Source organism: Anser anser (genome assembly GCF_964211835.1).
Source record: "Anser anser genome assembly, chromosome: 1".
Classification (NCBI taxonomy): domain Eukaryota; kingdom Metazoa; phylum Chordata; class Aves; order Anseriformes; family Anatidae; genus Anser; species Anser anser.
The window spans coordinates 38,828,296-38,953,836 of NC_139720.1; the positions used below are offsets into that span (position 1 = coordinate 38,828,296).

The 125,541-nt window shown below is 40.5% G+C and overlaps 1 protein-coding gene across 5 annotated transcripts; it reads left to right on the plus strand.

The window, feature by feature from the left end:
* Positions 1 to 27,163: 27,163 nt before the first annotated feature.
* CNOT2 (CCR4-NOT transcription complex subunit 2) lies at positions 27,164 to 120,099 on the plus strand. Of its 5 annotated transcripts, none has more exons than XM_083802774.1 (17): positions 27,242 to 27,352; positions 59,198 to 59,270; positions 80,525 to 80,647; positions 82,034 to 82,081; positions 93,038 to 93,104; positions 96,248 to 96,395; positions 97,008 to 97,190; positions 100,011 to 100,090; positions 101,338 to 101,463; positions 103,963 to 104,087; positions 105,665 to 105,785; positions 105,897 to 106,053; positions 109,990 to 110,051; positions 110,148 to 110,197; positions 111,043 to 111,143; positions 111,694 to 111,838; positions 115,352 to 118,934. In XM_083802774.1, the coding sequence occupies exons 3-17, from the start codon at positions 80,537 to 80,539 to the stop codon at positions 115,376 to 115,378; spliced, it is 1,551 nt and encodes a 516-aa protein (XP_083658900.1). In that variant the 5' UTR covers positions 27,242 to 27,352; positions 59,198 to 59,270; positions 80,525 to 80,536; the 3' UTR covers positions 115,379 to 118,934. The 5 variants fall into 5 exon arrangements, with proteins under 5 accessions (XP_083658897.1, XP_083658898.1, XP_083658899.1 ...); XM_083802770.1 differs by lacking the exon at positions 115,352 to 118,934 and adding an exon at positions 118,941 to 120,099 and having other exon boundaries at positions 27,247 to 27,352; XM_083802771.1 differs by lacking the exons at positions 59,198 to 59,270; positions 115,352 to 118,934 and adding an exon at positions 118,941 to 120,099 and having other exon boundaries at positions 27,164 to 27,352.
* Positions 120,100 to 125,541: the final 5,442 nt, after the last annotated feature.

The following is a 125,541-nucleotide window of genomic DNA, read 5'->3' on the forward strand; positions in this document are numbered from 1 at the left end:
TATTTGTGTACACTGATGAGGTCTCCCCTCAGTTTTCTCTTTTCTAGGCTAAAGCCTGGGAAGATAACAAGTGGCTCTGGTCCTGACATCATAATTCCCCAAGAACTTTTGTCTACCTAGTGAAAATTGTCAAAAACTGTATCCTTGCTGGTAATACCATTTGAAAGACTACGTAGTAAATGGGCATGTAGCCTGGATTATTCTGTTCCTTTTGGAGATGGTTCCTGCAAGTAAGGAGTGGTGACAGAAGATTGCTTGGGTTCTCAGTGTAGGTGGGTGCTCAAGTGTTGGGCCTATATTTGTTCTTGCCACCTCGTTACTTGCAATAAGCCCTGCATTAGTTTTCACAGCTGAAGGTTTGAAATTCTTGTCTTGAACCACAAATGTAAATACCAAAGAAAAATAATATGAAGAAGCAAAGATGTCAGGAACTTAGAGGGAAAGACCCTCCTAAACACTGGCATTAATTTATATGTTCTTGGTGAACCACTAATTCTTTGTTTCACTGGACCACAGAGATGTATGCAGAGTTAAGTAAATTAATGCACATGATAGCTATCAAAATAGGAATTTTCATGACTGCCATATATCCATATGATCTAATAGTACAGTTGCAGAATGTAATTAGTAGCTCTACTAGCAGCAGTCTACATTTGTCAAATCATCATTACCTCAAAATTGACTTTATGTACACATCTCATATAATCATGGAGGCCAGATTCTTGTATGGTTTCAAATCATCCGTACAGCCTTTCCATAGAGGTGATCCTACTGGCTTCTTTGTTGCACGTCAGGAGGTAAAGCGATGGAGAGTGCAAGTAAAGAGATGAGCATCTGGCCCTAAGAACTATGTAGTGCTCTTGCTTACCTCCACAAGATGGAAGTGAATGAAAACACACTGATATAATATTGATGCAAATACCTCCTCAGCCCAAATTGTTATGGGTCTCTGCACAAGAGCTATGAGAGAAAAAAAAAGTAAGGATAAGGAGATTATAACAAGAGGCATGTAGCAGTAAAGAGATCAGTAATCTGTAGTTCTTAATTCAGAACTTAATCAGGTGCACAAAAGATTATTTTAATTTTAAGCAAGGACTGGACAGATCATTGATATGGGCTGGTTGTAATTATGACTTCTTGTGAGTTAAGACTTATAAATTAAAGCTTCTAACCGTGCTACTTGCAGAGATGTTTGATCTATATCCAAATGTACTGCTGCTGCAGTAAGACATGGGCTTTCAATGCAGTGAATAGTTTGATAGCTTCACTAAGTTTAAAGCTGCAACAAAAAGTTATTGCTTTTTAGTGTCATTTGCTACTTACAGCTATTAATGCATCCCATATATAAGGCTATCAATTCTTAGGCATGAGTGCCCCAACCAGTATTCACAAAGAATGCAAAACTTTTCTTTGTAGTGGTAAAGATATGTTACTTTGACATGTAATTTAATTAACACTTTAAGTAGTGTGAGGTTTTCTGCTGAATGAACTTGGATGCCTGTCTTATGGTTTAATACCATGCGCAAGCAGTGCCAAACTCTGCTCTTGGGTTTACAATTTCAAGCTAGCTGGCACTTACTGCATCTTGCTGAAATGAGGCATCTAATGAAGTGAAGCATGTACTTACCCTGATTTCCTTTCCAGTCAACAGAGAGAGACTTCAGTGGACTAATTAGCCAACTGGAAGATGCCTATGTCCCTTACTGATGACAGAGCATGTGCAGCATGATCAGAGCCTGAAATAGGTGAGAAGAATCTGGGCCATTAACCTAAGATGTCCTTATACACCTTAGGATAGACCACAGCCCTTACTATTTTGAACTGTTCACTTGCAGAATATTCATACGTTCACAAATCCAGTCAGAGAGTATTCAATAAAACAGTTAAAAATTCAGTGTCTTTCTTGTGAAAAAAGGACAATAGATCGAAGTTGGGGTTTGTTTTTTCTCATGTTGCTCCCCACACAGGTGGCATTGGTAACAGACTGGTATACAGATTCTTTTTACTTTCTTCTTATAAATCTAAGTTAAAAGTTATAATCACTTGTGAATTTTGCATTCCTATTTTACTCATGAGAGGAGAACACATGCAGTTTTATCTCAGAGAGCACAGTCAGGAACCAGGTCATAGTATGAAAACCTTGAGTGTGCTCTTTCAAGGCAGGATGTCAGCATTGCATCAATGATCACTTGGTGCATCTAAAAGTAGCACTTTTCACTAGAACCTGACAGACAGGAAAGAGAAAAACCTGCATGAATAAAAGAGAGTCAGCTTGTGCTGGAAACTTCCACGAAGAGTAGATAACTTGCAAAGGATGATACTGCTGGCAGAAAAATAAAAAAAAATAATGCTTCACTTCTTGATAAATAAGGCTTGGTCAATGCACGGATGCACTCTTGTGTTCAGTGTATCCCAGTCTGTCACAAGCAATTGTATTGAGGCACCCCGCTGACTCCAAGTCCTTTCTGCAATATGAGGCTTTGGGATATGGCATATTCCCTTTGTCCAAGGAAGAAATGATCTGTCTTAAGGAAGAGCACAGCCTTGGTGGTCTTGACAGGTTGAAAAGTCTGCACACCCAACACAAGAACTGGGCAGGATACAGCCAGGGAGGTGGTACACATCATTTTCATCTCTTAATGTCAGTCACAAGCTCAGGCACAGATGTCTCTGTTCCTTGTCCTCTCTTGTGATTGACAGGCTGTCAATTGACATATAGTGAGGTTTGTGTTTGTCAATTAATATATAGTGAGGTTTGTGTTTTGTGATGCAGGTTTGTCTTAATGCAGAGCTGGATTGCAGCCTCCACTAATGACTCCTAGTCACCGTTTTCCAAGTGTCTTCTGCCATTTCCTCTCTGGGGCAGGTTATGTTTGGCAATCCAGAGGTGAGCAGATCTAGTCTAGTGTCTCTAAATAAACCAGTCTCGGGTTTAGAGTGAAGTTGATTCTCATACCTGAGCCAGTTGTTTTATGGATTTCCTGACTGGCAGAGTTTCATTGTGCAGTCCTCAAAAGTTCCTGTCTCAGTATTGCACATAATATTTCTTTCATTTAAGGCTTATAGAATAGGCCAAGTTCGTAAAATTTAATAGTGCCATTTGCAGAGGTCAACTGTCTCTCCCTCCCCCCAAAAAAAGCAATATTATGTAAGTGAAAAACTCCAACTATGAAAATCAGTGAAAATATCTCCAATAAAACAGGTATCCCCAAAATTGATGGCAGATTGCAAAAAGAAAGGCAGAGTTTCCTCTAAGCTAAGCATACAAAGCCATTATTTGACTTTTAAAAATACACTAAAGCGAGAAGGACATTTCTGTGGGTATGCAGAGCATTCACCAAAACTTTTAATGTTTTTGAAAAGTCTCCTAACAGCATCGAGTTGCTTGTGAGAAAAATCTTTTTGAGTGTTTTGAATTTTATATTGTTGGCTTTCTATACTTTTTTTTTTTAATCCATGTCTCAAATAATTTGGAAAGGTGTTTTCAAACAGATAATAAAGTAAAGTCCTTAAAAAGTTGGATAAAATGTTTACGTACAGATGAAACACCTAATCCTGTCTTTTCTTTCTATTGGCAATATATAGAAGTATTGCCATTTGTATCTACTTTTAGTCAGTGAAAAGAATGGAAAATATAAGATGTTGGAGATGGTAGAAAGAATTAAAATCAACTATTTAAATATTGATTTTGCCCTGGACTGCTCTCATGTTTTTGACTTTTAATCAAAAGTATTCTCTTTCCTTCTGATCATATTGATAGTACATGGGGATCTGTTACATGTGCAAAAAAATACCCCCATCTACATATTGGCACAGGTGCACGCACCTCTTCAGGAGTAATAATGCAACCATCTGCTGTGTGGAAATGCCCAATATTGTCCCAGACCTAGTAGTCATTGCTGTCAATAGGAACCATGTTTATATGCGAAGGTGACAAATTTTTGTTTTAGGAAACTTAAAAGTGAGGCTTGCTTTCTTCCCCAAAACTGGAAGACCAGCACATACCCACTGACAAGTGAATCAGAAACCCACAGCAGGCTGATTTATGAATGGATAAGAAAAAAAAGGTACTCTTAGAGGGAAGAAACAAAAAAACAGCTGATGGTGAAGGACAGAGCAACACTTCTCCAAGTATGGACTTCCAGCATCTGGCAATATTTGCATTATTCTTGGAGCTGCTCCTGGCCATGACGTATCAGGTTACTTGCCGCAGCTGGAATCAACTAGTATAAGATGGTATGCTAACCAGTATTTAAAATGCCAGATACCTCGGCTGGTATTATGAAATAGGTTTATAGCAGGAACTACTACATTCTTTTCCTGCAGTAGTGAATTTCTATTTCAATCACTAACAGCATGGAGTTAATCAGATAACGTCTTCATACTGGCTGGACTTTGATCCTGGGAACTCCCTGCAACGAAGTAAGACTCCAAGAGGAGAAACTGATGCACGTGAATAAGAGCATAGAAACCGTTCCATTTATTAAAGGTGCCAGGAAATTCTCAATGATAATAATAAGCCTCTATACCTAGAGCTGAAAAATAGTCCTGTACATAAGCCTTCTCTCCTTCTTTAAAGGGAGACTTGTCAGGACAGACTCAGAGGAGCTGAGGTGGTTTCTTCCAATAGGAAAAATCAACATAGGCACCAAACACGATAGCAACCTAGAGATTAAAACTCTGAAATGTGAGGTATGTGTTTATTTCTATTTTACAGTGTTGATATAAAGGAGTAGAACAGTTTGACACGCATGATCTGCAGATAGTCTGGGCTGGTAAACTGGTAATGAGAGCAAATCAGCAACCTGATAATGGCTTATCACTTGACAGTTGTTTTATTATATAGCCTTTCATCAGTGAAATGAGTTGCCTGTCTGGAAAGCTACATTCAGTGGAATTTGCATTAACCTCTTGTTTCCCACAGTTTCAGCAGAAAGAGAGAGGTCTGCGTGCCTGAGCCCTGCCTCCACCTGCTCCAGATCAACCCGCCCGCCCTCTAGCTCTACAGACCTCCCTCGCCAGGCCTTGCCTGACCCATTTGGAGTCTGCAACAACCTGCTAGGCACCATATCTCTTTTTCCAGCCTTCAGCTGCTCCTGTAGCTGTGGTCCCAGAGTCTACTGCCAGCGTCCAGGCCCGGGTTCCCTACCCCATGTCCACCCTACTGAGTGGGTCTCACAGTCCTTGGGCCTGTCACCATGGCAGGCTCATCATGAAGGGTATGGACACTTCCATATCTCCTCTTCAAGGCAAATTACAGCAAAACAGGCTTTAGGCAGGCTGCCAGGGCTGCATATTTTGCACTCTTCACACAGGGTTTATTGCTGATCAAAGCCAGTTGTCAGTACAACAGCCTTCACAAGATCGAAATGTCATTTGGGAAAGGAAGTGTGTGTTTTTAACTCAAACCAAAGGCTGACAGAGATGGCCTCTCAGGGTCGGACACAGCTGTTTCACTAGGGCTTAGCCCTTTACAATGCCTGCAGAAGTCAGGGGGCCTGGAGTTCTTCATTCACTAATGCTGTATCAGTGTTGAAGCCTGGAGGAGAACAACTCTGGTCTCCCCAGGCCGCAGTTTCTGACAGAAACTACAAGTGGTGCGGAGAGACAACACATGGCTGCACCTCAGCACTGCTGGTGCAGCGTGAAGGCTGAGCTACCAGTGTGTTACACAGGGCCCATGCTCGTGCTTGGTGTGATTTGGCACCAGGACTCTGACAGACCCTCACCGCCTGGTCCAGCTACAGCCTGGGTTTGGCTTGCTCAGGTTGCACATCCCAGTTCCCAAAGAGCAGAGAGGCTGCTCAGAGAGGGACAGTGGCCAAAGTGTAAGAACACCTAATAGTCTCAAAAATGGTCGTGTTTCAAATCTGCCTGATGTTCCCACTGTCGGTTATATAAACATAGCAGCGTTGTTATTGTAGGGCAGGCTATTTTAAGACAGACAGACTAACAGAGTTGGATTTCAACGTTCAGATTCTTATTTTTCCCATTGCATATGTTAGCTCTTGTTTTTTGTAAAAATGGCTTGACTAGAACTAATGTCTCGCACATATTCCTTAGGGAGGGATGCCAAGATGAACTGTGAAAGACACTTGTTATTTCACGCTCTTCTCCTGTTACTTTGGGTGAATTTGGTCATGCCAGTCGGGCTCAGATTCTTCCAAAACAAATTAATCAGGTGAAATCTGTGGTGTCCTCCACCTTTTAAGAAGCAAGCTGCAGAGATGTCAAACTGGGCGAATAAAGCTAGTGATCGCACATTTAAGGTTTGTCTCTAACTTCTCTGCTCCTTCCCTAGTAAAACAGGGGAACTTGGGCTCTTTAGCAAACTGATTTAAAATCCATGGACAAAAGCACTACAGAGCAAGTTTTAAGTGTTGTAAGACTTAGCTCTCAATAAAGAATTTTACTCCTTCCCAGTGAGACTGCTGTACTGTCATATGGATTGACATCATTAGTTTGTTCTTCAGCTCTTTCTCATATGTGACTTGGTTTTGACTACACTTGAGAGTAGAAGAGACTTTGCAGTGGATTCTTTTCCAGGACTTTAATAATTTAAACTCCCTGAGAATGATATTCCTTTCTTTGCTTATCCTTAGTATCCACCCCCCCCCCCCAAACTTTCTTAGGATAAGTAATTTGATCTCCCATTAGTCTCTTCTTGTGGCCTGAATCTTCCCTCTTTCATGTTCCCCCTTGATTTTTAACACTGTGGAGATTGTCTGAAGCCAGCAGCAAGCTGCATAAGTTTTTCACTGCTGGCATTTCTTCTTCAAAGCAGCATTGCTGTGGCTGCTCAAGACTCTGCTAGCAGAGAAAGCTTTTGAAATACATAAGGCTCCACAGCATGGTCAAAGTAATGATGAAAATAAAATAAAATAAAAAAAGAACTGTTTGTTTAAACTGTTGGTAGCGACCATGTAATTAAAGAGATGACAAGGTCTGGAGTTTATTTGTCTTTTCAAAGGAAGTTGCCCCCACACTGGCTTCTGTTTTACTACAGGTTGGGCCAAATATAGCCCTGCTGCTCACCCAGTGACTGCGCTGTTATTGCTTCCCAGAGGGATTTGGCTCTCGTGTCCAGGCACAGCCTAGGCACAGGCCTGCTAACCTGCAGCTCTCTGCTGCGGAGGAAACGTGAGGTTATGCAGGCAGAGCGATGCTTTCCGGAGCAACCCTGGGATGTCCCAGCTGGGAAGCTGCCCAGGGACACTGGAGTCTAGGTTGGGAAACACAAACTGAGATGCAGGCTTGGTCCTTCCCCAAGGGGGTTGCCATCGTTCAAGAAGGCAGGTGAGATCTAAAAGCATCCAGATGCCATCTGAATGGCCCCAGAAGTGGGGAGGCTGAGGTCTCCGTGATCCAGGCAAGCTGATGGTGAGCACTTTTCGTGCAGGGCGTCCTGCCAGCGGCTGTCCTGCTTTGTGCAGGGACAGGCGAGCATGGGCAGCAGGGGCCTGTGGCCAGAGGTTTGGTTGAAATGCCCAAAGGCTGGACCTCCAGCTGCTGGACCCAGTGGTGAAACCTTCTGGGCAGTGAGAGATCACCACAGCCTGCTGCCAACGGCAATGAGGGCCTTCGGAGCATGTCCAAGGACAAATAATCTCCAAGTAAGCAATGCAAACAGAGCAAAGAAATGAGTTGATCTGTTTCATCCCATCTGTATATACACAAAATTACTCAGTTACTCTGTCAGGTAATCCTACCCTGGGTAGAATTAAGTTTGTTAGCCACTTTAGTAAAGCAGCATTAGCTAAAATGAGAGAGCATTATATTCCATTTATCAAGCTAATCTACTGGGCTAATACAATAATCTTGGAATGACAATTTGTGGAAGATCTCTAGGAAGCTGGGTTTTACTTCCTTTCTTCTTTTCTTTCTTTTTTTTTTTTTTTTTTGTGGGGGTGGGGCGGGGGGTGGGTGGGTGGGTGGGGAAGTTCTAGGATAAATACGTGAAACATCCAAGTACTGAGAAATTGTTGGAATAAAAAAGGATTAGTATACAACAATACAGCTCCATCTGTGGAATTAAGAAGAACTTTACGGCTTCCAAATGAGCATTTTGTTACTGTTACTCAGATGCTTTTTTATATTGCATTTCAGAATGTAGCCAGGGAAGATTAGAAAATTTTGCTATTAAAAGAAGAAAACTATGTGAGATTTTGCAAATGTAGTAGAATAAAAGAGATGTGGATTAAACACCCTCTTGCTTGTTCGTGAAGGTTGGGCTCTCCACAGTGCCTGCTCTGCACTGCAATACCTGAGAAAGTTGCCAATACAGAATGAAAAGCCCAGATTTGGAGTTTGTTTGTTTTGTTTTGCTTTGTTTTGTTTTGTTTTTCTTCATGGGGTTTGAGTCAGGTCGAGGTGATCAAGGGGCACAAAATCGCCTGTAACAAAACACAAAAGCGTTTTGAGTTCAGTGAAATCTGGAGGGAACCGCTTTCATGACAAAATGCACCATGGAAATACAGACACCTCCCTCATCAGGCTTTGCCGCAAGCAGGCAAATACAGTGGCTCACTTGGCAAATGTGTTGGGTACTTCCTAATGCTTGTCTTATACTTTCTAAAATCTGCAGCGATGGGTAGGTTTCTTCTTGCTCAAGCTTTTCAGGCTGAGAAACTTGCAATAGTCTATATTTGCAACTTGGGACTCCTGACCCAGAGGGTGGTTCAGCCCCGAGGGCTGCAGAAGGCCTCCTCTTCCTGGGCACCTCCGTTTCCTCTGTGGAGCAACCCTGGACAGCCATCATAACCTTCAAGACAGCTTTTGGAGGGCTAGAAACCACCTGGCTGAATCAATCCTTCCTTGAATAACTGAATGTGGGACCTGGCTGGGAGCTAAAAATTTTATTGGCCTAAAAATTAGGTCTAAGACAGTTGACTCCCTTTTCTAGCTGGTACAGTGAAGTAAATACTCATGGAGGTTGATTTATCTGACCCGACTAGATAAGAAAAATTGCCCTCTGGCGGAGCCTGTCCCTCTCCAGCAGAAAAAAAGAAATAAAGTCTGGGGTGAGCAGCAGATGTTTTGTCATGTCATCTCTTTACAGCTTTGTGGAGGTATCAGGATGTCTTCGTTACGGCAAAGCTCCATACCCACGCTGCCGGTACACAGCTGACCACGTATACAGAAAGCCACTTTGGTAATGTTATGCTTCAGTCAGACCACTTAAGCTAATATTTTCCTTTCTGAATGAACATCTTCAATATAATGCATTGAGTACTGTCTGTAATGGGTTGGAGAGGCCTGTCTGTGCTGTAAGCACCTTGGAATTTCAACCACAGTATAGCTGCAGGTGCTCTATACATGTAGCCTATAGCATTCATGAATGTAAAGAGTGGATGGATATTTGAAAATACTTATATTTTATTCACCAGTGGTATCTGGAAGTTGTTGAAATTTTTATTTTCATTAAACATGCAAGAACACTATGTACTGTGGTGTGATCTGAATGCATAATTTAGAGGGATTTTTTTTTTTGTATTTTATAAGGGTTATTTGCTTCCATTCCTTTCTAGAGTTTATTAAATCAAATTTGTTTATACAACCAGACACATCTAAAGTAAGGATACAACATTTGCATTTTTTTTTTCCAAAAACACTAATCATGCACTTACAAAACTTTTTAAAAGACTTTCATCAGTCTTCATGAATCAGCTAAAATCTATGCTTTCCACAGAAAGAGGTCTATAAAGTATAAAAAGTTAACACTTAATTTCTTGTATAATGTATTCAGCAGGTCAAATTAATTACGATAAATGAGTATTGTCTGCCCAGATTTTTGCAGACAAAATCACTGATTCATGGCTGCTTTTAGGATTTCAAAGGTTGTTTGGTTGGATTCCATACTCTCTGTCTCTCTGTTCATCTGAACTCTGCCATTTCTCCACTGCTTTCTTCTGCAATGAAATCCACCAGAAAATTTGTATTAGTTTTAATATAATTTCATTAGCATCACCCAATAACATACTGCTTCAGACACCCCAAAAAGCCAGTTCTGATGTACAAGAGTTTTATCAAGTCAGTTGTTACTGAAGTTTACTTTAAGATGAATATTTTCCCCATGGAGACAGCAGTTTATGAATATTTATATCACAGTATATAATTGCAGTTTAGTGTTAAATTCAAAATGAAGATACAGATATGCACCATAAAACTCTTCCTTCCACAAAGTCCACTGAAGTAGAAAATCATTTTGAAGCTAAGCAAGGCATGATGAAATAAAATCCCTTGACTGATGCTCTGGATTTTTAAACTTGCTTAAGTTTTATGTGACTTAGTCAAATAATTTCCACAGTTTACACAATGCTAACAACATAACTGAAAAATAGTCTCAAGTTTTGAAGTTATGCATATTTTTGTCTACCTCTTTCTTTGCTTTTAACAAGCTTTTGTGTGTATGAGGGAGAAGCTTTCGCCAATATCCTATGATTTGTTATCAGGTATTTCAAGGGTCTTTTAATTTGTCAGGAAAATATGTCACTATATGTCATGTCTGTTACAGTGCATTAGCATTTGTGACTATATTGTTTTGTTTGTGGGATGAACTGCTTTATGTAAACCATATGACAGCAGCAGCAGCACTACTTCTCTGGTGTAGAACTTAAAAAAAATTGAGAGGATGTTGATTAAATTTTATTGACAGAACTTTTACTGGAATAAATTGGAAATTAAAGTGGAAAGGAAGGGAGAAAAAAAATCTATTTTCTTTCTTTTTTTTCCCTTTTAAAAAGATAGAAAAAGACAGAAGAAAATGAAAAAGCCAAGGACTGTGGGAAGGCAAAGAGTATAGCTATATATTTTCTGCTGGAAATACTGTGTGTACTGCCATGAAGTGCTTGTGGCGTTTGCTTTTACAGACTCTAACAGGTAAAAAAAGTCCCCCTGGTTGATATGCAGAACTAGAGGGGAGACAGGGAGCTTAGTCTGTGTCATGCAGGTGCCTAACTGTAGAGGGTCAGCCTCTGTTTTGGGATCTGGGAGGATGTCCCGGGCCAAAAATGGATGGACGTTTTGTCTCAGGACTGAGCACGGCACAGTCCCTCCTGCTCACTGCATGTGCTGGGTCCTGGTGGGGTCAGGCAGCCGCGGGTGGGGAAGGCAGCACCCGGGATTTTCAGCTCGTGTCCTCCCAGGTTGTCACACCGCCGCTCAGTCAGCCGTGCTCCGTGTTCTCGCTTGGCAAATGGACCCTTAAATCCAACGTGACAGATGACATTTTCCATTGTCATACTTCTGAGCTCTGCTCCGTCTTTGCTGAACCTTCACTGATGTCCTGGGCGCAGGTTCGTCAAAGGTCTTTTGTGATAGCACCAAGGTTTTGCCACCAAGCTCTGGTGCCTGTAGGCCGCATCAGGAACGGCTGAGTTTATCTGTGTTTATCCCGTGTGCTGCATGATGGAGTGCATATATTCGGCGTTGCCGTGCTGTAACATGCACTGCCGCAGAATTAGGAGAGCAAGCATTTATTTTCTGGTGGTAACTTTCACAAGGAGATACTAGAAGAGGTGTGTATGATGGGACGGAGATGTACAGTGCGGTTCAGAGCTGGCTGTGTGCCTGAAATTATCTCACTAACGCATCCCACTATAATGTGGTGATCGCAGGGGACTGGGATTATTTATAGCTGGTTGGTGGGGAGCCACAGAAATTGTTTTACATGTACGGGGAGAAGTACTCAGGCTGTTTCTGGATTCAAGACTTTCAAGGAACATGAAAAAGAACTAATCATTTGGACATCAGTGATTAAGGACTGACAAATTAGTCATTCTGAGGCAGTTGGTGTGATTTAGCAGCTAAGGCAGTGGTCGTGTGTTCTCAGAGACAGAACCAAGCTGGAGAGCCTAAAGCCGGTCGGTCTCAGTTTATACTCCCAACCTCACCTCCTGCTTTCATCAACACACTCCTGGGAGGGAAAGCAATGCGAATGGAGGCTCAGCGTGGACACCTGCCTAAATTTGAAGGAGAAAATGCCCAGAGCTATTGAATTGGCTGGAAACCTGCAGGTGACGGGTGGCTCTGGTAAGCAGCATCCCACTTCCATGCGACCCTGTACGCTCCCAGGCTGTTGGGAGCGATGTGATGTGAAGCAGCAGGGATGTGTGTTCTGTCCATGCTCTCTGTTCTCGTACCATGTAACGGAAAGGAAATGTTGATTTTGTCCCCCTGGCCCAAGGTACCGAGAAGAGTCCACCTAAGCACACGTGCTGCTTCCCTGGTGGCTAGTGAAGCACGGGGAGGGCCACTAGAGGGCTCATAAACTGCTGGCTGGAGACACCGTGTCCCACAGGTGGCCTCCTGTTGGCATTCAGTCATTGCCACAGCATGCACGCGTGTGATTTACCACGGTGCTTACTTCATTTACCACTACCAAGAGGAAACGACATCTGCAAAATATCTTCTCATGGGCTTCATATATCAGCGCATTCACTCAACGGCGCATCTCAGCGCCATCGAGTCCTATCTGCACATGCAGGACATTAATCATCAATGAAACTGAATCGCCAGAAGTTTAAAGCAATTATAAAAGGAGTGGATGAATTCCAAATTTCCACCTACAGGAGATTTCCAGTTTTGGAATTGTTATTGCTTACATCTTACTGAAGAAAAATAAAAAAAAAAGAAAAGAGAAAAAAAGTAACGATACACAGAATGCTTCAAATCTAATATAACGGACAGATGTCACAGATTGAGATTATAGTTTGTGTTTCTAGATTACTGAGTAAAAAGACAAGCTGTTGCTTTCGTTGAAATTACTAATTCCTGCATTATTTTGTTAAAGTAGTACGTGAAAATCTAGTCATCGTTTTGGCTGAACTGGGTTCTGTCAGAAAATGGATTCATTAAAATAATTTTGAAGGAGCATTTCAAGTTCAACAAAATATTGGATAAAGTATAAGTTTGTCACAAGATTTCTTTATATCAAACATTTAATTTCGATGCTGGTTATTAGCCCAGTGGCTCCAAAAGAACACCGCCCAGTGAATTAATACAATTAACTGCAATAGCGTGTCCGCTTTTCTGTGATACTTCCTGGGCTCTCATCTGCTGAGTTTGTGAGATCTAACACAAAATAATGTGAAGTGATATACCTCTAAATGCTAAAAGGTCTCACATAAACAGGCTGCATGGCCTGATGCGTGCTCCTTTTAAAATACAGGGTTCACCTTTTTTTTTCTTTTCTCATTGTTAGCTACCCACTTACGAAACAAAGCATTGGTTAGGCATCATCAAATCATTGCTTAATTTTGAAGACGGGGTGCTTGTGCTCATTTTGACTTTAAATATAATGCAGTTGATTTTTTTTTCTAAATGTAGCTTTATTATGAAGATGGCACACAGTTAAATAATGTCAAGGAAACTAAGTTTACCAGCATAAGTAATGTGATCTAATATTGCAGCCCATAAAATAAACTGAACAATGAGATGTGTGATGGCTTGCATTTCACTTCTTGCTATAACGTTTGTTGGCAGACATAATATTTTTTATTAAATCAGCTGATGTAGTTGAATTAAATTAACATACTTTCAGACAAACAATTCCTACATCAGTCTAACAGAATTATATAAAAAAGAAACGTTTCTAACCTTGGGATTTTGACACTTCTTTGTCAGAACTAATAGAGATGCTGTGTGCTCAGGAGCCTCTTCAATTTTTGGAGATTGTCTAGCAAAAGCATTACCTCTTTCTACAACTGTTGCTTATCCTGTATTTTGGCACATCATAATTGCAACTTTACTTTGACAAGTATTTGCTGTAGCATTGATTTTTTGTCACTTGGCTTCACTGGCACTAAGTATTAATTTAAAAAAGATATTTTTACTCATTATTGACTAATTTTGTTTCACTATCAGTAAAATATTAATCTTCTTGCTTATATCCTCAGAGGAGCATACAGTGGAGTTTTATTTTTTTAAACGTGGGAAAATTCTTCTTGTTTATGAGAATAAAGACGATAGTCCCTGGTGAATTTCATTGTCCTTCCTTTTATGAAATATTTTACTGAAGTGGTGTGAACTAAAAATCTATGACATAATATAACTTATTGTCAAAGATTCAATAGTAAAAAATGTTGGAGTAATTTCAGCACATGCCAGGCTTTAATGCTGGTGGAAGGTGCCTACCTGTTAATCACAAGTTACTGTACAGGATCGGCATCCCAGCTCTGGACTTCTGTTTGTGTAGTGACCACAGGACCCTGATGGGAGTTGCGGAGAACAGAGACCAGTAGGAACCTAAGCACGGTGTGAAGAATAAACACAGCCCGTTCTGAGGGGGATGCTCCTCAGAGAGGAAAAATAAATAAATAAATTAATTAATTAATTAATATCACTATAATTTCTCTCCAGGTCAGCCAACAAGTGCCGCAGAACCTCGCTGTTTACAGGCAGCTTTCTTGGTTTCAGGAGACAGAAACAGCCTCTACTGATGCTGCTCAGCATCCCGACGGGACCCTGATTCAGCCGTGACTCAGAAGGAAATGTGTCACAAAATGAGTCACCAGCACCGCCACCTCCAGCACCTCTGGTCTAGTAATTTAGGTCTCCCATCTGAGAGCTGACAGTCACCTCTTCCTACTTGTGGGTCCCGGGAAGGTGGAGGCAGCAGACGCCATCATTAGGAGGCAAAAATACGGTGGAGACGGTTCAGCTACTGCTCTCAGTGTGACCTTTACAGCCCTTTGTACTCTTCATTTTTGGTTTTGATAGGAATGGACAGCTGCTTAAGGTACAGTGTCAGCTTTCGAGAAATGAAAAGCTAGGATAGTATTTATATTACCTTGGTGCCATTATCGTGATAAAGATCAATTGTGTTTATGAACACTGCATTACTTCAGACTATGGGTATCTAACTGTGATCCGCAGCTGGAGAAAAATTGGAAAATCATGTGTCCCTTTCTTTCTTCTAGCTTTTTAATCTATTAATAATGATACCACAAGGAAGAAAGAGCTCACTTACAAAGACAACTGGAAATGAAGAGGGCTGGGCTATCAAAGGAAACAGTGTCGTTTCTGTCACCCCATCCCTCCCCCAAAACAAAACAAAACAAAATGCTCTTTCGGAGAAGACCTAATGCAGCAAAACATCCCTCGTTTTGTTTCCATTTCCTAAATAAGTATCTCTGATCTGGATAAAGGTTTTGAGTTTTAATGAAGGGCAGATTTCTGTCTCTGGGGGTCCGGGACAGCAGATGAGCTGCTCTGTATTAGCACTGTCTTCAGGGTAAGTCTGAAAAAGGAACAGAGGTTGCTGGGCAGCCTAGGGAGGGAGAGATGTGTGCCTGTGGTACAACCTCTGTCATACTCCTCTTAATTTAGAATAGGAAAAGAGGAAGAGAAATGGGGGAAAAGGGAAGAAGAACTTTTACTCCTATGAGTGCCTTTCCAGTGGGAGAGAGATCATCCGCAAAACCCATTTCCTTCCTTACCTCCCTACTGTTGAAGCTATTCTCTATAAGATTAGGGGGGACTATCAGTGGCTCTCACCACTTCTGATCCCATTAACTTGCCTGTTAGCAACACAAATACATTGCCATAAACCAAACCAAAACAAAAAAAACCCGCACAACTCTCTTGCTTTTTCATCACCTGAGAGCCAAGACTCTTATTTGTTAGCCTGTGCTAATATTTTTACTAATCATCTTGCCTTCTTTAGTCGGGCTACTCAGAAAATACAAGAAAATTATACACTGTCAAGGAGAAGATACTTCTCTAAAAGCTGACACTAGTAATAAAGTATTCTAAAACCTTTTTTCTTTTGCATCTTATACCAAAAGTGGATCATATTCTCCTGAGCATCTTAAATCTCTTAGTCATCTGAAAGGTCACCAAGCCCATTCAGGGCACCTGAAAAATGAGATCCTGCCATAAGGTGCCACGGGGCCTTTGCCTTGTCACTTCAAACCACATCCTGGGTGCCACTGAGCAGCGACTGATGGTGTCTAAAAGAAGGCTGGGGTCAAAGAGCGTGATCAGAAGTGCTGTTCTGACATCGGGCTTCCTCGCAGAGTTAAATCTCATGATTAAAAACACCTCCTGTAATCAAGGAGTTGCATTGTATAAGGCAGAATTTCTGAAACATCAGCAGTTCAGTGACGTCCGTTTATGAGACCTATCATCAACCAACAAGCATGTAAAGGCTTCTGATTTTCTAATTAAAAGGGTGAATTTATCTTGATTCCCCATATGCTAAGTGAGGTTGATTAGTGAAAGATATAAGGGATTAAAACTTCAGCTGATTATAATTAAGACTAAATTATTCATTGCAAATAAATTATCTGACAAGTTGGCCATTATCCTGCTCCTGAGCCAATCAAACCACAATCTAATGTTTTCAATTTCGTAACTATTTTGTGAGACGTTTCCGAGTTAACTACAGAGGACATTTTCAGAAGACAAACATAGACATGTGTGTTGGTTGTCCATCAGTGTAAGATACATCTGGGAAAGTCAGATGGTCTTAAAAATTTTACTGTATATCTGAAAAAATATGTAGATGCATCTTACATACCATCCACCACAACTCTCTTACAACTGTCTTTTTGTGTCTAAAATATTAGGATTGAAAGGAACTTATTTTCAGTTAGAAGAGAGGCATTTACTGCCATTTCTTTATCTTTCATCAGAGGTGGGTCTGTAGGATAAGAAAAGTCTGGCTGGTAAATGTGAGAGAACCAGGGCAGTTGCAGGCAGTAAGCTGGTGGTTAAGACCTTACGGCCTTTTCCAGGTTGTTCATGTCATGCAAAGCTGCAAAACCCCCTTTCCCTTTTGTAAAAGGACTGGCTGCCTTCACCAGGGAGCCAAGGCACAGAGGGCAGTGGCTCTTGGTGCCAATGAGCTGGGCTGAACGTTTTAGGCTGAGGTTACATCTGTGGTGCCAGGTGGTTAAAGGAGTATGTTAGTGCCACTGCAGGCCACAAACAGATTATTCTGAAACTTCAGATAAGTTTAGTGGCCACACAGAAGTTGTTATTGGACTGAATTTTTCAATGGGTGAAGAGGAAACATTTGAAAAGTACATTGCTTCTGTCTGTTTGGGTGGTGGTTGGGAGGTTGTCTTCTGGGGAATTTTCAGGCTGTTGGTTTTTTCTTTGGGAGGGGGGGTTGTATTTCAGAGTCATCAGATTAGAAACTCTGTTTGAATTCTTCATACTAAAGGGTGACTTGCATGACTGCTATCTGAATTTTCATCAGCTTCTTGAACAATTTTATGCATTCAAACCAAAACATCTAGAGAAATGCATCTTTCAAGGAAAAAAAAAAAAAAGTCATCTAGCCTGTTCATAATTAGAAGCACATTTCAGGAAAGCCAAACCTTTTATCTACCTTTTAAATATGAACACCATATTTCTAGCTGGCTAAGAGGTATTGTTAGAGTTTGAAGCTGAGGTGCACAAAGTGCATTGCCAGGAAATAAAGTGTCATGTTATTGAGCTAGGTTGCAGATATTTAGACCAGACCCCTCTGTCGAGTTTTTTCCAGACAGAGAAAGGTGTAAGCGGCGGAAAGTCCATGTAAAAGAGCCACCTGCAGTGGACTAAGAGTCTTTTCTGTCTTTTCCCAGCCTCCTTTTCCAAGATAAAGGGTACAGGAGTGGCTGAAGAGGGGCATTTGCTGCATGTATCAGATCACCAGCTTTTTTGGTTACTCTCCTACTGACTGCCAGGACGCAACATTGCCTGCAGCAGCAAGGCACAGACACATCCCCAGCTGAAGATGCCCCATGGCTGCCGCATCCTTGGCCTCGGAGATGACCCTCTGTGATGCACCAAGGTTGGAAAGAGGCAGTTCCAGCCCAGACGATGTTCCTGGATGCAATGAGTGTGCTCTAATGGAGTTGAAGATACCCATGTACAATTCCTTCCCTACAAGAGCAGCAAAATAGCTACAGGCTTTTCTAATTCTTCTGGCAATTTTGGTTTGGTGTAGCAATAGTGTTTCAATACTTCCACCACTGACATACAATAAGCAGGGTATATTCCCTCTGGAAAAGTCCCCACTCTAAATAAATGTGTATTAGGACTTGAGAAGTAGTTAAGTTGGCAGCTGAGTGCCAGTGTTGGTTACATCTGACAGACAAGAGACATCAGAATACATGCAAAAATATTTTGGTTTTAACTGTTATTTTTATATGAGGATTTAAGGGAGGGGATGCTTGCATGAAAATTATAACTGGGCATAATTTTTTTCTCATGAAAGCCCAGTGAAAAAGAAAGTCATGCAATACGTAGTGGCAGGGATGACTGACGATCTTTTATTTTCATTCCAGGAGATGGATATAGAAAGTAGGATCCACAAATGCTCTGTTTCTCTCCAGAGAGCTATAACAGTACAGTATTCACACACACGACACACATGCATGTGACACAGCCCTTAAAACACAATTGTTAGTTATTTTCCTTGCTGTGGGTGGGTGAAGCCCCAGTGCTCATAAAATGTCTCTTATAAAGGAGAAGTGAAAGACTGTTTGCCCAGTTTAGAGAATACAAATGAGGAATTATTCTGAACTAATTCAATAGCTTTTCTTCTCCCCAAACTGCCATGAAACGCAAAATATTTGATAATATTGTAAAACAAAAATTATTGCTTGCTCTTCTCCAGATGAATCTGTTCAAGTTACTGCTGCACTGTGCTTTTGACTGCCACTGGGATTTTAACTATATGTTACAAGTGATAAATTCTTTAATGCATTAGGTATGATTAAACTTATGAAAATGCTCAACGGTGAGCTTAGTAACATATGTTTTTGGCACTAGGTTACTTCCTTCCCTCCAACATAATTTTCATCTACAGCATCAGGAGGATCTTCTACTGAAACTACCGCTCAGCCGAGGCATGGAGGTCGCTTCACAGTAGGCTTGAATTAAGATATTTATTTCCTGATAACTGGTGAAATTTTGGTCGACATGCATTTCTTTATTTACAACAGCAACAGATGGTGGAACAAGAAGTTGGGGCTCACACAATAGCTCTACGAGTAATTAGCATCAACAATAATGACAATACCAATAACAACATTGAAATTCATCTCCCCAAATCCTGCTTATGGGCACCTGTGGGAATCACCAGGAGTACATAAAGCTACTTGCGAAGCATGAGCTCGCTCTGGAAGAGTTCAGCCAGCAGCGTTTCACTCCTGGTAAGCAATGTTTCTGTTTCAGCTCAGAACCGGATGGTTTTGGCATCGACCGCTCTGAACTGCGCTTTCTTTTATTGCTGTAACGCTTCAACAACCAGAAGTGGTGGAGGCAGGAATTGCTTCCAGGCAGCTGAGTCGGGCGATGGGGTGGCAAGACCCTCACCCGCACCAGAGGAGAGGGCAACGCCACCCGGCCATCCCGAAGACCAGGCATGTCAGCGGGGAAGGAGCGTGAACGCTGATCGGCCTGGTGCCGCGCTGCCCGCAGGGCCTGCCACGGGCCCTGCTGCCAGCACAGGCCTGTGCCACGCGTCCTGGTCAGACATGGGGCTTCTCCACAGCTCATCCTCACACAACACAACACAGCTTCATCCACGGTTCAGGGCAGCAGATTTACCCCTGTGCTGGGGCTTGGGAGGCACGGCTGTCATATGGCTTTTAGCAAGTCATCTCAGCTCTTCCTCATCCTCTCCTCCATTTGTGTCTGGTCTGTTGTGGCAGTGAGCGCACAGGAAAGGACTGTCTCTTCAAACCTTGATCTCTGAAGCTCGTAACAGCTCTTCGTGATGGGGAATTGGAAATAAACATGACTTGTTACTAACGAAACAGACATAATGTAATCAGCATGAAAACAGAGGATGTTGTAACTTCTATTTGCACTTTAATCGCTAACAACAATTTTGTGTTAAAAATTGGTTTTGTGCAGATGATTCGTCCAGCCCTGAACAATGCAGGCCCCTTCTGGAATCATTTTTAGAAATACACATTAGGATTGCGTAGTTTCATGTCTAGGATCTTCCTATTAGATTAAATCTTGCAATCGAGAGCATATTTCCCTTTCTCTAATGCCAAAATAACATTTCATAACCAGATTTATCATACAGTGCATAAAAGAGAGACCTTCCTGCATATTTTCCAAACAAAGACCCTAAGCAGAAAATCTTCATGATTGTGTACAAACTTGTTTTTTAGTAAGCGCCTCCTGAACACGTGCAATGGGCTACCCATGAAGAGAGCAGGCAGTGTAAGGCAGGGTGCCCCTGGCTTGCACGGGCCATCCCAGCACTGCTCCCTCCTCCTGCAGGGGTCCCCACAGCCCCCAGACTCCCACCGTGGGCCATAAGTATTTCCTTCTCTCCGCTGACTTGCAGAAGGGCCAGAGGAATGGGTTAGTGTGGGTGCTGAGTGTTTAGATAGCTGGAGTAGTGATAGTATGCCAAGCCTTCAAATTTATCTTAAGGAAGGAAGGGAGGAAGGGAGGGAGGGAGGGAGGGAGGGAGGGAGGGAGGGAGGGAGGGAGGGAGGGAGGGAGGGAGGCAGGAAGGAAGGAAGGAAGGAAGGAAGGAAGGAAGGAAGGAAGGAAGGAAGGAAGGAAGGAAGGAAGGAAGGAAGGAAGCCTTATTTTGCCTCTCTGAAGCTACTGCCACTTTCCCCACCTGCTGGCCCAAGCAAAAAGCAGATCCTGAAGAGGAGTAGGGCAGAAACAGCAATCATGGGTGCTGCTGGGGGTGGAGGGACATGGCAGCCACTCACTATACATGCAGTTCAGCTTCTTTCTGCTGAGAGGCACATCTGCCTGGGGGAGAAGCAGGTGGCCTCTGGCAGCCGGTTTCGCCGTGCAGAACGGCTCTGTTGCTCTCAGAGGTAGGTAGCTCCTTAACAAAGCCTGAAAAGTGATGAGCAAGATTTGTGGGGGAGAGGTTTAAGTGTTTGAGGATGCAATGTTTACAGTTGAATTCGTGCATGACAAGCTTTCATATACAGCTTGGCCACTCTGTAAACAAAAGTTCGAATTAACGGCTGTGAAAGGACAGGATTAGGGAATCATGGGTGGTATCCAGGGCATTGGGGGCAGTTTTGTGATAAAATGACATCCTATCAGCTGCTGCAAAGCTGAGACCCAGGAAACCTCTGGATGGTTCAAGCTGACATGTGCATGTCGTTACATCTCCAGCTGGGCAGTGTCATGAAGGCAAAGAGCACGAAAGTAGCTGCTGTTGCTCTCTTACAGAGATGTTATAGTCCATGATAGAGTGGTTTTTGTAACTCAGCTAAGATCACACAGCCTTGACCCTGTGATGGCAACGGGTGTTGGAGTTTCCCAGGCACACCAGGAATTGGTTTTCTGCAAGCCAGAATGAAAATAAATTCAATTCAGTGTCCTGGCTGCAGATACAGATTAGTTTAGATGCACTAAGTTCCCTCTCTCATCTGCTTAGTGACATGGCACTGCTTGAGTTGGCTCAGGAGGTAAACAGCAGCTTTGGACTTAGGATCTGGGGATTCAGCCTGCGTCACCAAACTCCTGCAAAGCGTTATGAACTGGCCCCACCTTGGCTGCCCAGGCAGCCGTGCTCCTCTGGGTCTTCTGGTCTGCATGCTTGGCACCTTGCTTGAACAGGGATTGAGCCATGTTCCCTGCACTCTGCCCGCTGGGACCATGAAGAATAATTTTTTCACAGAGAGGGTGATCAAGCATTGAAACAGGCTGCCCAAGGAAGTGGTGGAGTCCCCGTCTCTGGAGGTATTTAAGAATCACATGGATGTGGCACTAGGGGACACAGTTTAGTGATGGGACTTGGTACATCAGGTTCATGGTTGGACTTGATGATCTTGCAAAGGTCTTCTCCAGCCTAAATGATTGTGTGACTCTACGATACTGGAGTCCTCTGGCTGCTGGTGGGATGGCAGTCTAAGGTGATGCATGTTATATCAAGCTAGAAGAGTGGCATGACATTGGAAGAAAAATCAGGCTAAAAGAAGTAGGTGTATGGACCCCAAGTACCACACCTAAACAGACATAAGTGAGATCCAGCACACGCTTGAGTGGGACAGGCTGTATATACACAGCCAGCTTGTTTCCAGTCCTTATATATTACGGGACTTAATGTCCTGAAATGTAGCTGGTGGCCCCTTGGGGCTGCATGAATTTGGTCAGCTTCTGAGTTACCTGCTGCTGGCTTACAGTGACTCACCACGTGGGCAGCAAGACACCACTACTTTTTCTGTTGCAATTTTATCCTAACAAGTTGAATGCAAACTGCTGAGGTGCAAGCACATACATACTCACTTCTAACAGTTCTGCTGTGGAGGAGGCAACCTCTGCCAAAAAGAGGAAGAAAACAGCTTTGTCCTGTAACATTGTCATCTGCTGGAGCTAGGGTTCACTTGTGCTCATTAACACTAATTTAGGGGAGAACGCCTTTTTGGAAATAGGCCCAACTGTCAAACATGAAACACTGTCAAAACACAAGAACTAGAATTCAGCACTTTCCAGATCCCCAAGCTCTGTTCCCTTGCCTAGCTGAGACCTGTCATGAGTGAAAGTAATTCTCCTTTTGTTTTAGATATTGTGATTACTTCCCCTGGGCTGCTGGTTATATGTTTACTGAACATTTTTTTTTACAAAGCCATTGTAATAGCTCTTACTTCCAAGATTAAAATTAACTTTTAATTATGGCAGTCTTCAATATGTAAGTTTATGTTCTTTATCAATGAGACTGAAACATAATGGAGAGACTGTCCTATGTCACACTTACTCATATTAACTAAATAAGAGGATCACATGGAAAAGTCATGCCAAAAAAAATCCCACCACACACAGAGAAAACAAAACACAAAACCTATATGCCAAAAAAACCACAACCCACCATCTGTCTTCTAATATGGTTTAAGAGTTTCAAATGAGAAGCAGACCTTCTGACCAAGCAGCTCTCCAAGGACCACCAGCAAAAGCACTGCTGGCTGCACCCTTGAGAACCGAGATAGGAAGGGTTCCCCTGTCACCACTGCAGCAAGTCCCGTCTCTTCAGAAATAATCTTGCTTGGGAATGTCAGTCAGCACCTTCTTAGGCACAGACTTCTGTTTCTTTAATACCTTCTCTTCTTTGGAAAACATATTTCCATCTGTAGTATTCTTTTTTTCTTAACAAAAGATTCAGATTGCAGGTATCTCTAATTCTTGATTTATCCTTTCATTTACCAGCACTCGGCAGACCTCTGAGTTGCTACACAGCAGCATGAAGCATCTTATTTTTGGAAAATCTTCCATTTCATCTCCTGTTTGAGGTCATAATATTTTACAGAATTGACAGATTTCATTTCAAACTTTGTGTTTTTTTTTTTTATTTTTGTCGTGATGGTCTAGTGTAATGAACACTGAAGCAAACACTGAAGCGACTGCTGCAGAAGGCTGAGGTAGGGTTTCCTGATAGTAAAAATATGAGAGACTGAGATAAAGATACCTCTGCTCCCAATATTCCCTCCTGGAAACTACAAATCCAGCAGATGAGAGGCCATCTGTGTGGATAACTTGTGATGCATTTTAACACTAAAACAGTAACAGAGCTGCACTTCTAGGGCTTCCCTTGCCAGCAGCCATCCCTGGAAATCCCTGTAGGTGTGAAAGGATAGATAAGGACATTGTCATGGAAACAGCTGACCCTTCCCTTCCCTTCCCTTCCCTTCCCTTCCCTTCCCTTCCCTTCCCTTCCCTTCCCTTCCCTTCCCTTCCCTTCCCTTCCCTTCCCTTCCCTTCCCTTCCCTTCCCTTCCCTTCCCTTCCCTTCCCTTCCCTTCCCTTCCCTTCCCTTCCCTTCCCTTCCCTTCCCTTCCCTTCCCTTCCCTTCCCTTCCCTTCCCTTCCCTAGATAAACTACAAATTGGAGACTAACTTGCAGAAGTCAGCCTAACCAACCAAATCCTCCTAAATCTGACTATTTTGTGCTCTATTTTAGTGGAATACTTAGGAATCAGGAGAATACAGTAAGAAAATGAGAGCTCTTCATGTTTTTACTCTTGAAAAAATGTTTTAACGTACCTTTGTGGTGAAATCTCTATTTTGACACACCTCTACCCTTGTGTTAAAGAAATATTTAAAAAACAAATAGCTGTATTTATGAAAAAAAAATCTGCCATGTTCTTCTAGGGCAAAGATTAATGCATAGCTGTGCAGTAACCCTCCAGCCTTGCTCCAAAGAAAGCAAACTGACAGACTTTTGAACATCATGCAGCAAGGAAGACATCTGCGAGAAGCTGCTGCTCCCAATTCACAAGTGTTACACAGCTCTCAGTTCAGCAGAAATCAGAAACCTCTGCCTTCTTCAGAAGCAGTATTTCACTGTTTTAGCTAATCAAATACACCCCGCAGTCAAGGGGCACTATCGACGGTTCCAGCTGTTTCTACCAATGAGCTTAAACCCTATTTATGAAAAAAATAATAATAAAAAAAAAAAACAGCCTGTTTTGCTATCACTGAAAAGCTGCTAACCCTTGCTCTTGGCAATTGCTCTGTATTTGCTACCCCTGAGGACTACTGTAGGTTGGAGAAGGGAAGACCTTTGATGCGCTCCAATGCACTTTGTGGTTGTATCTAAAAATGACTTACAAGGCTATTCATCATGTTCTGCCTCTGCTCACAACCGAGGACGGTGGTCTTACGATGGCTAATTTAATTCTACATTTTGGCAAAACAAATAAAACACCTTAATGGTGTCCTCTGCATACTTTAGGTGACTCCTTTTCCTCCCACATCTGTGACTGCATCATCCACCTCTATCAGTGATGCTGAGTGGGGCTGAAGAGCATCTAAAAACTTCCTGGAGCAGGTGTTAAGTAAAAGTGCAGAGGCTTGCCAGGGAACGAACACTCAAGAGCCAGGGTAAGAAAGCATTTTGGGGTTCTGAGTACATCTGTCTCGCTTGATGCCTTCTTCCCATTTTTTTCAGGTGCTCCGGACAGATGCTGAATGCCCTCTCTGGGTGGAAATTCAAATGGTTAGGTGAGTGTCTGTGAAATAAGTCAAGAAAAAATAATAATAATAAAAACACAAAACCAACCAACCAAGCAAAAAAAAAAACAACACCAAAAAACAAAACACGGAAAAGAGACCTTTTATTAACTGGGATTAAAAATAACAAATGCATATTTGTAGACAAAGATTTACACAAAGAGGTCAAATTGTACCATATGAGGTTCAAAACGGATTAGGAGTGTCCACACGTGATTAGCAGCCATTTAATTAAACGAGCTCAGAACACCTCTTTAATTAAGCAGGTGCAGCGATGCAAAATAGGCCTCACCATTGTATAAAAATGTATATTGAGCCACTCTGAAAGTAGCAAATGTATGAACACAGCACACATTCGCTTTTATCAGCTTCAGAGATTATTCTGAAGCATTAAAGTGCTAACAACATTCATTTTAAGAAAACAAGGAAGTCAAATACACACTGACTACAGTCACCTTGATGATGTCCCACAGCTAAACACACAATTTTAAGCAGAAAGGCAGGTTAGTTTCACTAACAAAATTTAAATCACAATTTACACACCCTGTGATTGCTCATTGGACTATTATATTAAGCTAACCAGCCTAAGACATGAAAAACTTTTACTTATTTTTTTCTATTTCCTGGCTCTGTTGAACTCTACAGGCTTCTTGTCGTCTAAATGCTAATTGATTTGCATGTAAACTTCAATCTTGTGATGGACACAGAGATCGGTCCACAGAGATGCAAGGACAACATCAGATGCTTTGTTTACTTACCACGTATTCTGTGGTACCTTAAGTCTTAAATGACTTTGAGGAAATGCAACATATATTAGCTTTTGGAAAAGACACCATAAAAGTGTAAAACGAAATCTAATGTAGTAAAATGCTTACAAATGGATGTAAAAGGGTTGGTAAGACAAAAGAAAAGTTTGTTTAGCAACAGTGAAGATGTGGAAGGTTCATTAACTTATTTGGTCTCGAAGTACTGCCTTTATGTCTGTCACAAGGTGTAAAGAAATCCTTTTTTTTTGATTGAACAGAAGTACTCCAAGACTTCAAATACCATCCTTACAACTGGATATTACTTACAGTGTTCTACGGTTCTTTGTTTACAGCAAACGCATTAATATTTGAGACACAAAGGTTAAGAAACTAGAATAATACAGTATTTTCCTGGACAAAGTGTATAGACGTTTATTAAAGTGATATAACACCCATGTTTGGCATGTAGCTGTGCTCAGTAGTGGCATTAAGAAGCTGGTCTTCCAGCGTAGATGGAAGACTGTTCTTTGATCTTCAAAACATGTTAACGTTGTCCGGCACGTTACTGTGGGTATTAACGTTTCTGTGAAATATTAGTGTTGTATAATCTACTGAATACTTATTTTTAAGCTGTATTTGTAGCTCCAAAATCAGACCTGACTGATAAGGAAACAAACGTGAAGTTTGACTGTTCCTGGCAAAATACTGCACGTTCATTTTTTGTCTGAAATTCTCTATCTCACAACAAAATCAAAGAAGCATCATCACTGATGTTTTTTCCTGATGGAGTAGTGAAGCCAATTCACAAACAACACTGGCCTCCATCCTGAAAACACTCGCGTACAGGCCTAGCTTTTGTACCGTTTATCGTCTTGTTGAATTCAAGGGGATTATTTGCATCATGAGTGTTTTGTGCGTCTGCAGTTGCTGTAGCTATTGTTGTAACACACGCGTTTTCACGGTGATGAATTAAAAAAAAAATAAAAGTCCAGTCATGCCATCTCGGTGAAGCTTCTCCATTTTAATAATAAAGCGGGTAAGAAGGCCGGTGCCGAAAATACAGACTTTTAGACAACTTGGGTGCTCGGGACGGCAGTCCCCGACCCAGACCCCCCTCAGGCCTCCTCGCACCCTCCAAAAACCCCCGGGCTCGCCCTCAGCGCCCCGGCACCCGCAGGCCGGCCCCACGCGGGCTGCACCCGGGGACGGCGGCTGCTGCCCGCGGGTCGCTCTGCTCGGCCCCCGGCCGTCCCCACCTCCCCGGGGAGCCCGAGGGGGATCCGGGGAGCTCGGTGTGCGCCCCGCGGCCGCCTCCCCTCACAAAACGGGGGCCGAGCCCCGCGGCCGCCCGCTGCCCGCCGGGCGGTGCGGCAGCAGCAGCCCCGCGGCCTAGGCGCCCCGCCGGCGGCCAGGCGGAGGGAGCGCGGCGCTCCTTCCTCTTCCTCCTCCTCCTCCTCCTCCTCCTCCTCCTCGCCGTCCTCCGGGCCCAGCCGAGCGGCGTCGCCGCCTCTCCCCGCCCCTCAGCGCCGCTGCCAGGCCGAGCGGCGGCGGCGGCGGCGGCGGCGGCGGGGTCACGGCGGCGGCCGGGTCAGAGGGTAAAGGTTGCTCCCCCAGCATCCTCCGTGCTGGATACTCAGCCATCTTGGATCCGCGGGACAAGAAAATTCATGCGGTGAGTCCGGCCCCGGCCGCCCCCGCCCCGGCCCCCGCCGCCGCCCCGCTGCCCGCCGCCGCCCGGCCGAGGCCCGATGAGGGAGGGCCGGGCGGCGGCGCTGCCCGCGGCGGGGCCCCGCGGGCCCGGGGCCGCGTCCCGCCGGGTTTCCGTTTGCTTTTGTCTCCGAGGGGAGCGGGGGGGGCACGGACGCGCGGCCACCGAGCCGGGAGCGCGGCCGCGGCCCGGCCCGGCCCGGCCCGGCCCCGCCGCCCTCCCCGCTGGGCCGCCGGGCGCCGCTCCGGGGCCGAGGCCTGGGCCCCGCGGCCTCCGCTCCGCCGCCGCGGCCCGCCCGGGACGGCCCCGTCCCGCTGCCCCCCGCCGCCCCGAGCGGGCCCGGCGGCCGCCGCTCCCCGGCTGCCTCCCCCCGACCTCCGCCGCCGCCGGGTGCCGCCGGCCCCGCTCCCGGGAGGCGCCGGGGTGGCCCCGCGGCCTGCTCCGCCGGGCCCCGGCCAGGCCCCGGGTGAGACGGGGATAGCGCCGGCTTGTTTCCTTCCCTCCACCTCCCCACCAACCCGGTTTTATTATTTTTATTTTTTTATTTTTTATTTTTTTACGAGCGCCTTTTCCGCTCTCCTCCTGGTGGCGGTTAAGGTGATGTGTAAACAGGTTCTGGCATTCCCTCGGCCGTGTTTGTGAAACAAACTTGGAGCGATTCTGCCCCTGTAGGAACTTGTCCGCCCGTGCGGGGCCTGGAGCTTGGCCTGAGCCTGCCTCGGGGAGAAGGGACCGGGAGGGAAGGAGGGGAAGGGAAGGGACGGGAAGGTGGCCCAGGGTGACAAGTGAGGGTGAGGGAGGAAGAGGGGCACTGCCACGCTTGTATGAGATGCGGCATTTACCCTATAGCTGGTGTACGGGTGTTCCTGGCAGGAGCGAGGGCTTCCCTACGGACACCACAGCTTAGATTTTCAGTGGTTTTGTTGTTGTTGGCTTCTTTTTTTTTTTTTCTTTCTTTTTTCCCCCCTGTTTTCTTCAATGAAGTTGCAGGTAACTTTGTTTTGGAGGTTTTGTAAGCCGAGCGAAAGAAAACATGCTCGTGTTAGATGTGGATCGGCAGCTTCTGCTTTTTTGTAAGTCTGTTTTATCAGACAAGAACTCGTCTCCAACTTTGCACTGTTTTATCCCCAGGGGAAGACGCAAACTTTTTTTTTTTGTGTCGTTCTTGTATCTGCAAGCACGTACGCGTGCGTGTGCGACTTGAGTGTGTGAAGGAAACATTCCTGCCTGCCCGCACGGCAGTAACATCTGGTGCTGGTGGCTGCCTGCTCTCCTCGCTCCTCAGCTGGGGGAAGGGAGGTTAAGATGATCAAACCTGCTGTCACATCGCTTAGCAGAAATCCTTACGTTTCTGGAAACTTGGATTTGTTTCAGGCTGTCGAAACTTGTGAAGACTTGCAAAAGCCAAATAATTGTTTAGGTTTGCATTGAAAAGGCGTCTTTACTTGGATCTAGAAGATTTGTTAGGTGAATGTTGTTGTACTTTGAGTCCTCTTATAATGGCGTTTTAATAGAACATAACTTGCGAGATCCAGTTGCGTGATACTGAAGACTATGGATGTGCTCAGTGCCTTTTTTTTTTTCCCTCCCCCCTGCTATTGTTTACGTTGAGAATTCAGCTGGCATGAAAAACTTCAAGGTGTCAGCTGCTTCTGATCTTAGGAAGGGATTTGAATACTTGATATCATGAGCTGACTGACTTGACTTGCAAGTGTATTTCCGTTTCACTTTCAGGAAGCTGTTGATAAAGCTAAGAGTGTATTAGTAGATAAACCTTGTCTACACAGTTCTTTTAGCAACGTAATACTGTTGTCAAAGTAGCCACTGTTACCTATGTGTGTGTCAGTTCTGCCAGCAGATGAAAGCAAAAGCCCTAAGAACTAAAACAACTCCACTGTTAACACTTGCAATTCGTAAAAAATGATTTGAATTATCTTTAAAAGAATCTAATTCTAGAGAAGTGGTGTTCACTGTGAAAAATAGGACAGTTAATGTGTCCTGAAGTTTGATACTACAAACAGGTCCCCTAACTAGGTGTTTGCACCTGAAAGCCTTGGTCTTTACCTTGGCTCCACAATGAAAAAGTTGTGTATGGTGCATGCCTGTCGTGGAGTGGTGGCTCTCGTGAAGGATTTCCGCTGTACTGGCTGTACTTCTAAAGGTATTTCTTTCGCGACAGAAGTTAGCTCTGGAATTAGAAACTTTATTGCATTTTTAGAACCTGTTGTGTGCTTTTTTTTTTTTGTTTCTTTGTATAAAAAAATCTGTTTGTTCTGTAGTCACTGCAAGATTTGTAGCCTTGCTGTAGTTTTAAACCAGCTGCATACCATAACTTTATTTCTTCAAAAATGGCTTGCACCTCCTTGTTGTTATGGACTCCAGAAGTGAGTATAACCTAAAACCCCAGCAGTTTAGTTAAGAGGCGTTTCTTGCACCTCGCTTTCTGACTCGGTCTGGAAACTTAAGATAAACGTTGAATTGCTTGCTTTGTTCTGAGGTGGTATAGAAAGTGTACCTAAGCTTCCCAGTACAGCATTTTGTTCTGAAGTAAGTAGATTCTGGTATTTAACTTTTTTTTTGGATTATCTCTTCGTGTAAAGCTATAGCGTGCTTGAATACAGATTTGAAAACCACTTAAAAAAAAGTAAATAAAAATCTCGAATTCTTGGCAGAATACTTGCCATATTTGTTGTCTATTTCTAAATGTTAGGTTAGATAGGAGCTGTGTGCAAGCTTATATAGAAGGTCAGGACCACATTACATCAAAACAGTATTTTTGCCACAAATTTAAAGGGTTGTTCTCTAAATTATAGTTTTTCTTTTATTATTATTAATACAATTTATATGCAAATTGCAGTAGTTCTTGACAAAAGCCAAGAAATTCAGGTCAGGTTAACTTTGTCTCTTCTGAGTTTTTGAGGTACAAGTAAATAGTTTTTTTAAAAGTATGTAAACATTTTTCTACGCAACAGAAAGCTATTTTTTTTTCTTGAAATATATCCTGATGTCTCAGACTGTACTGAGTAATTCAAAACAACCTGCTTCAGTTGGTGTTTCCGGAATAGGGCTGACCTTTTTTTCCTTTTCCTTTTTTCATGTGTTTTAGCACCTACATTCAGTGTTTGTGTGTTGTCTTGGTCTCCTGACCCAGGTTCCTGTAAAAACATATGAACAACTGAAAGTTTGTGGGCAGTCTCATTGACTTAAAAGCACCCGCTCACGTGTTGACAGTTAACTTCTTGCATTAAGAGCTTTCAGGCTCGTAAGCTGACGACCAAGTCTACTTGTGTTGAACGTAATAACAGCACAGGAAGGGTTCCATCAAATGACGTTATTGTACTGCAGTGTGTTTAAAGTTGTCCTTACGGAATTGTTTTGTTTTTAGAGATGTTTGTATGCCACGTAGACGTTTCTGTGCTAATCAGTAAGAGATTTTACATGGGAGGTAAAATCTTCGTGCTTTTATATCAGCAAGATTAAAGACGTGCAATTTTCAGATTGCTTTTAATTTCTGTTTTATCTTTCACTTACACTATTGTGCTGAAAACTGAATACTTGCGTTGTGATAGTTTGTACTAGCTCAGCTGCTGGTTTGCTTCAGGTCCCAAGTCAAGATGGAAATGACCCTTGCCCAAAGAGGTTACTGAGCTCCCCCTTTGCTGCCACCGCTTTGTCTTGAGGTAGCGTTGGTTATCAGCAGTGTTACAGGAAAGTGGGCGGTATGTTTTCCTCTTGACTTGCTTTCACTGTCATCTGACTAATCTTTTTACACTTGTGATGTGTTTAAAATGTGATTTTAACTGTTTTTAGAGACATCTTTCTCTTGGTGAGTTACAGTGCCAGAGTTGTAGGTCTGAAATTCATTAATAAGTAAACCATTATTTCCTCCTGGTTTCCTTTATGGTTGTGTGTGTGTGTGTCTTTTTTTAAGCATCTTCTTGTACCCCACATCACTCGTGATTCTTTTTGGTTGCAGCAAGCAGTTTAATGAACTTTTAAAACGTTTTCAAAGCTCTACATTCAAATTCTTTGTGTATTTGAAATCAGTGGTGGGTGACTGTATACAGATGAGGTCATTACCTGTGAAAAGGGATAGTTTATTAAAGATGAAAACTAGTGTAAAATTACAGGTATACTTGTGGGAGATAAGATGGGAACTCCTACTTTGTATTACTCTCACTGGACAGACAGTACTGCAAGGGTAGAGCATGAGCGTAAGAGTCAGAGAATGCTTCCTGTCTCGTCCGCTGAAGTGATGTGTGGCTCTGGTAAGTCATTGAACCAATTTATGGCTGAGTTCTAGTCTGTAGTCTTGGGATAATACTTTCCCGTGTTTTGCTTGCTTGGTTCAAGGGCTCTGTGGAAGTAGACACTGGTAGTATTTAGTGTATATAGTTAGGGAGAACAGTTGGGGTTTATAAAACCCAGCTGGTTCTATACCATATTCAGTAGGTGGCAGTTGTATTGTTCATCATTACACATTTCAGAATTTGATGTCCATAACTTTTTCATTACAGTCTGTATACACGTGTATTTGAAAACAACAGCAAGGAGTTTCCAGGCACCAAAAAGAAGTGGTACGGCTAATTATACAACCACAAGAGTTTCAAATTATAAACTCTTAATGTTTAGTTTTGTAGGCAACTTCTCGGCAAAGTAGTTCTTCCATCTGTGTCTTGGTAACATGGATAATGATAATATAATATCAGCATCAGTCTTTTCTAAGGATTGTATGAAGATGGGAATCTTCATACCAAACAGTGCAAAATAATGCCTATAGTGGTGGACTGTGCACTTGTCATACAGTCTATAGGACTGCAAGCTTTTTCCTTGCGTTACAGTAGAAGAGCATTTTTCCCTTTTCAGCTTATTAAAACCTTGTATTGTTTGAGGTGCTGATTACTTTTCATTTTTAGTACATTTTTATGTTCTAATTGTGAAAACTATTCTTGCAAAGCAAGTGTTGCCAGGGAAGTGGAATGACGGCAAAAAGATAGGCCAGACTTCCTTCCATTGCCCTGGTGTGTAGGGGGCTTGTTTGGGTACATGCTTGGTGTCTTTCACCATTCACACTGGGGAAATTTCATTCACCAGTGCTGCAATTTGTGGGAAAGTACTTGTTGCATATAAAGATATTAAAAATGCATAAGGGAGGAAAATAGCTGTGAAACAGCATCTTTTATGTAGTGACTAAGTAGGCTAAAAAAAGTATATAGAAGAGGGTCTTCTCTCTTGTGGAGAGCAGGTACTGTGCTTTTTAGTGTGGAGAACTGGAAATCTGTAAGGTTTTCAGAAAGAAATCTAAACTATGCACGGCACCAATATGTGAAAGATAGAAAACAAGCAATTCTGAACATTAGAAGTGTCTTGTAATATTGTGTCCACCTGTAAAACTGTTTGCAGAAAAAAAATAAAGAACAACAAGCCATATATATAAATCAGTAATTTGATTAATTTCTTGGAATGCCAGTACTGTTCTTGATGCTTTTGACTTGTTGAAAAAGTACAGCACACAGCAAAGTATCGTCATAAAGCCGAAAGGCATCTTGTACTGAAATCTGAATTTGTTGTCTTATTTAGTGTGGATGCACGTTTCTAGTAAGTGTGTTCTTCGAGATCAAATTGATTAAGATCAGCATTATACGCAAGAGTACGTCGGTATCTCTTATTTCATGGTGAAAGTTGAAGCAAATTCAGGCTCCTGTGCAATTGGGATATGGAGTTTTTGTTGTTGCTTTAAAGAAACTTTCTGTCACTTTCAGAATGGTATGTTTTGTGCAGTAAATACAAATCTTCTCCCCCCCTACCCCTAGTTCAAGGAAGCTTAGTTATATAAAAATGTACATATTATGGGACATCTGTGAGGAAGCAAGAAGTATTGCAAATTTTTTGGAAGGATAAAATGTAGCTTTAAAGAGATTGGTGGTGTTCTGAGCTCTCTGTATCTCAGGTAGGTGTATATTGTGACTAGCAGCAGTATACACTTGATGGCAAGTAGTATTTTCCATAACAGTTTAGTTAGGAATCTGCAAAATGTTGATATTAGCCATGATCCTAATCTCTTCATTTTTTTCTTCGAAAGACATATAGCTAGTTTAAATGACATTTTTAATGAATCTGGTAGTTGTTTTATGGTCCTAAGTGCGGATTCAATTCCAGCCGTCCCTTTCTAAAATAAGTATGCTGTTAAACTGAACTTGTTTTTATATCAACAGCTTGATAAGTCTTGAAAACTGGGATGCCCAGTGTGGGCCTCGTTGGCAAACAGGAATGAGTCACCGAGAGGAGTCATCTTTAACTCTGCCTTTCTATCAGCACGCCTCTCCTCCAGCCTGCCGCGCTGCTGGACTTCTCGGTGCCGGGGCATACCTGCGTCTGCGGAGTCTGGTTTTGAAAACAAAACCTTCTTGTGAGGTGTTTTTTCAAACTCGGTAGACTAAGCATAGTCTGCAGGCCGTGCTATTAACGTACTTAGCAAAGAGCCTGGAGGGGAATAACGTAGGCTGCAAGGGAAGAAACAGTGGTAGTAAAATCTGTTGGTAGTGGGATGTGCTTAATGGGTTGTTTCATGTCTGTCTGCAGGAACCAGGGGAAGCAATGTTCAGGTAGGATTGTTCTGGAGAACAGTGTAATACATGACTGTGAAGTTAGGTGTAATTTTTTTTTTTTATTTTTAATGGGTAAAAATGAGAGGAAAATTGATCATCAGAGATGGTGAGGAAAGAGCGAAGTTTCATCTGGGGAGGTGCACGCAGGGTTCGTTCTGCAGTACCGCTGCAGGTCACGCTGCAGTTTGAAAGGAAACAAAGGCAAACACTTAAGAAGCTTGGGTTCAGTTTCTCAGGAAATGTCATTTATGAGATTATTTGGTTTGTCTGGCCCTCCCACTCACCAGTGTGTGCGTGTGAGTATGCGTATCTACGTGTGTATACAAATATAAATACAAATACACATGGAAAGTTCATATAGTAAACTTCTAACTCCAAAGTTAAGCATTTAACTCAACTTACGCTTTATACATAGGAAGCATACATATGGAAACTTAAATGGGAAGGAAGAATTAAATCTCAAATTATGGTCCACCAAGCCTCATAAAATTGTGACTAGGTAGAGGAAGCGTGTCCAAATTACTGCACCCACTGGGAAGAGAGATGGTCAGACCTGGAGCGTGTGTCCTGCGGGATGGCAGCTGTCAGGCAGCCCTCAGCACGTGCAGGCTTCCAGAGTGTCTGTGCCACGGCTCTTCTTTCCCTGGAGCAGGAGAGAGAGTCATGAAGAGAGAGGTGGAAAAGAGGGAAGTTCGGGGTCATCACGGTGCAGAAGTATTAGGCAACAAAAGAAGAAAGCTGTAGGAAACCAGTTGTCAGTTCTGCGGCTCCTAAAAAAGGAATAGATTTGTGTTTATGATGAGTAGTGTTTTTTCGGTGAACCCAAATTGACTTTCTTACTCTGATAGTTCGGTATTTTGGGGATTGGCAGGAGAGAACTCTAATCTGAATCTAATCTAATGCCCCGCTCCAGCTGAGCAGTTGTCCTTTGTGCACACTGGTGTGACTGTCCACGGCTCGGCAACAGATTCGAGTGCAGTACTTAATTTTGTAATGTGCTTCTAAAAATAAGCGCATGGTCTTATGTAACGCTTCTTGCATTGTTAGCACCTAGAGGTTTCATCCCCACTGGTATGAAGCGGAATACAATTGCATCCTACCTAATTTCTGCATGTGGGTATTTACAGCTCAGCTAGTTTCCCTGTCAATGACTGTGGCCAAACAGTGTTTTTGCTTGTGTTTTAGGATTATCAAATATCTTGTTCACGCAGTTAGGTGAGCTACTCCTCTCCGTTTGCACAATTTTACAGCGTTATTGTGGCATATCTGGCAGAACCAACAGTTTGAAAGAGCTGCAATAGTTTTTCAGACATTTGTTTCTATAATTTGAAGAAGCACAGAGCACTCCTGCTCACAGGTGCTTGCACTTCATAAGTTACACTTTCTGGGAGACCTCTCACATAATCTGTCTGCAGTGTAAGTTTAATAGTGAGGAAAACGTGTGGATGCTGCGGGTCTGAAAAAGATGTTAATCATATTAATGCAACTTTGATGGCAAACTTAAAAATATGCTCAAAAATAATCCTCATTTTTTCAGTATTTTAGGTGACAATCAAATGTTACCTTCTCTTGGCTGTTTTATGCCTCTTGCTGTAGTCGTAGCGATAGTTGTAGTGACAGTCTGAGCTCCTCAATGTGCCTTTTCTCATGCTTTTTGCACTACTGTCCTGTTGGCAATTAAACTTGAATTCAGGCTGCAAATAACGCGTTGTTAAATTAAGTGACGGAATGCATTATGTCTTGCTGATCGGGTGGCATCTGTACGGAACAGACTTGTCATACGTAAATAATTTAAGGGACAGGAATTGGATTTATCAAGAATTATAGCTTTAGCAGAGTAACTTGGTTCTCGTATTTCACCACTTCTTGAAGTAGGTGCTATATTTTTATGCTGAGAGCACAACTGAAACCTCAGAATAGAGGATCAAAAGTTGTGAGACTGAAAACACAAGGCTGAAACAGGGAGACATTTATTATTTGTTCTGGTATTGTCCTTATAAAAATTAATTTTCTGTAGTGTTGTTTACAGACATCCCAAGCGTTTCATTTCATAAGGTCCTTTTCCTTCCCTGAGGGATCCTGTGGCTCAGTGAGGAGTAGATTCAAGGGGATCCGAGGGCTGAAGGAATATGTATGTGTAAATTAAACAAACACGGTTTCTTCAGCAGATCTCAGTTTCAAGAATAAATGAGATATTGTAGATGATTTTGATGATTGTTTTATCCAAGTTATTTAAAAAATTTAATTTCCTAGCAGTGTCTAGATCCATAGTTTGGGGGCTGGGGAAATTTGGGGGCTGCTGTCAGCCATCAGACTTCCTTGTGAAGCACAGATGGCATCAGGAAAGACCAAAAAAAAAAAAAAATTAAAAAAATCTGTCATGCGTGGTGTAATTTGTCATTACACCAGTAGCTCACGCTTCACTAGGAGGGTTGTCCGTGGTGAGTTATGGCTAAGCTTTGTCCTTTGCGAGGCCAAATTGGGGAATTTATGTATTGGGGTGGATAGGCACAGGCCACTTCTGCATGGGTAGGCCTTGCTTCTTCTACATTGGACTCAGGTTGTTTGGTGGGAGAGTGGGGATGTGACAGCCTGCTGTCCGGCCTGTCATCCTGTGCCCTCTCCTTAGGCGGTGGATCTTAAGAAAACCTTCTTGGCCTCGCTTGTGGGTTGGGAGAGGGCCAGGAGGGCAGGGATGCGGGAGGCATCCTGGAGAAGGAGCTTGTGCAGGGCAGGCCCAGTTAGCGCCATGCCCAGCGCCTCAGACCAGAGCTCGCGCTGCGTTTGCTGAGGAGAAATGAAGTGTTTGTACTGGCGTTCCTCTGTTCTCTTCGGTGTTGTTTCTCCTTGGTTATCCCAAGATTTACCCTACAACTATCTATTGTGCCCCTGTCCCTGCTGGTAAGAGAAGACCACTGGTGTAGAGGAGGCCCTGGCGGTTCTTGGCGTTTTACCCCCAAGTCTGCCTGACGTGCTTTGGGCAGGACTGTATGAAGAAACTGTTGGTACGGTTAGATTCCAGGGTGGTTATCAAGAGAGGGAAGTTTTGTGAAAACGATTTCCTATTTGTTTTGTGTAGTTGTCTTAGAATCAGAGAACAGCTTGGGTTGGAAGGGCCCTTAAAGGTTATCTAGTCCCAACCCCCTGCCATGGGCAGGGATGTCACCCACCAGACCAGGTTGCTCAGGGCCCCTTGTCCATCCTGGCCTTGAACACCTCCAGGGATGGGGTGTCTGCAATCTCTCTTAGTACGTCCTTTTTTACTTTAAACTAGTAATTGCCTTATTTCATTGTGTGAATTCAGTGTGTTTGTGCTGCGCTTCTATAACTTGCTATTTATAGAAAGTTTCAGATTTTTGTGAAAGATGGTGTGCCCCTGCTTCCCTCCGTAATCAAGTAAAACCATGAAATGTTATGTCAGGTGACTTCAGTGGCTGCCACGTAAAATTGCAACGTGTAGAATGGATGGATTGTCTCCTCCTTGAAAAATGCGGGGCCGAAACGAGCTCACATCCATCTAACGCTGTCCTTGCTGTAGCACTCCATAAAACTGTGTGGGTATGTTTTGATCCTTACGAGGTATGGATATTTCGGTTGTGAACGTGTTTTCTGTGAAAACTCTTAGTCACTAATAGTTGTAGTGACACCTTAAAACATCTATCACCGTTCTTACAGGAAAGGAAAAAATGCGAGAGTGACAGATTTCACTTGGAAGGCAAGCTTCTGAAACGGATGCACATTAGGAGCATTTAAAAACGATGCAGTTGTCAATGTTGAGCACGAACGCTGAAACAGAAAAAAGTGAATGGTGGTCTTGCCTAACCAGTTACCCTCGTGCTTTGTAGTGTCAAACCCAGAAAACACCAAGTTTTGACTTGTTTAACCAAGCACAAATCCGTTTGGTGTTGTGTTTCATCTCTCTGAACACAGCTACTGCTGCTCTGCCCTCATTATTATGGTTCTGATTATTGTTACTTTCTTCTCTTCCTCTGAAGAACCACTCAGTGTCTTTCTCTGGTAAGTGACAGCCCAGCCCTGTCCTGGACAAGATAGCAGGCTGCTGATGGGGTGGGCTCCCAGGCAAGTCGTCGTCATTCGCTGCAGCCCTCCTCAGCTCCTCCTCCTCGTGTTAGCAGTCTGACCTCTGCGGCCACTGCAAAACCTGCAAAATAAAGTTGGCAAAATTCAGTGCTACAAATGACTAAATTGCTAATGTAAATATAGCCCTTGAGTAAAATTGAGACTCGTAGTGATACCTTGTAATTACACCTGGGTTACGAGGCACTGATTTGAATTCGGGGTTGACGTATGGCGCGGTAGTGGTAAAAATCTATGTAACGCTGCTGAAGTGGTCATAGCCATTACGTATTCATTTTGCAATATTTCCTCTACATTTTTATAAGTAATATCAAATATGCTTTGAAATTTTAGCTATTAAAAGTTTGCATTTTTTTTTCCACTTAGAGCAAGAAGCTTTAAATTGGGTCGCTGTATAAACTGAGAGAGGATGAGGTACGCTCCTTCAAGCGTGATGAGGGCATTCCAGGTGTTAGGATATGCATATGGGGCTGTGAACTTAATTTGTGTCTGAAGACGGGGTTTTGGATAAACATGAAAGACTTTGGCTAGCCTTTTTTTTGTCTCCCATGTTCTCAGAAAGCAACCTTGTTCTACCTTCTGTAGTCTTCTGTGTGATTGTTTTTTTTTCTTAATTTTATTTTTTTGTCCCTGTAAATTTCTTGCCTTTTCATCTTTTTTCTCTTTCTTTGCTTCCACTGTCCTTAACTGTAATTTAAGATTGGAAAGCAAAGTTTTGGATTATCCTTGTTGTTCTTCCTGATGCTTGGTCTTTGTATTGCCATGTTGTAAGCTTGTCTCGTTTTCAACTCATGAACTGGGAGGGATGTAGGTCACCGTTTATATAAGCATTTAAACTTCTGTCACAAACAACTCTCTCCCTCAGTCGGTACATAAAACCCCACCTAAATGAATGTTAAAATTGCAGACTCAAGGCTCTCTGAATTTAAGAAATGCTCGAGTGAAGGTTTTCTTTCCCATCTTGAGTCATGTTCCATCTGCATATCATTATTACATAGGTTTTTTGATCAAATGCTGCTTTTTCCCAAGGGACTTTGGCCTCATTTGTTGAACAAGATGCATGGTGCTCACTCACTGGATAGATACTGAGTTTTTAAAATTCCGTTACTCAGATCATGCTATCCAAAATCAGAAGTAAATTCTGGATTAGCATTTCCTTCCTGATTTTTTTCATTGTGGTTTCATAGAAGTGCTTTATAATATGTTCTGGAAAAAGTTGTGTTTTCATGTTACCTCACTGTTGTGACAGCCACTCGTTACAAATAGAGGAACTGAGGTATCGACTTACTGTGGGTGCTTCTTAATGTTTCATAACAGAAATACCTTTCATTTAATATGCAGTTGTGAAAGGTTAATGCTTCTGCACAGACTCGTGAAATATTTCAAGCAGAAAGCACTTAGGGAAATCTTTGCGTGGCTCTCCAAACGTTATTTAAAAAAAAAAAAAAGTACGAGTCTTAAGAGACGGGCATAAAATCAGTTTACATGTGTGACATTTAAACATCTTAGCCAGGCATGTTTTCTTTCTGCAGTCCTCTGCCTCAGTAACTACAAGAGCGTAGAGGGATGTCTTGACAGTGGTCCCTGGCTGTCCACCAGGAGATGGAGGAAACCCAGAAGCGGTGGGTATGGCTCCAAGGCCCGGAGCTGCTCGCGCTGTGGTGGCTGCATCTTCAGGGCTGCCCGCTGATTGCATCTCGCACGCCTGCCTCTTGCTCTCTGCAGTTTCTCTTTCTGTTCCTGTTCCGAACTCTTAATTCCGCTTTTGGTTTGCCCCTCGCCTGTGTCCTAGCTGTGCCCTTGATGGCACCCAGAAGACTTCTAAGAGAATGAGTCCATCTCGGCCCTAGGATGAAGTGTCCTTAGCTGTGGCTAGGCTGCCGTCTGCGCCGTTGCACAGAAGTCGGATGCCAAGAGATGAAAGGGGGGCTGCAGATCAGAGGCGAGAGGCAGTGAGATCCTGCCCGGCTCTCCCCGTAGTCGCCGCTGCGCAGCGTGCAAGTGCAGGAGCGTCCCAGAAGGCTGGGTGTTAAAGTGGGAGGAGGGAGAGCGTGGAATGTTAGTCCCATCACTTCTGAGTGTTTTTAAACAGGATATCTTAACCACTTATAAAAAATAAATCTGATCAGTTCGGTCTCAGAGATGGTTAAAGGACCAGTTTGAACATCTAAGGCCCTCACTTTCTGTAGGTAAAGCAAACGAATGTGGGGTCTTGCAAGCAAGGACTAACACCATCCGACAGAGTATTACTGCCTGTGCTGTCTGTAACAATGCAATTGCTCTTAAAGGTAAAACCAGATCTGTATGTTTTCAGTGTCTTTTTCCAAAGCAGTGTATTTGAAGGCAATTTAAAGACGGTCCGGAATAAAGTGCGTTTCATATGCGTTCGAGTTACTGTTCAGTTCTCCAAATATGAAATATGTACAGAATATAAGAAGAGCTGTAGAAAACTCCTGGAAAATCTGTAGTCCCAAAGTGTTGGATAAACATCAAATTACCAGATTGTTTTCAGAATTCCCGACTTGAAAACATGATACGGTTTTCAAAGGGAGTTATTTGCCCAAGAGTTCTATTTAAAATGACACTGGAATGAAATGCTCAGACAAAGTATTGCTGCTCTTTCAGTGGTTTTTGTTTTCTCCTCAAGTGAAACTTCTTTTCAGAAAACTTCTATTTTAGGAAAAAAACTTGGCCTGTAAATCTATAGGAAGATTACTGATGCTTGCAAAAATGGATTGGAGAGCAAGGGGGATGGCAGCTGTGACTTCAGAGTTATGGCATGGGTACCATTGCTACATTTAAAAATAATAATAATAATAATAATAATAAAAAAAAACCTACCTAGCCTTGTATAGATTTTTTTTCTGATTCCGTTGCATGTGAAGATACTTGAGTTGTACGGGTATGAGAGGGTTACGTAAGAGGAAGAAGGGTGATGCAATTAAAAGAGAAAGCGTTTGTTAGAGTAGGAGGGAATGTTCTCAGGTAAAATGAAAGTTTTGGTTTTATTTGGTGTGTTCACTTGCACTAAAACTATCATGAAAATAATGAAGATATATGCTCAGGTAATATATGACTCATTTTCTATTCCTCTTTGTGTTTTATAAGTGAAGCAGTTAATATCCAGACTTGACTATAAATCTTCTGGTATCTGTTTAAGATCCAGATTTCTCCCACATATCTTCCTCCACTTAATTTCATTGCTTGAGGTGAAATTTCTCTCCTCTGGCTTCAGCTGGCCGCAAGGTAGAAATCCATGCCTCTGAAAGCCCAGTGAAAGAAAGGGAAGAACGTCGTGAGCGTCCTTGAAAACGCACGTGTACCAGGAATGAGCGTTTGCTCTCGGGATGGATAAGCAGAACTGATCAGAGTATGCGTGTTACTGCAACGCCTGCGTGGGTAACGCCAGTGTAAGCGGTGCTGAACACTTTGCCTCCTCTCCAGACTGTTCTTGTGGCAATACGAATACACGAATCTGTCGTGCGGATGTGCTGCAGGTAACGAATAATCAGTAGTCTTCACTAGGACTTGCAGTGTGTTGGCGTTGTGAATTGGTAGAGGGAAACTTTTCGCCTTTACGCTTCAACTTTGAGGTAGAGGGATTGTTTTCTTATTACACGTGTCTTGCCCATAACCCAGGGCTTCGGTTAAAATCTCACTATATAAATAGGCAGTGGCAATGCTAACCTTGAGCTAAGGCATAACAGCCTGAATACATCTTGTATCACTGTAGCAATTAGAGCATAATTTATTAACAATTGTGAAGCCTTCGAATCAAAAGGAAAAAAAAAAAACCAAACCCACAATGTATAGTCACTAGAAGTCTTGTGGGATTATGCATTTTTGAACGCTGCCTCTGTGTGACTGTGCAAGCAGTGTTTATTGAGATTACAAATTAGACTGTGGTTAGCATATTTTCCTGTAACGGATCAGTTCTGGATTCTTACTTTCTTCTTTTCACCCTGTCAGGCCTGTGTTGTGGTTGTCGTCCTCTGCAGCAAGGGGCCTGTCTCGAATTAGGTTTTGTTTACTGGCTGCTCCTACCTCAGGCACAGTGCCTCTGGGGTCTTTCCTCTTCAGCCTTCTTTGTCTTGGAAAACTATAGTCTGTAGTTTATAAAATTTATTTAGATTCCTTTGGCTGAAAAGTGTAGTAAAATTTTAATGTATAACTTTATAATGATGTGGAGTAGCGTTAGTGCATAGTTTTGTTAATTTTGCAGACACTTAGTGTGTATTTCCCCCCTGCAGATGCGTCTATAAATCATTACCAGTTTTGACTATAAATATTTAAAAGTTACAGTTTTGAGCTTTAGTTTTAGAGAATCGGAACGGTGTAAATTGGCGTAGGTGTAAAATATGCAGAATAAACAGTTTGTGAGCCGTGTAATTTCTGTTCAGTAAATGATTCAGTGTACTCTAATGCATTTATCTTTATATCTGGTGTGAAAAAGCCCTTACCAGGCCCAAATACTGATGGTATTAAGTTAACTTAAGGTGCTGGCCTTGCTTACAAATATTACCTTAAAATATGAGGTAGAGTTCTCATGGTTCTTCTGGGTCCTAGCAAAGTGCTAAACCAGCCTATGTTGCCACTCAGGTTTTTCGCTCTCAGTTTTTTCAAATATTTTTAATTGAAGTTTTGTTTGTATCAAATCCTCTGTAACGTACTCGAGTCACAGAGCTGTAATGGTGTTAAATTTTCTCTTTCTGATGTATGCGTGTGCCTTAAATGAGCTTTGAGATCCTACAACTGTAGGAATGTGCTTGATACTGATAAAGCCCCTATAAACTTTTACAATGAATTTTTTAAAAATAATTCCAGATCAATACAGAATCTAATGGTGGAGGTCTAATTTTCTGAAAAGACGTAGATATGGAAGTGGTTAAGGGGGCCTCCCCTAATGCAGCAGCAGAATATTACTCCCATATACATCGCGTTACTGACACATGTTAATCATGATGCACTTCAAAGGAGTAAACTACTGAAACAATTCCTTTTGTTTATGCTTTTATCTTGGGATGTTTGGTCATGATTTGGGAATACTTTACTCTGAAAAAAAAAAAAGTATGAGCAGTTTAATTGTATTTAATTGAAAACCTTTACTTAAAGCATTCTTTTTTTTTTACACTGGAGCCATAGTAAATGACATTAAATGGTAACTATGCCAATTAGAAAAGATGATGATCTTTCATGCTTTATTGAAAACTTTCAACTTCATGTTTCATGTGGTTTTGAAGGTTCTTGATGGGCCAGTTCTCTTAAAAAGCTAAATTTCTTGTGCTAAGAATCAGCCTCTGTAGATTTCATTTCAGTATTAAAACCTATGGTTTCTCAGTATTGCAGATGACACATTTAATGGATGATGTTTGTTTTTATTTCTTTCCCATGTTAGAGAGAAGTCTAGAGACTACCGGAATACTTCCAATTTGTAAATTCTGCAGTGAAAATTGCATTTTTCTTCTTGATTTGCAAACATGAGTCATGTTAAAGACACTCTCCAAAACTGCTGTGATGCCATCAGATATATATGTATTACAATATCAGGCAATCATTTGACACGCAGATTTGTTCTGAGGGAAAATGTAACACTAGATTGTGGCTATACTAAAGTTCTCTTTCTGTGTTTTGCATTCCTGTTGTCTTTAGTAGATAGTCCTCAAGTGAACTTTGTTATATGTTCTTCTTAAGATAGTTCAAGTTTTCGTTTTTCTGAGAAATATCAAATCACACCGCAGCAGCCTAATGCAGTGCAGAGTGCTATGCCTGTGCTACCCCTAGCTATCACAGAGGGCTCTGATCCTGACCTGAAGATCAGGGAGGTGAGTACAGGAGATGCAGAAATTAAAAGCATTGTATCCGCTTAAACAGATCTCTAGCTGGTGTCCGGGTGGGAGACTGACAAACACTGTGGTGATGGGGTGCTTAAAAACTGTTTGACGCACTTCCCAAGTGATGCCATTGTTAACCCCTGAGGTGGGCTCTGTCTGTTCCTTCCTTCTGGACCTTCCTTCCCCCAGGGTTGTCCCCTTGCGTTCAGATCCAGAGATTCCCCTGCTGCTGCAGGGAATCTAGGATCAGCTGTTCCCCTCTCGTCTTGTAGATAAAGTGCCTTGGAAGATGCCACTAAAGGATCAATACGGTAGGAGGGTGTCTCTTGAAATGCTTTTCAAGGATTTGTAAAGAGAAAGTCATCAAACTGTTCTTCGTTTGTATCGTTTCACTGATTTCTTACAGCTGCTCTTGCAGCTCGCCAGTCCATGGGCATAGAGAAATAAACTTGTCTTTTCTTCCCCTCTCTGCACTGCTCAAGTATGCCAGCGTTGCCACTCATAGCCTGTGAAAGGTGTTCTGCATAGGAAGCACAGAGTGTTAGAGAGAGTTGGGGAAAAAACAGCAACAAAAACCCCCAACAACTTGGGAATATAAAAAGGCATGAAGGTCTTAGGTGGCACGGGCTGTTCAGGAAAGTGGTATGCTCTCTTCTGAAGCAAAAGACAGAAACAGTTGGCACAAGGTGCCAGCTTCCCCCGAGGAAGGCGTTAGGAAGAGCGATCTAAACCTACTGCACCTCACCTCTGTGCTGTCAGCCGGCCGAGCGCAGTGCCAGCCTGCAAGGGAACAGCTTTGATGCAGTTGTGTTTGAACAGACGATTTATGATCCTTGCTGCTGTAAAGCACTCTACTCTTTTTTTCCCCCCCCTTCATTCATAAAAGCTTCCTGGCAAACAGCGGCCTGCCAGCACAGGTATGTGTATGACAGGGAAGTGAGCCCGTGAATGAAGAGATCCTGCCAGTCCCTGAACTGGCTGCACAGTTACTGCGAGAGCTAGTGGAGAAGCTGGTTGGCAGAAGCCTGCTCTGGAAATCTGGAAAGCCATTTTTTCCACTGTTCCTTGCTAGACAAGCTTGCAAACCTTGCCTTAGGCTGTAACAATTATCTCTGATTTCCAGCAAGGCAGTTGAATTAAAGAGGACTGCTACATCAGGAAAAGGCAGAAGCAAGTTTCTAAAGAGATCTTTCAGGTAGTTTGCTGGGCTCTTCACCAGCATAACCGCATGGAGGAAGCTATTGCCGTTCCAGGTCCTTCTCAAGAAAATGTGATTTTGGAGGTCACAGATGGAATATTTCAGAGACAGAACAAGATCCTGGGGCGCAAACTAATTTAAACATGTCACTGAAGTAAGATGTTGTGCATCTGGTTATGATGTGACCAATACTTCACTGAGGATCTGCTTGAAATTGCCTGAGCTGAGGTGAAGTCCAAGACTGTTTTTGTATAGGATGCCTTGTGTCTGTAACTGTAGAAGGGATACTTTTGTACAGCATTTCCAGAAGAATTTCTGCATTTTCATTCTGCCTTGGTGCCTACTTAAAGGTGAGCATTACGCCGGTAAGCAAATGGGCAGAAGAAGCCTGTTGTTTTCCATGTCAGTACTAACTTTTTTAAGAAGTCACTTGATAAGCTGCTAACTCAAAATAATAAAGTTCTGTTGGGATCGATCTGTCAAATGGGGTAGGGAGGAGAAATGAAATCTGTCCTCTTGCATTGGTCTAAACTCATCTCTTCTGTCCACTTTGTTGTTTTTATCTATACACCTGTCTTACCCCAAATTAGCTTTCTGACATTTTCCTAGCAGTCAAATAATTTCTCAGCTTCTCGGAGTGTGTCTGTTTCCAGGAGCCAGACTATGCCCCTTTCTATTGCAAGTCATAAGTCTGGCAGTTGGCTGCAGTAGGCTGAGTATCCATTCTAATAGGTTTATAGGATTTATGTCTCTGCGAATAACAGTTTTTATGCTAAGCTTTATTTGTCTCACTTCTCAAACTTTAGATAGAGAAACAGAAGCTGCATTCCTTACATTGTATCCATAGGGAGTGAGTGAAGGTGAGGAGTTGTGCCTTTCAGTGAAGAGCAGAAGCCTGGGATTTGCCTTTTTGGGTGGTAACAAAATGGGCTAGTAATTCCTTATAACTTTGTTGGTGTTACTGTTCTCAGCTGGTTATGGTCCGTCTAGTACTAACAAGAATTTGGTGCGAATTGTTAACTTCAGAGACTCCTTGATAGTATGCGGAGGAAGGAGAGGGGGGAAAAAGCTCATACTCTTAACTGGTTGCCGATCTTTGGTAATACCATCAGCTCCCTTTTCCTTACCTGTTGCTTCTGGCTTTTGGTAATATTATCTGAGACCTCTGGCTTTTTTTGCTCGTCACAGCTGATCTTTATGCTTGAGAAGTGAGTGAAAATGGGGATAGGGCTTGTCCAGAGCAACTCAAAGCAAGCTCTGAAAGCCAACTAATATTTAGACATCTTTGTATCTAAATGTAAACTTCTTTATTATGCTTTGTTTCCAAATAAATTATTATGAGACTGTATTGTGCTTTCAAAAAACCATTTTGCATATTGATTTTGTAACTTAAAGTATATTCAGGAATCAAGATTTGTATGAGACCAGAGATGATAATGTCATTATTTTTTGATTGATTTGTTATGGAAGGCTTTCAAATACATTTTATTTTTCTTTCTATGTTGCTACAGGAGCTGTTTGTAAGGGACAAATGCCAGCAAATATGTAGCAAGAGAAATTTGAATATGAGGCAGTCTAGGGATGATGCTGTTGGGAAAACTTTAAAAATATGTATAGTATGTCTGTAGTATATTTTATGTAAACATATTATCCTCAACATTAACTTTGGATCATTTTTTTGGCTGTTTTATTATGCAGGCATCTTTCAATTGTAGTTACATATTGTCAGTCAAGATCTCTGGGTGCTAGTTTCTAGAAGCTCATAATTAATCTTAAGTAAAATACTTCAGGAAAAGCGTTTAGCATGCGTAGTAGGATTTGTGATAATGAAATTTGATGGGAAGCCCGAAGCGTTGTGATGTACCCTCCCTTAAAAGAATTGGTCTTAATATAATGCAAAATAATCAGTCTCAGTATAGGTCTGTTTATAGAAGTGCCTGTGTAATGACACATTTTTCATTACAAGACACATGCTTTCAGACATATCCGTGCTTCCTTTAGAAAGAGAGCTTCTTTCTTTAGCTGTTATTAAATATTATTAGTGTCTCTTAAGAACTGATGAGCAGAATACTATTCTGGTCCATCATCAAAATTGTGTGCGTGGAATGGCATTGGCAGTACTGAAACAATGATTTGACGTGGAGAGTTCTTGCATTATCATCTGCAACACGTTTAAAAAAACAAAAAAGTTTGCCATTTAGGCCTTACAATTTAAAGAGCAAAAGGCTGAATAGTTTTCTGATTTGAGAGCTAAGCATATTTACCAGAGAGAAGATAAACTTCTTGTTGGACCTGACACTTAGGGATGTGGTTTAGAGGGTGACATTGGTAGTAGGGGGATGGTAGGACCAGACGGTCTTGGAGGTCTCTTTCAACCTTAATGATCTTGTGATTCTGTGATTCCTAGTTACTTTGGTTTTTTTTTTGTTTGTTTGTTTTTTTCATTATGGAGCTTTCTGGTCAAAGGCAAAATGACGTGAACATGAGCAACTGGAAGAGACGTGCAGGTTGGTGAGCTGACAGTGCTTTGCTCCTTCCTATAAAGGGGGTGTAAAGTCTGGGTGAGCCTTAGGAGAAGCAACTGTAGTACATTTACATGCTCAGTGCAGTTAGATTTTTGTAATTTTGCTTGATAATTAGAGGTGCTCTGCAAAGTCTGCGATGTTTGGTGAGGAATTTTAAGTAAGCTGTAGTCAGTTTCCCAGTGTTGAAAGTGAATAAACACAAATTTTGGTGTACCTGGCCCAAGCCAGCTGTGGAGGTGAGTGTTTCGTTACGAAAGCCCATGCTGTTTATGTTATTTATGCTCTGTTATTTAATGTGAAAACCAGCTTTTCTTGTAAGTCCTGTATGAAGAGTGTGTTATTACTAGGGAGTTGTAGACCACGATGCTATTCTTGTTTTTTTGTTGTTTGTTTGTTTGTTTTGGGGCTTTTTCCCCTTGGATTTTTCTTCCTTGTTGTCTTTAAAACAAGAGGAGGGAAGAGAAAAAAGATCTCTTCCACAGCCTTCTCTCTCTCAAGCATCATAACTCTCAGATCTTAATTTTGGAACAGCCTGGCCTGTGTTGGTATCAGTAGGGTCAGCGTGTCACAGCACCGAAGGCAGTGCCAACTGGGCTTGATTTAAGACGCACCAACTTGTCGTTGGACTTCAGCGAGGCCAACTGCGCGTATAGTGTTTCAGGTTGAGTAGGTTGTATAAAAAGAAAAGTGCTTGAAGGGGCATTACTGATTGCTTCGAGTTGATGCTTTCTAGTAAGACATTTTAAATATTTTACCATGAAGCCTTTTTATTTATTGGAGACTGTTTTCTCCCTTGCATCTCCGTTGCTGATCTGCACTTTGCTACAAAAACCCTTTTGCACGTCAGCAAAGGTGCCTTGCTGGTTTGTTCTCCTCCTTATGCCCTGTTCGGTGCCTGCTGGCTCTGTGGGGTCAGAGTTTTCTGTCCTTTGTTTGGAGCTGCGAGCAGGAGAGGCTGAGGAGCGCGCAGCGGTCCCGTATGGCCCCGGCAGTGCCACTAAGAATGAAACCAGTTACTGCAGAGCGCTCCGAAACCCAGTAAACAAAAATAGTAAAAATATTTTCAGTAACTTTCGCTGGTGATGAGGCGTGTGCTCGCAAGCAGAGCTGACAAGAGCACAAGCCAGGGTTTGGTGGTTTTAACCCAGTCCACAGCAGGTATGTTTATTGAAGCCGTGTGCTTGGGTCTTTCTGAGAAGTATGTGTTTGTGCAAGGTGGAAGCACGGCTCCTTGTCCATGCCATAGGAAGCCCTGTTGAGGGGAGAGGCAGCTGTTCGTCCTGAATAGCACTTGAGTTTTGCTGCGTTACTGTAAAATCACTGTAGTGACAACCTAGGAGTAAGGACAATTGGGGATTATCTACTGTCTGTTGTATTCTGTGAGCTTCGTGGTGGATAAATGCTTGAAACGTTCATGGGAGGTGGGACTGTGGTGCTGGGTTAAATTAAAAGGCTGGAAAAAAGAGCAGAAAGGTGCAGCTCTGTCTTAGTGATGGTGGTTTTTGGGCTGTGGTGTGTGAGAAGACGAAGCAAAACGACGGTGCAAGTGTTTGACTGTGCTGGGCTGGCGCAGCTAAGGGTCTGTAGCTCCATGTCAGCATGTGGTACTTGAGGAACTAAGGAGAAGGAAACCTGGAGAAATCCTAATCTCTTAGAGGGAGCAGAAGGAAATCCAATTCCGACGTAAAATTTGCTTTGGTTGCCATGATGTATGCTGAAAAACCTCAAACGAGAGCCGTAATGCTGTGTGTGTGCTGCAGGGCGCGCCGTGCGGTGGACAGGGCTCGTCCCTTCCTAGCTCCCGGCCCGCTGCAGCCAAATTGTCGGTTTCGAGAGGGTCACGGTTCGTTTCCACAGCCACGGTGCCCAACACGGCCTGTGCTGCACAGCCTGGGCAAGCTGAGATGCACAGAGATGTAGCACAAGTGAACTGCTGCAAACATGACTTTGAACATGATGCTCGTTTAGCACTGCTAAAGTGGAAAGTTGTTGCAGGTGTCTCAGACATGTAATGATTCTTTTCCTTTGGGGCACGAGCCACGTGTGTTCACACAGAGACCCTTGTGTGCCCACAGCTACTTGAGCCAGACAGCCCTCATCCTCTGAAATTGGTGTTCAGGTGGAGTATTCTTGGTGCCATCCCCTGTTTACTGACAACATTTTACTATTTTTGTGTTTCCCCAAGCTTCAAATGTTCACCCTGGGCTTCTGGCCTTTAAATCTACCCTCCCTACCTGTCGTTGGTTTCAGTGGCCTGACCATCTCTTCAGGCTGTGTGCATGGGGCCAAAAGATGGCAAAAGCTTCTGTTTACCCTTCTCTTTAGCAGGCATTCATCTCATCTGCTATTTAGGCGATGTTACTAGGCTTATGCTCCAGGCTGCAGGTTTGTGCACTACATCAGTGGATCTCTGTCATCCCCAGGTCATCTGGGAGTGGAACAGCTTTTTACACAACAGGTCTGCCAGCTCTGCTTCAGAGAGGGCTCCGGCCCCAGCTGCTGGCTGCACGCCTAGGATTTCACACGGAAGAGGGAAGGGAGGCATCCCACAACCTCAGCGATGTTCTGCAGTAGCTGAGGTGTCCTTGCCTGCCGGTGTGGCCTTTGTGAACACAGCTGCGCTTTGCTTCACCCTTCTGCTTCCTCTGCTGGTGAAAAGAAAGGCCAAGAAGCTCTGGGGAAGAATTTCTGGTATTGCCTTCCTCTACAGCTTTCTTGAGACAAACAGAGAAGTTTTAATAGTCTGAGTTCAAGGGTAGCTGTTGTAAAGCACCCAGGGTATGCAAAAATGGATCTGCTTTGGGCAAAATTGTTGTAGGTGTTTGTAGAGATCTGCCTTTTAGTAAACCTGTACAGTTTGGCCTATGCAGATCTTTTATTCTGTCAGGGATTCAGCCTGATGGTTCAGCCACTTCTTTTCCCTCTGTACTTTTTTCCAAGCAATGGCTTTTACAGAGCTTGAAGACTTCTGCTTTGGTTTTTCCTTAATCTCTGCTCAAACCTGCAGAGAAGTACTGCCAGCCTTAAGCCTGCAGCCCAGCTGCTTTCCCTCCCTTGGTATCACTCCAGGTGTCCCAGCAGCTTCAGCTCAGTCCCTGCATCCCCTGCCTACAGTTTCCTTTTTCTACAAGGAAACTTGTAACTTTTCCTTGTAACATCTTATTTTGTGACCTGTGTCCTGTTCTTGATACAGTAGCCACGGGTTTCACCAGGCATGCCGCTGTTACACAGCTCACCACAGCCTTTCCCTTCAGGAATCTGACTGTGGACTTTCACTGTGCACTAGGGAAAGTTGTGTTGCATTGCAGAGGGAAAGGATTCTTGGTTTCAAGGCACCGGAATGGAAACGCGGAAGTGAGCATCACAGAGGAAGCGTCTCTATTTTGTATTTTGTAGCGATGCAAATCTACTAACAGTAAAATATCTGGTTGATCGACTCTCTTATGCTGATGTTACTCCTTTCTCTTCGTAATAATGAAACAGGGGTCTTTTAAGGGACTCAGAAAACTGTATTACTACCTTGAAGCATCTTTTTGTCTCATTGGAGAACTAAACTGCATGCTAAGTGCCCAGGAATTTTATTTATATCCTGTCAGTTTGATGCAGCTGACCGGGGTGATTGTGGACACACCACCTGTGAAGGCTTTTCTGCCTTGGTGGATTTAGGACCGTTAAGTCTCAGTGGTAAGATAGATACCTAGACCTATAGCAACTAATTCTTTACATTGGGATGTCCCTGAGGATTGTCTTTGTAATGTGTTGCTCCTTACAATTTGAGTTGATTTTGTTTAATATAAGATAGGATGCGCTGGTCTTGCTGCTCAGAGGTGCTTTTCCTGAGGAAGCAGAAATGTCACAGCAGTTTTCGGGATCTTATGAGTAAAGCAGAGTGTCTTTGGGTGATGGTGGTGGTGTATATCAATACAGTATAGCAGTATCAAAGAAGACAATGTTGTGAAGTCACATGCTCCTTACCAGGGCCAGATAAATTAATGTGTCAAGGTTTGGGTTTATCTGTAGTTTTTCTGTGTGCTTTGAGTACTGTAGAAAAAGTGACTCATTTCATGGTTTTGGGTCCGAATGAGAAATTCAGACTGTCATTTTAGAGATGGATGTCTACAGATGGACCTTTGTCAGCTCTGTTACTCGTTCAGAGAAAAATTCTTGAAACGTCAATTCCATTGATTTCAGCGCTGCAGTGATGTGTCGGGATCTGAGCCCCTCAGAGAGCACTGCCGCCAAGGTCAAAATTTGCCTAAAGCCAGTGAGAAAGTGCTGCCCACACTGCTGTTTGGACCTGCCTCAGCATCCTCTTGGGAACCTGAAGATGCTTTTTAGTTCCCTGGTACCAACAGTAATGTTCTCAAATGTTTAAGATAATAATCATTTAATGTTTCTTGAATTAAATTTTGGGATTAAAATACTGATTGCCTACAGTGGGTATTTTTGAAATCTCCTTTTTAATAGGAGAACCACTGGAAAAACAGCTAGAATGTTTTGGGTACCTGCAACTTGCAGGTAACAGACCAAATCTGTGAGACCATAAAAGCATGTAACAACAGGAAATTCTGTATTTCCGTTGACAGTGTAAATATTTACCTTTACTGGCCCAAACCAGTTAGTTCCTTTACATATATATATACCTGTTTGACCATGTAGCCATCTAAAGTTCCTTTTATATGCATGTTTACTCTCGCTTGGGGTTATTTTAGCACTGGAAATATGCTCAGTGTGGATATAAAAGGAATCTTACAGTGATGGCAATTAAGCCTCTGGAATGAAATGTTTTGAAAAAATATTCCTTGGAATCTCTGTTCTCTGACAGTTTCTCTAGAGAGAGGCTTCCCTTTGGGCATGATCACTGGAGACAAGAAGATTATTAGTGTTTATTCTATTAGAAGAGAACCTAAGCAGTGCTTGGTAAGAAATTGGGACGCCCCCACCAACCCACCCACCCCAAGATCAGCCTGCAGAACTGTGAGACATGGATCTTCAACAAAACAGCGAAGGTGGAACACTTCACGCTTTTCCCTGCACACCTCGTGAAGTTTTTCTTCACTGAACATTGTCCGAAGAGGCTGCCAGCATTCATTCCACCCGTCGGTCGCAGCAGGCAGCCTTTGTTACATCTCCTCAACGAGGATCCAAGTTGGTGTCTTTGGAACAGCACAATTTTGTGCGGTGTTGTGGTGAGATTTGCTTCAGCTTTTAAAACCCGTTTAGAAGTTCTTTGACGGTCTGAAATCTGAGCGCTTTACCATCTTTAGTCATCTTTATTGGATGTAAATGGTCTTCTCGTATGGTATTCACCACTCAGATGAAATCTTCAATGTGCATACACACCCTGAACAATGAGGAAGACACATGTTAGATAGAAGTTAAAAGTTACGTTATCTGGGGTGCAATGTGAGCAGGGGTTAACAGTGAGAGATGAAAAGGAGTTGTCAGACCACGCAGGCTAATGCAGAAATTTGAGCAACTTGAAAAATGTTACTGGTTGTGAATATCGTCAGCCAGAAACTGAATACCTGCTTGGGGGTTGATAACTTTGACTAGCCTGCCCTTACTCCTTTGTGAGCTTTTGGGGGGCGAGAGATAGAATCGGGAACCTTATATTACAGAACTCAGAAAATACAAAGAAAAACCTGAAAGTGCTGCCAGCTCAAAAAGCTTTTGGAATCCGTGGTCAACAGGGAGGCCTTTTTGTAGAGGTAACACACAAGACTTTCTGTATGTTCAGTGTGTATGTCTTCATATATGGGGTGTTGTACCTCCCACCCCTTAACCTTCGTCCAACCAAAGTCTTCTGCTAGGGCTGTTGTGCCACCTGCTTGGTGCGAGTGAGCACAGCTGTAGCTGTAAGGTGCCCGAGAGTGAAGTTTATTTTTGTCAAGTCAACTGGGCTGAAGGGTGAATACTTCAGGATAACCTTCCCGGTAATATCTTAAAGCTGTTCCTGAAAACTTCCCTGCGTTATTTTTCTTTGTGAAAGCTAGATGTTTTTTTCCAAATGGAAATTATCGCTGTATTTTGGACTTCTACGTGGAAGGAAAGGTCTTCTTTAGCCACTTCAAAAATGAAAAAGGGGAAGCAGCTAATAGAACAAATGTCAAGTATTTCTTTTTTCCTACTTCATTTTACCTGCACAATAGGAAGTTTTAGAAGCCTTTTTTTGGAATTTTCTCTGTTCCTGTCCTTGCCAGGCATGACACTCGGGTCACGCAGGTGAATTTGCCCGCAAGGTAGCGGAGGTTGTGCTTTGCCAGCTGCCTCCTGCTGAACATCGTAGTGGCGGTGGCTAGTAAGAGGTGAGGCAAGATTACGGCTCCTTTGTGTTTAATGTTTGTTTTCTCTTAACTACCTTTCGTGGAGTTGTTTTGAGCCCCTGCCAAAGTTCAGCGTGTTTGAGCACTTTCTAAATCATTTTTGATTGTTTTAAGTGCGGCTCGTTGGTGTCTGCTTTACTTCAGGTTTCAAGTGCTGCATCCTGATTTACTAAGAGCGAGTTAGAGCTGCCTTAGATGAGAAGGAGATGCAGTTGAAATGAAGTATGTGAGAGCCTAAGTAAACGTGCTGCTGATAAATACAGTAAGAGGCAAGCTTGGTTTTAGTTTGTCACATGTGGCTAATCATTTTAAATGGCGTTGCGTTGCAGTGTAACAAAGAAAATAATGATGCTCTCTTTACCATAACCCATTCATATTCTGGGGTAACAACTGTGGGATTATTGAGTTCGCTCCAGCCGGTAAGATCGCAGGAGGTGAAGACTCTCTCAGTGACTAGATCTCTCTTGCTTCTATTTAATTACCTGCAAGTTGGAGGTCTGTCTCACCTACCTGCTCAGGCTCCTGTTGTAGTCACCGGGTAGAGGTCACTCCAGAGAGCAATTCCTCCCCGATACTTCCCTTGGCTGACTCTAAAGCAAACATAAGCGTGGCTTTTGAAAGCCGGCTCCTTCACGCAGCTGTCTGCTTATGAGCTTTTACGTTACTGCCAAAGAGCCTGTGATGCAGATCTGGGTGGTTTAGCGGAGCGTACCAAAGAACCTCATTACCTAGAGGAACCTTTTCTTTTTCTTCCTGCATTAGTACAGGCTGGAGGGGAGAGATTTCTTTGTACAAGGTTTGTTCCTGAAAATGACCTGAAGTGGTTGGGATTAGGATCACCGATCACTTGAAGGTTTCTCAAGTATGTAAAGTCCAAGCAGCATCAGAATATCTGAATTTGAGGGAAGATGCTGAAACAGATTAATCTTCTAACTGTAGCAACAGCAAACCAAAGTTGAAAATAATGAAACTGTCGATCAGTCCAGACTAATGAGTGCAGGGCTAGTGACATTAGTATGCGACTGCAGAGGAAATATCTTCCAGGGTAATTCTTCTACAGGGTAAAGTGCAGGCATCCTTCTCCAGTATTTAAAATGCAAATATTAAACTACCGTGTCACGAGTAGAAGCAGGCTCTATTTTCTGAGCGTGGCGGAGAGGAAATGTTATGCAAAAATGACGTGTATATGTTAATGTTATTTCAATGTAAACGCTGTTTTGACATTTTTACTGGGATTTGTATATTCAATATTGAAAGGGTTCCATTATTTAAATAATTCATTTTGTCCTTACTGTTTGTAAGGACTTAACATCAGAGGCACCTTTGTGCCGGCTTTGCTAAAACTATCTTCATCTATGTTAAGGTTCGGAATGCTTGAAGAAGTATTTTCCTATTTTGCTGGCAGGTCACGGCTTTGGGTTTTCTTGTTTTGTGTGTGTTTTTGTTGTGTTGTTTGGGTTGTTTAACTAGGATTGGGTGGTATGGAGGCAGATGTTCCAAGTTACGTTGTCTGGAGGTCAGAGTGGGGCTGGGTCAATACAGACAGTGCGTGGTATTTCTGAAAAACAAAGATGGGGGGGAGGAAAGTCAAGCTGATGCTTAAGAAGAGCTTACCCACTTTCTCCTTTTTGACATAATAATTTTTCTGTGACCTTTTTTCCTCTGTGTTTAACTCTCTTTTAAAATGTGATAGTTCCCAGGGGATGTCACGTCTGCTTTTTTTTATTTTCTGTTAAACCCTTTAAGCACCTAGCAAAGCTTTTCCTCAGTTTCTTTCAGGTTTGTGGCGCTAAATTGTGTTGCAGGCACCAAAAGTTGGTAGAAGAGAGGGTCAGTCACATGGTTAAGATTTTGGAAAAACTAACCCTATGTTGTAGGTTGAATTTGGCTTGGGAGCACTTCTGTGCTGTGCGGGTGCCTGAGCATGGCCCAGGCTGCCCACAGAGGCTGTGGGGTCTCCTCCTTGGAGACCCTCAGAAGCCGCCTGGACGTGGCCCTGGGCAGCCTGCTCTGGGGGGCCCTGCTTGGGCAGGGGCTGGACAGGTGGGCTCCAGAGGGCCCTGCCAGCCTCGGCCCTTCCATGATTCTGTGAAAATGGTGGTGTAAATACTTCATTGTGAAACCCTGGGGGTTGCGTCTTGGTAAAGGTCTCGTATTCATTTTATTGAGTTGAGTAGAGCGTGTGGTGCGTAGTGAGCCATTCGGGTCAGCGGTGTGTTGGTGGGGGACAGGAGGAAGCAGACGCTGTTCCAGGCTGGATGAGTGCATGTGTACAAGGCGTAGTGAAATGCTAGTGCTGTGATAAAAGATGTTAGGACCTCACGTGGAGTATTGCACTTACAGAATTACAGTAACCGTTAAAAGGGCTGGAGGGGAACATGGGTCTAGAAAAGAGAGCCCGGAAGACCAGAGAAGAACTCCAGCTGTTTTCCTCAGGGAGTAAGAACACAAAGGAGGGACTGCGCCTCTAGAGTAAAAAGGGAAAGGGAGAGGAAAAGCTGCTCTCTGCCCTCAGGGAACAGATAAGATCATCATGATGTTTGTACAAAGGGGTTTTAGAAGGTCGGAGGGGGGTTTGGTGAGTGCAGTCAGGCCCTGGAATGGATTCCTCCCGGAGGTCGTGTGAGGTCTCTGGTGGGTCTGGCAGCTGCTGGTTTTTACCCGGTAGATACCGGCTCCCACCTTCTGCAGAAGTCAAAGCTCAGTAGGAACCAAAAACTGCTGTCGTCTCCAGAAGACGGTAGCAGCTGGTAGCCCCTCTGGAGTATGAGGTATGTCTTTGAGAGGCAGAATTTCTCATTCTGTGCAAATTCTTCATTACCGAGTTAACATCTAGTTTGGGAAAGAAGAATACAGCTGGTTGCACAGCCTTTGGGCCGCAAGAGTTCTCATTTCTCACGAAACATGGAGAACAAAAACCCTGTAATGGGGTGAAATTACAGTGATTGTAATCAGAATTTTTGTGTGGATATGAAATAGGCTAATATTTGTGTTAGCAAGTTGCATTCTCAATATAACATTACATACATATGTAACAAAGTGATGGCAGTTTCTCATCCAAAATGTATTCATTTTCCCTTTTTTTTTTTTTAATGGAGCTCTCTAAAGTCGTATTTTGGTACTTGAATATGGGTTCACCCTTGCTTTATTAATTGCCATCCCTGGCATGGCAAGCCTGGAGTGTTACAGGGTTTTCATCAGTGCTGTTTTATTCGGCCTGGTAATGGCTGTGTTGTAGTGGCATGAGGCATCTTCCTTCCACTGGAACTGGACACGGAGCTGCTTTGGTGTCGTTGGCTGATGCTGTTCAGAGAGGGAGAAGCTGAAACTCGGCTACTTCTGTGGCGCTGCCTAGGGAGGCTTTGCAACCCAAATCCTTTCCATTCTTGCAAGGGAAAGGGGAACTCTTGTGTTTTGTTGATGTTTTGATACTCTGTTCACTGATAGTACCCTAAAAGCAGTTGTTTATGCTGCTACTAAATTTCTAATAGCAATTCAGGAAAAGAACATAACCCTTCTTCCTTAATTTCTCTTACAGTTTTTTTTATATTTGCACGTCAGGTGTGATACATGCTCCCATCAGTAGTTTTATAGGACTGGATGCAAGAAACCTTCCACTTGTAGCAAGTCTGAATTGAATGAAATAAAGGAAATTTAGTACAGGCTGAATGAATACAGGGTTAGAAGAAAAGCTTAATGTTGTGAAGTGTATAGATGCTAGAACTAAACCGGCAGAATTTTAAGATAGGTAAAAAAAAACCAGCGTCACTTAACGTGGGGTGCTACATCGTGAGTTTAGAACTGAAGTGGAAGGGAGTCTTGGAAAGTTTAAAGCTTTGTCTCACAGTGCTGGGCCTCCCTAAGGACCCAGTCCCTTGTCAGATGAGGAGGATCAGTCTGTAAGCTTTCAGCACTACGCTTTGTGTTTTTATAGTGAGCATAACTCTTACAAAGATCCCTTCCTCAAAACCCAAACCTGTGGGCTATCTACGGCATCTGGTGCCATTTCTGTTCCGTCAGGTGAAGATTCAGGTGTCGAGACCCATCCCTCTACCAGCTGTGCCAAGTCCTGCTCCCTCCCAGCAGTGGGTTTTACTGCGCTTTGCTGATGCTGGAGAAGGGAGAGCGCCCCTGAGAGTGCAGTCTTAGGGGTGCAAATGTGCCTTTTGGCTTTTTGGTGCAATGAAATACAACTTTATCATTGTACGGAGGGGCTGGTTATCTCACCAGCCTCACGTCCTAGGATAGCACTCCACGCTTAAGACTGCCGTGATGTGGTTTTTCTCTGATGTAGTTGTTCCTTTCCCCTACCAGTTACAGCCAGAGCACGCTGGTTCTGAAGATCCCAAAAGATCACAATCTCTGCTTTCCTAATTCCACCCCCAAACACTTTTTTTTTTTCTTTTCCCTCCCCACTATTTCTTCAGCGAACCCCAACTTCTGTGAGGGACTTGGTTTCCTTCCTTCTCCTTTGGATTTGGAAATGTGGATTCCGTGCCTCCGGTTTCTGGTTTTGTTTTTCCAGTTATCTCCGAAAGCCATAGAAGCAGAAATCTGTACTTGCTCCCGTGCTGTCTCAAGGGTGGCTTGGGAGCATTTCTGTATTTCTGGTAGGGAGGCAAGGTAGGTAGGCCTTGAAGGTACATAACAGCAAGCGTGAGCCAGTGTTCGGGAGTTACTGGGGTTAGCAGAGAGAAAGATATGCACGGTTAAAAATAATTTGGGGAGTGTTTGTGATGTCTTGTGTGGTTTTCTTTAGTGTTTTTAGAATCATTTGACTTTACAGGATCAAGGAATTGGAGCCTATTTTGACAAAGGACGTGTAGATACATTAGATCTCTGTAGTCATTTAGTTCATGCTGTGAACGGGCTTTTTTTAAAAAAAAAAAAAAGCTTACTGATGATTCATTTTTCCCCTAAGACTACACTATTAATACTATTAATTAATAGTATTAATTAATACTATTAAATTCATTTTAAAAGTGAAGTTTTGGTGGTTAATGACTCACTTTAGTATGTGTGTGATTATTGCTTTTTATTGCATTTGCATTTTGCTTTAAAATTATTTAAAAATCTTATTTTAAGCTTATGTTATTTTCAGTGCATTAAGTGTTTTAAAATGGATTTTTTTTTCAGTTTATGGAACAATAAGAATTGTATGAAGTTTAGAAAATAACAATGTATTTTTACTAATAATGTTTTATTAATCTACTTCATTTACAGGAAGTGTTCACCGGTCAAAATTTGCTTACCTCAGCAGAGACAAAAAATTAATGGGCAAAAGTGCAGTCTGTAGGTAGGTAGCTATTTTTAGTGCACTTAAGGCTCTTCAAGGAGAATCCTATTCGAAGGGAGTGGGATAGCCATCAAAACATAACATTTTGCTCTTTAAAATATTCAGGCGGTGGATTGAACGAGGAGGCATTGAAGGAAGTAACTTGGAAGTACATTAAAAAGTGTAACACCTTTATAATGAGATTTTATTGAAGGAATGGAATAATGTATGCGTGTGAGAGAGAGAAATTGAAACAACTGTTTACTTTTCATATATGCTTTTTAAAAAGGTTACAAATCGCAAAGTGTTCTTTCTGACAGTTTTTCCAAACTTGAATGTAACTTTACAAAGTTACGAACGGATTGGGCATGGACATCTCTACTTTAGTGACTGTCGGTGTGTTGCTACATTTAATGCGTTAAAAGTCAGTGCAATAGTAGTTACGCTTCAGTAAATTCTTTTCTTTTACAGTATTCTGTAATCATAATACAAATGAGTCAAGGTGCCATGTTTGTAACTTTGCAGCAGTAGTACTGTACAGTGGGTAGGTGAGTTCTGCACTTGGGCATATGGTTCACAATTGGATTTTATTTTATTTTTTATTTTTTTAAAAAAGCTCCTTGTGTAAAGTTTTCATATTAATATAGTATGCTCTGTAAATAAATGTTTTTTGGAATCCCTAGTGTTCCTTCAGCTGAAGTGGAAAAGACTAAAAAAATCCCATAAACCAACTTTTTGCTGTTTATCCTGAAATGTATGTTAATTGCGTAGGCTATTTTAGGATAGAATTGCATTTAATTCAGTACATCTGCCTTTGAAGATGGGAAGGTCAGTCTTACAACTTTGTCTCTTGAGATCATTGACTTAAAAAGTCAGTGCTTTCAGTTTGTTGTTGGAAGTCACAAATCAGGATGCTATATGCTGTGGCCAGTTTTCATGTTTATGACCTAAAAAGTAGAGAAGGAAGGAACAACCGTTTCTAAACAGGTCTTGTGCCATGCAAAAAGTAGAATTTGTTGAATTGCTCTGGGTTGGGAAAGAATTTCAGCAGATTGCAAGCTAATGAGAGCTTACAGTTTATTGGGAAAAAAAATGAACCATAGTATAAGGATACTAAGCTAAAAACGTATGAGTTGGTTTCTGGGTTTTGCCAAATACCAAGTGAAAGGAGAATGGGCGCATTCCCAGTGACATGTCACGACACGTTTAAGACTCATTAAAATAAGATGAGCATATAAGAGTCAGTAAACCTCAAGACCAGCTTGTTTTTGTGATTACTTTGTTTTACATTTTGGCACATACGTGTTTGAATTTAATGCTGTACTGCGGAAAGTCCCAGAAGTCATTTTGAGGATTTTTTTTTCTTCCATTTGCCGTGGGTTGTTTGTTATGCTCAGCTAGCCTTCAGTTCTGGGATTTGAATTTGGCCACGGGCTTCCCTCCTGCGTGCTTCTAGCTTTGTCCCAGCGTTACAAACAGGTTGGGAAGAAGTTATGCTTGGCCCAGGTTGGTTTCTTGTGCCTCGGAATAGTTTATCAGTGTGTTGTTTGTGCTTCCGAGGCACTCTCTGGGTTGTTTTGCCTTTCCTAAAGCCAAGCTGGGCTGTGTAGTTTACCTCCCCATCAGAGAGCATGCCTTTTCACAAGTAGTTTTTGAGACTTGCTTCAAAAAAGCTGAGGCTGGAGCAGCTGTGGCATGGGGTTACAGTTCCGTGTCCAGGTGAGGGCTCTGTTTTGTGAGTCAGCATTTAAAGTACAACAGAGCATGCAGATTGGTAACCAGAAGCGTGGAAGTTGCAGTTTAAGGTACCTGTGGTGTCAGGAAGACGAGACCCATCCTGACTTAACTGCCGTGATAAGGAAGACAAGCGACTTGCCATATTTATGAATTTACTTGCTCTGAATCCAGCAATAGAATGACGACTTCTAGTCAGAAGTTGTTGAGATGGATACAGGCATCAGGGCATGGGGATTAAGGACTGGTAGAGCTTGTGTGCTCCTCCTCATGTGATTCAGGAGTGGCTGCTCAGCCCTACGTATTTAAATTTGGGCTAGATCTGATGCTTTATGAAGTAGTACCAGACAGACCTGTTTTGAAATACTGGATTCGTAGATGGAAAGTCATTAATTCACTGCGTGTAATCTTCAGCTCTGTTCTTTCTGTAGTGCTAACATGATTTTGTCTTGTAAAAGAAACCTGCTTTAGTTGTGCGCTCTTCTCTTTCTGTTCTCTTTTCCAGTCTAATGTTTTTGATGACAAGGACTTTTACAGAATCCTCTCATAGTAGGCTGTATACAATGTATGTTTTGTTTCCCTTAAAAGTAGGTATTTTAGAGCAGAACTTAACACAGAGAGACACTTTTTATGAGAATGTTTTCAAACACGGATTTTTGTTTGAATTAAGTCATTGAGAACAAATCTATGGCTTTGAAGAATGAGGTAGTAATATTTCAGAGAGACTGATTTAGAGGATATAATAGTCCATACGAATACATGCTGGGGTAGGGAGAGAAACAAACTGTAAAATTCAACTTTCATACATGGGACAAGACCAATTGTAAAAGTTAGTAGCTTTTTACAGAAAGAAACTGGAGAATGTGGAGAGCTCTACAACAAGCTGTTCTCATGGAGAGAACAGCACACCTGCTCATCTCTTGATCAGAAGAAATTAGCAAGTATCATCAGTACAGAGTGATAGACCAGATAAAAAATGCTAGAAGTCACAAAGTTCCTAAAGGAACTCATGTCTTTACTGTATCTTTCTGAATTTTTAAGCTAAACCCCATTTTTTCTCCCCTTGAAATCTGTTGAATCAACTTAAACAATTGAGATTTTAAAAAATTTTCCTCTGAAAGGCATCAGAATTGTGGTAAGAAGGCTGTTAAACTGGAAAACAGTAATAAAAGGGGGAAAACAAGGGACCAAGGCTGCACTTCATACCCAGAAAGTAAAAAGCTTAAGCAGCTTCATTTCAATCTTTTGTCAGTTAATTTGACTATGGGCTTTACAAGAAGTCTAGAAAAATGAATGCTTAGGGGATACAGAGAGTTCTTTTAAAGTTCAGAGCCATAACATACTAAAAATCTGTTGGATTATTTAGTTCCAAAGTAACTCATGAAGTAGAAGCTTTCAACTTAAAAGAAAATTTTCAGTCCTTCATTTTTTTCTGCTTAACTAGGCTAATGCCCAAACCAGCTATCAAAGCATTTAATCTAAAGTTTAGCAAATTTATCTCCTTAAAAAACAAACAAACAAACAAAAAAACCCACAAACCTTCAAACCATGTCTCTCTTCTCTGTATGTTCTTCATGGCTTGCTGACAGATTCTGTTCCTTTAGGACTATTTTCTCTTAGCAGGTTTCTCTTAGTACCTGAAGCATAAATTAACTGGCACTGGTCAATATTTTAAGTTCTTCCAGTTGCAATTTTAGATTGAGGGTTTGCACTTTATTTGAGAAGCATGAAGGCTAGCAGCTAAGATCTTTCAGGAAGCTTTATAGACTGTTGTTGCCCTTTTTCCATGCTGGGGCAGTTGGACAGGTAAGGAAAAGGAGACGTGAGGGTGCTGCGGGGCAGTTTGTGCCCTGTGCAGTGAAAGCAGTGGCTGAAGCAATACCCACCCGCGGCTCTTCTCCTGCTCCTGTCCCACAGATCCTCGTGCCAGCCGCAGGCAGGATTGGACAGGATGCGTAGCAAACCCTGTGTGGATTTCAGTGTATCCTAACAGGAATAAATTGGGAATTTAAGTTGCTGATCGTACCCTGCAACTTGTCAGCAGCCCCTGGGGAAGGGGCTTGATGAAAATACGATACAGTTTCTTAGCAGTTAAGGTAATGTAAATGGGGGCTGTACTATTACATTGCCCTGCCCCGTTCCTTACGGTATGGTGTTCTGCAGCCATCTAGCAGTGGCAAATCACAATTTCACGAATTGGCCAAGAGCAGGACAACGACACCAGGCTCGCTGCTGTGAAACCTTTCGCCATGTGAAAATCCTGCTCAGTGGTGCTGGTGATGATTCACAGTGCAGCGCATCTTTAATTAAAAATAAATTCATAAAATCCAGAGGGCTGGATGTAGAGGGCTTCTGTCACTTCAAAATCCAAAAAGCTTGCACCAAATTTTTGTAACTTCGGACTGTAGCAGATCACAGTTATGCATTTGTTACCCGCCCAGCTGACTTGATATCACTTGAGAGCTGATTTTGGAACACCCTAAACAACATTCCTATCCTCAGACAGTACTTCTCAGTCTGAAGTAAACTGCTTTTGACCAACCATCAGTAGCAAATCTGTTCTTCCGTGTTCTGCTTTCAAAGCTTTCTTCAGGTATTCAGTTCAGTGAGTCACGTGGACTTTCCTTTGCAGTTGTTTAACAAAATTCTGATCGGTGCAGTAGAAGCAGTGAGATCTAAAGTGTTGTTCCTTCCAGGAATCTCCAAATTTGGAGACAAAGGGTTTGCCTGCAACAGAACTTGCTTGAGAATTGTATAAATTCAGATTCCAAGAAATTGTCTCTCTCTGATTTATTTTTTTCTGCCTTTCACTTAAATGTGGGTGATCCAGCAATCTTGCTATCTTTTTTTTCCTGTTAAGCTTTTGGCTTTTGATGTAACGTGTATATCCAGACAATGTAAGGATTTTTTTAAGCTATTTTATTCTTACCTGCGTGCATTAAAAGTAGTGTTGTTTCTAAATTAGCTTTTTGAAGATAAATTCTCTGTGCAGTGCTGAACAGAACTAGAAGAAAACCACTTTGTTTATGATCAGGTCTTGGTAGTTGTAAATTCTGCACAGTGCTTCTCTATAGGCTGTTTATGTATGCTGCCTCCAGGAACATTTTTTGTTGTAGTAATGAGCATTTTGATGACTTCCTTTTCAAAAAGGGGGGAAGGGTTAACAAAAGTGACAAAGAATACACTTAATTAACAGTGCAGTACAAAAGGATGGCACCACAGAGATTCAGAAACAAATTTTTAAAAATGATGACAGCAGTGAAGGGGATGAAAAACAAAGAATGCTCCAGTATTTGTGAATGCTTTTGCCGCCTCTAGATTTTGGGAGCTAATTATTGTACACTCCCAGTTGTTGAAAGGAGCCGTATTATGTGGGTGATGTTTTGTTTAATTTAAAAATAGTTACATTACCGATTTATGTAACTTGTAGCTGCCTCCGGTTATCCAGCACATAGATTCCTAATGAAATATATCACCTTTTGTGTTTTTACTAGCCTGATGCTCAGAGAAGATATATTGTTGCCTTTAAAGTATTAATTTGGATTTTGAGTGCAAATCTTAATTTCTTTTTTGTATTTAATAAGTAGATATATTGGATGGAGTTCTCTGAAATTATTTTACAGTCTGAAATGTGGCAAATAAATTATTCGTTCTCCATCCAGTTATCTTTCCTGAACAAGATTTAATGCTGGGACTGTCTCTCTTTTTAAAAGCAAAACTTTTAAGATTCCTGCTTCAACACTGCAGGGAGGGGGGGAAGGATTGTGTCATTTAAGAAGCAAAAACGTCTTCCAGGATTTGGCTGACCCTGAGAAGACTTGAAAGAATTTGGCATCAGATTGTAGTGTCATAATTTAAATTCTTGCATTTTCCCCCTTCTGCAATACTGGGAAAATGGGTTGAGACTAAAAGTGATTTGAGTGCTTTGCTATTGCAACTCTAGATGAAAGTGTAATAATATTGCTGGCCAGGGATAAGTTTTGAGTTTTATGAAACCAGATGTAGCAAAAGAAAAACTGAAAGTGGAGGGCTTGCTTTTGCAAACACTTCACCGAAGACAAAACTTTCGTTGTGAGCAAGACTATACATCTAAGTAGAAGGCTGAGTAGTCCTATTTTCAATAAAGCACTTTTTTTTTTTTCCTTTAATGAGAGCAGAGTAGCAGGAAGTGCTGTATTGTTGCTGGTTTTACCAGGCTGTTGAGGCACTGAACATTGCCATCTTGTCTTAGTGCTCGAAATACGTGCGGCAGTGCTTTCAGAGACGCTGGGAGGAAGGTACGAGATGCAGGGGACATCCCATGTCTGGGACTTGGGCCAGGTCTAAGCAACATTTGCAGTCTGAGCTCAGACTGCCAATTTGGGGTAGCTCTGTTTTAAAAATGTTGTGGCATAAAGTCTGTCACTCCAAAGGAGAATTGTTTTAGAATGAAAAATGACATGTTATTTCGGTTTTTGGTATTTGAATGCTTTACAGCGCACGCTGAGCCAAAGTTTTACAGTATGGCAGTCTGACTGAAGTCCACCTGCTTAAACGAGGGAGTGCAACAGCTAATTAATTCATTTCTTGACAACCTTAACGGTGAACAGAGTGATTGAATAGGTTTAAATTAAACACGTGGAAGATTAGTAAATGCATCTATCATGCCTTTCTACTTGACTACTTTCTTAATTTTACTTGGTGCTTGTATTTGTTTTGCCTTGCTAGGGATCTCACCAAGTCTATAATTTCTCTCTCTCCCAGTGTGGAACACTATCCAACCCTGCAAATTCTTTATGAAAAACATTTAATGCTTTAAAAATTAAAAATAAAATAAAATAAAAAATCAGTGCGCAATTGCAGTTCAGGACGTTAAAGTGTAAAACAAGTCTGCTACTTTTTCATTATCTTTAAAATAAATTCAGTAATTCTTTTAATTTTGAAGACTGCTTGTGTCCTTGTTCTTTAGATACGGTGTAAAAACATCGGAGTTGTTTTGTGATACTTTATTTTATGGCTGAACCCTGCACAGTTGTAATCACAACATAGCCTGGCTTTGTAGTCAGAAGGTTACAAGAAACAGGCCCTGGAATATTTTAAGAAACGTGCTTCCTAACGCAACTTAATGCTTTCATTTAAAAATAAAATAAAATACCCATATCCTTTGGTTAACTTTGCATTTTTGGGTTTCCCCTGAAGAGTCACAGACTCCCTTAGGTATATTTTAGGAGGACGTGCTAAAAAGGCATACATGCATTTAACTTTAACCTGCCTGTGCTCTTGGGAAATGTGTCTGCCTTTGCAGAGTGTGCCTTTATTGTGCGTGCAGTGTCTGGAGAAGGAGAGCCACTGAGAAGCAAGTATGCTGCCAGGAAGCTGTGGCAGCTCGTAAATATTTTTTCTTCAAAAATTCAGTATATTAAACATTCTTAATGTTTTGAATTTTCCAGTTGTATTTTAAGGTAAGACAAGATGTTTGATGTGTTCTGTATGTAGAGTGTTGTTTTTTTTTATTTTGGCCAGAATATTCTGAGGTATTTCTCTGATGACCAAACCAAAAGAAACTTTCTTAAAATTGAATATAAAATAAAAACAGTAGCATTACCTTTTTCTTGACGATGCTTCAAACAGGTGGTCTGCAGCTTACTTTAATACTGTATGTGTGATTGTACTGCTAGATATACCTTTAAAATTAGCTGTGCTCTCTTTCAGTTGTCCTCTATATATTGTGATCCCTAAGCTACAACAACAACAAAAACCTATTTTTTTTTCCTGGCAAAAACTAGAGTGATAGTGGGCCTAGTTCTGAATCACTGCATGTCAACAAACTCCATCCAACTAATAAAAGGAGGGGGGAAAAAAAAGGAAAAACACATTACTGTTGATATTCCAGTAATCATGGTCTGCATCTTACTATATAGCACTTAAGTGTAGGAAATATTTAGGGAGCTAGGGCTTATGTCAAATACAATGTTTAAAACTGAAAGCTTTGGCTGTGTCCAGGAAGGAATAGGTAGGCAGTACTGCTTTTTTAAAAAGTTAGAAAGCAGATAAAAAGTCAAAAGTTCCTATTTCTTAATCTTTTATTCTTCTCCCACAATATAAGATCAAGAAATTTCTGTCACATCATGTATCTTAAGGATATGACCCAATTTTGAGTTACCTCAAAGTCTGTTTTTTTCCTGTTTGTAAGCTTTATCTCTGATATATAATGGAAAAGTTTTTAAATGGTAAATGGAGTAACAAAAGATAGTGGCCAGTGAGCAGATGTAGACTACCTAACGATAGTTATTGTAAGATACATAATTTAATAGGTCTTAATATATTACAGAAGCACGGGTTTAGAAAGCTTATCAATCTGCATTTTTAGCTTCAATTGAGTAGGGTGCGGAGAAACTGTTAAGAAATACTGCTTGAAGTGTATGACTTTTACAGTAGTGACTGTACAGAGAAGGCTGGCAGATGAAATGATAGCCGCTTGGCTCAGATGTGATGCAAGAGACCTCATCAGGATATTAAGAGAAAGGGGAAGAACATTTTCCCAGTGGCACGGAGCGGGTGCTTACTGACAAGCATATCAGTGCTGTCCTCCTAACCCCAGAGTCGCTTCTCAGCTCAGCTGCGGTATCAGCAACCATCTTCCCTTGGCCGTGAGCCACAGCTGACATGAGTTTCTTCCTCGTCCCCTCTTGTCTCCACGCTCCTCTGCCCTGCCAGTGCTGTTGCTGCTGGTCTCCTTCACTGTTTGTCCCTTGGATGCCTCTAACGCTTTTGTGTGTTGTTTTTCTCTCTGCTCACCACCAACTTTCTCTTGGGAAAGTTTTGATTTGGCAAATAGAAGAAATTTAACAAAAGTTTTTGAAGCAGTGGGCTACAGTTCACATGTGAAATAAAGAGTTTTCAATTGTACAAAACTAGCAAGGTGTTAGGCTGTCAGTACACAAACTGTTGTTTGTAAAGTGTGCCGCTTTTACTTGAGGTTACCTTATTTTAACCATGTCTTACCATTTTGGAGGCTTAGGTGTGTGTGTGTGTGTGTATACATTTTTAATGAGATATAATGTCACCCTTGGCCAATATGTAAATAAGTGTATATATGTTTAAAAGGGAGGGTATACCAAAGCTGACATTAATTTGTGCAGTAACAAATAGCTGTCTGTTTTGAAGCCCTGTAAAGTAGACAGTTTGCAGTGAAGTTGGCAATCAAATAGGTACCTATCTTCTGCACAGGCAAATGGCTTTTCTTGCTCTCAGTAAGTTGTACTTGTAGACGGCTGGCTTCCAGAACATCGATGGACTCTTGTGAAGGGTATCGGCTGTTAACATACTACTCACAGTGGGCATAATACTGAAAAACGGTTACCACCTGCTTTTGGTATAAAATCAGTGTTGCACATTAGTCCAGCAAGGGTTTCCTTACAACTTTTTGGGGACTCAATCTAATAAGGTGCAACGTAGAAACCTTTCAATAAAACCTTCATATCATTTCTGTCGTACTGGGAGCAATCATCTGTGCTTCCTAAATGGAACCTTAGGGAGGGCAGTTGGCCAACGTGGACTGGGTTAGCATCCATGTCATTTCCTGGGTTAAGCTCTTGGTCCATGTCTGCATCATCTGAGTTGTCTGTTTGTAGAAAAAGGTGATGGCTGGCTAGAGTGACACTAAACTTCAGAGACGGTAAAGTATGTTTGTGTTAGTATTGAAGCTGTAACTGTTAGAGAAGACATTTTAGCCTTGTGGGGTCTCTTTATAGTGAAGCAGAAGTCCAACCTAAGATATTAGAATTCAGATCTGGCTTACTGCCTGTCTTATTATTCCTTAACCTGCTTAATGCTAGTTATGAGTGCCTTTGTCCCTTGAGTTCTTTTTCCTTCTGTATGCCCATACGCAGACCATGGAACATGTACTGGTTAAATGACTGTCCTGTTTCAGTGCATCCTGGCAGAGGAGGAGTACAGTAACAAGAGAATTGTTACTATGGGTACTTCAACAGTGGGCTGGCATCTCCCTGTTGAAATATCCTGTTTTCAGTTGCTTATGCAAATTGCAATTTTTTTTTATGCTGAAATGTCTTTGTTCCCAACACCTCCTTTACCTCCTTGTCTTGCACCCCTCCCCCCTTGAGTTTTCATCTGAAATTACTTAAATTATTATATAAGTAGTTCTAACACTAATTTCATTTCATGAGTAAGCAGTGTGTCATGTCAGCCAGATGGGCAAACTGTATCTTGGGATGCTTTAAACACAGCAGAGCTGGTCAGAAGGGGTGACTCTTCTGCTGCGTTTAGTGTTGGTGTGGCCTTACCTTGAATACTGTGTGCCATTCTGGGCTCCACAATATAAAAACGATGTTGAGGTGCTTGAAAACCACCAGAGGAGGATGACAAAGCTGGTGTTGGGGCTGGCAGGCGTGTCCCGTGAGGGCAGGCTGAGGCCCTTGGGCTGCCTGGGCTGGAGACAAGGAGGCTGAGAGGCGACCTCCTGGCTCTCGGCAGCTTCCCGAGGAGGGCGAGCGGGGAGGGCGGTGCCGGCCTCTGCTCCCCGGGACACCTGGGGACGGCCCAGAGCTGCGCCAGGGGGGCTTCAGGCTAGGAACAAGGAAAAAGCTCTTTATGAGGGTGGCCAAACACTGGACCAGGCTTCCTAGGAGGTGGTTGATGCCCCGTGCCTGCCAGTGTTCAAGGGGCGTTTGGACAGTGCCCTCAATCAATCACAGAATGGTTGAGGTTGGAAGGGACCTGTGCAGATCATCTGGCCCAGCCCAGGGGAGCACCTAGAGCACATTGTGCAGGATGGCATCCAGGTGGGTTTTGAATATCTCCAGAGAAGAAGACTCCACAACCTCTCTGGGCAGCCTGTCCCAGTGCTCTGTCACCCCCACAGTAAAGAAATGCCCTCTCATATTCAGTCAGAACCTCCTATGCTTCACTTTGTGCCCGTTGCTTCAATAACATGTTTTAACTTTTGGCTAGCCCTGAAGTGGTCAGACAGTTGGACTGAACGATCTCTGAAGGTCCCTTCCAACTCAACTTTTCTGTGCATGTTTTTTTGTCATGTTTGTTTCCACGAGAAATGCATAGAATCTGTCACAGTTCCAACAGGCCTTTGAGAAGAGCAACTTGCATGTGCTTGGTGTGATTATTTTTTTAAGGGGTTCATTTCTCCAATTATCAGAATTATGTATGCTCCGCTTTTATGTGTAAGAAATTGTTATTTTATAAAATTTTGCTGTTCTTGGCTGCTAAAGCAAAATGAATGGGAGCATGTTGAGATTAGAGGAGAGCAGACTGAGGGCAGGTAGTGGTTGAGATGGCACGTTTTGGGAGGAAAGCAATGAGGCAGGGAAAGAGAGGCAAATTCCAGACTCTGAAGCGTACGAGTAGACTGAAATATGCTGCTGAAGTGATGCTGTGAAAATGTGTCTGGGTACAGCACTTGGATATTGCAATTGCTAACAGGAGAGAAATACCATTGAGAACTTACAGGTTGTTTGTCTCCTTAGAATTGGGCTTAAGGACATATGTGGGACAAGACCACAATGTTCAACAATTTTATTTTGTTCATCTAGCTGCAGGTGTCCCATGGATAAATTGAGATCCTGCAGTTAAGGCTCAGAATACTTAGGGCCTGTTTGAACACCTTACTGCTGGCATTTTTAAATGTTTGATTATATATTTTGATTTTGGTTGACAGCAAAATGAATATATATATCAGCAGCGTGCCCTGGCAGCCAGGAGGGCCACCCGCACACTGGGGTGCATCAGGCCCAGCACTGCCAGCCGGGCGAGGGAAGGGATTGTCCCGCTCTGCTCTGCGCTGGGCGGCCTCACCTCCAGCACTGTGCGCGGTTTGGGTGCCACAATGTGAGAAGGACATAAAACTGTTGGAGAGTGTCCAAAGGAGGGCTAAAAGGGTGGTGAAGGGTCTAGAGGGCAAGACGTGTGAGGAGCGGCTGAGGTCCCTGTGTTTGTTCAGCCCAGAGCAGAGCAGGCTGAGGGGAGGCCTCATGGCGGCCTGCAGCTCCCTCACGAGGGGAGCGGAGGGGCAGGCGCTGAGCTCTGCTCTCTGGGGACAGCGACAGGACCCGAGGGAACGGCATGGAGCTGGGACAGGGGAGGGTCAGGCTGGGTGTTAGGGAAAGGTTCTGCACCCAGAGGGTGGTCGGGCACTGGGACAGGATGCTTCTCAATGTCATCCCCCTTATGCAAAAAAAACAATTTCTCCCCTCTCCCCAAATAAACAACAACAAACTTGGGTCTGTGTAGTGACATAATGGATTAGTGTGTGATTCCTGAAACAGCTTAAATAGTTGACTGTCAAGAGCTAACGTTTTTGGGTTGTTTCTTCAATGTGTTCTAGCAGTTGACAAATGAGTAACGTGAAGTCAAGAACTTGCTCTGCAGTAGCCAAAAAGACAGGAACTGTGAGTCATCTGAGGAAGGTAAATATTATTCCAGGTTTGCACATTAAGAGCAGTGACTCTGCTGCCCACACCTGTCTGAGTTCTTTGGAGTTTGGTGGGCTGAAGGGTGCACGGCCAGGAAGTCTGAGGTCACTGCTGTCCTGCTGGCAGCAGGCTCTTACACTTCAGGCTGACTTTGCTGCTCTGTCACAGGATTGTCATTCATTTAGGTAGCCTATTACTACCCACATTTGGATAAAGGCTACACTTTTTTTATTTCAGTGGTGTTGTTTCCCCCCCCCTCTCCCTTTAGGGAGCAGGAGTTACAGTATACTTGCCTTGACACCATGGGTTGCTCATGGCTGAACACAGTGTTGCAGGTATTTTATGTATATCTGTACCTGCTCTGCTCCTTTCCAAGTTGATAGGATGTGAACGAGACCTAAAGTAAAGGTGCCGCAACTACCATGGCAAGTGTAGTTGGGAGCACCTTAAAACTGAAACTGAACTAGCTTGAAACACCTAAAGCTTGGTAAGTGAGAGAAACTAGTGGATTTTTTTTCGTTAATCAGAATTCTGAATACAGAAACTGTATTTTTATCTATTAGCTCTGAGTCTTGTAATGTTTAAGAAAATGCTGTATTCCAGCTTACTTGGGGACTGGAGGAAAGGGTAGGATTTAGTTATTTCTAAAGAATTTACTGCAGTAGCTTATTACTTAATCTTTTAAAGTTGGGCTTTACCATTATGTATGCCCTATTAAGGAACTCTTTAAAGTACATCTGAGGGGGATCTAGAACTTCCAAATGGGTAAAGTGCCTTTTTCTGCCTTTTTTTTTTTTTTTAATAGGAAGTCAGGCTCAGGCAGAAAACTTGAGATAGAATTCAAATAGATAAACTTGCTGAATTAGAAGATATCTTTAATCTGTTATGAAAATCTAATTTCTGAAATACAGCAGAAGTTGTTTGTGTCTACAGCAAAACACTGTAAAGCACTAATGCAGTCCATGTGACAAAATGAAATGTTCAATTGTGAAATCAATTTTTAGTCAAAACTGCAAGCAGTTCTTAACCAGTGCATTTCTGAATTACATAGTGGGACAAATTTAAGATTACTGAACACAAGAAAGGGTGAAATGATGTCTTCCAATGAGAATTTTTCTTATGGCTGGAGTTTAAATACCAGTAGAAAGAAACTCGTATAATAAGCTTTCAGGGCCTAGAAGTGCCACGGTAGAAATACAGTCATTATGAGAATATTTGAAGCAAATGTGATTATCTTTCCAGAGCTCAGGTGATGCTATGATTTTGCACTGTTTCATGACCTCAGTAATTTTTCTTGGCATTTTGATTAGCACAGTTTCTCACTGTTCCTGTTAAAAAAGGGATTGTTCCTGGTCTGGCTAGGCTGACTCAGGTGACCTGTAAACTGAAACTGAGGTATAGTTTTTTTTAAATTATTTTTATTTGCAAACTCGGCAGCTGAATTTCTCCTTTTTGAGACTGACTCAATTCCACATTAAAAAATTACCATGGACAGATCTACGGTAATAGTTTTCTAGAAATTCAAATTTGTATATCAGTTCCTTCTTTTTTTTGTTTGTTGGGGTCTGTTTTCCCTTGACAACATAGGTACTTCAGAAGCTTGTTTGTTTTCTGAAGTTAATTTTGCTTGACTTTGGTTTCCTAGCGTATCTCAGATTTCAGATCAGATGGTATTCCCAGAAAAAAATTAATTCAAAAATAAATGTGATACACACCGTATATATTTAAAAGCTGATAGTTTTCTTGATGGGTCATCAACTGAGAGCATACTTTAAAAATTGGAAAAAAAAAAAAAAGAAACAACAAAAAATAGCTCAATTTATAAATAGTATGTCTGTGAGTGTTATGTAAGTAGGTAACAGGAGTATGTTAGTATGTAATTCTTTAAACTTTAAAAAGAAAGTTTCTTGCTGTTTTTCCACTGCATGCATACTTAAAATAATACTGAATTCGACTTCTATCGCCCAGTATATAGGATACTTAAGTTACTGGCACAATTGTCACTTCCTTCTAAACTATGATTTTTACAACAATGCATTTACGTTGAAGGGCATTTCACAGTCAAGTGTATAGTAATTCTGGCTTAATATTGTAAAATGCTGTGTTAAATCCAGCCTAGAGCCAATCTCAGTCTTAAATGGACTAAATACTCCGAAGGACTGGAAGCATCAGGAAGAGAGAAAGCGGGTAAATGTACTCATATTTTATACAGTCTGTTGAGGATGGTGTATTGGTTTATTTTTTTTCTTGTTGCTGGCTAAGCAACACCAGGTTTATAATATCAGATGAGTAACCATTGTCCCTGATTGACTGAAAAATCCTTTAACAGTTTCTTCAGCAGATGATCAGCTGCACGTTTTTGCAGTGTGTGTGTGTGCCCTGCTAGTCAGAACTTAGAATGATAGAATCATTAAGGTTGGCAAAGCCCTCCGAGATCATCTGGTCCAACCGTCCCCCTACCACCAATGTCACCCACTAAACCAAGTCCCTAAGCACCACGTCCAACCTTTCCTTGAACACCCCCAGGGACGGTGACTCCACCACTTCCCTGGGCAACCCGTCCCAGTGTCAACTTGTGACTTCATTGCAGTGTCTGCAGGGGGACACGCTCCTGCTTCTGCTTGGGTCACTTTGCTAAATAAGGTAGAATGAGTTTGGCAGCTTCTGGCTTTCTCTCTGTGCCTGATCCAGATGGAGTGCTAGTTCATTTGCTCTTCTTTTCCTGGCTACCTTTCACATCTTTGAAATGTCTTTTCTACGTTTGGATTCTGTTGAATGGCTTGTCCAAAGATTATTTCCTGGCCTGTGTCTTCTTTTTGTGGTTACACCTTATTGATCAGATCCATAAAAAGCATCCACACAGCTTAGGGAACAGTCACAGCCCCAACCACTGCTGGCTTCTTGCATCTTCCAAATCCAGTGCTTGTGATGAGTGGGAGCAGAACCCGCTCCTAGAATGGACACGGTGTCAACCATGTTATGAAACCAAGTGGGGCTTCCTATGATCTAAATTTTCTAGTTTAGCTTTAGTAATTTTGATGATGATTATTTTATTTTAATTAGGGATGGTTTCTGTTGTTCTTCCTGCTATGTAGTTTTGTTTCGGGAGAGCTTTAAAGCGTTCGTTTCATAGTAGTTAAGCATGGTTAAAGGTTTAAAACAGTTAGCTTGTAGGTCTTTGTCAGGGAAACGTCTGTGGCTTTGCTGTGGCTTGTTTGATGTTAGTGACTTTTGCACTTAACTGACATAGTTTGCATACAGCACAGATTCACAGTTTTAATGTAGCTTTTGAAAGCATTACTGTTCTCCATAAACACTTGGAAAACTAGCTTTTAGATGTCTGTTCTTGAGAATGTCAGTGGAGGATAGTTTGAAATCATAACTGAATGTCCTTTTTGTCTTTCATGCTCTTGAGTTTCTGCATAGAAGTCACTGTGCGTGCCATCTGGCATATTGTTTCCTTTCTGAAAGGGAAAACCATGTAGTGTTTTAAGGAGACAGGTTGTATCTTGATGTACTTGGAGACTTAAGTCAGTCTGTAAATGGAAGTTGTTTTATGGCAGCTGATTTCTACAGAGTTCAGTTAATTAAAAGAATATATCAACTATATGACACAAAAACTACAACACTATTCTAAAAGCTGTCCAACCTTCTCATTTCTTTGGCAGACTTGTTTCTCAATTATGTTGTGGTCGTCTTGATTTCAGTTTCCCATATTTCTGAGATTTTAACCTATCTAAATATTTTTAAGTTAAAAGATGATAAAAGCAGTGATGAGGATGGGCAAAAGCCATGTTTTACTATTGTATTCTTACAGTGAGTACAAATCTGTGCTAGTACTAAGTTCATTAAAGTTCATTCAAAAAAATGTATATGCCAAGTTGATAGGACAGAGCTGTTACCTGAAGGGTAACCACGGTGTAAGCATTGAGTATGCTCTGGTAGAGGTTATAAGTCACCTTAGAAAAATGGAGTAGCTGGGATTGTGAAATTAAATGAGGGAACAAAGTGTCTCAACTTCACATTTTGTTTTTCTTTCATCCTGAAAATGAAAAGTATTTTTTTTTTATTTATACTCATGTACATTTTTTAATAACTATTATATATATCCCACTAAAGGGTTGGGATTTGAGGTTGCTTTTGGATCAAGCAAGCTGGTAGTTTATTGTAGAACAGTTCCACTTTGTGCTGAATTGTAATCATCTTTGACACTGAGAAGTAGATTCATAAATGATAGCAGCTTTTCCTATAAATAACATTTATGCTGTCTTGCAAAAACACCAACTGGTGGAATTCCAAATTCTGTGTTTTGACTTAAATTGCAGATGGGTTTGGTGGTTAGCAATGTGTGACTTGTGACAGCTAATTGAATGGACACCTGCATTTCACTGGAAGGCTCACTGAGGCTTTCTTTGTAGCTACTTCAGATACGCAAGTACATTACCTTACGTGAAAACATTGATTTGTAACAGGAAGTAAAACTAGAGGAAACTACTGACTTGGCTTCCTAAGAGCTAAACAGCAACATCAGAAGCCCTAGGCTGGAGGGTGGTGGAAGCTGCCGAACATCGCACAGAGACCGTAACTTGTAGTTGCTCTCGGGCTTGATGGTGGTGTGCATGTTGATAATAACCTTGGCAATTAGGAGCAGTACAGACTGCCCAAACTCCTAAAGTTTATTTTTAAAATTTGTATTATTTAAAAGTTTTCAGCTCTTATAATGATAATGAGGAGTTTAATCAGTTGTAACTCAATGATCGATTTTTCCTGCTCTGTGCAAAATTAAAAATATTCATTCTCCAGGGGGATTTTATAGTATCCTCTTAGTTTTGACTTTCCTGTGTTAATGTCGTGAGTGAGCTGTCCTCGGGCACTACCTATAGTAATACTGCGAAGCAGCGGTGTAATTAGTTTTCGTATTTTAAAATGATAATATATTTGCTTCAAGCTGCTAAAGTAATGCCATATGCAATCATAGCACTATTTTAAAAATGATTGTAAAGAAGATCTTTTTGCAGCTTAAGAAAAAGTTTTAAGTAAATTTTCCTTGGACAAATTCTGTGCCAATAACGTAGCTGAAGTTATTGCTAACAGACAAGTTTTTGTGTGTGCTGAAGTACGCTATACTAGAGTGTTTCTTGAAATCTGATTTTATTTTTTACTTCTGTACGCTGTCAGAGTAGCATAGAAGGAAGCGTTGTTAGTTGTCATGTGTTAGGTGATCATCTGAAGGGTAAAGGTCAATGACAGCAGCAAACTTCTCATTAGATGCTTTTAGTTCACCCCTAATGGTTAGTGGTAGGAAATGGTCAACAGGAGTATTTAAAGGTCTTGTCGGGCTTGGGTCTGCATTTTGCTTGGTTAGCATTGACTTGAAGCTACGAATAATATAGTGGAGGACAAATTGATGGCAGTGTACCATTTTTACCTTTTTTTTTTCTTCTTCTAGTGAGTGGTTGCTCTGCCCGTGTGTTCTGTGCGATAGAGGACCGGCTCCCGGAGTAGAATAGGAAAAGTAGTTTTTTCGCAAGATTATAAGAGAGATGAAATTAAGCCAAGTAGACAGGAGTTCTTTACGTAATAAAAATGCCATGCAGCTGGAGCACCACTTCTGTAAGGTGGTGTTGGCATAAATATGAGTGCGTGTATGTACGTGTGTGTGAATGGAGGACTGACTGCTGGGCGAGAGCTGACTGCTGGCTCACCTCATCCTTCCAGACCCTGGGAAGGTACCAAAACTGACATCACTGTTGCTTTCAAAATGATCTAAAATGTGTTTTAAAGTGCTGCATGAACTTTGCTGGTGTTTTCTTTTGTAGCTGACTGGATGCTGATCTATTGATCTGTAATAAAAAGAAGCGGTGGTCTTGGTACACGGGGAGGCTGCCTGGTGGCTTCTTGTCAGCAGAAGGAAGCAGCCAAGTTTCAGCTGGGCATCTGCCCCATTTGTTATCAGAGCTGCTTAGGAACAGTGCTGCAGGAGCCTTTCCTCAGTATCTGCAGACACACTTGGAGCATGACGGATTAATGAATGCGGGAACGAGTGCTGAAGTCAGTGTGGGCAGGGAGATGCCGCCTGCTGGTTTGGCAACGCTGCCGCCGTCGTTGCGTAAACCCCCTGTAACGCTATAAACGCCTGCACGGGGAGAGGTGCTCTTACCCAGTTTGCCAGCCATTTGCTGTCACCAGCTACTCCTGGGAGGCCGATGGATGGGCTGTTAGCCCTCGCCTACCAGCAAGCCCCAGTTAAGCGGGGTGCGTGTGGCAGCTGCAGCGTCAGCCTGGGATCCTGGGGTGCTGCTGGAGGGCTGTGCGCGGCCACCGCTCCTGGCAGCCTTGAACAACGTGATCGCTTACAAAAAGGCCGCTGCGAAGATGTGCTAGTGCCCCCCAAAAGTTAGGGATCCTACCTGGTTTTTTGAAGGACTCAAAAGCAGCTGGCTGCAGCGTGGTGTTGCAGGCAGGGTGCCTTTGGGCTTCCCCCGTCCCCTCAGATGCATCCTGATAACATTGCTCTGTTCTCCTCGATTCAGCAGTGTGCTCGGGTTAGTAGAAACAGGGGTTGCCAATAAAACCAGCAGGATTTAATCTATCTATCTATTAAAAGCTTTCTTCTCTTCTAATACCCATGCACGCGGAAGACTCCATATTAATATCAGTGTGTTCCATCAGTCTTCTGGGCATAATCTTGATTAGTTTTTGGGCCACTTTCTTATACAATTATCAGCATGGAACATAATCTTTCAGACATCTTTATTTTGGGGCAGAGTGTTACAATATCTTCCCGCTTTTCAACGTGTACACTTCATCTGCTGGCATACCAGCTTTCTTGTGGCAGCTTTAAGCATATTTTGAGACTCAAAGCCCTGACCTTATCCCACTGACTCAGAAGTCTTTACTGTGTGTGTGTGTAGCCAGCCATGTGCAAACCTCTGCAGAAATGAGACCAAAAGCTGTACAGGGGGAAAATGAGGCATTTTGGTTATACCTTAGGGTGTATGCCTCAGTGACTTGCTTTCAGTCACAAGTTTTAAAATACTATCACAAAAATAGAAGTACATTTTTTATGATGATGATGAAAGGATGTATTACAAGAGAAGGCTACTTGGCAAAATAGATAAATAAAGAGTCTCCTCTTATCCCAGGTATTGTTAAGAGTACTGTAAAATTCTTAGGGACTTGTGCAAAACCGCATTTTTACCTTTTCAAAAGCTGTAGTTGGCTGATAAGCTGAGCTTCTCCTCATTGCTAGGGGATAGCTTCACCAAAACATTTTGTTATCATTTTTACGGTGGTGAAAGCCAGCCACTCTTCTCTCCGCACTTTACTCAGGCAGAGCAAAGGACAAGATAATCCCCTTAGCCTGTTAAATGCTCCATTCCAGCTGGTAGGTGATAATTGCATTGTAAGGGGATTAGCATGGTGGGATATGCTTATAGTGTAATGAAAGCTTCCCTATAAGTGTGAAAGTCAGCTGGATACATTCAAGCAGTTTGGGACTTCACATTTGTATTTTATGGTGTTTACAAAAATGTGCAAGTTTCATCTGGAGAAGATGCACAGTACCTTTACGTGCCTTTATATGTGTTTAATAGATTATATATATTTTGAGACATCAGTAGCCTAAATAACTGAAAATCTCGTGTAGGAATAGCGGAATAGGCTTTTGTTTAGCTGAACAATTTAGAGAATTTCTGTGATCACACCCATATTGCATTCATCCAAAGTGTTCGCTCTACGCTTACTCAAAAGTGCTGCGCCTTTGCAATCGCGGGGATAAGTTGTTAATAGTGTAGGAGCGCTCGTGTTACCAAACACTGCCTAGAAATCTTAGTCAGTGAAATTTGAATAAGCCACGCTCTGTGAGGAACAGCGGAGTAAATTTGTGGCAGTAAGGATAAGAGGATTTTGAGCTGAAAAGTAACTCCTGTTGCAGCTGACCAGAAAAAATGTTTTGAAATTCGGTCAATGTCAAGCGTGAGGCCAAGGTGGTGCAAAAGGACACTTTTAAGGTCTTGTGTTTTTCAAGTTTAGCCGATGCTGTCAGTAGTGATAGTAAATCTTATGGCTCGGAGCATTTCGTAAGCTAACTGCAATTTACCTTTCTTATCTCGCAAGATGTTAAAGATCCGCGTGAAGGTGCACGGCGTTTGATTGCTTCCTGGTCATTGCACTCTCTCCGGTCTTCTGTACCCTACAAGAAATGGGGCCAGCCACACGGTGCTGGCCAGTATGTGTCATTTAGGCGCTTCGAACATCTGCATGGTGCTCTTAGTGTTTTGTAGCCAGGCGGATTAGCAATCTGACAGCAGTGCGTGTTTTTACATAAATAAAAAGTCAGGTGCATAAATATGCCCTGTTATGTAGCAGATCCTGTAGCGACATTGTATGACCTTACTGTGGGATGAAATTTTCTCATGAATTATGGCTCTGTGAACAGCTGCGTGGTTGCTGTTTCTTCAGTTTCAAGTTCCTGACTTAGCAGCTGTGTGTGTGTGCCTCTGGGAGTAAGGGCAAAATAACATCTAGTGTATTTTTCTATATGGATGGATGCAGTAATTTTGCCAATCTTGATGTCACTTAAGTGTGGTTAAGCTCAACTCGCTCTTACTTCATCATAGATCTGACAGCAGGGTCAAATAGTTTTTTTTTGTTTTGTCCTCTACAAAGTTGTGGTGTTGAGACATGGCAGTGATTTCATGGATTCCTTTTTGTCCTTTTTATTACTTTTATTTTGCTATTTTTTTAAAGGTTACTGAGCTCTAAAGAACATTCTTCAATTTTCTTCTTGCTGGCGCGTTATCTGACGTTCTGTAACTTTCAGTAAACCTGAGTGAAAGGCCATGGGACAAACCAACACCCCTTCCAAAACCAAACCCCGTCCCCTCTCCCCACCCCAGTCCCTTCTGAAATAGATGTTTCTGTCAGATGAAAATCCCAGATGGACTAGCCATTACGCTGGCAGTATACAGAAAAGATTTTTAGAGGAATTTTAAAATTTCTGAAAGCGATTTTTAAATAATCCTTACGTACGTGTATTCAAAATGTATAATATTCAAGTATGTGGCAAACCAAACCATATGTAACGTAGAATCTTTTTTTCTTATTCTTTAGGTGACAAACAGCATGTTTGGTGCTTCAAGGAAGAAGTTTGTAGAGGGGGTTGATGGTGACTACCATGATGAAAACATGTACTACAGCCAATCATCGATGTTCCCACATCGGTCAGAAAAAGATGTAAGTCGAATAAGATTGTTTTTCACCTTTTAATAGCAAGGTAGTTTAAAGCACGTGAAATGTATGCGAGGAAGGGCTTCATTGAGTTTTAAGACGTGAATGACTGTTTTCAGTGGCACGTGATTTAATTTTAGTGTGCTACACACATAAAGTGTCAGTCATAGACTTGCCAGGTTTTAGTTTTTTCATCTTTAAGAACTGTATTTGTAACTTAAATGGGATCATTGTTTATATCTAGTGTTTACATGTTATCTCAAGTGTTTTTGTTCTTTTTTTTTCATTTTTCATTTTCAATTCTTTGCTGTTTCTGACAATGCCTTGTGCAGCTTGTTTGTCTGCTCAAGTAGTCTAAGTTAGGCATTTCTCACCTCATAGTGGTACAAACTTACAAAAACAGTTGTTCTTAAACATTTTTCCCTTGGTAATGCGTTATTGTATGTTAGAACTTCATTGGCACTACTTAAGCTATTTCTTATTAGAGCAAATAAATAAGCCAGTGAAGTATTTCCATTTTTTGTGGAGCGGCTTGTGGGAATATATGGGAGAAAAAGGCTGAAAGCATGACTTAAAAGTTCATGTCACCTGAAGGTCAGTAATACCATGGCCAGGTAGGCGTGCATTTGATCTCTGTAAGCAACATAAATGTTGGATTTTCTTTTATAATTAAAAAAAAAAAAAAAGCTTTCCCATCAGATTTTAAAAAGGGTGTCATTGCTTTAAGTCTGCTTCCGTGGCTGTCCAGAAATACGTATGGTTTAATAGCAAAGTGAACGTAGTCCTGATAGACCTTGACCTGTGTAAATTTTATAAACAACATATAGAAAATGTTTAGTTTAAATTATTCTAGCTTTTCAAGGATAGGATGAAATAGGTTTAGAGCCAAGGCTTTTTTTTTTTTTATTTAAAGATGGGTGGTGCAAAAAATGCTTAAATGAAGCTTTCCAATTCTGTTTCGTAAGTTACTCTGGTGAGTTTGAGAAACCTCAGGTGAGCTAGCAAATGATTGACACACATAGAAAAGAGTAGCCTATTTAACTTAATTTTCTTTACACTTATTTCAATTACATATGTGCATGTACCACAGATGCACACAGACATACAGTGGAATATTTGTAATGTTGAGCGTACTTTACTTTCTGCATATTACCTAAAGGTGCAACCAGTACTCTCAGAAACCATAGATGCTATTAGATGCTGTTACTCCAAAGTGATTCTCAGATATTAAATTCCCACTTCTAGATTTGATACATTTAAGGAGAAATCATTAAGACGTGGTGAGAAGGGTAAAGTGAGACACCATGCCGCACAGTCTACACAGAGAAAGCTGATGCTTGGCACGTTGTTGACATGGTGAATGAGTGTTTTAGTTGCCTACTCTTTCTGTAGGCAATGTTGCAGAAGTGGATCTTAGGATGGGACTTCAAGAGAAGGAAGGTGGGTGTTCCAGTCACCAGGAATGAGAAATCCTGAAAGCTTGTGGGAGAAGTGGACAAAATGGGGCATAGAAGCTGCTGTAGTTGGCAGAGAAGAGTGATGGCGTACCAACAGGAAATGGAAGAGTGATTTTTGCAAAAGCTTTTCGAAGTTGCATTTCCAAATCATTGTTAAGGGATTTTTTTTCTGTGTAGCTTCACTATTGACCATTACAACTTTGAGTTTATGCTTATGAAATCTTAAAATATTACATGCTATTGTAACAACTTTTTAAAAAGTTGATCAAAATAAATATGTGGTGGTGATATTGACGTTGTCTTGTACACCTTTGATCACTATGTACAGCTTAAATGTATTTTATTTATTAGTTGTTCTTTTGGTGTCTCATGTGGCTCACAGCAGTTGAGAACATCTGCAAAGGTGGTTGTCTTTTCTTGATACTGTCCCACCAATTTTGCAGCCTTGAAAACGTTTTCCAACTAAATTTAATCACACTTTTTAAAATACTTTTTCAACTAGAGTTTTACAAAAGATGGTGTTCTGTGTATGAAGGCACAATAAATATATTGATTGTGTTGTTATTTGGATAACACTTACTACTGACAGACAAAAACAAGTTTTCTCAGAATTTTCAATGAGTAAGCTAATAAAGGATCATGTTCAAAACCTGGATCCAGTGTTACAAACACCTGGTGGAAAAAACTTCCAGCATTCTAGATTTTGAAACATTTTTCAGTCTTTCTAACTTGACACTTACATTGAAATAGAGTATATCAAAATGTGGGGGAAAAAAAAACGTAGAGGAAATTTGGGGCAGATGAGTCAACAATCACTTTTATATTCAGAAAATGCAACTGGCAATAAAAAGACTAAAACCTAGCACACACAGTCTGTTTGCAACAGTAATTGAAAAATTGCACTGTGTTTTTTGTAGTAGAGTTGTCTAAACATTATGCGGTTTTTTGCAATTTAAATTATTCCCTGTCTTTTCATCTTCAGCTTCTTGTGCGTCTTTACTCAGAGCAGGTAAAACTTTATATAATGTACTACAGGTTTTAGATACAAGTCTGTAGAAAATGAGTTAGGTTGATTTTGTTGGTTTTTTTTTTTCCTCCAATATATCATCTGTACATACAAATCCCTGATCAATACATGCTTCACGTATCCTGTAGAGCTGTTCAACCTGAGAGAGAGTAGCTCTGAGGGAAGCTCATTGCGTGTGGCCTCCTTAAATACTGCTCTTTGGGAAAGGCTAAAACTTGGTGGGAATTTGCCATTGTATTGAAGTGATTAGGTGGTGGTCTATTTTTTTTACTTTGTGTTTATTAAAGTGACGAATTCAGACACTGTAAAAGTTACTACTTTCCAAGGAGTTGTTACTGAGTTACACGTGTGCATTCAAAGCAGAGGAACACACTGAAACCTTCCTCAAATTTTGAGTAGAATAATGGTGGTTGGACCAGATAATCTTGGAGGTCTTTTCCAACTTTAATGATTCTATGACTCGAGTATTGTATGTGATTTTGGGTGCCACAGCATAAGAAGGACATAAAACTGTTAGAGTGTCCAAAGGAGGGCTATAAAGAAGGTGAAGGGTCTAGAGGGCAAGATGTATGAGGAGCAGCTGAGGTCCCTTGGTTTGTTCAGCCCAGAGCAGAGCAGGCTGAGGGGAGGCCTCATGGCGGCCTGCAGCTCCCTCACGAGGGGAGCGGAGGGGCAGGCGCTGAGCTCTGCTCTCTGGGGACAGCGACAGGACCCGAGGGAATGGCATGGAGCTGGGACAGGGGAGGGTCAGGCTGGGGGTTAGGGAAAGGTTCTGCACCCAGAGGGTGGCCGGGCACTGGGACAGGCTCCCCAGGGCTGTGGTCACGGCACCGAGCCTGCTGGAGTTCAAGAAGTGTTTGGACAGCGCTTTCAGATGTAGGGTCAGATTTTTGGATGATCTTGTGTGGGGCCAGGAGTTGGACTCAATGATCTGTGTGGGTCCCTTCCAAGTCAGGATATTCTGTGACTATTACTGCAAGAATAATTTTTTGCATAAAGGTTGAAGCCTGTTTTTCTCCTTACTTTTGACAGAGTTTGTTCTTGTGAAGTGGCATTGTCTTCAGGTTGAGTACAGTGATGCCTTGCACACAGTTTTACAGGGTTGGGAGTTTTTTCAAAACAACAACAACAACAACAACAAAAAAAAACAAGATAGAAAGAACTCCTTTAGTTGGAGATTTTTATTTTTTTCAAATTGTGCTAGGAAATAGTTCTTCACTTGCTAGGATAGAAAAAACACTAGGAAGCTGTCTGAAAAAGATGTGAAAAAACATTTTATGCCTTTTAATGAACTCTTTTTTTATGGCACTTACTGACTTGGTATTCTTGTGACCTGTTGCTTTGGCTAATTCAAATTTTAGAAGAATTTTCTCTATCTGAAGGTAAAGTAAACTAAGTAAAGGCTTCTAAACTCATCTTAAATTTTGAAGACTTCTGACAAGTGGCAACAAGTAGCAGCAAATAGTTCAGCAGATATTTTTATTTCAGAGCCTTATTCTAGCTAAAAAATGAAAAGCTTTCTCCTAATTTGCCTTTTTTCACTAGGGAATACTGTTCTAGACAGTCGGGATTTATATGCTATTTGAAATGGAAAAGTTGCATGTTGCTTATCTACACAATTGCTTCTAAAATCATATGGGTGCTGCAAGGGTCTATTGTTCTGAGAACAAAAGAGCGGTTCCTTAGATTTTATTCAAGCTATCTAACACTTCCTCTTTACTAAAAAAGCTACTTTTATGGGCGGCTTTGCCATGAGTCATCACAACCTTGCTGTGATAAGTAGGCAAGTGGAACACAGTATAGCCATGAATGCTCATTCTTTGAATTCTGCTGCACTTAGTATGAGATAACCAGGTCAAAAATCCAAGAAATTGCATATTTTATTGGACTTGTATAAAATAACGTTTTAAGACTTGGCTTGAAGCAAACATAGTACTGTAACTTGAATCCCCAAGAAGGGGCATACTGTGCCCACAAAATAATTACAGAGCTTATTTGTGGCCAGCGTTGCAAAGCTAATTAAGCTGTTTCTGTACTCAGTAAGATCTTTTTAACGACAGGGGTCCGTGTATTTTTACTTGGATAGAGTGATAATGATGAAAATTGGTAACTTGAAGTCTTCATATACTTTTGAACCTAATGCCCTCAAATAAGGGGAAAAATGACAGTAAACTTGGGACCCATTCAATGTGAATTTCTTTGATTTCTCATGTATAAGAATGCAAGACATTGCCCCTGCAGGGTTTGACCAGTCTGGTCCAATCCATTGAGGATGCCTAATGGAGAATATAAGAACAGGGCAACATTTTTCCCTGGAATAGATGTGCAGCCTTCAGTCTTAGGCAGCTCAGGGACTTCTGAAAAAGAATCGGCAGTCTACCTGCAAAGACCTGTCGTAGACTTATCTTCCATTGATTTGACCATTCACATTTGAAGCGGTTTTATCAACCACCCCTTCCTGTGGTAAGGAGCGCTGAAACTAAAGTATGCTTTATGTCAAAAAGTATCTTCTTTTGCTCTTAATTGCAGGTACAAGTCTGATTGTGCACAGTCATGCCTTTTAATGAAGGTCTGCACAAACTGTGAGAAAAGTTAGATATTTTTTTTTTGCGGCGAATGCTTTCCTTGTTTCTTCTCCAAATGCTTTCTTGTTCGTTTTTTCTCCTAGTTGCTCAACAGATGATAAAGGGCTCATAGCCGTATAGTAATAATTCTGATTTGCACTTCCAGTGGGTAAGTTTGGTTAGCTTATTCTCTTGTGTAAAAAATAAAAAATCTTAATGTTTTAACTGATTCTGGGCTTTCTCAGTTGAGACCCGATGTTCTTTTGCAGCTCAGTTCTTTCAAAACGTAGCTTCTTGTGAAATCAAATATATTTTAACAACTGGAGCAAGTAACATCAAGCCTGCAGATTAGATTTGGCTCATTGCAAGTATTAATATGGCTCTGTGACACAACCTTTCCTGAACTTTCCTAAAGTTTGGATAAAATTTGGATACTGAGCATGGTGAAATGGATTATTGATTCTGGGAACCTGCTTTCCAGAGGACTCTTTCCTCCTTGCGTAGCAGAAGCGTGTTCACCATGGATTAAATTCAGGTGTTCCTCTGTTATGAGACAATTGCAGACCCAGTGGCATGAAGGGAGGTGTTGGTATTGTTGTCTTGTAATGGAGAGGATGATATTACAAAGGGGTCGTCAGAAGATTTTGTCAAAGCATTTTCCTGCAAACTTCTTTTAAAGTAACTTGTAGAACCTTTACATAATTTAGTGTGTTGTCAAAAATACAGCCTTTTAAATGTGTGGTACTTTTACAATAGGTGAAAGCACTGAAACAAGATTAAGGTTACCATGGAGATTGAGATCCAGAATCTTGCTAGATTTGGGAGACCAAATGTGGAAGGGTTTAATCACTCTTCTGGAGACATCTTTGGTTTAGGGTTGCTGAACATTTTTCTAGCTTTTTCATGCTATTCTTTAGGATTTTGAGGAATCCTGTGGTGTCTTTTTTCCAAAGGCATCTTGCTTGGCATTTGCCTTAGTCATTGCATGAGAATTTGTTAGCTTAGTCAGTCATAATTTAACTTCAGATGCTGCACTTAGAATTGTTGTGTTTAAAAATTCCCATGGAATCCTCTTGTATCAGAAGGAGCAGTCGAAGCACCGAAGCTAATGCTGGCGGGTTTAATTGAGCTAGTTTATATGAAGATAACTTTCATATTCGGAATAGCTTTGATCCATTTGTGGATGAAAAAAAAGAAAGGCTTATTTTAGGAGAAAATAAATTAATGTCTTCTATTATAAATGAAAAATGAGTATTTTTATATGCATTACATTGCGTGTAAACGTACTTGTAGGTTTGACTGAATAGGGGGTTCGTTCACCTTGCTTTGTGAGATATATTCCTTGAAGTGTGAGATGCAAAGCAATAGGCTTGCATTTTACCTTCCCAGAGAGTGATTGACATCCTTGGCATCTTACAGTGGGTACTTAATGTATTTTAACAAAACACATTGTAAACAGATTAAAGGTGTAATGCCATAACTTGAAAACAGTTGGAATGACTTCCATGGGATGAGATAGGAGAAATTCTCTCAACTTCTTGTTAGTTTTAATGCAGCGCACCTTTTCAGAATCTATCATCATTGTGCTTATAGCTTGCATTTTTATCTTAACTTCATATGCCATAACTGAAGTAATGGCGTATGAAGGAAGTATCAAAAGTTCAAAATGCAAAACGCCCTTTTTCTGTTTCACCTGTAAGTTAGTATTTGGATGGGGTTATCAAACCAAACAATATATGATAAGCTAATTTAGTTAAGAAAGTAGATTTACATATCCTGACGGTTTGCAGGAAGTATATATCCGAATTAGTTTGTTTCACATCACTTACTTTACAATCTGAAATTGTCACAAAGAAATTAATTTCTCTGTTGATGATTGTAGCATTAATTCCATACTGTTGAGCTTGCATTTAATTCTTTGCTACACTGTGGTAGGTGTTGTTTCTGTACTTTATCTAAAAGTTATATTTTATTCTATCTTCACTTAAACCAACAGTGTAAGATAGGTTTCACATGTCAGTATTAGCATTTGAAGTGGTTCCTTGGACCAGATCACGTCCATGCATAAAATCACGTCTCTTCTAAAAGGGAAAAGTTCTGGTCTCTTACACAGAAATTCAGTTGACAGAACAGATTGCATTGTAATATTGGTGTTTTATATTCTCAGTGTGTTGGGGGGCGGCGGTGGTGGTTTTTTGGTTTGGTTGGTTTGGTTTTAGCTTTTAGTATGCAACTGGATATTTGATTAGAATGAAATATTTGCTTGTTGTCCTAGTTCTTAATGGCTTACGGCATTTTTTGTAGCAGCTTTCAACAAGTTCTTAGTAATCTCTTGGCTCATTAATGCACTGCAACATCGAACTGAATGTCTTAACAGAGAAAATTTGTTTTTAAACTTTAATAGCCGTGTTGACCTCTGTCATTAACAATTAATGACAATTAATAATGTCATTGTCACTCAAAGGCAATATCCTGCCTTTAAGACCTTCAGATACAGCTGCCAACAAGAGAAAGCTTCCAGATGAGTGTAATGCAGGTGGTGGTGCTTACCGTGTGTTCCTGACTCTGTGTGCTACCCAAGCACCACCAGAGACAGGAGACCACAACCTCAAATGATGAAATCTGGAAGACTGAATACAATTTCATGTATTTTTTTGCTATTGTATTTGGTTTTATATTTCACAAGTAACGGATATCAGTAAAATTTTCACTTACGAATAATTCCCTCCAGTTACCAGGCTTTCAAAGTTTACTCATTGTTGTCTGATTTTGAGGTTTAGAAATATTTTCTCTTAACGTGTGAATTTTGCGCACGAATCTTGTGAATGCTATTAAAGAACAATATAGAGGAGGACCGATAATAATTCTAAATATTAAACTGGAAGAGCATGTAAAATTGCATTTTTATCAGTTATTTGTTGGGTTGGGTATTTTTTTTGAGCGTCACTATAACACTTTCTCCTCTTGAGGCTGTGGGTCAGCTGTTTTATTATTAAATAGTGCAGCACAGATGGCAGATACCAGAAATAAAGTAGTGCAAATACAGAATTATGCTGATGCTTGCACCTGTGAGAAAGCCATCATTTATCAAGCCAGATATTACTCACGCGCTTATTTGCTTATTCTAACATGTTTTTGCCTTTAGGAACTGGATTTCTAGAGTCAGATTGAGGTTGGCTTTGTGTTAAAGTGGCTTTAGGCTGTAACTGCATAACACAGTGCCCTTTGCAGGAGCGTTGCTCCACTGAAGTTTTCTTTGTGCCACGTGTGTGCTGCCACGGCAGGTACGGTGACAGCCCGCTGTCCCCGCGGTGGGGTGGCAGGCTGCTGGGAGGAGGCAGGATGCTGCGGCACAGGAAGGAGGTGGAAACCCTGCAAGCCAGCGCTGCTGGTGCTGCTGAGCCTCCTCCCACCCTGTTCCCCGGGAGGCTGCAGCCCGTGCTTGCTCGTCTCCTAAGAAAGTTTGAAAATGCAGCATTTTTTTTCCCAGTTCTGGCCAATTCAAGCAGTTTTTTCAGGATTGCTGACACTCCTAGATAAATTTACTGCAGAAAACGCATCAAGACTTAAGGAAAGCAGTTACGAGTAAAATCTTCCTCATCACTAGGGGTCGGAAATTGCCTGATAGTATGTTACGGCTTACTGATTTTTGATATGGACCAGAAAAATTGGGCCATCTCCTTGGATCATCAGGTGATTCGAGTTTAGACACAGATTCATATGTGGTCAGAATTGCACTGGCACCATCTGAGGCTTGGGAGTAATGTGGTGATCTCGTGTTAGCTGGTTAGCAGCCGCTCAGTCCGGCAGCTTGCCAGTACCGGGTACTGGTCCTGCGGCGCTGCGAGACTAAAACACTTACACCAGGTACTGCCTGCGGAGTTGTCCCGTTGTCCTCTGGCGGATGCAAGTCTTGGGCTTCCTCTGGCACCTAACAGTGTGTTGGGGAAAGCCAGTTGAAATAGCTTGGTCAGTTAAATCATCCTAAGGTGGAAGAGAAGCAAAGATGCCAAAGCTTGAAGAGTGGTTGCCTGTACGTGTGCGGCAAAAGCTAACGCTGTCAGGAGCTTGTTGGGTGCGTACTTCTAGGATATGCTGATCATTAACGTGATTTCAGTAATTTGGTTAGGATTTCTTGTTTTCCCAAAGGTTGTTACAGGTATAATTTTGAGCATTGTTCCTAAAATGTGGACATAATTGGGTAAAGTTTGAAAGCCTGTCCTGCACTTGGTAAGCTCTGTAGTGACCCTAAGGGTTAGACTGCATCAGTTTTGGTAAGGTTATGGTGCCTTTTGGTTTTTATAGACTAAAAGAAATTCATGAGTGACTTCGAGCCACCCTTTTAAGTACACTCTTGGAGAATTGTTGTATTTTGTGTATCATGTGGCCATTAGCCCACAAGCAGTTAAAATAATGATGCTGGAAGGAATGTTTTTAGTAGTGCTAATAGCATTCACCTCAATTCTGCATTATCCTTGGTAGCCAAGTTCAAGCAGCGTTACAAGGCTGTAGTAGCAGCCCAGAGGTGGTGTATGCAAATAAAGGTCCTGACAGCAGAACTTCGGCTTTTGGCTAACCTGGTCGTTTTGTTGTGGACCTAAGTGATATGGAAGTTACAGAGAAATACGACAAGATTTTAAACTGCCCCTGACTTAGCTGTGACTGAAAAAAGTGCTTAACACCGACTTGAAATATCACAAAACAAAGTAGAGACAGGCTGAGAGTGATACCCATACGGCAGATTCCTTCTCCCTGAGATGTGAGAAGTGCTGCGTTTAATCAGCCCGGAAGGGATCCACTGTATTTCTTCTTTCTTCTGGAGGATTAATATACTTAGGACATGGAGGATATCATGGCTTTAAAACTACTGCTAGACGTGCTGAATTTGATACTTGGCCTTTATTCTGGCCTTCCGTAAGGGTTTCTCTACGAGTCATTTTGAATTTCACTTTTCCTATAACAACAGCAAATGGCACAATGGATGTGACCTACTTTGCAGTGTTTCAAAAGGAAATCCAATTTGTTATAAGCATTGTTCGTTAAATGTTATTTGCCATTCCTTTTCTTTTAACTGCTTAAAAAAAAAATCAAGTAGTACTCAGAAGAGATGGGATTTTATTTTCCTGTTTCAAATAATTTAGTACCTCATAAGTCTGTGATTATTTTTTTTATGTATGCAAGCTAATGTTATAAATACAGGATTTTTATGCTGAGATTTGTACCATCTTCTGCTTATTATATCACATGCTATCACAGCAAGTTTGGAATAACCTAAGCAGCTATTCTTGCGGGATTTTCTTTTTGGTCTAACTGTTTTGCTTATCTATCCGAAAGCTGGTAGTAATTTGGTCTGCTGCTTGTGTCTCAGTGCCTGATTACCTGTTAGGTTGTGGGTTTTCTGGCCAGTCTGTTTTTTGAGGTGTGTCAAACTTATTTTTTCCATTGAATTAGAATTTGCCATCCCTTGCAGCACTTTCCAGGCTTTTCCAACTTGTCAAATGTTAATGTTTTTTTTTTTTCCTAAGTGTTTTAAGAAAGGAAAGCAGAAGTAAAACTGGTGTAACAGCTTGTTTTATCAGTGTTTAACATACATGAGTTTGGTAGCTTGGGCGGGGAGTGTGCTTTTGGAGCCTGTCTCCCACACGTGTCCCCAGTTCACCACGCCTCGGTTCATGTCACAGTGCAGCCGTGGTGTGAATCCGTCTGATTCCTTTGGCAGCAACGTGAGCTGGAAGAGATGCTCCAGGGGCGCGCCAGTCATATTGCACTCACTAGTGGGCAACCGGTCCACGGGATCAGGTCTTTTAATCAAGACTAACTCCAATCAGAAATGCATACTGTGTGTGTGTTAGGCCTTCAGGTAGTCTTTCACTACGAAGGAAGAACTTAGCTGCAGACCGGCATGTATTCTATTTTTTTTTTCTTTCTGCAGAAAGTTTTTGTCTCAGTAGTTCAGCCCTCTTATGTATGCAGGCATGTGTGCTTATTGCTGTGGTTGATTCCTACAAAATGTGTGTGCAGTGTTCAAAGTACATGTGACTCTGTAGAAGTTTGAGGTAATACTTCCAATATATTTTCTGACAGTGTATAGTAATTTTCTACTGTAACTTTTCCTCTCATACCTTGTGTATATATTCAAAAAATCATAAATACTTTATGTAACTTATGAACATCAAAACTACTCCTGGTATTTAGTGTCTACCCTGCAAGTTTTACTTCTCATTTCTGCCATCTAGATTTGACTCAGGTATAGACAGCTAGCTAACAAATTCAGTTTCTAAGGTTTGTTGGAGCTTTACATCTGTCTAGTTTAAGTCAACAAAACACTTTGCAGTGCATCACAGTAAAAGTAATTTTGATTGGAATTTTTTCCTCTCAAGATGAGAAAGGTTGAAATCCCGTTACATGGAAGAATCCAGGTATTCCTTTTCTCAAAACCATCCGTCAGTTCAGGTCCAGACTACTGCATGAAACATGCAGACATTTGCCCAGGAATTAGCAAGAATGAGTAGCATATTCTGTTGTGAGCTGGATGGATCAGGTTCAACTAATACTTCTTGCTCAAAGGGAAGATCAGCTATACCTACCATTAACGTCTAACCTTTTTTTTTTTTGTGTGTATATATATATATATATATGTGTATGTATATGTATATATATGTATGTATGTATGTATCCTGGAATGGAAGCTTGCCGAAGGAAGCTGTGTAATCTGTTCCAATGCTTAACTGTCCTTAAGATTGCAAAATGGTTTTGTTTGTTTGTTTTTCCTGAACCTCCTCTTCCTCAAATATATTAATGCATTCCACTTCTGCAGCAGCACGGAGAGTAGTTCATTCTTTCCCTCTTACAGTCGTGACTGGTGTCAATGTCCCTACCTTAGTTGCCTTCTTTTTGGCAGTGTGCAAATCTCAGTCTTTATTCATGGATCATGGATTTTTAGATCTTACTCTTGCTCTTTAGATACTTACTCTTGAGAGTCTGTAGTTTATCACATTTCATGTGTGGTGCCTGGAAGGGGGGAAAAAATGGTTTTAATGGAAATACCTGGCAGTATGCATTATTTCTAAATTATTTCTCTGTCTTTCTCCTCTGTGCTAGTTGTTGCAAGTCAAAGAAAGTCTGTCTTTATACATTCCAAGTCATAGATTTTTTTTATTGACATGTGATGTACTGTTGCAGTTTTTATTGTGCAGATATTTTAGGGAGTTTCTAAAACTTGATGATTGAAAAAGAGGGGGTTTTCATTTGCTTTATTGGCAAAAGAATGTACTATTGCAAACTTTCGGAGCAAAGTAACATGATATCTTTGCGTCTTTAACCTTTTGTTCTTTCTTTTAAATTTTAGATGCTGGCATCACCATCAACATCAGGTCAGCTGTCTCAGTTTGGGGCAAGTTTATACGGGCAACAAAGTAAGAACTATTTTTATTGATTTTATTAGATGTTCTAGTTTCACGCTCTTTGGATAGACAACTCTTAGCTCTTTGGGCTTTTTTGGTGATTGTAAAGACTATGTCTGCTTGAGTGTCTGTGATTTTTGGTTATTTATTTATTTTTGGAAGATGCATTTTTGCATTATTATCCATTTGCAGTGTTTAGTATGCAACGTGTCATGTATTGACACTGTATAGCTGTTAAATATCCAAATACAGTAATCCTATTAAGAATGTCTGTGATTTAACTGGCTCTGAAAAAAAAAAGACGGAAGGCGAGCTGGGCCAAAATGAGCCTACTTCAGAAAAACACGTAAGGAATAGAAGGAAACAAATTCTAACTGATATTTTATGCTCTGCAGGAGCAAATTAAGTCTTGTCTATATGTTTGACAGCTCACATTTAGCAAAGAATTATGCCAGTAAGATTTGTTTCCTTCTGTTCCATTTTTTTCCATCTATTGAAGATTTTTTTTCCTGTATCTGCCAGTCTTGTGTACACTGTTGCTGCTGAAGGTACACAGAGAATTAGTCACAGTGTGCAGTGCTAGATCTGACCTAAGTGCCAGAGTTAAGAACTGAACCTCCCTGTAGTTGAGAGGGGCACATGCAGAGAGTGACTCAGAGCACCTGAGTTAGATAGAGTTACACAAGTAAAACAGGTTTGTGAACATCTTTCATCACTGTGCTTTTGAATGTTTGCAGCTTTCTAGCCAAGTGCTTCCCACTCAGATACTAAGGAAAAGAGTCTTCAGGATATTTTAGAGTGTGGAATTTTTTAATCAGGACAAACTAAAAGCTTTGTCTCTTAAGTGCATGACCTAAGGTAAAAGTTTTATTTAGGCTTTCTTCAAATAGTTTAAAAATTATAGTGATTTTTTGACTGTCTCAGTGGCTGTTGATGGGTGACCACGTTATACCAAGTGGTTTTTGATTATGCTACTGAGACCTTACATGGTCAGTTTCTGGCCAGTCTGAGAGTCAGGTTTGGATCTTGGCTTGGGTCCTGAATGTGGCACTGTTAAACCTTTCAGGCTCAGCTGTTTAAAGATACTGAAGTAGTGATTTATTCTGTTTGTCACTGTTATTTGTTGATTATTTTTAAGGGCAACTTTTTTTTTTCATGAAACTTGGCCGTTCAGACAGTTATGTTCTTTCTAGGACTTAATCTCACTTGTAGACATGCATGGCTGAAAATTAGAAAGTAAATATTGTCAGGGTTCAGTTTCTTCCAAGTACTGAGAAAGAAGGGGGAGTAAATGCTTATGATTAAATATTTTGGGGAAAAACAAAGCTGCTGATGTCCATATGCTTTTAGGTTAGTAGCTGTCAATTTAGCACAATATCAACTTAAAGAGTTAAGTTAAACTTATTTTCTAAGCACAAAATAAGCCACTTCATTGATCGGTCTGTGATGTAGCTCATGTAGATCTCTTGTCTCAGTTTAAAAAATGTAGAAAAAGGAAGCATAAGGAAGATTTTTTTGTAATGGTGAATATTTCAACTGCCCTTACTTGCCAGCCGTAAAAATATAGTAACAGTATTATCCATAAAAAAAATAAGTCTGATCCAAAACAAGCCAACAACAAGAAATAACGTTATTAGTGAAAAACTGGCTTTGTTGGAGTGAATGCTTACACAAAATTAACCTAAATGCAGTAATCATGTTTTTCAGCATATTGTGTCTAGTTTCGAAGAATGTTTTTTCTTAACCATTTTATTTTTAAAATTCCACCTAATCGTTAATTAGTGTGAAATATTATTTATAATACGCTCATTGAAATTATTCTGATGCAGCAAATTGCCAAAATATTTACAGCGAGCACCTTGATATAATCAGCAATTAATGAAGTCTTGCGAGGCTTGTTACAGTGAGTCACGCTACCTCTTAGTCTGAACGTATAGAGAGAAGTTCGTGGTATCAAAATTTCTCATTGCACGCTTCTCGGGCTGCGAATTGTAGGGTAAAACTGGGCAGGCAGTGCTGCAAGGATGGGAGCTGAACAACCGGGCGGTTTCTTCAGACCATGTCCGTACCAATAACCTGAGCGTATGCTCTGTCCGCTCTTTGCATTCCTCGTACTTCATCATGTCGTACGCTGGCATATTCAGCTCTTCTGAAGGGGTGATCTATCATCAGAGAGTGCTGATTCCTCCTAATTTTTCTTTCCTTTTGTCTACTACATAAGGTTTTGAATTCCGAGCCTACCTCAGCAGCTTTATGCTAAAGTGATAGGTCTGTTATTTATAGCTCTCACGTTTTATATGCAAGTGTCTCTCTGCTGCTATGTTCCACTAAATGGCTTTTTCTTGTCTTTGGACATCGCTCTGAAACTTCATGAATACAGAAAAGCAATGCGAGGACGATGACAAACTTCATGAAGTTTTCTGATATTTTGAGAGAGAGCAGCCAACTGGCTACTTTTTGTTGTTCTGAGTTAAGGAGATTTACATATATATATATGGATATATATACACATATATATATATATTTAATAAAGTGCTAACTTTATTTTATTGCACCGAAGTCCTTGTGTAGAAAATACTCCTGATCACAATGTTTAAAAAACAGAAAAAAAAAAAACAAAAAGTTTCCTGAAAGGTTGATTTTGTCCTGAAAGCAGTGTCACCAAAAATTTGAAGTTTTATTTTTTTATTATAGATTTGCATGATTTACATAATTTTTAACTAGATAGAGCAGCGTTCTAAGTACTGGCTAAATATATAACAGTTTATTCAAATGTAATTAACCTATTCCTTCCATGCAGATACGAATTTTATCGAAACGCTGCTTTTTTAAAGGTGATACGTAGATCTCCATGTCCTCATCAACAAGATCAAAATTCACCCTGTTCTCTTCAGTATACCTCTCAAAGGCAACAAAATGTTGTTGTGACTCAGAGGCTGAAATTGCTCAAGTTTAACAAAAACGGGGCTATCTGTGAGATAACTGGGCTTCTACTATGCAAAGAAGGACTTAGCTTTTACACTGCACTTTCCTTCAGTCTTTGCACTTTTTTTTTGGTTGTCAGCATAAACTGTTTCCACCCACACCTACCTGATGGCTAAGACTTTGTTCCGGATTGCTACATATCTCCCCCCCTCTGAATTTTTTTTCAATAGGTGCACTAGGCCTTCCAATGAGGGGAATGAGCAACAATACCCCTCAGTTAAATCGCAGCTTATCACAAGGCACTCAGTTACCGAGCCACGTAACGCCAACAACAGGGGTACCAACAATGTCACTTCACACGCCTCCATCTCCGAGCAGGTATTTATTGATAGCCAATGTTTCTGCAATTGTGTCTTTCTGCAGAGCACTTATTAAATGTTCTGCATATTGTGCCTCAGCTACTTTAGTCTGATTAAATAAAATATATAGTTTTTATTGACCACTGTCTGTGTTAGGTAAGTAATACTGTAAAACAGTAAGATAAGGCTTACTGTAAAACAGTATTTTGTTTTGTATGTAAAGGACAATTTGCTGGCAGATCCTGCTTCAGAATGTAAGAGACTTTTTTTTGGCTCTTCTGGTAAATGAATGGTTAAAATTTGTATATGGATGTCGTACATTGTATGAAAATATTAAGCTAGTAGGTCTGAAGCGCTCTTTAAAACAGAGCTGTAACACCTTTTCAAATGCATAATACTTAAGTATTTATCTAAACCTGACTGAGGACTTGATTAGTACACAATGGGTCATCTGGTGTTTCTGAAGAAATCCCAAACTACGTTAATTATAGAGAGTAATCCAAACACGCTGTGTTGATCTAAGCATAAATTAAGTTGCAACAGCTCGAAGTCCATCCTACGTTAGTAATTTAAATGAGTAACCAAATACTATTGTATAGATTCATCTCTATGGATGGTTTTTCTCTTTCAGGGGGATATTGCCTATGAATCCTAGGAATATGATGAACCACTCCCAGGTTGGTCAGGGCATTGGAATTCCCAGCAGGACAAACAGCATGAGCAGTTCAGGGTTAGGCAGCCCCAACAGAAGCTCTCCAAGCATAATATGTATGCCAAAGCAGCAACCCTCTCGACAACCTTTTACTGTGAACAGGTAAGGCTGTTTGGTCAGACCATCCCTGTACAGCCATGGATGGACATCCTCATCCTTTAGCGCTCCTCTCAAAGTCTGATCTTTATCCATTAGAAGAAAACCTGAAAGTGCTGCTTTGTGTGTTCCAGTCTCTCAGTAGTAAGCTTTGAAGCTGCTTTTAATACTCATACAGGCTTTTTGAGGCCTTTCAGCTAAATTCTGCTTCTGACTTTTGAATTTCTACTACTACTTATGTAAAATATGTGATGTTTCTATTGTGTTCCTGAGATTGTTCTGGAAACACCCTGATTTTTGTGTATATAACTCCATTTTAAGACTATTCGTCTATGAGTTTGGGAAGAAGTAAGGCAAGATGTAATACAGAATAACTGCTTAACAATAACAATAATAGTTATTCTCGAAGAATAGTTAACTGATTTGGACACAATAGGGACATTGTGTTTTACTTTTTTGAATTCTGGAATAATATGGAGAGCAGTGGTTTACCACTCATTTAAGGATTTGGTGTTCATTTGCTGCTAGGAATTTCTCAATCTTTTTTTCTATCTTTGGGCAAGATTCTGGCATCAGAAATCATTGGGCTTTAATTACGTTTTGTTGGTATGTTTATGCTTAGTTTATATTGATTACATTGTAGTAAAAAGTGTGTTGATTGTAATTACATAGCGTGTAGTCAAAGCTTCGCACAACTGACCATTTTCCAGGCTTCATTCCCCAGCCTCGTGATCCCTGTGCTCCCAGTTTCTTCCTTTTTCTAACTTTAGGCCCTACCTGGGGGACTGACTGCTACACTGCGCACAAATACGCTCATTACACTCAGATGCTACCTCTTACCCAATCTAGAATTTTACAAAACAGATGAAGAAAAATGAATGTCACAGTTATCTGAAACTTGGTCAGTCCGTTTAGTTCTGGAGCTTTGCATTATGATACAGGCATTAAATAAAACTTCTCTTAATCAAAGTAATAGAGATTTGGTGGTAGTAGTTTGTGTTCTTGGAGCGTGAGAAGACTTTGTATTTTGCCTTTTCTGTGAAGTGGCAGCAAGCAAAGGAAATGATAATTTAAAAAGATAATTTTATATTTTAAGTATTTTTGAAACCTGAGCATCACAAAAGTTTGAAATGGTAATATATTTGAAAACTCTACATGAAGAGGATAATGAATTTGGAGATTGATATGTATGTATAGGAGGTACTTGTTTAAATAACAACCAGCTGTAGGACAAAGATAATGAAATTCCAGTGTGTAGGAGCATTTGAATTAAAATCCTCATCTTTTACTGTTTGCACTGTAAAGTTCATGTTAACGATGCTACAGTTTTTACAAGTTGAGAAGGACATATCACTGGAACAATGACAAGTTCTTATTCCATGGTTTATTAGTCTGCAAGTGTTGTAATAGTATATATCCAATTGTTAATTTGATTAAATGGTGAAATGATACTTGGAGGGGAAAAAAAGTTTGTTCCTTTGTGAGAGGTGCACAAGTTATGTGACTTCCATGAAGTGTTTTGTGAATTAATGCCTTAGTTGGAGCAATGAATGTTTTTAATACTTCGAACACATAAAATACTTCACTTTCCCATTCTTAGTTACATCAGTAAAAGATGTTGGAAGCTGAGATGATGCTGGTTAACAAACAGTTTGCAAATAATTGTAGGGAAGTACACATCTTGTGGCCTAACCCCTTTCTTATCCTTGAAATTCTTGACCTGGTTATTTCTAATTGCCTTAAAAACAAACAAACCTTGTATTAGAAACATTGTCTGTCATCAAGCTAGATTATATGCCCCTCAAGATCAAATTGTGTCCAGTTGGTGCTCTCACCAGATCTAGGATTCACAGAGGATACCAGAAATGTATTCCTTCTAGTGCATGAAATGTCAAAGATCTGGATGTCCTTCAAATGCACCATCTTGCTGGAGCAAAGCAGGATAGGAACATTCCTGACTAACCGTTCCCTTTCTTGATGTCTCAGTCCAAATTGAAGCATTTAGGGTTATTGCAAATTGAAATTAAATTCAGATTTGGAATTGTGAAAAAGTCATATAGATAAAATTTCCACTAGGAAAACATTTGGCACTTTTATGCACAGAAACTTCTAACATATCAACTTGCGTCCTGTTACAAGGAGAAGTGAGTGTTAGGGTTTCCCATAGGGCAGAAATTCCGAATTTCACTCAGTTCTGGGCTGCCTTGTAGCTTCTCGACATCTTCAGCTTGCACAGGATGGAGCGGATTGTTTGTCAGACTACAGCAGCCCTATCTAATTCTTAGATGTCTTCAAACATTTCTGCTTGACTGTGTGAAACTTTATTTTAACCGGTGTCCTTGTGTGACAGAGACCATACTGATGTTCCTGATAATGCTGTATGTACATCATGATGATTGCACATAATAACTTTCCAGTTTTTAATTGAGTCTTTACGAACTTGATCGCTTCTGTGATTCAGCTTACCACCTGCAAATGAATACTTTAGTCTGACTTTTTGCTATTTTATTTCCTGCTGTTTAATTTTTCAGTATGAAATTCTTGAGTAATGATCACGTTTGTCGGTTGGCAGATATCTAAAATATTGTGACTGTTAAAAAAAATCAAGTTTTGAAGTCATTCCAGTTGTCTTGATTCAGCAGTGCTTGCTCAGAATTTTCAAAAGTATAAAGGAAAGTAATTAAAAATTGAGTTTAGGCTAACGTGTGTTGCTTAAGCTGAAATAAATTAAGTGTCTTCGGCTTTTTTCCATAATGCCTTCAGCTGGGAATTAGGAAGCCTCAATAACCTTTTCTCTGACTTCTTGGATTTTTTTTTTTTTCACAGTATGTCTGGATTTGGGATGAACAGAAATCAGGCGTTTGGAATGAATAACTCCTTATCAAGTAACATTTTTAATGGAACAGGTGAGTTTACTCATATTTATGCTGATTTTGAAGTACAGTAGAAAGATTTATTTTTTATTGGGTAAGGCTGGTTGGAAATACTTGGAGTGCAGTTGTTGCACAGAAGCGCTGCCCTTAGAAAATAACTCTACATGATCTTCAGCAGAGTCTGTAACCCTGACGTTAATGTGGGAAAAGTATTTTGTTATTTTAGTTTGAAGATTCAGTGGAGATATAAGTGTATTAATGGTTGCTTTGTTTTTTCCCATGGCATAACATAACATAAGAGCAGTGTTATGACACCCAGTGTTATTACGTCATGACAAGGGATTGTGAGCAGAATACTCACTGTACCTCATGTGACTATAAGTTATACCTGGTTGGTTAGAAATGCAAAATAACGTATGGAATTGGAAAGGAAATCAGAGAAGAAAAGATTTACGTTCCTACGAAAGCGTTACAGAGGATAAACACAGCAGGACAGTGTTTTTAGAGACCTCAAACTCCTTTTGAGCAGCTGCTTTATGAAGTGATCCTTTCAATCCGTTGTTTCAGTTGTGATTTCTCCCAGGGAGTTACTTCCTCACCTGACTTTAATGAGTCGAGAGAGGGAGATGTTCCTGCTCAATGGTGCCGTAGGCTTGTGGGTGCTGCAGTTTGTTGGTGGCCACCTGCCCGGCGGTGCCGCTGATGTCACAGCACGGAAGGCTCGGCCGAGGGGTTTGGTGTCCCCGGCACCTTGTGACATCTCCACGGAGCTGCGCTGCTCACCTTGCCCATGTCATGTTTTCGCCGCCGATTAAAAAACGTTCCTGTGTTACTTGTCCTGCGTTGGCACTGCACCTGCTTGAGCTTTATCTTGTCTTACCTTTCCTAAGGAAAATAGAGCTCCTTGATGCTGTTGCTGATATGGGTTGTTATCTTCTCTGAAATCTTGCCTTGACAGCTCCTTCTGTTTTAAATAGGCTACCTGTCCTAGTACTGTAGTTTTGCTAGTCTGCCTGGATTTTACTCGTGCAGTGTTTAATTCAAAATGAGCAAACCTTGTTACTAAATCCTACTGACTCGATATTGTTTAAAGAAAAACTTGATGCTCTTTAACCTAGTCCCGTAACACAGAAGTTGTATTTATTTGTGATAATTATAGTAAGAAAAAAAGGTGAATTTGAAAGAAGAAAATATATCTAACATTTATATTGCGTATAATGAAGTCCTTGAGTAAAAAAAAAAAAAAAAATGGAAATTTAAAATGCCTGCTTTTTTTATAGATGGAAGTGAAAATGTGACAGGACTGGACCTCTCAGATTTTCCAGCGCTAGCAGACAGAAACAGAAGGGAAGGAAGTGGCAATCCAACTCCATTAATAAACCCTTTAGCTGGAAGGGCTCCCTATGGTAAGGTTATATATTTGAAAACTCTTTGAATGAAATACGTATTTGCTTGTTTCAACTTCTGTGGTTCTTAAGACAATGGGTAGCCTTTTGTAAAATGCCAGTTTCTAAGTCTGATTTTTTTTTTTGAAATAAACTGTCTATATATCTCCATGACTGGAGATTTCCCTCAGGTTTTTTAAGTATTAGGACTTACTTGTTTTAGATTCACCACCAATAGAGGCTGCTGGGGTTTTCAGTCTGTGTGATAACTCTGAAGCTGCTCAACCTCAAGAAATGTCTTAAGCAGGAGGTTGTCTTCTAGTTGCATGCATACAAAACCTGTTGAATTCTGAATAGTACATTTTAGAAATAATATTTAATTATTAGAGATGTTTTTGTAGCAGTTATAAGCATACCATTTATTTTCACTGTTTATTGATAGTACTTGCTGTAGCACTGTTCACTGTCACTCTTACGATGAGGGTCAGATTTCAAAAAAAATAGCCTGTAAGCATCAACTGTTATCAGTCAGATTCCAAATCTGTGTCTTATATAACTCTTGCTGAACAGCTTAAAAAATAATAAAAGGAAAAACTTAAGGGTGGATACAAATCTTGCTATTTGGGTCTGGAAAAAATTTAGGTAAGTTTAGCATGAAGGACAAAACTTTTTTTTGTTACTGCTTTAGTAGACTTTGTCATGCACGTTGCATCAGCTGCTCTGAAAAGTTGCATTTATAACTTATTTTCGTGACACTTGTCAAATTTCCAACTAAAAATACCTTAGTCTTTTCCAACTAAAAAAAGCTAGTGTTTTTCGGAGATAGCTCCAGTTTTAATTGGAGAGAAATAATAGATACTGCATTATCAGGAGAAAGTAGCCTCATGGATTGGGTGTAACCAAGGCCCTCCGCTTAAGATAGCTGTGAGAAACAGCTAAACAAGTTAAACTGAAGTGCTCCTAAACACAGGCAAAAGTCACTCCCCCAAATAAAGGCACTGGAAAGTCATACTGAGAGTGGAGAGCTAATACGGCCTGTAGCTTACACAAGATTTTCTCGTTCCTCAAGAGAAGCCTCTACTTGGAAAACTGATGGAAAGTAGGAGAGAGGTCCGCACAAATGTACTTGCAGCCTTGGTCTCGGGTTTAACATTTAGCAGCATTGCTGCATAAAAAAAATAAATTAACCACTTGCTCCTCTGCTTACAGCATTTCCCCGTTTTGGTGCTAGCATACCTGTTTGCGTGACTGTGTGGTGAACCAGGCAATTAATGGCTGTCTGAAAAGTTATCTTCAGCGTCTGCTAACTTCAGGGGATAGGTATCATGGTAGAAACAGCTGAGACACAGGGATGTGAGATGCACTGGATGCTGTCTCCACCAACAAAAAGTGGACAGTGCTTTTGGTTGTGGTGAAGAAAAAGGTTTGAAACTCTGAGCAGAGGCTCAGAGTCATGCTTATCTTATTTAAGAAAACAAGCCTTCAAACGGTTTTTACATAGAAGGAGAAAATGCAATACAGTGAATTCATTATTCTGTTCACCCATTGGAAGAAATCATAGTAACTCTGGATGAAAAGGGGTTACAGCAGAAACAGCGTTAACTCTGTTTTTTCTTAAAGGAGCTTTGACCTTTAACTTAAGAATACTAGACAAAGTCATACATATTGTCAGCTGCTGAACCATTTTAGATCTTACACATCAATTAAGAGATATTGAAAAATAGGCCCTGGACTTCCCTCTGCCATCTCTTACTTGTCATGTAGTTTGCAAACAAGTCACTGTATCACTTATCTCAGCAGAGAGTATTTGCCCTTGGGTGCCTGGCGTGGGTTGGTTGGTTGGTTTGGTTTTGAACTGGCATAGAAAAAATGTTGCTTTTCAGTAGTCGGAATCCATGTTCCAATGTGACTGGCCTACTTTTTTTAAATTAGGGTCAGAGCACTGAGAGTTGCAGGCTAAATGCTTTCAGTTTTCATACTGAAAGCAGGAGTCGTTCTTATGTCACAGGCAAGTATTTCATTGGTGATATGTTCTGTTGCAAGTTAGCTGGGCATCTTCTTAAGAATACCTGCTTCTAAAGAGATTATGCTAGGAAATTCTACATACAATTAGGGGATGGAGGAAAAATGTACAATCACGAAAGCAGTACATCCTTCCTTCATCAGTAGATTTCCTTAAACACCACTATAATAATGCCTGTAAAGATTTTTTAATTATTTAGATATGCGAAATAGGTGCTTTTTGTGGTAAAAGTTTTGGGCTTCGTTCTTAAAGCAGTGAATTTGTCTATCAATTTAACCCAGAGTGTTTCTCAGCTCACACTTAAATAGAGGCTTTAGTCTAATCTGTGTGGATGTTTTAAACGAATATGCTTTGTTTTGTTTTACCCGTTTTCTCTGAAAGTCGTTTCTGCTGTACAACATGCACATAATGAAAATGCGCAGTAAGCAAGATCAACAGCAGAAAATTCTTTTCTTAGCCGTCATTTAATGTTATTCCTGCTTTCATTTTGATGATAGTTGGAATGGTAACAAAACCAGCAAGTGAGCAGTCCCAGGACTTTTCAATACACAATGAAGATTTTCCAGCATTACCAGGCTCCAGCTACAAAGACCCAACATCAAGTAATGATGATAATAAATCTGTAAGTAAGGCATGAAGCTGCTTTTATTTCAAGTGTTCATACTTTTCTTGATGGCTATATTACAAAAGGCGCAGTGGAATATATTTATAAGATTTTCAACTTTGCTCCTCTAAATTAATGAGAAATCTTAAATAAGCAGGTTTTCATCTGTGGCCACGTAAATGGTATTTCTCAGGAAGCTCTTTTGTTCCAACAGTCACTGTAACCTTGCTTTCTTAATTTCGTAAGAGTTCTGTGTATCCTTTTGTATTTGGAGTGGGGCTGGACAGGGAGGAACTTGCAAGAATACTTCAAACTTGTTTTCAGTAACTGACTATTTTTTTCTTTTAAGTTGTGCAGTTCATAACTTCCTTTTCTACCAATTCCAGCTCATTTTTCACCGTTGATGCCTCTCATCAGTAGTAGTAATTTACACATTATAACATCTTTTTTCAAAGCTGTCAAATCCTTTAAATATTAGGTGTTACGATATCGAGTCAAGGTAAAAGTCTTGATGGGAAAATTGAAAGCACAGGGAATAAGCTCTCTTAATAGAGACCACTGCATTCGTGGGTATGTTGTAGACTAGTTGGATACATTATATCTTAAATATTGTTGTAATTACTATGTTGTTTTCACTGTGTACTCTGAAAGATGTGTAATAAATTGTTTTTTTAATTACAAATGAAAGGTAAATATACTAAAATTTGGGTGGCAGAGAACAGTGTTCTACAGAATTTAACAAAATGTTCCAATTTACAATTGTTTTATCATTTATAATTGCAAAAATATGTTAATCGGGGGTGCCAAAAGTACTGACAAGTAGATATTGTATGCGACTACAAACTCATGTGGAAACTGAAAAATACGACTTCAGAAAAGGTGGGGGCCAGGTGGGAAGCCTAGCCCCCAAACTTTGTTGCCAGTTTTATGGTGTGGAAAATGTTCTGATACACTTAAGAGTTGAATACAGTAAGGAAAGAGGGAGTAGATGTGATTGCATCGTGTTACTGCAGAGTTGTTTTAAAGAATATTAAAGAATAAGAAATAACGGTTATGGAAAATACTTTTTTGTCAGTATACGAGCTCCTGGAGAGCAGGGAGAGTTTTCCTGCCAGACATAGTGTTTACATCTCTTTCTTGATAGTTGCAAAGGTGCCAACTCTATGTTGTTTGCACCTGAAATTGGCTTGAGTTACTGTCTATTGCTACATCATGGAGTGTTATGGACTGCAGGAGCAAGGCTATTGGAAAAATATATGATGTGATGAGTCCAAAATACTTGCTAACCACAGGCACTTGGGATATCCATTGTGTATTCAAACACAGGTGTAAAATATTTTCTTAGCCTTTTAGACTGCAAGCTATAGGCTCATTAATAGCTCTTTTTGAATGGGAGGTATATTTTAGGAAGCGTTGAATATTACATAAGGTTTGTCAGCAGAACACAGGAGTTTCAGCTTTGTTCCATTTTAGTGCCTAGTATATTAGAGTGACCTGATGTACTGTTCAGAGCTCCTGACCGAAAGATACGGTTAACCAGTCTTTCCATTTTGGATTGTTTCCATCATACCAACTCTACAAATTATTTTTAATAGAATTTGAATACATCAGGCAAAACATCATCCAGCACAGATGGGCCCAAGTTTCCTGGAGATAAAAGTTCAACTACGCAAAACAACAACCAGCAGAAAAAAGGGATCCAGGTGTTACCTGACGGTACGTATTGTTCCACTTTGTCCTCTTCAAAGGTTTTGGCAATCCTTTAGAACATCATGTTGATCTCTCCACTTCTTGAAAGGAGAAAATTAATCTGTTCTTCTTGCCCAGGTCGGGTTACCAACATTCCTCAAGGGATGGTGACGGACCAGTTTGGAATGATTGGCTTGTTAACATTCATCAGGGCAGCAGAGACAGATCCAGGAATGGTACATCTTGCATTAGGAAGTGATTTAACAACACTAGGTCTCAATCTCAACTCTCCTGAGTAAGTTTCTGGTTTTTAGTACTGTCTTCAGTTTTGTTTTTATTATGCTGTCATTCATAATAATAGGCTCACTTAGCTCACATAAGTATCAAACCCACAAGATATTTTGCCAAATAAAATTTGAAAATGTAATGACAGTAAAATAAAACTTTCATAAACAAGAGAATTGTGCTTCAAGGCATACTGAGATCTTGTTCTGCAAGCTTTCAATAAACCTAGTGGCTTTGTTTATTCTCTTAACTCCTTCAGGACTTTCTTCAAGGAATTGACAGTGTATTGTTAATAAATTTCATGTATACATTATTTTTCAAATAATAATATTCCTTGAGGATATCTACATTTAGATGTCATTAATTTGGGGGTAAATATTAGTACATTTACAGTGTTTACTGTGCACCAAAGATGAAAATGTAGTGCTACAGTTAACTTCCAGTCATTCAGTTCACCTAAGTTTAGTCATCCAGGCTTCCTTTAGAGGCAGTGGAGAGAAAAGCAATTGGTGACTGCACAATGGTAAGAGAAGTTCTTAAGATAGTAAGGTGAATCACCAGCCCAGAGTGCTTCTTTTTCTCTACCTGTTACAGAAGGAACTTAGATGATCAGTTTGGGGAAAAATGCCTGTCTTGGGGACTGCAGTTATGTGAGATAAATTGAATTTTTGGTACCCTTTCAGCTGAGAATGTCCTATCATGACTCTTTTAGAGTCTTGAGGAATCTTGCACCTTGCTCTTTGAGGGAGTGTCTGAGGGAGACTATAGGCTGCTGGTTTATTTTAGTCTATAAGATACAAGTGGTAGGAAGCACACCTAGTGTTTACTATATCCTTTGCTAAAATCTTTCCGTATCCTGATTTACTGTGTTAAATTACATAAATGTTTTTTTTCATTCTTTTGGCAAAGAAAAAGCAGAACTCAGTCACTTACCTTACTTTCATGGCAGTGCAGCTACAGACTTTCACTGAGATTGTATTTGTGCAATTGCACAAATTGTGTGGGTAAAAAAAAAAACAAACAAAAACAAGGTACTTAGTAGCCTTGGATAAAGAGTTGTGATGTTTTATTTCAGCTGAGATTGTCATAGTATTAGGCTTTTTGGCAGTGTAGTATATGCATCTTAAGGTTTCTGTATAATATATATAAACAAAGGCCAAACAGCATACATACGCAGTTTCTGTGTTTCATAAATTTATGCACAGCTGCACCCTGAATGTGTGAGTTTAGGGAAGATATGAATGGGGATATCAAGGTGAGGGGGAAGTCACAGGAAAAATGGCTCCTGATCTTTGCTATCTTGAAATTATTGGTGTTAAATTACGTATTTCTTTCTAGGGGTGTAACTTTTAGAAATGATAATTTCTAGAAAATCTTCCTATGGTGTTTGCATCAAAATTAGTCAAATTGTCATGTCATTGGCACTTATAAAAAATATTTCAAAACCACCTCCCAGACTCAACCTTCGGGTACAATTGTATGTAGTTAGTTGCAGAATGCATTACATTAACATAGTAGCTTCTTCACTTGTGTTAGCCTCACAGCTCCCTTCTCCATTGAATCTAGCAGTTTCCCACTCCCATCCCTTTTTTCCACAACATGATGAGAATGCATAAAGAACAATTAAACTGACCATGGCTTGCTTCTTTTCCGTGGTAATTTCAGAATTTTCAGCATTCACTGTGAGATGGGTCACCCAAATCTGCCTGATACTAAAGTCATTAGCTGTTCTCATCACAGATTGCTAAAACGTAATTTGAGGAAAATCAGCTGAAAATGAAATTCCTTTGCTCATAAAACAACTAAAAGTACATCTGTGTCTGAATTCTTGAGCTTCTGTCTCACTGTTCCTTAACACAGGTGAAATCTGGTTACACAGCTACTTTTGCCAGGTATCAGCATGCAGAAGTAGTAGGGATAGTATTTCTGGCTATATTATTTGATATTTTACACAATGCTATGTGTTAAGCTTTATTTTAGGCATTGAAACTAAGCTTAACCTACCTATTGGAAAGTCTGTGTAAAACTAGTGCCTCACTGCAGAGGAATACTAAACCTGCTTTGGGATGACTTGTAGCTGTGCTATACAGTTCCTGAGGACAGCATACAAATTATTAGTGTGTGTACACAAAACAGTATGTATACATGGCATGCTGCTGCTTTTCTTTAGCTGGTGTGTGTTAAATAGCAGAATTTTTAAAAGCTTCTAACATTTCATTACAATATATAGGATATTTATGATGTTGAATAGAGGGATACATTTAGTATTTAATCCAGACAGTTCTGTATCATAAAGTTGGTTTTAAATCATACTACCGAAACGTTTTGTGGAAAGCCTGTGCAGTCCTTAGTGCCTGGCCTGCTGCCTTGTCTTACGTTAGACATCCTTTGCTTGGTTAACAAATCGTCGTTTGAAAAACTAAAAGCATTACATGTTTTTTGGATTTTTTTTCTGCCTTATGAGGTACTTCTGATGTTAAAGACACCTATACCACTTAAACACTTAGCACAATAAATGTGCTTTTAGAAACACAATTTTTGAATTCTGTGTATGTTTTTATTTGAATTAACCCCTGTAACTCCTAGTTTTATAAATGTTTTCTGTACAGGTAGGTTAACACTCATTTCAGTTGTTGAACAAATGATTATGTGTTGCCTGTGCAGTTCTAATTTCTTTAAGAGAAATGCTTTTCATTCCTTAAGATAAATTGATATTCTGCATGAACAAAAATGAAAATACAAATGGCAGTATTTCATTTAATTCTTTAGAGATCATGTAGTAGTTCACTCATTTTCAGAAGCACTCTAAAATGTTAATCAAGTAGGTTGTATGCTGTCCAATACCTCCTTGAAAAATGTTAAATTAGTAGAATTTTATTTGTGTCACAGAGGAAACGCTATGCACAGACCCTACAGTTTTTATTGTATTAAGAAGTGCAGTTTGAGTCTGTAAAAATCCTGCATTCTTTACCCTAGGAAATGAGATCTCTAGGGCATGCATGATGTGATGGAGCTACAGGAAACTCCTCTTCTTGGGCAGTGCCTATCTAGGCTTTCAGCAGAATATTTTAGTTATTTCCAACATCTGCAAGTTTTGCTACTGAAGTCTTCCTTCAGACTCTGTAGCACAAGCTTTTGCTAACACTAAGATTAGTTAACCTAGAACCAGACTGACACGATTTTATCAGTGTAATTTTTGGCCCATATAGCTCAGCTGGGAGTTGGTTGCGTTCTGGTAGTTTTGTAGGCTTCAGCTATTTTGTAGCAACTATTAAAGCTTTGACAAAAAGGAAGCAGATTTAATAGAGCATACCATACACAAGTTTCATTTCCACAACATGCAATAATAGCCTGCTGTTGTGCATAAGTGAAAGTACATTGTAGCTACCTGCCAAAAGTGTATTCTACTTGGTCCTTTTTTCTGTCCTTTACCTGTTAAATGGAAAACTCATTCCTTGGTACGTCAGTCATTGTAGTAGAGTTAGCAGATTCATACTATTCTCTTCATTGAACTAATGACTTTGACACGTTAGCAAAATCTACTCAAAAGCAAAATATAAGTCTTAAACTTATTTTAATATTGTGCTGGGGTTCAGTGTATTTGTAGTCAGAGAAATAAATGAACTGTTCCTGATCAAGGTAAAACAGCACGTAAAATTGGATCCCTAAAAAGGGTTGAGATCCCTGGCACTTAAGTTGGAAAGATAAGTAAGGAATGATAGATTAGGAAGGAGATCTTGGCCCTGTAGATTCCTAAGGAAGTTTAAATGCAACCTTTCTTTGCCTATTAGAAAGAAAACAAATAAACATAACTATTTTAGGAAAATGGGCTGGAAATTTCCCCCTCTCCTTCCTTCTCACCCCAGGTGTAGTGATGTTGGTTGTGTGGTATGTTTATTACAGTAAAAAAAAATTATTGTAAATTCATATTTTTCTTTTTCTTCAGAAATCTTTATCCCAAATTTGCATCACCCTGGGCATCATCACCTTGTCGACCTCAAGACATAGGTAAGAGAGAAATGACTATTCAGTTCAATATTAATATTTGCAAATTATATTCATTTACATGTCTTAATAGTTGCATCAATTCCGATTCTCTTTTAGACTTCCATGTTCCATCTGAATACTTAACTAACATTCACATTAGGGATAAGGTGAGTACGTGTGTGTGTGTGTGTGTGCATATTTTTTGTTTGTTTATTACCAGTAATTTTCTGAATTTTCTTTCAGATAGGTAATGTTCTTCAAAATCAGTGCATTTTATGGATGTTCTCAATCTTTTTAAGATCAGTGATGTGTTAACTAGCTAATTATATGTATCATGTACCCATTCCACCGTAGAAAAAGGAAGGGAAAATAAAACTGAGAATGGGCATGCTTAGTTAACAAATGCATTATGTTTTTACAAGTATTTCCTTCATGCAAAAAAAAAAGTTGTTATAATCCATATACTGTATTAATATTCAAATGCCATATTAAATTGAGACATTTCTTCTTGAGATAAGATCAGAATTATGATTCAAGATATTCTTACATTTATCTGTTGCTTCCCATATATATTTGAACAGGAATTTTTGTTAGGTATGTTTTCTTTGAAGTACTGTAGTTCCTTAAGAGGGATTATTGTGAAATATGGTAAGAAATTGTAGTAGAGTTACTTTATACAGTGTGAAGTGAGCAAATACATTCAAATGGTTTAAAAAAATAAGAATAAAAAAGTAGATGATGGACACAGGTACAGGGATAAAATTCTATTTTGCTGATTCATTGATTCTATTTATTTTCCTACTGTATCCCCTTATTTGGAAAGGTTAACAAAGTGAAGAAGAAATGATTGTTCTAATAATTGCTACTCTTGCTGTGTTAGATTATCATTTGCAACACACTTAGGATGGAAGCACGTTCTGGATGTATCCTTGTGTTATTTAAGTGGGATAGTATGTCTTAAAACATTTATCTGTTGTGATTTTTCATCCTCATTTTCTTCAATCTTTTGCAGCTGGCTGCAATAAAACTTGGCCGATATGGAGAAGATCTCCTGTTTTATCTCTATTACATGAATGGAGGAGATGTATTACAGCTATTAGCAGCAGTAGAGCTGTACGTTCAAACTATTTTGTCAGTCTTATATGATTTTAATCTATTGCAGTAATGAAGTAGTACATGTAATAAAAAAGAAGACATTGAAAACAGAAGCTTAGACAGTCTAAAGCTGGAAACCTTTTTTAAAATACCTCCTCCAACGTTGGTTTCATTTTGTACCTTTTTTTCATTTGTATAGCGGAAATCAAATGTCTATCTCATACATTTGGTATTCTTATAAAACAATGTGGAAAAGTGGTAATGCAGATGCCACTAGTTGTTAAACATGGAAATTAACTATCTTTAGCAAAATGAAAATCAATAAGTTAGCATTAAAAGAGTTTGTTGCTTGAACATCTTGAAGTTTCATGTGTGATTAGGTTGGCATGTAATAATTGTATGGAAGAGGTGTGAGATTGCAGGTATAATGATATCTTAGAAATATTGGTTTGGTTTTAAATGCATTGTATAATTTTGATTTAAACTTAAAAAAAAAAAGTAGTTTATGAAGTCAAATTGAAGTAACTAACACTAAATAATATTTTTTGCTTCCTATTGAAAATGAAAGATTTAACCGAGATTGGAGATACCACAAAGAAGAACGAGTATGGATCACCAGGGCACCCGGCATGGAGCCAACAATGAAAACCAATACATACGAGAGGGGAACATATTACTTCTTTGACTGTCTTAACTGGAGGAAAGTAGCTAAGGTACCTCTTTTCCCTTGTGAGGATATTTTAAGTCTCTCAACCATGTATTTTTAGAAGGACAGAAACCCAAGCTCCTCCCAAAAGTCTTTTTTTTTTTTTAACCTCCTGTCATCCTCCTATCGTTTAAGTTCATTATCGTAATTTCTGAAGTGTGCAAGGACAAAGATCGCCTAAAAAGAATGTCTTGATTGTAGAAAAGGAGGAGCTTCTCTCCATTTCCTGATTTCTTTGGGAAGTACAAGGAGCTAGAACTTGTCATTTTCATTGTAAATTATGTTGAGATTGAAAGCTTTGTTTTTCCAAGTACAAAATTATAGAATATAAAGGATTACGTGGCATTTTAGAAATTGTGCATGCAAATAAATATTTTATTATTTTTCTTTAGAAAATTGGACAGAAAGCTACCACATCATGCTTTGGAATTAAAAATATATGTTTGAGATGGGAGGAGGGTTTTTTGTTTGTTTGTTTTTCAGATATTGTCTATCCTTGAGCATAATGTAGGGCTTTGGTGCTCTGTTGTTTGAACATCCAAGTATTTTGAAATCACTTCTTTTAGAGAGGAGGTATATTTTCATGGTTCTTTTCTGTATTCTAGGCCAAGAGGCATTAAAAAAAACACTAAAGAACAACGGTCTTCCCCCTTTTCCACTTGTGATAATTTGTTTCTTTCTGATCATGAATATTGTCCGTAATGTTCACCATTTACTTTCATTTTATGGAATTGTGCTTCATTTTATCCACCCTTCCCCAAAGATAATTCATTTTCAGTATCTTAATATCTTCAAACTTCTAAAGCAATCTTGTACAGTGTCTTTTCGTTGCTGGATCATGATTTTTGTGATTTCTTTACCCCACAAAAGCAAATATTTTTCTAATGAAGATATGTGCCAAAACATTTTTTGAGTGATCAGGAGTATTGTCATTCACTAACCAGACTAAATTATTCTTGAAACCTTGAAATCAACAGATGGGATTCCTACATGTTGGAACTATGCATTGTGGTTCTGCATGTTTAGGTCTTTTTTAAATTGAAATCTTTTCACTTGGAGCCTATCTTCTGCATTGCTCTCTGATAAAGCATTTCATTTCTGTAATCAAGTTGCATCTACAAGCTTTGAGATGATGAAATATTCCATTGAATTGTTTGTGTGTTGGTTGATGTGTTTTAAAACGTCAGCTTTAAATTGAAGGGGTTAGTCTTGAGTATTCCTGTTTCATTAAGTGCATTAAATGTCTTCCTACACAGTATATTGAAGTTTGCCATCATCTAGGGATTAACTAGATAGGATGTTTTTGGTTTTTTTTCACCCAAGAAATTGTTAGCCTGTGCAACCCCTTGAGAAATTTACTTTTTAGTTGTCTCAAATGATACGGAGAGCTCTTCAATCCATTTGCACGTGTGACTTGTTGCCTTTGCTACTTCTCCAGTGGTCATAACAAAGCTAAGATTTTTCAATGGAAGGTTTTAATAGCAAACTTTGCTTATGTAACTTTTTGGGGGTATGTGCAAGGTAATTCCAAGACCTTTAAGCTCACCTCAAAGAAGAACACAAACAAAAGCAAAATTTTAATTTCTTTTTGAATTATTTATTTGTTGTTTGGAATACCTTAAGTAAAACTTAGGTTTCCCAAGGCACTGTTTAAAGCTATTTTATTATTACTTAAGATCTTCAGAGAGGAAGTCATTACTTTTTGAAAGAATAGATTTCTTCTTTGAGTCAACTTAATATGTTCCGTTTATTAACGAACAATAAGAGTCTCATGTAGGTACCTACACAGAGGATCAGACTGAGTTTTTACCATGTGTGGAAACAAAAAATGTCTTTTATTAGAGGGAAGTGGTGCCCATTGTATAAGGATAGTAACCCCTTCTTTCTCTACCTGTAGCAAACCTACCAAGGTGCTACTTGATGCTTAAGCACTACTTTTGAAGACGGTATTTTCTGTATTTGGATTTGTAAGAGCTGCCCTGAAATTCAGCATCCAGTGCTTGAGTTGTTCATTGGCCTTCTGCATCTCTTCCTCTGCTAAAAAGTCAAGCTTACTTCATATAGTAGGCGTTCATGGAGGTAGTGGTGAAAGAGATACACAAAACACTGCTGTTCTCTAAATGATTCTGCCCGAGATCTATACAGATTCTCTTCTCTTTATTTTCCATGCTGAAAATAGTTTCCCTAACATTAAAAAACAACTGATAGCTAGTAAGGGGAGGGATATAATTTTCTAGTCTTTTACCTGCTGCAGTAAGCTAACAGGAACCGTGATTTCATTCTAATATCCATATCAATTCCAGTATCTTTTCTTCTATGCTTGCACATTTCTTAATACAAAAGTAGGAAATGGAATATTATTTTGTATTTTCAATTATAGTTTGGTGCAAAGTGCACCAGGCGAGTTGAGTATTGATCGTAGGAAGCTAGAAGAGGATTTGAGGAAAAATTCATATGTCGTTACGTGGAAAAAGAATCACCTACTGGAAGTAATTTTGTGAGACTTCTATCTATGATAAGGAAATAAGAACTTCTATAAATGTATGTCAAGTGTGTTCTTGGCATTCTGTGGTAATGATGATACCTCTGATAATAATTTCTCGAGTTGACATTTCGTAAGAGGAGTAATACAACAAGAGTAGCAATATTTGATGACCTTTAAAGCGACGGGAAATATGGTGAAGTAATTTTTTCTAACAAACACAGGAGTATTAATGTTTCAGGAAATTAAAAATATAAGAAGCTGGGAAAAAAGAGAATTCTGATAAATTGCAGTTTTTTACTGTAACAGCTATATTATTAGTGAGTACTGGGAATATCCGTTCCTTAGAAGGCCATAATAGTAACTGCTCTTTTAGTGGTTTAATTAGTGCTCTTTTGAAGCAGTCAGACAAAAATGATTTCTGGTAAATTACTCTCTCTTATTTATATGTGCAAATTAAATTATTTTTCAAGGTGCTTTGTCAATTCATCTGCTGTTTAATGTATATGCTCAAATATAGGGCAACAGATTTTAATGTGCTTTGCAGAAGCTACACTGCAATTATTAGCTTATGTATTTATCTACAAATTAATAACATTTAATTTTTAAAGTTATACTGCATTACAATTGATACAGTGAAATGTAACTGTTTACTCTGGATAATATTACTAAATCTTACAGCTAAGTTTGTAAAATGCAAAAAACGTAATTTAGCAGGTTGTGAAAACCAACCTAGATACTGTCAAAACAAAGCCCAATAAAGTAGACTGCATAACTTCTTTCAAGAAAACAAATTTTTATTAAAGAATAGGCTCTGTTTTCTATTCCTACTTCTATTCGATTTCCTAAAAGAAGGAAATGCAGCAAAATAGCGGAGTATTGAGACAGTTCCTAAACTGTTAGATTTTAATTAATTCCACATTGATACGTGGTTTTACTTGTGAATGACAATTAACTTCAAATTCACCTTAAATGCCAAACAAAACCCAGGAAAATGCTGACTACAGATATGTCTCTGTATATGGTTTTTCATCCTAGGGCATGTGGAAAGTACAATATGGTTAAAGACACTTTGATTTTTCACTGAGGATTTGGCTTTGTAGTTTGCTGCTGTTGAGGAGACATGAAAGACACTCAAATGAGAGAGGAAGGGAAGTGGATATGAGACCAAAAATGCCTTCTACAATTGCACATTTACTGAAATCCTGATTTAAATTGTCTGAAGTATGAACTGTCTGGAGTTTCTCCTTTGAAAAGTAAGGAGAATTAATCCTGGTTAAAGAGAAAAAAAAATCTAAAACCTACTTTCGTTTTGTATTTATGAAGTGTGGAGTTCTTTATGGGAGAGAAGGTTAAATTTCCAAGTGTTTATTTGCTTGTAAGGGTTGCTGCCTGTATTAAATTACTTTCTATCATTTTAAGATCAATATTAATTTACATATTTTTATAATTGCTAGAAAGTTAAATTTGTTCTTCTAATAGAAATGTGCCATAGCATTTTAATTTAGTCCCTAATTTAACCTTGGGTCTTTGCATCCATCCTTAATTCAGTAGAAATGCTGCTTTTTTGGTCCCATTTGAAATTTCAGCAATCTCCTTTGATGGATTACACAGTCCAGAATATTTTGTCTGGACACTCAGACACTTCCTATTCAGCAAACCTTATTTTGATTTACTCTATTAATGCTATGGATCACCTTAACCAATTCTCTTCTATCTTTAGTATTCTTACCTATTATTGTTTGTATATGTGCAGGCTGATGTAACTTTGCCATCAAAATAAGTTTTCGGAATGACACGAGAAGTGATTGATTTCATTGCATAGAACAATTTATTATTTAGTGTTGCACATGTGCTCTAAGTTTCCACACACTTACTAGTCATTATTCTTGGTTAATAAAAGGTATTTAATTTTTAATAATTGCTTCCATACGGAAAATAAAACAATTTAGCAAATGTTTGTCAATGGATAAGTGGCATTTCTACACCTCATTTGTATCTGTTTATATTCAAAAATATCAGTGCTGCTGTTCACATCCTAAACTATAGTGGCCCCTGGGATCAAAAGTAAAGCATAAAGTACATGTAATATAAATATTTTTCTATATGTAATAAATAATTGCCTTTTAGTTTTCAACAAATTTTGGTGAATGAGTTCTTTTTTTGATATTGTCAGATAAAACTTCAGGTATTCTTAAACACTGCTGGATATTGGGCTTCAGCACTGCTGACGCAGGGATATAAATCAAAAGGCTCTTTCAAGCCTTTTACTTTAAAAAATCAATGGCAGTTTGAAGTATCAACTCGTACTTCTAAAGCAACTTTGGTAGCTCAAGCTACCGAGCATTTCCTTCAGACACACACCTCACTCAGAGCAGCTACTGCCGACAGTGGCATGCAACCCCAGTAAGTTTGGAAATCCCCTTTTTTAGGTAATTGGTACTGTCTTACCAGTTTAAGTAGCTGTTTTCCATGTGTAATTTCAAGGGTGTTTCAGAGCCTGTGGAGGTTCAGGTAACCGATATGCGCTTTTATCATTAACCTTTTCTTTTGTTTACAATTCTGATAAACAATTCCCCAACAGCTGACAGTAGATTGATAGTAATCTGCAGACCCTTCCATGGTTATGTGCACAGTGAAAACTTTGAAGCCAGGAATGGGAGAGAAGTTTGCGAGGTATTTTTCTATTTATAAAATTACATCAGATTTACTGAAGACCCACCCAACGTAAACCAGCTTTTGGCACCAAAATACCTGCATAGATTTGTACACCTCGATCTTGCCTCTGACAAAAGGAGAGAACAGGCATTTCTTCAGTACCAGCACGTGTATGGCTTTGTACAAGAGGAGAACATACACCAACAGATGCGTGGTGTTGATCAGGATTGCCAAAAGCAATTGACTTGTATGCGTAACTTGAAGGCTACACAGGGTGTAGTGCAAAAAATAAGGAAAGAAAAAAACGGCTGGAGCAGACAGCAGAGAAGCAAACACAAGGTAGACATGCAATGCGTCAGTGCAGATGGCTATAACCTCACATAAGCTGTGCTAAGATTTTCCAGGTTTAGGTACAATATTCTCTGGGGAATACAGACTTACTGAATTCGTAACATTTTTCCCTAATTTATTTCATTACCATGGTCAATGTACCTTTTGTGCTAGATAGACCTTGTTTTTGCAAGAGAGATCTGGGAGCTGGTTTTCCTAGATGTTAATTCTGATCTTAAATTGACTTTTTCTTTAGTTTGTCTACCTGCAAAAACTAAAATACTACACTATTTAATCACTTGAGGGAGAGTTCTAAAGTAATCTGTTCGCTACTCTTAGTGTTTCTACTGGTGCATAAAAGGAGTGGGATAAGTTTTCTCTGTAGATACAGATGATGACCTGCTGAGGTTCACCATGCAGTTAGACAGAATAAATGACTATGTGTGTCCAAGGTATAGCTGCTGAATTAACAGGAAGTAGCCTTAAAGAAAATTGTGCACCTTCCACTTACTCTGCTTCTTGAATGAAGATAAAATGGGGAGGAGACACAGTTAAGCTGCTGAAAGGATCTGAAAATGTAAGATTTAAGTAAGTCCTTGTACATTTTTGCATGTATGAAGTAACGAGCACCACATGTCAAAGCATACTGATTAGGGTTGTGGGCACAAGTTAAGGTCACCGGGGGGGGTAAAAAGTTTTTTTCAGTGTAGTAATCAGGGTGCATTTAGACACCAGGGCTGGTTACAGCCTGATTTGTAGTGACTGCTATAGTCAGATTAAAAACTCCTGCTAGATAACTTAGATATTTTACAATTACGCAACGCAGACACCCTCAAACAAGTAAGGTGATTGTGCCAGTGAGACACTAAAGCTACTTATTTATGTATCAGTAGCTTGTGTGGCATCTGAATACATAGGAAAAGGTTTTTATTTGATATGTTTTTTTGTAAAACACCGGGTGAATTTCTCATGAAAGATGTTGATATTGTGATATAATAGTGAGGAACTCAGGAAGTGCAGGAGGGTTGGCTAAGTCTGAAGCTTAATTTTGAGTATGAAATGTGGTGGAATATTTTGTTCAGCTCTGGCTTAAGTAGGTTTCAGTAGTTTGTCCCTAGCATTTTAGGTCATGTTTCCCAACGTTGTACTAAGGAGAAACCTAGCTAGTTTAACTTGCGCTTGGGCCTGGTAGTATTACACAGAATATCTCAAAACTTCGGATTATCCAAAATAAGACTCCTTCTGTCTTTCAACATTTCAGACATACACTTTTATTCATAATTCAGCTCATGCAATGATTGTATGTGTGTTTTATGATTATACATGTATATATATATGTAATTGAGATCATACCAGAGGTTTTGAGAGTAATGTATTGTTTCATTTTTAAAAAGAGAGAGAGAAGGAGCCCGTACATTGCAGGTGTGATGGCTCAGGATGTTGAGTTTTTTCTAATTAAAATGTAGAATCCCAGATAGAGAAATCATGATTTTTTTTGCCTTAAGGTATATGAGGACTTGATCTCTTCTGTATTTGTGCTTTTCAAACATGGCTTGTAGAAAACAGTTTTTGACAGTTAAATGATATGTTGTTTTATTTGGCTTTGTCTTTTTTTTTTCTTTTTTCTTTTTAATTGTAGGAGTTCCATCTGGAATATGACAAATTAGAAGAAAGGCCTCATCTGCCATCAACCTTCAACTACAACCCTGCTCAGCAAGCCTTCTAAAGACTTCCCTTTTCTTGGGGTATGGCTGTCTCAGCACAATACTCAACATAACTGCAGAACTGATGTGGCTCAGGCATCCTGATTTTAATTCCTTGAGGATCTGGCAATTGGCTCATGCGAAGGGTCACCATTTGAGGTCCTGCCTTACTAATTATGTGCTGCCCAACAACTAAATTTGTAATTGTTTTTCTTTAGTTTGAGCAGGGTCTGAATTTTTGTTTTTGTTTTATTTTTTTGCCAGCAGACAAGCTTGGGTCTGTAAAGACAAGCGAGTACACTGACAAAAGTTTACCACTTAGTTTTCCAAAATGTAAAAAGGAGGAAAAAAAGAAAAAAGACAAAAAAAAAGAAAAAAGACAAAAAATTAGACAACAAAATTTGCATTGTTCATTGTAGCACTATTGGTAATAAAAATGTTTGTGCATTTTTATGTGAAGATCCTTCTCGTATTTCATTTGGAAAGATGAGCAAGGTTTGCTTCCTTCATTTTACTTCCCCTTCTGTTTTTGAAAGGCAGTTTTCGCCAAGCTTAATGCAAGAATATCTGACTGTTTAGAAGAAAGATATTGCCACAATCTCTGGTTAGTTTCCAGAGTTGTGTATTACTGAGCTTCATCTTTCCAGAATGAGCAAAACACTGTCCAGTCTTTGTTACGATTTTGTAATAAATGTGTACATTTTTTTTAAATTTTTGGACATCACATGAATAAAGGTATGTATGTACGAATGTGTATATATTATATATATGACATCTATTTTGGAAAATGTTTGCCCTGCTGTACCTCATTTTTAGGAGGTGTGCATGGATGCAATATATGAAAACGGGACATTCTGGAACTGCTGGTCAGGGGACTACTTTGTCGCCCTGTGCACTAAAGGGCCAGATTTTCAGCAGCCAAGGACATCCATACCCAAGTGAATGTGATGGGACTTAAGTGAACTGAGACAATTCACTCTGGCTGTTTGAACAGCAGCGTTTCATAGGAAGAGAAAAAAAAAAAAAGATCAATCTTGTATTTTCTGACCACATAAAGGCTTCTTCTCTTTGTAATAAAGTAGAAAAGCTCTCCTCACTGCAGTGTTGACTTTGATTTGAGATTGTGAAATTATTTCTTCAACAATGAAAAATGGAAAAAAAAATTGAAGTATTAAAACTATCAAGCTGTACAGTGGTTAAGGCACTTGTTGAAGAGTCTTTTTGCTGCTGACAAGTAATTTTATGAGAGATTTACGTTTTTTTCTACAGTAGGCCGTAAAGTTTGGTCATCTTGGTTTGAAATCCTCAAAAAAAAACAACAACACAAAACACATCATTTGTCATTTGTACAATGGGGGGGTTGGTGACATTTCATATGATAAAAAGATGCTTCAAGAACTCATCACAGAAGGAAAGCTTTGAAAGAAGCTTGGTTTAGAGCTGATCATACCTCACTTCCAATCTGGTAATTTCCCACTTAAGATAGATACACGTTTCATTAGATGATCACTAGTACTTGGACTTCCAGACGTGAACAAACGTGAATATACACGGTATGTGGAAAAAACACAACTCTTCTTCAGAGTGAAAGAAGGAAAACCTGAACCATTTGGATAGTTTCCTTTCTCCTGATGTGACTGATATTTCTGCTTGAGTTGCCTCTAGTGGTGCAAACCATTTCAAAATACCTGAAGTTACCATATAAGAAAAAATAGCAAAGCAATGTCAGTAATTTTTTAAAAATTATTATTTATTTTTAGGTTTTAAGCTATTTTTTATATAGTGCAAAATAGCTTCATGGAATTTATTGAACTGTGAGCATCTGAAATTGACCATTCAGATGTGTAGCACTTTTAAATTGTACACTTTTATGTGTAATATAAGATGATAGACATAAAAATGCCAATGATCATCTTATTTAATTGAACTGCTTCCTCAACTTGAAATAAGGGATGTTTATAATCCAGATAATGATTAACACAGCTAAAAACGTAGCAGCTTTTTTGTTTCTCAGAGTGGATACAAACATGTATACATGTATTTGACTACTCAAGCATACAGTTCTAAATTTTAAACAGGATATTTTCTAAAAGTGTCTTGGTCACTCCATGATAAATGCATTTTTTTTATTTATTATTTCTTACTGCTAGAGGTCTTCTGTGACCTTAGCATTTTTGAAAGCTTCCGGAAATAACGTTTACTACTTCAACTCGCTTTTTTTTCTTACGATTTTTGGGTTGTTTGTTTTCTCCACAGAGCTAGTCTTGTGGAATTTAATGCCAGATATGATAAGGGGGCCAAAACCAATTACATTAAAAATAGTATCTCATTAGCTAAATACCTTCGATACTTCAAAACCAAGCTGAAAGTGAGACCCATGTTTTCCAGCGGGTTACTGCAGTGATATAGTTGAATTCAACTGTACCGTACTTCAGACATGCAAGATGCGGGATTCTAGCAAACTTCTCAACTGTTAGCAAGGAACTGGTGATCTGCTCTTCCCAGGGGAAGCACAAGCTGTCCCTCACTTGTATTTTGTGTGATTAAATACGTGTACACAGAAACTTTAAAATCTGATATAATTTCACGTTGCACCCTGGGCTGAAGCAGGAGAAACAGTTTTAGATATAAAAGAAGGTATCAAATTGGAAGCACTTGGTAGCCTGATTCCACATCAATTATGAAAAAAAATTGAAAACCTTATGCTGCCTTTTTTTGTTTTCTGAAAGGAAGAAAAACCTCATTTACACATGGGTGACTGAACTGAACCAGAGATTTTTAATACCGACAGCTACGGTCTGAGGCTTTTCTTACATCTTTTTCACTATCACTATGAATAATGGCAGATAATAGAATACTACTTTAAAAATACTTTTACTTGAGGTGTCTCCCCCCATAATTATGGTGTTGTAGAACATGCAAGGTAAGTTCTGAGTAATAAAACCAGTGTTCTTGGAAACAAATAGAAGCACTCATACTTCTGGCTCGTGGAACAGATGCTCTCACTTCATCTCATCGGTGCTTTCTGCCACACTGAAAGGTTATATTTTCACAGCTGTTACTCAACCCACCCTGCTTGTGAGTCCACCTAATTTCCAGGGCATCCCAGAGGAAGGAGGTAAGGACAAGCCACCTTAGTGTTCAAAAAGAACCAAAAAATCACTCAGGCCTTAGTGCCTGGTGCCACACATACTTAAGTACCTTCAGATGCTTGATTAGTCTAACTGAATACACTAATGGGAATCTTGTAGATGCTCAGATGCTCAAGTTGTTGAACTGTTTTGCATGTGACTGTGAGCTCTGTTACTTAAAGTTTGTAAATCCTCTCTACCTAAGCCAGTATTTTTTGTACTTTTCTGTTTCCGTTTTAGTTTCCATGGGGGGGGGGGAATAGAAAGTTTGAGAAACTACACAAAATACATGTGTATTGTGGTCAGACATGAAATTGGTTTCTGAGAATGCTTGCAGCGTGCTGGCAGGCTCTTTCTGTTACCTGTAACGAGACCATAAACCACCTTTGGATTGACTTAAGCAGTGCTGACAGGCAGAGAGGTCTGTGCGGCAGCCAGCTCAATCCTGCTCGGCGCATAGGTGGCAGTGGCTCTTGAAGAAGGGTATTTGGTTTCTAAATAATGTTGTTTTAAAGATATGGGTATATATCACCTAGAAGGAACATAAATAAATAACTTTCCTATTATTTCTGAGTAGAAGTATTTCTGTGGCTGGATGTTGACTGAAACAAAAAACAGAATTTGGTTGCCCCTCTTTGCCATGCTCAGAAGAGCTTCCAAAGGCACAGTTCGGATGCTAAGTGTGAGGTAGCTGGACAGTGCTTTTATTTTAAGATGATAACTATAACAATTGCTTCTACTAAAACAAGATTTCTAAATGTGCTTACTTTTCAAATATATCCTTTCATGTTTCTCAAAACTTGCTGCTGCCTAAAAATTACACTAGTAGAATTTGAACGTTGGTGAAGCATGCAGGTTGGGTTGAGCAGCTAATCTGCAGGGATGGATGGCTGATGCTTTTGTTTTCAGAGTACCAGGGTTAAAATGCTGTTTTCATCCCTCCACCCCCCTCAGTAAACATGCATGCTCTCATTTCTGCAGCTCTGAAAGCTTCTGGTGCATTTGAAAGGCCAGAGGAAATGCAGGTAGATGCGTTATTTTGTATCTGTGGTTTGAATGACTTTGGTAGCTTACCTCTTCAAACCAGGCCACTGGGGTTGAACTTTGTTTTGAAAGCCATGTTAAAACCCATTGAGCAGTGGTTTTGAACATTACTGACTCAAGCCGCTTCAGGATTAGCAGTGCTAACTGTTCTTGGATCTTATTTTCCTAGACTCTGGTTTATCTTTTGCAGTTCATACTGCCTTACCAGTATTAACATGACAGCGTTGTATGTAGGTTTATGTCAGAATTTTCTGCAAGAAGACTTCTTTCAACAGCCTCTGGTTTAAATAAACAGATGACTGTACCACGCTTCAGTACAGCAATAAACTGGCCAGTTTTCACAGTTATCTGCAACATCCTGCATCGCCTGCAAAACGTTCCTGATAAGGAGCAAAGGGAAGCATCCTGGAGCTGCTCTTTCTGATGCAGACCTTGCTGAAAATTTTTGGAAACCCTTCAGTTTTTCTCCACAGCTCTTTTTCGGATAAAGGGTTCGTTTTTTCCCCCGCCCCAGGATGTGTTTCTACCAGCCAGCTGTCATCTTCCTCCCTTTGAAGTCAGCTTTACTTCCTGTGGGGTGTCACGGCGTTGCTTTCAAAAAGGCGTTTTGTTGTTGTGTTTATACACATCGTGGTTGTTCAGAAAAGCAGCTTGCTACTGGCGCTGTGGTGGAAGACTGCAAGAGCTCCACGACGGACATTGTGGGCACCACCACCAGGCTTCCACAAGGACACACACGTGTGGCCTCGCAGAGCTCATTCGCATCCGCCGTCCCTTGCCAGCGTGCGTTCACACATCAGGAGAGCCTCCCACAAAGACGGGTGTGGAGAAGCTGTCCCATCGCTCCGTTGTGCTGGACGATGCCCGGTTAACGTGGACTGCCACTCGGGCAGGTCGGCGGTGCCTTCTGCTGCCGAGGGAGGCTTACGCAGCTCCTCGCGTCCCGCACAGGCCCAAGACGGAGGCATCCCCTCCGTGTGCCACACAAACTGCCCTCTGGCCTGTAGTTGGGTGTGGGCCCCTCGCTCTCAGGACAGGTAAGCCTGTGTGCTGGTAACAGGGCAGGAATGGGCTGACAGCGAGCAGGCAGCAACTGGCCCGGTCTGCCTCGAGGTGGCTCAGGTCCTTCAGTGGCGTTGTTGGGCTTCAGCTCAGAAGTCTCGTGAAAGTCACCTTGTCCAAGCGCCGCATGCTTCAGCGTTTGCTGCAGAACTGGCCTTTTCCTGCCGTTGGACACCGTCATGCAGGCCATGTTCCTGGAGCCAGCGTGCCACCTCCTTTCGCCAGCAGCTGACGGCGGGGCAGGCTGCGGGCACCCAGCCCTGCTCTCCTCCAAACCGGGTGCTAATGGTCGGCTGCTCCTCCGGCTGACCCAAAAAGACTTGCCGCCCTGAGCTAGTTATCGGTGCAGGACTGCAAAAATACAGGTAAAATACAGCCCTGCTGTCTCCTCAGGTCTCGGATGCAGGGTTTGATGCATGCGGGAAGGCCAGCTCTCAAGGTTACGGTGTCACCCAGTGAGTTGATTTTTGGCTGATGGCACTATATGCGGGGCCCAGCCAAGAGCTGAACCAAGTGACAAACGCACGGAGACTGGGCACGAGCTGCTCCAAGGGCAAGGCATCCGAGAGGTCACAGCCCGTCTGAATCAAAGGTGAGACAATTGGGAATCGGAGCTGGAGCTTGCCTTCAGGATCGTGGCTTCAGGAAGGTGGCGGGCAGCAAACCTACCCGATCAACAAACGCATTTTTTGTCATTTGGGAACTCCACGCCGGAAGCTTCTCCACTAGAGACTGCCATCGCACCTAGCATCCTGCTGCTAGTAGAAAAACCCATCGCAGGTTTAAAAAATAAATCCCATGCTTGGAGTCAGCAAACTTTTCCAGAGAAACCTCTAGCAGTAGGAATGGCTACTGTAGAGCAGCTAGCCTGGGGACAGAGCAGCAGCACGCTGGTGCAGCCGAGGACAGTATTTGCATCCATTTATATTCGTGTCACAGTGTGGATGCTTAATAGCCTTCCTGCCAACCATTGCTCGATATTCCAGTTGGAGAACCTATGGATCAACTTTATTTTTAAAAGTTTGACGTTGCTCTCAGCAGCAGAAAAGTGATTGAAAAATGTGGCCAGAGGAAAGTGCTGTTTCCCTTATTTATTTTTCTATTATTTCTGTACCTTCTTGCCTGCTGTATCATCGCGTTCAGCTATCCTCTCAGAAATTGTCACACTTTGTTCTGCGTAACTGCCTGCGATAAAGACTGCAAAATAAAGACGTGGCAGGTGCTTGTGGCACTTAGGTGCTCAAGTAGCTGCCGTGGTGGGTAACACTGGGTAATAACCAAACCCTATTTGTGAAGTGAG

Excerpts from the sequence above, each read along its gene's own strand:
- CNOT2 (XM_083802771.1), top strand. The coding sequence starts at position 80,537 with ATGTTTGGTGCTTCAAGGAAGAAGTTTGTAGAGGGGGTTGATGGTGAC. Across the intron at positions 105,786-105,896 it reads GATCCAGGTGTTACCTGACG|GTCGGGTTACCAACATTCCT; the intron begins GTACGTATTGTT and ends CTTCTTGCCCAG. Across the intron at positions 110,198-111,042 it reads ACATTCACATTAGGGATAAG|CTGGCTGCAATAAAACTTGG; the intron begins GTGAGTACGTGT and ends AATCTTTTGCAG.